General features: G+C 41.6%; 1 protein-coding gene and 1 long non-coding RNA gene across 7 annotated transcripts; one reads left to right on the top strand and one right to left on the bottom strand.

Annotated features, from left to right (window-relative positions):
* Positions 1 to 11,193: 11,193 nt before the first annotated feature.
* On the bottom strand, positions 11,194 to 70,164 carry LOC125407543 (uncharacterized). 2 transcript variants are annotated; one of them, XR_015000525.2, is made up of 3 exons: positions 69,745 to 70,164; positions 64,231 to 64,330; positions 11,194 to 11,454 (listed from the first exon to the last, which is right to left on the bottom strand). It is a non-coding gene; the product is annotated as an uncharacterized LOC125407543 (long non-coding RNA). The 2 variants fall into 2 exon arrangements; XR_007234249.3 differs by having other exon boundaries at positions 70,026 to 70,164.
* Positions 70,165 to 70,219: 55 nt separating this feature from the next.
* Klhl24 (kelch like family member 24) lies at positions 70,220 to 105,025 on the top strand. 5 transcript variants are annotated; one of them, XM_048445162.3, is made up of 9 exons: positions 70,257 to 70,354; positions 71,115 to 71,265; positions 76,666 to 76,728; positions 80,651 to 81,631; positions 92,806 to 92,990; positions 94,270 to 94,388; positions 96,167 to 96,355; positions 97,939 to 98,127; positions 102,394 to 105,025. In XM_048445162.3, the coding sequence occupies exons 4-9, from the start codon at positions 80,712 to 80,714 to the stop codon at positions 102,592 to 102,594; spliced, it is 1,803 nt and encodes a 600-aa protein (XP_048301119.1). In that variant the 5' UTR covers positions 70,257 to 70,354; positions 71,115 to 71,265; positions 76,666 to 76,728; positions 80,651 to 80,711; the 3' UTR covers positions 102,595 to 105,025. The 5 variants fall into 5 exon arrangements, with proteins under 5 accessions (XP_048301117.1, XP_048301119.1, XP_048301120.1 ...); XM_048445160.3 differs by lacking the exon at positions 71,115 to 71,265 and having other exon boundaries at positions 70,220 to 70,354; XM_048445163.3 differs by lacking the exons at positions 70,257 to 70,354; positions 71,115 to 71,265 and adding an exon at positions 70,481 to 70,548.
* Positions 105,026 to 109,289: the final 4,264 nt, after the last annotated feature.

Below are 109,289 nucleotides of genomic sequence, written 5' to 3'. Positions count from 1 at the left end.
CCTCGCACCCATGGGCGGCAAGCCTCTGGGTCTGGATATTACCTGGTGCTTCCATAACCCACGATGTCACTGAGAGAATGGGCAGGTGATCTCTATCTCCCACTGCCTAAGACCCTTCGAAACCTAATGATCTCCCTTCAGTCAGCACTGCACATCTCTTATGCCATCGTGCCCAGTTGGCAATGTCAGGGAGGTGACATTGTCATGACAGCCATTAATACCTCCCACACCAAACAAGTGTCTCCTGATTTGCACAACCTCCACGAGAGAAAGAGGAGAAATAGTTTTCAGAAACCTCATCCCCAGGGTCTCATCTCTTGCCTTAGGGGTAGGTCAACACCTGATAGCCCTAGCAAGTCTCTATTTGGCCTGCTCTTACCCAGCACTGACCAACCACGTATTTGATAGTAGATCATGGAGTGTTTTCATTACTTTGGCAGGTCTGCATTTCTTAGTAATTGTAATTTATTAAAATCTCACTATCCTAGGGTTTTATGTGACTTAATGCATGTTAGCCTTTATCGAAATGCAATGGCATTAGTAAGAAACTTCTTGTTTTACAGCTAAGAAAACTAAGGCTCTTCTCAGAGGAGTGCCAGGACCCATTCTGCTTGCCTCCAAAACCTGTTCCCTCCAAGAGAACTGACTCATACAACTTGATCTCTGACCTCCACAAGTGCACCGTGGTAGATATGTGCACCCCATAAATAAAAGAAGGGGTTTCTTATGTATAACAAGAATATCAATATCAGTGTGTAAATTTGCTTTAACCCTCAATAAATGGTAAAATTATCTGAATGCCGAAGAATTGTTTTGAAATAAATTTCCTTATAACTAAAATAAAATGTTTCCTCCAACACAAGAGACAACAAAGGCTGAATGTCAGGTTTTAGTTGACCTAAAGTCTGTGTCTCCCACAGAGAAAATCGCAGAGATTGCCTCCCATTGATGTGTTCCTGTGCACCTGATCAAAGTAGCTTCCATGTTGTCCTCTGTCCTGGTGCACAGTGCTTGGGACCCTCTGCAGGAGTTCCATTTCTGCTGGGCTATCTTTGCTTTCTTTGGACCGCTGCTCCTGACATGAAGGTCTTTGATAATCCTCCAAAGCTTGTTTTTAACATGGAAATCTCACACGGGTTAATGCTTTGGTCTTCCATGGCTTTAGCAACAAGAATCTCAGTGGAAGAAAACACTATGGAGCCTCACACTTGTCGCTGTTGCTACTGTTGACTTTAATTTTTTATTTAAGTATTTTCTGTTTAGAGTTTCATGCATAACCACTGTATCATATAAGTACAGCCAGCTGGGTCCATTTATTGATGCTTGTGAGTGTGTGTGTGTGTGTGTGTGTGTGTGTGTGTGTGTTTATGACTGATGGTATGGGATTGGATAACCTATCAAAGGTCTTGTTCCTAGAGGAGACTGAATCTTCCTTTCAATAGCCATTAATTGTTTTTTTTTATCATCTATGGGTAGAGTTGTAGTGGCATGAATGAGAATAACCCCCATAGGCTCATATATTTGAATGCTTAGTCCCAGTTGGTGGAACTGTTTGGGAAGGGTTTGGAGGTGTGGCCTTGTTGGAGGAAGTATCGCTGGAGAAGGGCTTTGAGGTTTCAAAAGTTCATGTCATTCCCAGTTAGTGAGCGCTCTCTCTCTCTCTCTCTCTCTCTCTCTCTCTCTCTCTCTCTCTCTCTCCCTTGTGCTGTGGCTTTCAGATACTGCTCCAGTGTCATCATACCTGCCTGCTGCCATGCCCCCTACCATGATGGTCATGAACTCTAACCCTGTGAAACTGATGAAACTATAAGACCCCAATAAACTGTTTTTCTTTCTGTAAGTTGCCTTGGTCATGGTGTCATCACAACAGAAAAGTAACTAAGACAAAAGTCTCAGAGGACTCTTTACATTCATACTGGCATGCTAACTGGTGCTGTCACTTTGCTGATTTTGTTTAGGAAACCATATGATTATGATTTCATGGGTACGGCTTCCCTATCATATTAGAAGACACCATCTCTCAGCCCTGGTCCTCTGGCTCTTACAATATTTCTACCCTCCTCTTCCAGGATGTTCCCTGATTTGAGTTCCTGCATTTTGACCGTTATACATTTCTGTGATGATCCACATCTGCTGCAAAGAGAAGCCTATCTGATGAAGGGTGAGAGTTACACTTCCCTGTGGGTATAAGGCTAAGTACTTTAAAATTAGGAAAGTGATAGTAATAAGTTCTCTTAGGAGCTATGATGGTACCAACCATGGACAGCTGGCTGGGTTTATAGTACCAGGCATGAATTCCCTCCTATTGATCAAGACTCAAGTCCATTTAGATAGTCACTGGTTACGCCTAAAATAGAAGTGCCATTTTTGCACCATTGAAGACATCTTGCTATTCTGGTGATTGGTGTGGTGCAGGCTTTACAGCTGGATCAGACGGGTTGATTTCTCCATTGGCAGCTCACATAGCACCTTTGAGTACTATGAAAGTCAGTCTTCAAGGAGAAGGCTTCCAGGTTAATTCTAGCTCTAGTCTTCCAAGCCCTATGTCTGAAGTCTGTTTTGTCTTTAGTAATACAGTCTTACCTCCAAGTTCTGGGAGGAAACCAAGAGCCATGGCAACAGTCTATATCACCTTGGACTCATCTTTGACCCTCTGTAGTTGGTAGTTTTTACATTTTTTAAGATGCTTTCATTTTTATTTTATGTAAATGACTGTTTTGACCTGCATATATGTCTGTGTACCGTGTCCAGGGAGGCATCATATCCCCTGGAACAAGAGTTACAGGCCATTGTAAGCCTCCACGTGGGTGCTGGGAAATGAACTCAGGTCCTCTGCAAGAGCAATACGTGTTCTTTACCACCGAACCATCTCTCTAGCGTATGGCTTTTTAACATAAGATCTCACTCTGTACCCAAGCTGGCCTGGAACTTACTACACAGCCTAGGCTGGCCTTGAATTATTGCTTCTCCTGCCTCTTCCTTCCAAGTGACAAGATTGCAGAAGTGAGCCACCATAAATCAGATGGAATCCACACTTCATGGGGGAGCTCAATTATATCATAAGGACACATTTTTTTCTCATCTTACCTTCAGTAATGCCACAAGTAGCTTCCACTATATTAAGCATCATACCTTCACATGTCCCCAGTCCCATATCAAAGAAAAGACTCAGAAAAAAGTGTTGTTTTCTCCATTTCTTTTTACAGTAAAGAAATTTATTTCCTAGTATTTTTATTGGAATGCTCCTGGCTATGTTACTATCACAGACCAATAGTAGAAAACATAAATTTATGAATGAATTGCCATAACTAGCTTAAGCAAACTTTGATTCTTTCTTGCCACTAAGCTGTCTTTCCCAAGATCAATAAAGATCCTTCTGATATCTGAACAAAACCAAATCCTAGTAACACATAGGAATTGAGAGAGCTGTATTTACTTAACTTTCTGTACTTTCCAAGAGGAGCCCACCCTGAAGGAACTGCGAGGAGACTTGGCTTCTGTCTACTAGACGGTTATTAGTTATTTTTGCATAACTCTGATCATAATACCTGACAGGAACAACTGCTGTAGAATATTTAGCTACATAAAGATGCTTTGAATTTGCTTATGCTGCAGGACATTACTTTAACTGTGAAGGTGTGTTACTTTGTTTCTGTACTTTTGTTACTGATGTAAAGATGTGTTACATTTGGTTATTCTGCGTTTGTTTAATTATGTAAAGATGTGTTGCATTAGTCTCACCTTGCCTGCCTAAGACACTTGATTGGTCTAATAAAAATTTGAATGGTCAGAGAAAATAAGTAGGAGGAGAAATCTAGGCTAAGTGGGGAAAAAAAAGAGGAGAGAAAGAGAGGAACATGCCCAGGGCCAGCCACCTGCCAGACATGGAGGCAGCAGGAAAGTAAGACATACAGAAGAAAGTAAAAAAAAAAACTGAGTGTAACATGAGGGGCCGGCTTGTTGGGGTTTCCGTCCCGCCCGGTACCCCAACAGCCGGCAAATCCCAAAGAGAAATTACACACAGGACTCCATAAGGTTATAAACTGATTGGCCCATTTGGTCAGGCTACTTATTAGCTCTTATAACATATATTACCCCATTATCCTTATCTATTTTAGCCACATGGGCTCAGTACCTTTCTCAGTGTGACAGCTTACATGTTGCCTCTTCGGTGGTCTGTGCAGGAGTGGTAAGAGAGTTTCTACTTCCAGAATACTCCCAGTCTCTTTGCTCCACCCCTACTTCCTGTCTGGCTTTGCCGCCTATACTGCCTGCCTGGCCAATCAGCGTTTTATTAAAATATGATTGACAGAATACAGATAATTCTCCCGCACCATTTCCCTCTTTTTTTTTTTTAAACAAAGGAAAATACCCATAATCCATTTGTTGGGAATGTGGGCGTAGTATTTCAGGCTACTTCCTGCTGGTTGGGGGCGCTGATAGTCTTAAGGGGACCTAAAGAAAATTTAGAATTATCATCAAGTCCTGACTGGAGTATCCTGTGAGTCTTGATCATCTCAGGCAGCAGTCTTGAACCTGTTCTGGATGAAGAACTCAGACATCTGGGCCATCTGTTCCTGTCGGAGATTTCTCAGGTGGCCTTCCTTGATCATACTGTTTAAATTAAGAACTAAGCTAAGGCCGAGTATTCAAAACTAATACTAAGTCTCTGTGTCGTGATTCGTGGGCTGGATGATGCCCCAAAAGGAAGCCTGTGACAAACAACTTAAGGACAAAAAGATTTAGTTTGAGTTATAGCTTCAAAAGATTTCAGTCTGTTATAGCTGAGAGGGCATGGTGGATTCTGTGGTGGTGGAAACACTTGGCAATGGATCAGGAAGCAGTCAATGAGGACAGAACGAGGGGCTGAGTTATAATCTTCAAAGGCTTCCCTAAGACCTCTTTCTGATAAAGCAAAGGACACTGTCAACAAGACAAAACGTCAGCCTACAGAATGGGAAAAGATCTTCCCCAACTCCACATCAGACAGAGGGTTAATCTACAAATTATACAAAGAACTCAAGAAATTGGTCATCAAAAGAACAAATAATCCAACTCCACTCCAAGTGGAGTACAGACCTAAACAGAGAACTATCAACAAAGGAATCTAAAATGGCTGAAAGACACTTAAAGAAATGCTCACCATCCTTAGCCCTCAGATAAATGTAAATCAAAACAACTCTGAGATTCCATCGTATATCTTTAACAATGACCAATATCAAAAACACTGATGATGACTTATGCTGCAGAGGATATGGGGTAAAGGGAACACTTCTGCATTGCTGGTGGGAGTGAAAATTGTGCCTATCAGTATGATGATTTCTCAGAAAATTAGGAAACATCCTACCTCAAGACCCAGTAATACCATTTTTGGGTATATACCCAAAGGATGCTCAACCATATCACAAGGACATGTGCTCAACTATGTTCATAACAGCATTGTTTGTAATAGTCTGAACCTGGAAACAACCTAAATACCACTTGACCAAAGAATGGATAAGGAAAATGTGGTACATTTACACAATGGAGTACTACACAGCAGAAAAAATTAAATCTTGAAATTTACAACCAAATGGATGGGACAAGAAAACATCATATTGAGTGAGGTAACCCAGACACAGAAAGATAAAAAATCATATGTAATGACTCATAAGTGGCTTTTAGACATAAAGCAAAGAAAACCAGCCTACAAATCACAATCCCAGAGAACCTAGACAACAAAGAGGACCCTAAGAGAGACATACATGGATCTAATCTACATGGGAAGTAGAAAAAGACAAGATCTCCTGAGTAAATTGGGAGCATAGGAGAGGGTAGAAGTGGAGGGGAGGGGAAAAGAGGGGAGTGGGGAAAAAATGTATAGCGCAAATAAAATCAACAAAAAATATTTAAAATCTAAAAATAGATAAAAATAAAAAAGACCTCCTTCTACCAGCTGGGTCCCACCTCCTTAAGGTCTTGGAGCCTCGCAAAATAGCACTACCACTAGGGAAGAAGTAGTGATAGCATGAGCCTGTGGAGGGTGCTGATTTTACCCTTGGTTCCCAAAGTCTCATGGTTATTTCTTAATGTGAGGTGCATTGAGTCCAACTTCAAGAGTCCTCCACAGTCTTAGTCTTCTGAGGCTCAAGATAATCTCTTTGTTGTGAACCCTTGTAAAATGACAAAGAAAAGTTACCTGCTTCCAAAATAAAATGGCACAGAGCAAACATTGTCATTTTAAAAGGGAGAAACAAAGAAAGCAAGAAAAATGAATAAAAGCAAGGCCCAAACCAGCAGATCCAATATGGTACCTCTGACCTTTCTCTTGGGCTAGCACAGCTCTTGCCTGCAGGTGTCCCTCACAAATGGCCCATATTCCTGGCACTGCCAACATCCTGCCATCTACACTGCAGCTTTGCCTTGACATTCTCCATTTCTTTCTTTCTTCTGTTCCCTGCCAGAGTCTAATTCTGCTGCATGGCTCCTGGCTGCAGGCTTTCCTTAAGTTTGGGTACAAGAAAAGCTTCTGTGGCACCAATTCTTGCACTGTACGTAACTGCACAACCAGTACCATAATGAATGAACAGAAGCCCATGGCTGGCTAGAAAAGTCATGGGCTGTAGCACGAATAATAAAAATTCAGAGACAGATATTGGGGTTCAACCTGAAGATGAGAAAAGCAAAGTAGTCAATCACTCGAGAGACCTTTTACCTCTACCAAGTTTTAATACCAAAGGGGCAATATCCTATCTCCACGCATCCTCAAACTCCACACTCCAATGAATTCCTGTCTCACCCCCTCTATATTCCTCTCTCTGCCCAGCCATATCACTCTTGTCTCCACCTCCCTAGTGCTGGGATACTGGGATTAAAGGTATGAGCCACCACCACCTGGATCTATTTCTGAATTGATCTTTTGTAGCCCAGGGTAGCCTTGAACTCACAGAGATCTGTCTGCCTCTGTCTCCCAAGTCCTGGAATTAAAGGTGTGTGCCACCACACCCCAGGCTGTATGGCTGACTAGTGTGATTGCTTTGCCCTCTGATCTTCAAGCAAGCTTTGTTTATTAAAACACAAATAATATACCACTACAATGGGCTGTAGAGGGGAGCTACTCAGACATGTTACCAAACTGCCTCCTAAATATTTATGTTTATACTCACAGATGAGTGGTTCTCTCAACCTTGGTCATAGAAGATTCTTTTTGCAGTGGATAGCAGTTCATGCAGAGACTTAGAACTCAGGAGAGTGTTAAGAATGACTGCTGTTGCCCCCAGACCTTAGTAGGCCCCAGACCTGAACACAATCAACCCCATTTTCAAAGTACTATTCAGGCCATTAAAACTTGAATGTAGACATCACCCGCAGCCAAAACAAAAACAAAGACATAATCCATCAAAGTTTGTAATTCTGAGAAAGTCCCTAAATGTACTAACCTTGCTTTTTGGTTTCTGTAGTTCAGCTTCTGGCTAATTGTTCTTCTTAACTGAAGTATCTCAACACAAGATATGGTTTCTGTGCTTAAAAGTTCACCCTGAAAAGGTCTCTGGGATGTACTTGGATCCTGAACACCCAGTGTAGTAGTTAAAGGATAGCTGATAAAGACTTTCTATTGTCTTGAAGCCATGCTGAGCAGTCTTCTCTGGTGGATACCCCACACAATCTCCTTGAGATCCCCACAGACCAGATCTCAAGACACTGGGGATCTAAAATCAGCTGGGAGAAGGGAGGAGTGTGGTGGTCAAGGCGTTCCTAGGGTTTGTGCAACCTGAGATGTAGCAGGTCCCCCAGAACTCTCTTTGATCAATTTCTGCCTAATGCTTCAGAAGAGTCTGACACCTCCTCCCCAAAAGGAAACAAATTAGAAAGTTGCCTAGTCTGTCACCTCTACAGGTAAGTCTGGATAGTTTGGACACATAAAAGAGGTCAGATATAGCCACTGGTTCAATGTCTGCTAACAGTGTGAGACATTGCTGGATCCCCCTGCCCGTTCAGCTGTATGATTGTGTGGTAGCCATTGCTGGTTATTCTCTCTCTCTCTCTCTCTCTCTCTCTCTCTCTCTCTCTCTCTCTCTCTCTGTGCGTGTGTGTGTGTGTGTGTGTGTGTGTGTGTGTGTGTGTGTGTTTCCATCAGTTTTGTTTCCCTTTATTGACGAGTGGCTTTCTTTGGAATGAGATCCCCCTGGCTTAAGACTAGTGCCCTCTTGTTTGGGATTTGAATTCTTTTGGCTCTGTCAGGTCATCCAGGGAAACCTAAAAAACAAAACAAAACAACAACAACAACAACAACAACAACAAACAACTTCCATATGTTCCACTCCTGGAGCGTCACTCCCACTCACTGTCAGGGCCAACCAGGGTCTGCCCCCATCCCAGTTCCTTATGTGGAGTTGGGGAAGGCCAGACCCCTCATCCAGGGCCCTCTATCATCTATGCAGAATTCACACATGGAGAGAGGAGTAGCTCCCAACTCCAAAGGATAAGAGACAGGTTCTGGAGTTCTGAGATGTGGTTGGGTATTGCTGTTTCTGAGTAGGTCTGAATACACCTTTAATCCCAGCACTTGGGAGGCAGAGGCAGGCAGATCTCAGTGAGTTCAAGGTCAGCCTTGTCTACAAGAACTAGTTCCAGGACAGCCAGAGAAACCCTGTCTCAATAAAAACAAAATAATAATATGTTAAAATTAGATTTGAGATAGAAAGTTGATGGAAGTTGAATTTTTGAACTAACTCTAAAATCAGCAACAATGATCTTATTCATGCAAATAGTCATAAATGTTTAATTACATTGATTAAAAGTAACTAGTAAGGGCATTTATAAAGAAATAAAGCTTTAATGTGAACTATTAATATTCATTAATATAATATTAATTATAATATAATATTAATCAGTGTTACATTTCCAACACGTGGGATGATGGCATTACGCTCATGTCCTTCTCCTTGGAAGACATATGTTCTTATACAGGTGAAGCACTATGGCATCTGTCACTTGTTTCCAAGTGATTCAGCAAACAAATTATTTTATATAGAGATCAAAAGCAAAACATAAATGGAAACGCATTATACTTTTACTTAATATTTCAAACTTAAACTGTTTGGGGAGCTGCCTAAGGACCACAGGAAACTTCTAGCATGGACAGTAACATCATTTGTGTAAAATTTACCCCCCAAAGGTTCAAAATGAACGTTGGTCACAGCACAGCAGTACTGAGAGCTGAGGGAATCTTTAAGAGGTGGGTCCTAGTGTGTGGAGATTAAAGCTTTGTGGAAGATTGACATTTTTCTTGCAGGAATGTGGCCTGACTCTCAGAATGCCCCACAAGTTGTCCTGCGTGAGTCTGGCACTGTCCCTCATCCCTCCCATATGTACTACTCACCACTCTTGCTTGTACTCCACCCCCCCCAGAGTGATGTCACCTGCCATGTGGCCTTGATGAGCGCCAGGCAGATGCCAACATTATCCTCTTGAACCTCTAGTACTACAAACCAAAAAATTATTGTTTCTTCACAGTTTACCCAAAGTACTTCAGTATTTTGATCAGCAGCATAAAACTGGCCAACAGAGATGAAGGCTCCGAAAACTGCTCATATAGTGTCACTACTGCCTATGCCACTGTCACTGCCTTCCCCAATAAGTCAATCTTACCGAAAGGTCCAACTGAGTACAAAGGCCCCAGAAATGGTCAACTCTGGGTGTACCATCATCTGAAGGTAAGAGCAGGGCACAGGAGGGAGTTGGAAGCTAGGGGTTGGGGACTTCCACCCAGTCTCATTGTGAAACAGACAGGTGGCCTTTCACCCTTAAAATACATCAGCCAGGGGAAAGAGAGATGAACAAGTCCATTGAACCTCAAGCTACAGAATGTCAACACAACTCTAGATAAGAGATAAGAAAAATGAGGGAAATGTTAGATAAATAAGATCTGCCTTTCTATTTCTCCATGTCATCTGCATCTGTGGGGCTACGATATATTTGAGAGATCTCAGAATTTGAATTAACTGAAGTTTTTCTATTACCTTGCTGATATAGTAAATGTGATTCAATCATTCCAATTGTGTTCTTTAAACACATGAAGAAACAGTTAACACATTCCAAATTCAGTGGAGGTCTTTTAGATATCTCCAGTTTGTGTCAATAGCACTGCTCAGCACTGTGGACGTGCATAAGCAAAATGAGGAAATACTACTGAACTGTACTCACTGGTCAGTCTTGTTCATCAGCACAGAGGTCTCTCCAGGTCCAATAGCAGCTCAGGGTGGCGAGATTTAAACATTAAACACTCAATGGACATTTTACAAATTGTTCCTTCAGTGTAGGGAAGTGAAGGTGTATTTTGTGATTCTAACTGGGATTAGAAAATTTAGCCATCATCTTTATAGAAGGATAACTGAGATTTTTTGAGTGTTTGTATCTGAGGTAAGAATCTTATGTAGCATGGGAGTTTGAGATCCATCTCTTCCTTTAGGGGTCTTCTGTGGAAACAGAAAAGCACAGACTATCAGGAAGGGTTCAAACTCTAGAGTCACATAAACGTGAATTTGACTCCTAATTATTGCATTTACCAGCTTGTGGCCTTGGATGATTTTCTCAAAGTTTTTAATGCTTGGTTTTTCTGGTCTGTGTGACTTTCTGTTAAAGTAAATTATTTTAAGAACATTAAAAGTGATTTACATGTCAATCAGCCAGTACCAAAAATGCTTTTCAGTGTATCTGGAGGGAATTTCTATCTCTGCTTCTTTTTGCATAGGATTTGGAAATTTCTTTATTTAACAGAGGTTGCTGTTCATTGAGTATTACTCTGCCAGGTGCCAAGGACATTCTATAACAACATCTCACTTAATAACCCACAGAGAGCTCATTACAGAAAGTCATTTCTGTGTCTAAATTGGTCAATGCAACCTTTTCATCTCACTGCTCCCTTTCCTTCATCTTTGGGATCTTTTCTGGGTTAATGCCATGCCCAATGGGACACTAACAGAGGAAATTTTCAAATCGGTCTTTTTCCGGAATTTAAACTTAATTGATATTTACAAAATGTCAAGGTCGTGCTTTTTGCAGTGCAGACACGAGACACAAGAGTGAGTCAATATTTCCCCCAAGCCTTGCACTAAAGGAAGCCTCCAACCTCATAAGACCAACTGGAGAGAAACACTGCATGCGGAATGTTCAGACAGCTGCAGGGGGGACAAAGTACAAAAATCTGGGGACTGTTTTAGACACAATCTTTAATGATTCGCTTTTAACACTTCATACTGTTCTTTAATTCGGTTGTTTTCTAGAACAACAGAAACTCAGCTGGTGGGCACCAGAGCTGCACCAGAGTTTCCAGAGTGCTACTGGCTCGACCTGCGAGGAGACCGTCATGGAAGATATTCTGGGCGAAGTTGGGTCACAGAAGGAAACAGCAATCTTTCTGAGGGCCATTCTAATCCCGTGCATGTATTCAGAAGCTCTCCCACACGTCAGTTCCTAGGAGATGTAAGAAAGTATAATGGGTCAGGGAAGCACTTGGAAACAGAATACCCGAGTTTGCAACTCACTTTTATCACTTGTTAGTATAACCTTCAACAGGAACCTGGAGGCAGGAGCTGATGCAGAGACTACGGAGGGGAGCTGCTTACTGACTTGCTCCCCTGACTTGCTCAGCCTGCTTTCTCATAGATTCCAGGACCACCAGTCCAGGGATGACACCACCCACAAAGGACTGGACTCTCCCCCAATCAACAACTAATTAAGATAATGCTTCAGAGGCTTTCCTACAGCCCGATTTTATGGAGCTCATAATTGAGCTCCTAAATTCCTCAATTTCCTAAATTGAGGTTCCCTCCTCTCAGGTGACTTTAGCTTGTGAAAGCTGAGGTAAAACTACTCAGGGCTGCCTCTTCCAGGACATGGAAACAAATGTAGAAACTCACACCTGGATAATGTGTGGTCCTGACACTCAGTCCTAACTGGGATGTTCCCCTCACAGCACGGGAAGCTGTGTGGAAGAGGAGGCAGAAACAGTGTAAGAGTCAGAGTGGATGAACGATTCTCAGGCAGCAGTGTCTTTCAGGCACAACAGGACCGATGCACATATACACTGACAGAGACTGTGGCAGCATGGTGTGAGCCTGATGGGTCCCAGCACCGAGAGGGGAAGTGGACACAAGCCCCCACCCCTAACCTAAAGTTATCTCCCAAATGAAAAGTTAGTTTTCTCTAACGGAGTCTCACTGGGTATACCAGTGATAAGAGCAAGACATAAGAGCAGGCCTCAAGCCCAGCAGAAGATGGCAACACAAAGTGAACTCAGTGGTAGTTTTGGAGGCTTTTTCTCATGTTTAGTCTGGGCATTTTTCCCTTTACAGGTCTTCTGCTTATATATTGTAGTTTCTGGGTTTGTTTTTTATGGGGTTTCTAGGTGTGCAAATGTGTCTTTTCTACATCTGTATGTGCTTCTTGTGATTTTCCTTTGACTCTTTTTGTGTATTTGTTTCCTATTTAGATTGTTTTTGCTTTTATTACATCTAATTTTATTTCTTTTTTAGATACCTGTTTGCTTTTAATGAGAGAAAGCAAGAAGGGATACGGATGTGGGTGCGTGGGAAGGTCAGGAAGATCTCGTAGGAGTTGAGGGAAGAAAAACCACAATCAGAATATATTTTATGAAAAAATATATTTTCAATTTTTTTTAAAAAAAAAAGGGTATTTGTAATGCCAACAAATGTGGGAAGGACCATGGGAATGCCTGAGGCCTTCCACAACTTCTAGGGAATGTTCCTGTATCCCAAAGCATGAAATATTTTGTGCTTTATATAGGCTTGAGTGTGCTGCCTGTGAAGCAGACTTCCCTGCTGATCTGTAAGCTCATAACTCTTTTTCAGAGAAGTTGTGATGATAACAATGATCCTTGTCGTGCAAGCTGCTGGTTTTCTGCCTCAGCTCTTCCAGCATTCATCAGGGGAGGCAGCTTGGCCAATATCTCCCAATCACATTACAATTCCAAGCCTTTTAAGTTATTTTTATCTTTGTCTTAATTACATCTCAGTCTCACAGAGTCAGGCATTCTTGCTGAACCCAAAGATTAAGAATACCTAATGCATAAATAGCTTTCCTCGGTCCAAATGGCAAGTTCTGTCACCATGTAACCGTACAAATGCAACAAGTCGCTTAAATTCACCCCTCAACTTCCTGTCTACAAATCATATGTTGGTAAACATATGACTTAAAAGTACATAAGTAGATAAAAAGTGCTTATTAGATTATTGTTCGTTGCTTAGAATTATTGCTAGTTGAATGAATTGGGTAATATTTGTATCAGTGAGCATCCAATTAAAAGGTGGAACTCACGTATTTTTAAGAACAAGAATTTAACATGAGAGAATGGTGAGGTGGCCCAGAACTGCCAGCTTACTAATTGAAAAGAAAAAAATTCTAAGCCATCACAGAGACAACAACTTCAGGAAGAAGACAAAAGGGATAAGTGGAAATAATGAGAAGCTTGGAGGAATGGCCCACGGGCCTGGAAGGCAGAGTTCTGAGACACAGGTCCCAGCTGACTCTACCGCTGCCTTTTTGGAGATGCAGTAGAGTTGGCTTTAAAACTGGTAAAACTGCAAACAGAACCGAGCTGCTTCTGGGATGAACTTTCTCTTCCAGAGGGAAGTAACAACATCAGTGGATGAAACAAGAAACCAAGCAGAAGGAAATGAAAATTCACGGGGACAAGCAAATCATTACTTTCTCAGCTAGCCCTGCAGTCTCCCACCGAAGCCTTTGAGTAACAGCCTAAACGGCTGGGGTGTTTGTCGATGGCTGAATGCTCGCTGAGCGTCGGGAGAGCTCTGGACTCTACTGCGAGCACCACAAACAAAGCAGAGGCTGATAGTACGTGGGTGGAGGAAAAGTGGTTTCCCACCCCTGCACCACAAAGCTAAGGATAGAAGTGACAGCAATGTGTGGTACTCAATGATCGTACATCGTTTCTATTAACCATCAACATCACGACTACCGTTTTACAGCTAGTTTGAATTTAGTGTAGTAAGAAATTTAAACAATTTATCAGACACACTGGAAACTCTCCGCCGCACCAGTGTCTGACGAGCTGCCCTCCCCAGCCTGCAGGGCGTCTGCTAACTGACAGCCCGGTACCCTCAGATGCCATCTAGAAAAGGATATTGTGTATGTGCAGCGTGTGTGCCGTGTGAAAACAAAGCAGTTGATAATTTACTGCCAAGCTTGATGGCCGGCATTCCTGTGGTCACTTCTACAAGAAGGGCCCACTGCTGCTGCGTCAGTGGTCCAGGCAGCAGCTACCACACACACCCTGCACATTCCCCTTAAAGGTCTCTGCTAATGAACCGCCTGTGGGAGAGCGCTGCAAACGAACTGTTGTCACTGCCATATGCCACCCCAGGGGCCACAGCCACCCGATGAGTCAGAACTAACGTTTCGGCCAGTGAGCTGCACACATGAGCAGCACTGGACCATGGAGAGCAGACGGGAGCAGCAAAGCATGAAGGTGTCTAAAGGAGCCTGGACTGCAAGTCAGACAGAATGACTTCTCTTCCCCGCCATTGCCAAGCTGAACTGTGATGGGGTGCTGGGCTGTGGATCCAGCACTGTGCTAGCTTATGATACCAGGTGGGAGGGTCAGACACATCCTTTCAGAATACCGATTACAGAAAGCCATGGACAGTTCTAATCCTGATTCATTAGGAACAACTGTACCTCACTGGGGTGTGGCACTGGCTCACAGAAACACTCATCTTAAAAGGTACTCTGACTTCACTTGTCTGAAATAGTAGCAGTTCCCCCCACCAAGAACCTATGGAGACTGATAAAAATGGCAGTCTTAGGGGAGAGGGAAAATCATTCCAAGGGGGAAAAATACACGAAGAGCATAAGACATGAAATTCATATTTCTGTCTTTATAAATGTGCCTGACTTTTTATTGTTTTCCTAAATTTGATATTTTATTGCTAATTGCAATTTTGTTTTTTAGTCATTAGCTATTGCACTTTGTGTTCTCTCTCGCCGGAAGGCTTCATGACTTTACTTTTCTCCGTCCACATTTCTGCACTTAAAGTAGGCTCCCTACTACCCCTCATGTCTTCGACCCCTATACTTTCCTTCTCACTCATATTTTACCTGTTCCACCTTCCCACTCCTGCTTCATTCACTACTTAAACACTGATACCTGTGCATCTAAGACAATGCCAGGCATGGTAATGACAGTCAGGGATACACAGAAACGTCCTGTTTCCAAAACCCGAAATAAATAAATAAATAGATAGATAGATAGATAGATAGATAGATAAAGCCTCCAAATTAAAAATCAAAAAAAAAGAAAAGGGAGGCTCAATTGAGATGTTTCCCAGATCAGAACCTGAGAAATTATTTCATACATCAACAGAGCTTAACAACTAATCCATAGAATATTCAGTACAACAGAGGGTACACTGTCTTTTCACTGGTGCATGGAACACTAGAAAACTTTACATCTGTCTTAGTTTGCTCTCTATGGCTGTGATAAACACCACGACCAAAAGCAACTTGGGAAGGAAAAGTTTTACTTCATCACAAAGAGAAGTCAGGGCGGAAATTCAAGGAAGGAGCCTGGAGTCAGAAACGGAAGCAGGAGTCATAGGGGATGATACCTACTACATTTCTCATCACAGCTTGCGCAGTTGCTTTCGTCTATGCCCCCAGACTACCTATCCAGGGCGACACTGCCCACAGTGGGCTGAACCCTCCCACATTGATTGACAATCAAGAAAATGCTCAAACTACTTGCCTGCGGGCAAATCTGATAGAGGCATTTCCTTGCCTAAAGATGGCTTTAGATTGTGTAAAGTAAAAAAAAAAAAAATCCTTATTCTAAGTTCTCGCGCTCACCTTCAGTTGAACAAGATACCCAAAGGAAGGAAGACCAAGAGGAAGAAGGTGGCTCCATTCATAAAGAAATGGGATGCCAAAAAGGTGGTGAGTCCCCTGAGAAAATGCCTAGAAACTCCAGCACTGGGTAGGACATTCAGCCCACAAGAAATTTCACACACTTCGTCAAATAGCCCCACTACATTAAGTTGCAGCAGCAAAAGGCCATCCTCTATAAGCAGCTAAAGTGACTCCAACTGTTAACCAGTTCACACAGGACTGGACGGAAAAAGAACTATTCAGCTGCTTACAACTACCCACAAGTATAGGTCAGAGATAATGCAAGAGAAGCAAAGGCCTGTGCTGTGGAAAAAGCTGCAGGTCAAGGGGCCTTCCCAACTACCACATGTCCTTAGAGCGGGAGTCAGTACAGTCACGATATTGGTGGAGAACAAGAAGGCTCATCTGGTGGTGACTGGCTATGACATAGACCCCACTGAGCTGGTGGTTCTCCTGTCTGACTGTGTCATCAGGGGAAAGGCCAGGCTGGGGTGGTTCATAGCAAGACATGCACTACTGTGGTCTTCACACAGGTTAACTAGGATGCCAAGGGTGCCCTGGCTAAGCTGGTCGAAATATTAGGACCTAATACAGATACAATGAGTTCTGCCATCACTGGGGAGTCAACATCCTGTTTCCTAAATCTGTGACTCATATTGCCAAGTTGGAAAAGGCAAATGGCAAAGAACTCCCCACTGAACTGGGTTAAATGTTCACTGATAAGTTTTCTGTACATAAATATAATTATAAAACTATCTTCAAAAAAAGAAGTCTAAGTTCTCTATAAAATTCCAAAGTCTCTTTAAAAGTCCAAATCTCTCAACTGTGGGCTCCTTCAAAAATAAAAAGTACATTAAATATTTTCTTACTTTAAGAAAGAAGAACTAAGGTACAGTTTTTTAAAAGCAAAGCAAAGAAATCTAAATTCTAATAGTGTTAATAACTTAGTTTCTGAGATCTGTATCTTTCTTATGATCTTCCAGGCTTCAAAAGACTTGGAAAGTTCCAATTCTCCAGCTCTGCTATTCATAGAACACACAACTTGTTTCATAGGCTCAGGATAGCCTACCACTGTCCTTGGTAGTCACCCCACAGTCCTGGCAGCTTCAATATTCTGGGGTCTCCACTACAACTGAGGTTGCACATTCATTAGTTGGCTCTACTGGTCCCACTTAATGGACCCTAACCCTGTCACATGGCTGCAAACTTCAGTTTCTCTCTATAAATCCATCCTGTAGCTTCCCATACTGCCAGAAGGAGTACCACATGGGAGACACTTACACATGAACAAGGTTCTGTTCCCAGCATAAGGGGCAGCCTTGCCCCCTATGAACCACAATTTCTATGTGCTGACTCTGAGGAAATATTTCACAGAAAATTTTGGCCCAATAATGCTGGTCTCTTGTTAATCACAGTCGATTTTCAGCTACAGCTAACCAGCTTCACTTGTCCCAATGATGAAAGCAAAGGTTTCACTTCAATGGTGTTGATCTCTTGTTAATCATAGCTCATTCTTCAGTTCCAACTGACCAGAAACCACAGATTCTTAATTCAAAATATCACTTAAAGAGCCCTGATAGATTCTTTGCTTCCTCCTGAAACTTTATAAGCCAAGTCTCTATTCTACATTGCTCTCAGTATTATCTCCCAAGTTGTCACAGAACATCTCACCAAGCTTTGAGCATTAATGAATTTTTCCTGGCCAAAGTTCTACTTGCCTACTGCCCTTAGATACTTGCCTAGGTAGATCTGGTCTGTGCCCTCCTGAATGTTGCTGAGAGCAAAATTTGAAAGTACAGACTACCACTCATGATGCTTAATATCCCCAGGAAGAACAAAAGTAACATAAAGATGAAATAAGTAGCTGTTCTTAGAGTCTTGGAGTCAAAAGCAATCCTGCTTTGGTTTTCTATATCTGCATAATTTCATTAGAAGAGGAAAAATTCCTACTAAAAAGTAATTTTTACTGTCTTATGTATGTGATTTCATTTGAAAAGAAGAGCCTGCTATAACAAAGTAGTTTTAAAAGAACAGTGAAAGCAAATCAAGTAATTGTAACAGGAGGAGCAGGTTGCTTGTCATCCCAACTGCCTGGCTAGCTTACACCCGAAATAATCACACAGAAACTGTGTTAATTAAAACACTGCTGGCCCATTAGCTCTAGTTTCTTATTGGCTAATTCTTACATTTTAATTTAACCCATTTCTATTAATCTGTATTTCACCACAAAGTTGTGGCTTACCAGGAAAGATTCAGCATGCCTGACCTGGCAGTCCCATGACCTCTCTCACTCTGCTCTTCTTCCCAGCATCCAGTTCTGTCTTCTCTGCCTACCTAAGTTCTGCCCTATCAGGCCCAAAGCAGTTTCTTCATTCATTAACCAATGAAAGCAACACATGAACAGAAGAATCTCCTACACCATTTCCCCTTTTCTGTTTAAACAAAAGGAAGGTTTTACCTTTAACATAGTAAGGTTACATATAACAAAAAAGGTATCAAATAAGAAGTACAGTTATAATACTTATATCTACTTTATCTTTTATCGTAACTAAGGAGAACTATAACTATAACTATAATTCTTCAATTCCATCAAAGTCTCCAGAAGGATATAATATTACCTAAGTAAACAGGAAGTACATTGTAAGCAACTTCCAAAACTCTAGAAATGAAGAGACATCTCACTGCCTGGACAGTCACCCAAAATTTTTCTGTACCATTGGGGTATCCATTTTGGGGCTTCAGCCCATAGTATCTAGCAGATTTTTCCATAAAACAGGAAATTTCAAAGACAGTTCAGTCACTTTCTTCTGTGTCCTGCAGAATGTCTCACAGACTCTTTCATGAAGCAGGGACCCCAAAGGATCATTTCACCTTTAAGCAAGTTCAGCAGTCATCTCTCTGTGGGTACTGTATGTCCAGTGAAGCAGTCCAGTCAAGAGCAGTTTCTTGCCCAAATGGCTAGCAAACTCCATAAAGGGCCTCTTCGATGCCCATTTTCCTCTTGAAGTAGCTGGTGCATCCAGGAGCATCTCATTGTCATAAAAATTCCTAAGTTATTAAAACATTTTAAATGCCATATTCTGTAGTCTTTGAAAGATATGAAGAATACCTATCCATCTGAAATATATCTGTGCACATCTTGGAAATCTAACTAACATGACTACAAACTTGACTATTATAGATGATTATCTATTAACCTATATTTCTTAATTATACATTACATTTTTAAATGAGCTGCACAATAGCAATACCTTAATCAAGACCAGAAATACATACATATATATATATGAAACAAAATTGACCTTAAATTTTATCAATAAATCAAGATTTATACCAATGTAAATTATTCATATATCATATCCCTCATTAACTGTAAAAGAACATTTATAAACAATATTTGGGAATGTGGGCATAGTTTTTTGTCTCCAAACTGCTTTGTGCTGTATGGGGGTGCTGTTAATCAGGTCCTTCATGGTGTATCCTGTATGCTAGGTTCACCCAGTTGGGTGAAACATTTTCTTTGTGGGGGTTTTCACAGCAACCTTTCAGAGGGTCTTGTTCCATGAAACCATATTGGTGTAGAAGCAATCCACAGGTTCTCATCTTCTGTGAAAATGAAAGAAGAACCCCTTTTCCAAAGCACCATATCCTTAGACCCAAATTCTGAAGTCAAGATATCTTTATAATATGCATGCTGGTTTAGCTTAGCAGTCCATACAATGAAATGTGTCTCTGTACTTAGCTTCTTCACAGTAAAAAATTTCAAAGAAAGCACAGTAATATACAGAATCCAGACTCTATGAATTTTCCATTTTTACATGGCTTATTTGTATTTATTCCTTTTAATCTATCAAAATTTGTATGACCTGTCTTTTTAAAGACTTCATCCTTTTTTTAAAGCATTAACTTTATTGTATGACTCTCTATACTCTTTACCTTTTCTCTCCCAAGCCTACATACATATATCCAACACTGTGACCCATTTAGAGGTCATTTATGTCTAAATCTGTCCTATTGTAAATCTGTAATTCTTTACTGTCCAGGAACACTTTCACTTTGTGCTTTTAAAATGCTAAGGGCTTAAGAATCTAAGCTGCAACAATCTCAGGTAAAATATAGGTACTGCGGACTTGCCCCACCCAGCCCAGCATGGCAGAGCCTCTCACGCCTCTGAGAGTCAAGCACACAGTCCAACTTCCAGGCACAAAGCTGGTCCACATTGCCATCAAGAAAGCTGCAGCAATCTGCTCACAAACCCCATCCAAATGCTCCATCTCCTAAAAGAGTCAGAGGTCGCGCTGGCGGCACAGCCCAGAAACTGATATTTCAAAACCTCCACTTTCTAGTAGACCTGATCCCACTGCCTACCCAGGCAGAGAGGGCTGAGCCATGGACATGGTCTCAGCTACTTTACTCCCAGCCCCGAGTGGGCACACAAACACCCAGGCTCACAAATGCTCTATAGCCGGAGTTTGCACCCACAGCAGGGCCCAGGAAGCCTAATTTTAAAATGGTGTGGCTTTTTATTCCTGTTTCTATTGCGGAGACAGGAAAATCTCTCTGCGGCATGCCCCAGCAAACAGCAAAAACTCTGTTTTTTCTGTGTGTCTAGAATTAAGCTCTCTCAGATTTTTAAGTGGATTTAGTCCATCACATTGGGTGCCAAGTTGTTGCATGGAGAGGAAGGCTGAATGTTGCTGAGAGCAAAATTTGAAAGTACGGATTCATGATGTTTAATATCCGCAAGAAGAACAAAAGTAACATAAAGATGAAATAAGTAGCTGTTCTTAGAGTCATGAAGTCAAAAGCAATCCTGCTTTGGTTTTCTATATCTGCATAATTTCATTAGAAGAGGAAAAATTCATAGTAAAAGATAATTTTTACTATCTTATGTATGTGATTTCATTTGAAGAGAAGAATCTGCTATAACAAAGTAGTTTAAAAGAACAGTGAAAGCAAATCAAGTCATGTTTTCATAGAACTAAAAGGATCATTTTAATACTTTAAATGCTTTTGAAAACTTCAAAATAAGACTATTCTATACTGCATTGAAAATTATACAAAAAAATCAAGCTTTATTGTTTATAAATAAACTATTGCTAAAATATAAAAAAGAAGTAAAAAGCATTACAATGAAAACATCAAAATAATGAAGAAAGAAACCAAAGAAGACATAATTCCTCACCTCAAATTATACTACATAAGCACTGTGACAAGGACCACATGGTACAAGACATGAAAAAAGTATGTAGACTAATAGAATAAAATAAAAGATCCAAAAGTAAATCCACACAGCTATGAAGATCAGCATTTGACAAATGTGTCAAAATATACACTGAAGGAAAAAAATCAGGCAGTTTATTCAATAAAAGATGCTGAGTGAACTGGATACGCACCTATAGAACAATGAAATTTGATATGTATCTCTTACACAAAGCAAAACAAAACTATTCAAATTGATAAAACCTCAATTTCAAATCTGAATTGTTAAAAATTCCAGAAAAATACAAGGGAACACTTTAAGATATAGACATATGCCAGAATCATCTAAACAGGGTGCCAGTAGTACAGAAAATAGCCTCAAGAATTGACAAATGAGATTACATTAAATTTAAAAGTTCCCTGCAACAAAGGAAATATCAGCAGACCATGCAGACAAACAGAATGGGAGAAAATCTTTGTTAGTTATACTTCAGAGATAGGGTGAATATCTAAAATATTTTTTAAAGCAAAAGAGACCACGCCCAAGTGGTCTGGTATCTTAAAGGCTATTGGCTGAAGGAGCAGAAGGAGCTTCCACAGCACATTCTGACTGGTGTAAGATGTTTATCTCAGTCATTGTGATTTGCATTTCCCTGATGGCTAAAGATGTTGAACATTTCCTTAAGTGTCTTTCAGCCATTTGAGATTTTTCTTTTGAGAATTCTCTGTTTAGATCTGTGCCCCCCTCTTTTTTTTTTTTTTTTTGATTATTTGGTAGTTTGGTGTCTGGTTTCTTGAGTTCTTTATGCATTTGGGAATGTATTTTGGAGCTCATTCCTCTGTCCAATGCAGGATTAGTGAAAATCTTGTCCTATTCAATAGGCTGTTGTTTCATCTTAATGACTGTGTCCTTTGCCTTATAGAAGCTTCTCAGTTTCAGGAGGTCCCATTTACTAATTGTTGCTCAATGTCTGTTCTACTGGTGTTATATTTACCAAGCGGTCTCCTGTGCCCATTCAAGGCTACTTCCCACTTTCTCTTCAATGAGGTTCAGTGTGGCTGGATTTATGTTGAGGTCTTTGATCCATTTGGACTTAAGTTTTGTATATGGGGATAAATATGAATCTATTGCATTCTTATATATGTTGACATCCAGTTATGCAAGCACCATTTGTTGAAGATGCTTTTTTTTCCATTGTATAATTTTAGCTCGTAGAACCTTCAACCATCAACTGATAGAATCAGATACAGAGATCTAAAGCATGGAGCTGAGCTACCTGAGACCAGACCAAGAAAGGGAGGTGGGATAATATGAGCAAAGGGGTAAACACCATGATGGTGATATTCACAGAAACAGCTGACCTGAGCTCGTTAGAGCTCACTGACTCTAGACTGATTACAGGCAAACCTGCATAGAACCAAATTAGGCCCATGGAATGCGAGGGTCAGTTGTGAGGTTTGGGCAGTCTATAGGGTCGCTGGCAGTGGGACCAGAATTTATCCCTAGTGCTTGAACTGGCCTCTAGGAACACATCCTTTTTGGAGGGATACATTTCTTAGCCTAGATATAGAGTTGAGGGTCTTAGTCACACCTCAAAGTGAAGTGTCAGACTTTGTTGAATCCCTATGGGAAGCCTTACCCTTTCTGAGGAGTGAATGCAGGAGTGGGGTCAGGGGAAGGTAGGGGAAGTGGAAGGAGGGAAGGGTGTGGGAATGGGGATAATTATGTGTAATGAGAAAGGATTGTATTTAAAAATTCTTAATAAAAGAGAATAGAATTACCATGCCCAGCTAAAGTACTTGTGTGCACATGCCCAGAGGCCTCTACATCACACCACAGACACACTTGTACATCCATACTTAATGTTTCTCTATGGACAATAGCTAAAACCCAGAATCTGCTTCACCTCAATGTTCACCAATAGAGGACAGACGATGAGAATGTTGTACACATTGTTGCCAGCTGGACTGATGACCAAGACTTTCCCTGGGGTCCTGGTAGAAAGATAAAGAACACAGGGATATACTGAGCAGAGTCTGTGATACCTGGGGCCAGGCTGACCTTGGGGCAACTATAGGTTCAGATCCTGAGAACACAACTCTTCCCTCCCTATGGGGCTGTGATCAGTCCCAAGGCCGTTGAGTGCTTGGTCTGATGCTCTTGAGATACCCGGTGTACTCCTTGTATTACATTGTTTGATTGGCTTCTCCCTGACCTAGTACCATTACATGACGGTTTCTGCTGACTTAGCCCCATGTTGCCCTGGAAACAGTATATAAGAAGCTATGCTTCTCAGTCAGCTTGCTTGGCGTACGATATATACATACTTTCTATTTTCTTTGTCTCTGATTCCCTGGAACTTCCTTCTCACTGAAGAATTACCTGCTGATCCAGGTCACATACAAACAACAGAATTTTACTAAGCCATAAAGAAAACTGAAATTATGAAATTTCTAGAAAAAAAATGAATGCCTTTTGAAGTTATATTAAATAAAGTAACCCTGACTCAGCAAGACAGCTAGTATCCTACATGTGGATACTAGCTTCTGGTGCGGGAGAATTGTATTCTGTCAATCATATTTTAATAAAATGCTGATTGGCCAGGCAGGCAGTATAGGCGGGAAAGCCAGACAGGAAGTAGGGGTGGAGCAATGAGAACAGGAGAATTCTGGGAAGCAGGGAAGTTCCTCTGCCACTCCTGCTCAGACCACCGAAGAGGCAGCATGTAACATGTCCAGCTGAGAAAGGTACGGAGCCATTATGGCTAACATAGATGAGAATAATGGGTTAATACAAGTTATAAGAATTAACAAGAAGCCTGACCTAATGAGCCAATCAGTTTATAACCTGATGTAGACTCTGTGTTATTTTCTTTGTTACTTGCTGGCTGTTGGGGTACTGGGAGGGACAGTAACCCCAACAAGCCGGCCCCTCATGTTACAAATGACGCCAACGTGTGGACAACTGTATCCACATAAAGCCTGAGACAGCTTGGGAAGTAATTCTAGAACAAAATAACAGCATTATGCATGGTTTCTTGGTAGCAGCAATTTCTCGGTCTGCTCTGCTTGCTAGAGGCAAGCAAGTGCCCTCATCTAAGAGAGGCTTCCTGACTCAGCTTTAGCTGCAAAACCTTGCAGCTCTTTTAAGAGGTCCTGCCGTGAAGCACTTAAATAGTGTTGATGAAAAGCTGAACACATGCTTTTCGGGTTTTCAGCAGTAGCAGGAAAAAAGCTGCGCTGTTTTAAAATGCCGGCTTTCTGGGCTGTCCTGTCAGGACAATCTATGACTCTTTCAGGCAGGCAGTTCGACTAAGTGTGGTCTGTGAGCAGAATGCTGCAACTTGCTTGCTAGCAAGGACCTTGAAACGCCATAGAGTTGTGGCAGTGAACACAGCTCTGACTGTATCTCAGCCACAAGGCTGGAAAGCTAAGGAATGGACTGGATCTAGCCATCAAAGCCATGGCTTTAAAGGAGAGGATTGATCTCCTTAAAGACTCATGTAGTCAAAAAAGAAAGAGAGATACAGTAAAGAGAGGTTCAAAGATGAAGAAAACCTCTAAAGAGTTTACAATGTGTTAAAAATATATGCAGGCTAAAGGTTAAAGTTATTAAAAAGAAAAAAAGGAAGTAGTTAGGTGTGGTGGTACACACCTTTAATCCCAATGCATGGGAGGCAGAGGTACGTTGACCTCTGAGACTTTAAGGGACAGAGGTAGTTGACCTCTGTGACTTCAAGGTATGGTAGCACACACCTTTAATCCCAATGCCTGGGAGGCAGAGACAGACAGATCTCTGAGTTCAAGGTGTGGTAGCACACACCTTTAATCCTAGCACTGGGGAAGCAGAGACATGTAGATCTCTGTGAGTTCAAGGTGTGGTAGCAAACACCTTTGAGCCCAGTACTGGGGAGGCAGAGACAGAAAGATCTCTGTGAGTTCAAGGACAGCCTGGTCTACAGAGTTATTCCAGGACAAAGATATATACAGAGAACCTGTCTCAAAAAGCCAAAAGTTAACAGTAAAATTAAAAGAAATAGAGGTTGAAATAAAGCCGCATAAAGATGGAAAATACACAGAGAATCTTGATACTGTGTGTTATTATGCTCTCTTTGAATTGTTTGAATGCTGAGGAGGGAGCAACAGCTGCTAAAAGACTTTTGTTTTTAAATGCTGCTGAACTAACCCAAGCTAGGTATTTTGAAAGTACCTTGGCTTCAAAATTGAAGGCAAAAGGTATGTTACTTTGGAGAAGAGATTCTGCTTTTGTTTCCACAGAAAACGAGAGGCTCTGGATTTATTCAGAGTTAAGAAAAATCACCTTTGACCAAGGGAGGCCACCTGAAAAATCTCTGACAGGAATAGATGGCCCAGATGTCTGTTTTACATCCAGAACAGATTCAAGACTACTGCCTGAGATGATCAAGACTCACAGGATACTCCAGTCAGGACTTGATTATAACTCTAAATTTTCTTTAGGTCCCCATAAGATCATCAGTGCCCCCAACCAGCAGGAAGTAGCCTGAACTACTACGCCCACATTCCCAACAAATGGACTATGGGTATTTTTCTTTGTTTAAAAAAAAAAAGAGGGAAATGGTGCGGGAGAATTGTATTCTGTCAATCATATTTTAATAAAATGCTGATTGGCCAGGCAGGCAGTATAGGCGGGAAAGCCAGACAGGAAGTAGGGGTGGAGCAATGAGAACAGGAGAATTCTGGGAAGCAGGGAAGTTCCTCTGCCACTCCTGCTCAGACCACCAAAGAGGCAGCATGTAACATGTCCAACTGAGAAAGGTACGGAGCCATTATGGCTAACATAGATGAGAATAATGGGTTAATACAAGTTATAAGAATTAACAAGAAGCCTGACCTAATGAGCCAATCAGTTTATAACCTGATGTAGACTCTGTGTTATTTTCTTTGTTGCTTGCTGGCTGTTGGGGTACTGGGAGGGACAGTAACCCCAACAAGCCGGCCCCTCATGTTACAAGCTTCTAACGTGTGTGTGTATGCCATATGCATGTGTACACATGTGCATGTACGTATGTAGTGTGGGGGGTGTCTGTGGTACAGGTAGTGAAACTAGAATTGGCAGGGGGACGCTGGGATGGCAAAAGGAAGTGCTGAGGAACAAGAGACGGGAATCAAGCACGTGACTGAAAACAGCAGAAACACTGCTAGAGTGGAGGGGTACATGGTAGAGCAGGGGAGTTGGGGAGAAGAGGACAGGTCAGCAAAGACAAACTGTGTTTGAAATGACATGATGAAACCTAATATTTTGTTCACAATTGCGATATTTAACCTTGTCAGCATGATAGGATTCGGACTCACCAGGGAAACAAATCCCTGGCCATATTTGTAAAGGACTACCTGGATGAGGTCAATGGATGTGGGGAGATAAATCCTAAATGTGGCAGTCCATGGCCTGGGTCACAGACTAAATCAGAAGAGAAAGCGAACTGAGCACAAACATTGGTCTCACTTAAGACCAGCCGCCTCAGGCCCTCTGCCACCGTGACTTCCCCACCCACCATGGCAGGCTGTGGACCTGTAAACTGTAAGGAAACATAAACCCTTGCTTCTCTAGAATGTTCAGGTCATGTGTTTTATCACAGCTATGAGAAAAGTAACAAATGCTTCAAGTTCTTAAAAGTAAAAGTATTAATTAAAAATACGAAAAATCTAGGAGACAAGGGTTTGCAAGCAACTTCTATTGGATAGCTCAGAAAAAGAAAATCCAAGCTATTTGCCCACCTCATGTCGCTAGAAGTGTCAGAGCAGAAGCTTGAACTGAGGCCAGATTCCCTATGCCTCAGACTTATTTCCTCACTTACCAAATAAAGGCAAATTGCACCCAAGCCTCCTCCTGCAGAGCTGTTATGAAGACTTAACGAGTTAATGTCTCTAAGCTGCTTACAAAGCAACCTGGCACACAGTAATGACTCAGCAAATAGCCATTGTTAAGATGCTAAGACTGGAACTCGGGTATTGTGCCAGGTATCCAACCATGTGTACTCAATATAAAAACGTAACAGCATTTGGCAAGTAAAGGTATAAAAGGTATAAAAGAAACTTCCTAAACTTTTACCACAGATAGTCACCATTGAACCTTTGAGAAGACAGCTATCCACCTTTGGACTCAGTCTAGATACATTGTTGAGCATCAGCCACACGGTGGTGGCTGGAGATCGGCACTGACAGCCGCTCATCATGGATACTCCTCTACATGAGGACATAGGAAGGGATGAGAGTCCAGGTAAGAACTATGAAGGGCACATACCATGTACTTCAAGATGGCCTAGACTTACAGAAGCCAGAGATAGGTCACAGTGAAGGAAGACATGCAGGAGATGATAGGCAAAGATCTGAACAATGGTGCCCACGTGAAAAACATTATAGAGCTGAGTGGGAACAAGGAATGTTCAAAGAACTGAGGAAAGCTTACAAAGCCATCACAGTTAGGGTGACCCTACCTAAGTCCATTCCTGGAGAGACAGGTGATTTCTGTACCCTGGACAGTAATTAGACGACAGTGGAGGACCAGTAGCCTTGTGACAATCAGCCAGGGACAGTCAGATGTGAGCTTCATATCAGCTTAAGGTGAGCTCTGGGTGCCATATGGGGAATGGTTTGGAGTATTACAGGAGGTGAGAATACCAAAGAATCTTCTTGCCAACCAGCAAATGAAAGATGATGGCAGTTCAGATCAAGGGGGTAGCCAAAGAGATTCAGAAATGGACTCAAGAAATATTTAAAATGTAGAAACAATAAGATTCAGCTGTGCAGGGATGAACATAGTAGACCTCATATAGAAATTAGAGTACAGTGTCTAAGTGTCTACCTTGGGCACCTGAACAGATGTTGATGTCCTTTACCGGGATGGGGACACAGGAAGCAGAGCATGCTTAAGGAGGGAAATGACAGAGTTAGGATCTTGTGAAGTATACAAGGTCATCCTGGAGAATACAAACATTAACTAGAATCTCTTCCAGTCACCTACCATGCTGTGAAGATCTCCAACAAAACCAACACTGAAATTTAATCCTCATAATGAAGATTAAGAAACGAGAGCAGAAACTGGAGAAACATCCCAACAGTTATGAGTGCTCTTACGGAGGATCCAGGTTTCATTCCCACTACCAACATGGCTGTTCACAACTGTCTGTCCTAGAGAGAATCTGACACCTTCTTCTGGCCTCCATAGGAACTGCATGCATGTGGTGTATGAACAATAGGTCTGTATTTACCAATATATATTTAATCAATCAATAAATCAATCAATTAATGGGACCAGATAGATAGGATCTCTGAAAAGTGCCTTCATGAGTGAATTGCCCCATTCTCAGATGAACTGGCTATGAAGGAACTATCTTTACCATCAATGTAAGAATAAACTATTTGACACACTTGGTGTGCTGGATAGTTTACGGCAACTTGAAACAAGCTTAAATTATCAGCAAGGAGGGAACCTCAGAGACTATGTTGTAGGCAAGCCTGTAAGGCATTTTCTCAATTATTGGTCAATGAGGGAGGGCCACACCCATTGTGGGTAAGGCCACCCCTGAGCTGGTTGGTGGTCCTGGGTTCCAAAGGAAAGCAGGCTGAGTAAGTCACAAGGAGCAAGCCAGTACACAGCACCCTTCCATGGCCTCTGCACCAGCTCCTGACTCCAGCTTCCTGCCTTGCTTGAGTTCCTGTTCTGACTTCCTTTGATGATGAACAGTGCTGTGGAAGTGTAAACCTTTCCTCCCTAACTTGCTTTGGTCTTGGTGTTCCATTACAGCAATAGTAACCCTAACTTAAGATATCTGTGACCTGTTTCAGCATGTGATGTCCTGTACCACCTTATAGAGTTCTTGTAAGAAAGGAGGCCCTTACCACATATGACCCCTTATTATTGGACTCTTAAGCCCCAGGAACTATGATAAACACATTTTTTCTTTTTTCTTTTTGTTCTTTTTCTTTTCTTTTCTTTTCTTTTTTTTCTTTTTTTTTTGCAGTGGGAAGTTAGTTTTGTTGTTCGCTTAGTTTTGTTTTTAATTTTTTTTAGGGGGGTGGGGGACGGGCAGGATTTCTTTGTGTAGTTCCTGGCTGTCCTGGAACTCACTCTGCAGATCAGGCTGGCTTTGAACTCAGAGATCCACTTGCCTCTGCCTCCTGAGTGCTGGGATTAAAGGCATGTGCCACCACTGCCTGGGTACATTTCTTTAAAATTTTTTTACTCTAAGATATTCCATTGTAATAACTCAAAGCACAGTAAGATAACATTACATGTATTACTTTCCAACTTCAACTTATGACTACATCCCTACCTCTCCAAGTTTCTCAGCTATCAACTAGCAAATGCTTTGAATATCACCTTCCATCTAGACTATTCTTAGCCTCATGTTCTATTGACTGATAAATTTAAATTTGCTCTCCTGGAAAAACCTATCCTACGTGAGAACAGGATGTGGATTACCAACAAATATATACTCTCCACTCTATCTAAAACAAGCCATTGGTGCTCAACTGATATTTAATTAGTATTCAATTCTAACTGAATTTTTGTTTTGTTTTATTTTGTTCTGTTTTTAGGGCTTTTATTTATTTTTATGTGTACAGGTGTTTCACCTGCATGTGTATCTGTGTACCATGTGTGCACCTGGTGCCCTGTGGAACCAGAGAGGACGTTGACACCCAGGGAACTACAGTTACAGGCAACTGGCAGCTGCCATATGGGAGCTGAGAATTTAACCTGGATCCTCTGAAAGATCAGCCAGTGCTCTTAACCACTGATTCATCTCTCCAGCTCCATTTTCGCTCTTTATAAAGTTCCCACTAGCCAATACAGAAGTCCATAGTTCTTTTTCAAGGTCCTTCTGTCTTTTGCTTCACACAAAACTGAGCAGTAACAAACAAAAAAATCATTTGAATTTGTATTCTTTAAAGCAAAATCTCGGTTCTACAAATCAATTTTCTTAATCAGAGTTTGGGGATACAACTCAGTGAAAGAATCCTCGCCTGGATTTCCTAATCTGAGAGTAATAGCTGGGCCATCTTAATATGTGGTTATTTTTAATTTGGACATCTCCATGCAGAAAGATAAAAGTACACTATATCTATGAGGCACATGATGTGCACGGGGCTCTTTGGGATGAAATAGGCCTGGTTGTGGAGGCAAGGATGTCAGTGAGGTACCATTTCCTTCTTCACTGAGTCAAATAGTAGGGGAAAGAAGTGGTAGAGCATTTCAGGTGGACGCTTTCCTTGGGCAAGAACTGTTTTCCATTGTCATGATCCTGAGCAGAAACTAAAGCTGTCCACACTGTGGACAGTGCAGAAGGGTCACTATTGAGATCCAAGCACCCACTTCCCCCGGAACCTTGCTTTCCTCACCACATTTCAGGCTGAGTTGAATTTGCCTCCAATTAGCACCCCTTAAAACTCTGAGCTTCTCTATTGAACATTCGACTCTATTGGAAATACCTGTTCAGGTGACCATCCACCTGCTACACCTATGTGTAATGTGAGAGCAAGAACTGTGTCTTGATATCTGGGGACCCCAGCATTCATTAGGAAGGATGTGAACCACTGCATTAGAGCGTTCCTCCCTCACTACCACTCTGTGATAGCTAGTGAGGGACAATATACCCTGCCCTCATGTGGCATCTCTTACTGAGATCTTGCCAGATTACATGCCACCTTGTGTAAATTTAGGAGCAGCAAAGTTGGGTGGTGGTGGCACACGCCTTTAATCCCAACACTCAGGAAGCAGAGGCAGGCATTTCTCTATGAGTTCGAGGCCAGCCTGGTCTACAGAGTGAGCGTTAGGACAGCCAGAGCTGCAGAAAGAAACCCTGTCTTGAAAAATCAAAAAACTAAAACTTTTAGGAGCAGTACATCACATAAAGGGGACTTCCCCAGCAGAGAGTCACACCCAGAGGTGTGTGCGCCATAGGCAGGGTTTCAGTCCTACAAACCTTGTGACCTTTCCAGCATCGCCCCATGCTGAGGCCCAAATACAATTCTGTAGGTCACACATTAGGTGCACAAACACATTGCCTCATTTACATTACAGCTGTTTTAAATTAACACTTCTGAATAAGCGAAACCGTTTTCCATGGAAATTACTAAACGAAATAAAAACCATTTCCCAAAACACTAATAGCAGCCGCAGGATCATACAGCACGCCCCAAATTCCTCAGATGTCTTCTGAGACGGCAACTTACTTCCTACGAATTATCTCTGAAGCTTTTCAAAACCTATGACTTCACCAAACTTTCAGCGAAGCCCCTCCTGCACAGGCTAAAGTGAAGGCTCTGCCCCTGCCTGGGCCGGTATCAAGGGCAGTGCTCCCACAGTTTGCCAAAGTAAGATCACTAAAGAAATGCAGGCCAGCAGCCTACACAGCTCACAGAGCTGAAGTTCCCAGTCAGTCATTTTTCTCAAGAATTAGGTTTACAAACCTCACTCTAGCCTCTCATTGTATTAAAATAAGCCCTTTTGTACACTCTTTACCATCAATTCCTTTAGAAGTCTTAGATTTATGTGTTTTATGTGTATGAGTGTTTAGCCTGAATGTTTGTGTGTGCATCACCATGTGTCCAGCAGGTGCCTGTGGAGGCCAAAAGAAGGTGCTGGATTCACCTGGAACTGTAGTTACTTATGTGTTAGGAATTTTCCTAATGCGAGCTCTGGCGTAGCAAGCTCTCTGCCGACGCAAAAATCCCAATCAAGCCAAATCACAACAAGCCAAATTAAAAAATATCTAGGTTTAATGGGATTCGCAACCGGGGTGGGGGGCACACGAGGGAACTTTCCGTGGAAGCAGTTTAAATAGACTGGGGGAGTGGTCAAAATTTTGGCCGGCTGTCTTGACCCTCCTCCGGAGAGGGGTGAAGGCTTTGGCGGGCACAGGGACAGGGCCTTCATCTTTGGAGGCCAGAGACCGGGACTTACACTATGGTTTTTAGCTACTATATGGGTGCTGGGAGTTTAGCCCAGATCCACTGGAAGAGTAGCCAGTGCTCTTAACCACTGATCCATCTCAATTACTTCTTAATGCCTGTATAGTGGTAAAAGAACATAAACATAATATTTACAGATATTTTCTCCACTGTATCATTCAATAAGGATGAATTGTGTCTCCAAAGTCAACTAGGGTAGCGCTAGTCCTTAAGCAGATTTGACAGGTGCCAATGTCAAGTCTGTGTCCTGCGGAAAGTCCCAGGCTCTCCCTGAGCTTTCTGTAAATGAGATAGAGTAGGAAGGACTGGGCTCACACTCCTTCAGGCACAAAGTAAGCCCCCTGGGCAAGCTGCTTTTTGTTGATCCTGGTATGGTGCACGTGACACAGATCCTTGCACTGGTGACCCTGCTTCCGTGCACCCGTGCAGATACTCAGTATAGATTCGGTGTAGACTACCTGCTCTCCAAGTACCTTTGCCACCATTAACAGGATGACACCATTCCTAGCGTAGACTACCTGCTCTCCAAGTACCTTTGCCACCATTAACAGGATGACACCATTCCTAGTGTAGACTACCTGCTCTCCAAGTACCTTTGCCACCATTACAGGATGACACCATTCCTAGGGAGATGAGAACAAACATCTGCTGAGCCCAGATATGGAGCTGATGACTGACCAAGGTAAAGCTCTAACAAAGTCCCACTTGATGAGGTGACTTACAGGAAGGTGGTAAAGGGTCACTTACCGGAGCAGACATGATTCAGCTGTATCACCAAAGCCCCACCCCAGCATGAGTTCACAAAAGCTGAAAACCTGGAGCACACTGCACAGCTTGCAGGCAGCTCAACAGGTTGCCGAGTGTCTCTTCCAGGATGCTCAGTTGTCCTGAGCCTCTTCTGGATCACCTGACAGGTCTTAGCTTCTTCCAGGTGGCTCAGTCAATGCCCCTTTTAAAGGGCTCAGCTTGTCTGAGAGTGGCCCTCAGCAGTCTTTACTGCTTTTCCACTCTTGGGGGACAGAAGGACCTAGGGAATCTGGTCAGTTTCGGGGACTTCTTGAAGCTATTTTGAGTTGTTTACTTCCTGTCTTAATGAGCTTCCCCTGCAGGGTGTAATGTCTCACCTTTGCTTAGAACATCTGGTTTTTGACCTCCTGGTAAGCATCGTGTCCTAGAATATCTTATTGTTTCACCCCTCTTTTCAATGGCTTATGTCTTAAAAACCTTTTCCTAAAAAAGTGGGGGTTTTAATCTCAGAAGAAACTGCGACGTAACCGACACCCAGGGAACAGCAGGTCTCACTGCCCACACCAAGCACAGCACACCGACCTTGCCGCTGTCCCCTTCCCACCTTCCCCATCACCACCATCCTCCAGGTCCACATTTCCCTCATGACTTTAGATAAGTCAATTAACTTCTCCTCTCCAATGCACCCAGGTCCAACTTCAGGCCAATTTTTTCAGGTTCTTTACTGAACAAATGAGTCTTCTGTTCCTTCAACAAAGGCCTTGACGTCATAGTTGGCTTCCTTCAACAGCACTTAACCTCCTTGCAGAGAGACGCTGTTTCACGGGCCATTTATTCTGTGGTTTTCTGACAAATGTACAGTGGCAATCAGGCACAAGAACCCTTTCCTTCAGCCTCACTAAACAGAAAACACCGTCTTCTTATTGCATGTACTGACAATAGAGCACTCAGCTTCTCAAGCTTAGAAAGCCCAGTTATCAACTACCGGCTGGTGTGGACTTAATAGTTAATAGCTTAGTAGCTCTTAACAGTGTTGAGAGCTTAGGCTTAAAAGCAGAAAGATCTCCATTTAAAATACTGATCAGGCTGCAGTATGAGTTCTGATGGGACAACTTTCTGCATTGGACAGCCTGTGTCAGGAATATTGCATTGTAGAAGACTGTGCCAACCCCTCTGCTCTCCATACCCCTCATCACATACATGTCAGAAGAAGCCGAAATGAAGGAAACTCTCATTTTCAACAACTATTGACCCTTCGTGTATTTATCATTCATACACATGCATGCATGTGCCAATGCAGACATATGCACATGTCCACACCTTTTCATAGACTCCTAGAGCTCAGTACAGTACTATTCACCCTTGACAGTCTATTAAGATCATTTAAAGACCTTTCTTAATGGAGATGGGTTAAATTAAGATGTAAGAGTTAGCCAATAAGAAGCTAGAGCTAATGGGCCAAGCAGTGATTTAAATAATACGGTTTCTATATGATTATTTTAGGCTGAGCAGCCAGGAATCAACAAGAAGCTTCTTACTACAGATCTATATCCAGGAAGCCCCCATTTCACAAGTCAGCTTGGTCCTCCTCTCCAAGGTAGGGTTGGAGTTCTGTATTTCATAACGAGTACGTTGTAAAGTGCCAATGCAGTTCTGATGTGTGTACAGACTTAAAACTCTTTGGAAATATTCAAAGTCGTTGCCACTCAAATATGAGCAAGAACAATGGCATTATGGAGGAGGAGATCCCCATACTTACTGCATTGGATTCTGCTTCTTACCAGGTTCCCAGGTGAATGAAGTGCATGCTACAAGTGAGAGGCACTGATGTAGTCTCTCTCTGAGTTCACAGATGAGGCCAGGAGAGGCCAGGTAACTTCAGAGGTGAGAACTCAAATGAACAAGAGCCCGGGTTCCTTTACTGACAGGCCCTTTGTTTCCAATCATTTTTTTTATTTAGAAAATGATTAGTTATTCCTAAAAATTGCAACATGTTTGCCACAGTTCTCTATGACTTGCTTCTATCTGAAATACATCCAATTTCAAAAGCGTGCAAGACATTTAAGGGCTCATTTTCTTCTCATTGAGAGCACAATGATCAGATATCATAACAACAATAACAACAAAAACTGATGTCCTTGTAGAGCAGAGACATGGAGACATGGAGAAAATATGGAAAGTATTCAACGATACAACTGCCATTTCCCTTGTGATTCACAGACAATAGGAACTGTGGCTAACGTTGACAGAGGGGACAGACGCTGACTCGTGGGACTAATCAGAATTCAGCATAGATCACACATTCAATCTGCAGGGAGGTTGTTTATAGGCTTTATAACCCCCTTGGTATAGTCAAATGAGGATAGTTTGATTTCATTACTGTAGGTAATGGGAATTAAAAATAAATTCCACAGATCCATATAAGTCCCAAGGTGTGTCAGTGTATGAATTATCCAGTGATTCTGTAGCCCTAAATCCTTGAGAGAATCTCCACCAGTTTCTAGGTTCAGCCTTCCACCCAGTTACTTTTAGCCTTTACATACACCCTTAGATCCACAAGCCCCAAAGGGCGGGAAGCTTTCTCAGGAACTGGATGTCCACAGCCTAGTTTGAGCTAGTTTCTTGGCCTGCTTCCTATACTTTCTTTCATTCTGCTTAACACTTCTGATTTCGGGGAGACTTTATTTCTTTGTCTTGGCCACATTGCTACTTCAATCAAACCTCCTTCTCCAGCTGACCTGATTATGATCCTCCTGCCCTGGCTCCCTCTGCTCAATAGAACTATCTCTAATTCTGAGAATGTCATCTGACCACCAGAAATCTAAAATCCTGCTCCTCAGAGCACACACTCTCCCTGGATCTTTTGTTCCACCCTTAAAACAGCAGAGGCACCCTCAGCATTGCTATAGACCCCAGGCTTCTGACAGGGCCCTCAGGAAACAGGCCTCAGTCTGGATCCCAAGCACGGAGTCCAGAGCTTGTTTACCGTGCCCTCTGCCTCTCTGCCTTTCTGTGGCACTCCCCTGGCAGCTGTTTAGCCTCCTGATAACTTCATGCCTACGACTCTCAGGAGAGGCAGAATGGATGGTGTTCTCCGTTCCCTGTCCGATGAAAATAATCTCCATCCAAGGATGCGTTCCTCACGTGAGATATTCCACTCCTCCAGTCATCTCTAGCCACAGAAAACTCAAGTATTGAAGGCAAAAACACATTCTGCTACCAGCAAGGATTCCAGAGGCTAAGCAGCTGGAGAAAATGCGCCTCCTTAGTGACCTGCAGAAACTCTCTTGCAGGCCTTGGACTGTTAGTCCCATGAAGTCAGCTGGAAGCCAGCCCCAGGCTGGATTTGCGCCAGGAAAAGAGGCAGCAGCTGTTACTGGGTAACGTCAGGCAAAGTTCAGAGGGGCCAACAGACTGCTAGGAGTCATTTGGGGTCAAAGAGGACACAGATCAGCTCAGGTTTAAAGCAACTGTATTAGTCAGGGCTTTCTAAAGGAACGTAACTGAGAAGATGAGTGTGTGTGTGTGTGTGTGTGTGTGTGTGTGTGTGTGTGTGTGTGTGTGTGTGATTTATTACAGTGGCTCATTGGATAGTTCAACAATGGCTGTGTCCTGACGAAAAGGCCAAGAATCCCTGAGTTGTTCAGTCCAGGAAACTGGATGTCTCAACAGTCCCAGCGTGGTGCTGGAGTCCCAGAAAATTCCTTGAGAGCTCCTGGTCTGCAGTCAACCTTGAAATCCTGAAGAAATAGGTTCTGTCACCAATGAAGAATGCCTTAGCAACAGGACAGGTGAACTTGCCAGTGAGAGTGGGGGCATGCAGGCAAAACCAAAATGCTGCTTTCTTTAATGTTCTTTTATAGAGATTGCCACTGGAAGGTGTGGCCCAGGTTTAGGATGGGTCGTCCCCCTCTAATGACCAAATTAAGAAAGTCCCTCATAAGTGTCCCCAGCCACTTGAGTTTTAGTTGACAGTCAAGTTGACAAAACTAACCACCACAAGTCCACCCTTTGTCAACTTGACATATAACCATGTCACTTTACATCATGTTTAATTTTCAAATGAAAACAATAACCAGTTATATTAGTCATCTGCCTAATATAACTATTACACATACAACTACAAGTACATTATAAGTTTTTGAGTAGGTGGCAATGTCCTTTGTGCATGGTCTTTTAGTATCTCATAGTTTAAATACAATAGTAGCCACTGACATCTCACTACTTATTACATTACATGATAAACAAATAAAGGAAAGAACACACAAATATGCATTCAAGGTATCTATAAATGCACAAATATCTTCTTAATAAAAGAGGACAGAACCACTCATGTCCTTCGCAGTTCTTACTTTTGCAGCTCGCCATAGGGCTTTAGCCAGCACTTATAACTAGCTTCCTCTACATTCCGTATGTCCTCCACTCTCAGCAACACTCCAGCAGCCATAGGGCTTTAGCTAGCACTTTTAACTAGGTTTCTCTACATTCTGTATGTCCTCCACTCTCAACAACACTCCAGCAGCTCTCGGTTCTTTCCTGAAAAAGTGACCCATACCCTCATTCCTCAAGGGTCTATGCCCTTTGTCATCCTGCCCAGATTGGGCTGCTGCACTTTCCCTCCAGTTGACTTTAACCACATGGGCACAATAACAAAGACATGCCCTAAAGACATAACACTCCTTACTTCCCTTGTAGAGAAGCAATCCAATTTCCCCTTGGTAATCCAGATCAATCACCACTCCAAACACTGTTATTCCTTTCTTAGACAGTTGGTTTAAGGACATCAGAAGCTCAAAGTGGCCAGGGGGAAATCTGAGCTTCCAGTTCAATCAAATGTTTGCTGTGTCTCCCAGCAGAAGTGCTCCCCGATCCGGAACCAAAATTTTTAGGCCAAGAGAACTGAAAGTCACAGGAACAAGAAGGTGGAGAGAACCTTCCTATTTCTATGCCTTGATTCCTGGACCATGGATCCTGGCTACGGAAGGAATTGTACCACATATTGGACACTGTTTCAAAGCATATACCACTTTCTAGAGAACCCAGTCCTTCAGGCTGCTACCACCTAATAGGTGCTGTAACTGTGTCTTTAAAGATAATTCCCATTGCTTCAGGATGTGAAGAACATGGTAAGACCAGTGGATTCCATGAGTGTGGGCCCATCTGCCTCTCTTCTCTGGAAACATGAGTTAATCGGCCTGAAGCAAAGATGAGTGTAATATGGCAGTGGATATGGCATCCTGTCAGACCATGGATGGTAGTTTTTGCCAAAGCATTATGTGAAATAAAGGCAAATTCATAATCACAATAAATATCTTCTCTAGTAAGGACAAAGTATCGCCCTTTCTACAAAGAAAATGTCAAATATAGTCAGCCTGCCATCAAGTCACTGGACGGTTACCCTGGGGAATGATGTCATCCATATCTGGGACTCAGAATTGGATCTGCTGCTGGCAGATCTGTCACTCTTCAGCAATGACAGCCAGGTCAACCTTTATAAGTGAAAGTCCATATTGTCAAGCCCCCATCTCTGCCACCATGGCACTTTGTTCATGACCCATTGGGCAATGACAGGGATGGCTGGGAAAGAGGCTGGCTGTTCAATGAACAGGTTATCTTATCTACTTGGTTTCTGAACTCCTCCTCCACTGAAGTCACTTTTTGATGAGCATTTACATGGGACACAAGTATCTTCACATGGTTCACCCATTTGGAGAGATCAATCCACATACTTCTTCCCCAGCTGTCCTTCTCACTAGCCTTCCTATTTTACTCTTTCTAATACCCTGACCATCCAGCCAACTCATTGGCTATAGTTCAGGAATCAGTGAACACACATCTGATCATTTCTCCTTCCAAACAAAATGTGTGACCAAGCGTACTGCCCAAAGTTCTGCCCACAGTGAAGATTTCCCTTCGTCGGGGTCTTTCAGGGTTGTTCCAGAAAGGGGTCGTAGTGACGCAACTGTCCAATTCTGGGTGGTGCCTGAGTGGAGGACACATTTGCTTCATTCCTAATAATAGGGCTCTGTCAACATGAAAGAGCACCTCTCATCTCAAAGGGGGATAAGAAATAGTTTGTTCTGAAACCAGTTGTTAGTGGTCACGATCTGAGAACACAGGTTACCCCAAATCAGAAACAGTTTCAAGATGTTTTTAATAGAACAAAACAAATAAAGTCATAAATCAAAGCACTTTCAGAAACACTAGTGGAAACATTAAGCATGTGATTCCAGGAAAGCTGCCAACCCTCAGCTATGGGCTTCTATACCCATGACAGTTGACCTTTTGGCCAATGATTTTTTATCTGTTAGTCAGGGAATAATAGGTCCAACACAAAAGTGAGTGTCTTAGTTAGGGATTCTACTGCTGTGACGAGTCACCATGACCACAACAACTCTCATAAAGGAAAAACGTTTAATTGGGGCTGACTTACAATTTCAGAGATTTAGTCCATTATCATACTGGTGAGAAGCATGGCAGTATACAGGCAAACAAGGAGCTGGAGAAGTAGTTGAGAGTTCTACATTTTGATGTGTAGGCAACAGGAAGTGTCACACTGGGTAAAGCCTCCCCCCACTGACACACTTCTTCCAACAAGGCCACACCTATTCCAACACAGCCACACTTCCTAATAATACCACTCCCTATTGGGGCCATTTTCTTTCAAACCACCACACTGGACAAGGAATGGCTATTTAGGAGGTAAAAGATAGTTTGGGATAAATTGTTAAGATTCTGGACTTGCAGCATTCCAAATTCTCCACAGTCATGGGTGTTTTAATTACTCAGCATGTGGGGACACAAATTTCTTTCCAGAAATTCTGCATTGGAACCTTAAGTCATTGTGCGTTCTTAGAAAAAAGAGAAAAATATCTCTTTCTCAAGCGTTAGGCTTCCCTTATGCTGGTCCATCCTTTCATGGAAAGGAGCTAACATCCATTCAGGAATGGAGGCATCAGAGTTCAGAAGCAAAAACATCAGGGACAGTCTGTGGCTTGGGTAAATGTGGCTGATCCCCCAGGGACATCCAATCTGGTTGTGCCATTCGCCTCCTTCTTAAGTCAGAGCCGCAGCTCTGGACAGAGAGATCACGGCAGGGACACATGCCCTCCCTCCCATTGATCTCTCCCATTTTTGTTTTGTTTTACGGAATGGATTAGAGATATTTGGAAGTATAAGCAAAACTATCAGAGACCAGAGCTACAGTCCATGAATAAGCATTGACTACTCCCTCCACCTAATCCCAAGTCCCAGAGGGTAAGATCACATCAGGCCATGCTGAGGTATCCTTTCTAGTAGGCCTGAAATTCGCTTTCAGACACCAGACTAAGAATAAGGAGGGGAAGGGACACTCCTGGTTGAATCCCCCCACTTGCTTTCACAGACAGAAAGCATTTCCAGATGTCCCTGATTCCTTGCTAGCCTTCCTCTTGTAAAATAGGAAAAAAAATTTACCTTCAGGGCCTCAAGTGAAGGGCTCTGTTCTTTTTCTATTTCTATATTTTTTTTGTAGGAGAGAAGGTACTTAAGTTTTTCAAACGGTTATCTGCCTCCATTCACAAGACACATAAAGTGACTGTGGGTACACCACAAATCTCGTCATCCCAAGTCTAGCCCAGGAGGATCTCAGGTTAGACACTGGTAAAGGCATACATTTCTGTTGGCTTGATTATATGGGCTGGCCACTCACACATATTATGTTTAGAGATATAAAAGATTGGCCTTTCAAAATCAAATATTGTATGTCAGAATGTCAGATGACATTCCTTTTCTAAAAAGCATTTTCTGCCTCTTGTCAACCCCGGTTCCTAGTGTGTGCTCCAGCAGATAATAAGACTCATTTGGACACATCAATACAGAGTATTAGGAGGCCAGTTGGGTCTAGCCTGTTCCCACTAGACTCCACCACAATTCTACACCATGTACCTGGAATACACCAGAGGAAAAAAATCTGCCTTTTGTGTATACATTCTATTGGTAAATTTTCCTGCACGTTTAAACTCATTGACTAAAAGTCTCTCGATTAGTAACTTTGTATAATATTTTCTCAAAGTCTCCTTAGTTTATTTCTGGACCATGTTGTAAACAAAGATATAAGCAAAGTTTTTATATGTGTCTCCGATTATATCTGCTATTCACACTCATTCAAAATCACAGTGGTGTTAGATCACTCGCCAGACTGTATAATACAAAAAAAAAATTTACTTACTTGTGTTTCCTAGAGGGCTTATCTGGAAACTTTACAAAACCTCATAGTTTTACAGTGTGCACACAGGTAACATTAACTTACTACGTTGTGTTATGTGTGTAGTTTGGTATAAAATGATAAAATCTTAAGCAAGATGCACATGTCAGCAAAGCTTGATGGATATCTGTTAAGTCTGAGGCCAGCCTACTCTACATACTGTCTACCAACAGAGTACACAAAGAATTCAGTGGTTGTTCAGCCCACGAACTGGATGTTTCAGCTGGCCTTCAGCACACGCCAGAATCCCAAAGACAGTGAAGAAATGGGCTTCTCAGAGAGGATGAGAGCAGGCAGGCAAAGAGCAAATGTTCCCTTCTTCCCCGTCCTTTAAACAGACTGCCCGTAGAAGGTGTGCCCCAGATTAAAGGTGGATCTTTCCACCTCAAAAGATCCAGATGAAAGATGAGTCTTCCCACTTCAAATGATTCAGTAAGAAAACAAGTTCTCACAGATGTACCCAGCTGCTTGGGTTTTAGTTCGTTCCAGGTGTAGTCAAGTTGACAGCACAACCAAGAATAGCCATCACACCACCCAAGGTCACCTAGGGGCCAGTGAACAGTGAGACATCTTTCAAAATAGCCGGTCGTGCTGGTGAGTCATCTTCCATCTTGTTCAAGGAGCCCTTTGCGACCCCACTGGGGAAACTCTAACAGATTCTAACCAGTGTCCATTCCACGAATGGTAGGGTTGACAGAGAGGAGAATTTTCCTCGGTATTTCAAAGTGAAGTCAGAGTCAAGCAAAGTCTTTGACTTATCCTCACATAGATGAAGCAACTGGTAAAAATAAGGCCAGAGAAACCTCTGGCTCTTCTCAATGCCTGAAGACCAGATCTTTAAGTGGCCTTAACAATAAAAAAGAAAATCATCAATTATGGCTACCTTAACGTTCTTAAACACCCAATAAAAACGTATAACCCAAAATTTAAAGGATTGGCATGTTTAACAGTTTCAGAGCTCACACTCCCCAGTCATTAGCCTTAAATTCATATGAGATGTTATTTAGACAGCTATTTCTCACTAGTAACTTTCTTCACAGTAAGGAAATGCTGCCCATATATAGGATGTTATAGTGTTATCTCAGATCAACACAGGAGCACCTACCTGCAGCTGAGAAAAACTTTAATGCTGAGGCCAAATCTAAATGCATTCATTAGCTGTGGGATGCCCTCTTCTTGGAAGATTGATTCTCACAGCTGTGTCATGCCCTCCTGCAATCCATGTTCCCTGAATAAATGAGGCTAGCAAATACTCCGCTGTCAAACTCACAGGACTGGGAGAAATTATTCAAGATACCCAAATGGTGCAGCCCCGGAAAATCTTACAAAATAAGACCAATGGGATCATATTTCTCTCCCAGATGCTGATATCTGGCTATGCTTTCAACAAGGTCGAAATCTAGATTTCACTCGTTTGGCTGTAGTGTCAACTTGCACCAGGTATTACATCTGGTGCTTTGGCAGGGGCACCTATTGCAGGGAGGACACTGCCAATGAAATTTGTTTTATTTTACTTTTCTTGTGGTTTTCAGGCGTTTGCTCTCACATGTACGAGTCTGATGTAATGAACAGCTGATTAAGTGCGGATTTCACAGTTACACTTTGACCTGTGAAACAAAACTTGTATCAGTCTGGATGTTGTCTCTAACCTCGTCCCTGAATGTTCCACTTCAGGTTAAGATTACTGAGACCCAGTGGTCAGTCTCTTAATTCAAGCTAACAAATAAAAAAAGAACTCTGGAAACTCCTGAAGCACACATTACCTTAAAAATACACATCCCTGTCTATTTCACTTCGGGTTAAGCCCCCACCCGACCCCTGATTTCCTCCATACTTTATCCCTCTTCCTGTTTTAGTCTTTCTGCTCCCAGGACTCCACCTTTATACTTTTGGTTTTTTCTGTAATGCTAACCCACCTTCATAGGCTCCTTTCTTCTTTTCCAGCCTTTTCTGGATTCTACTTGTGTTTAAGTTAAATGCACAAAATAAAATGTTTGCAATTAGAACCACATAGGAGAGAAAACGTGCACCATTTGTCCTTCTGTACCTGAATTATCTCACTGAGAGTAATTTTTTTCAAGTTCCATCCTGTGGATTTAATGATTCTATAGCCCAGGGCCTGCACCCCTCCCCCTTCCCTCACCTTCTCTTTCCAATATAAACCATCCACCTTGGCCACACACTTTCTTGGTCTCTTGGTCCTCAGCTCATTTCTTGATCTGCTAGCACTCACTCCTCTTTTCTCTCTCTTCTCTTCCTCTCTCGTTTACTCTCACTCTGTCCTCTCATGGCTCGGTTCAGTCTGCTGGTCATGTTTAGTTTGCCCCTTTCCCCAGTCTGGACCCATCCAGATGCCTCTGGCTGTACTCTCCCTCATATCTACAATAAAACCCTTCACCTCAACCATACCTAGGAGCTGTCATGTCCTCATCTCCATTCAGTGTTGTCAACTTGACATTGACCACATGTCTTTGTCATTCTGATTTCCCAAAATGAAGACAATAACTAGTCATAAGTCTTCCAAATGTAGCTATCTCGTGTATAGCTCAAATCACTATTATCCCAGAACAATGGCAAAGTCCCTTGGGGAATTCCAAGTCTTGAAATATCACATAACTTAAAACAAAACAGTTTGAAAAACACTTCCTTCTTTTATAATCTTGCTCAATGCTACAGACTAGAAATAAAACACAAATATCTGCTTAATATATGAACAAAAATATTCTCTTTATATACGGTTTTTATTTTTAGTTAACATAATTATTTATTGATTTTTTTGAGAATTTCTCATCAATTACCCAAATTCCACTCATCTCCCAGCCCCTCCACATCCTTCCCTCACCCCTGCAGGCCCCAAAAGAAAATTTAAGAGAGAATAAAACTGAAACAAAGCAAAGCAAACAAACAAACAAAAACAAGAACAAAACAACCCCCCCCCAAAAAAAAAAAAACCTATTTGCTTCTCCATCTTTCCTGCCTCTCCAGTACCTCTTCATTCCTCCTGACAGCACTGGGAACCGCAGTGTGTCACATAGTACACCCTTTCATCCAATCAGCTTTACTAGCGAATGTTCATTGCAGCAAGTCACTGGTTCGGTTCCAGGCCACTGGTTTGTGGTGCACATCAACACTGGATCTTCACTAAAATTCCTCTCAGATATCCTGGGGCCACTCCAAGTTTTGGAGATCCTTTGGGTATTGTGTCACTGGACCAGTCCCTTTAGGAGCCCCAGCAGGTCCTAGATGGGGTATATTAGGGTGGGCAGGCCAACCCAAGGCCTAACTGTGAGCCTGAGCTGTAGCTGAGCTGGTCAGTCTGGGCCACTGGGGCTGACCCCTCAGGCCTATACTGTTAGTCTTCTGCTGCCACTTTAAGAACTAACCACGCCCACCCCAGCCACTTTTGGACCTCCCCCGCAGCCATCTTCTCTCTCTCTCTGGTGTGTGTGTGTGTGTGGGTGCGTGTGTGTGCGTGTGTGTTTGTCTCGTCTCGTGTGTACGTGTGTCTTTGTTCTCTCTGTTTTTCTCTTCTTTAAGCAATAAATGTCTCCCTCTTCTTTAAATAATACTATGTCCTATGAGCCTTTTATCCGCCATAACCGCCCGCCTGACTCCCCCAGCTGCATGGCGCTACAGGGAGGGACTCACGGCCATCCATGTCGGACTCCGAGAGCCACCAGGGACATCCCATCATCATATTATTTTTAAAAAAGAACAATATATACCTTCAGGGTTATTTCTCTCATCTGTGGTGAGGGGTGGGGCCATCTCTCCTGAGTGCAGGGGTCAGCTTTCCCATGAGGATCTGGGCCAGCTCTCTTGCTACAGAGTCCAGTGAGAGGCAGGGTCAGCTTTCTCAGGGCCAGTGAAGGGCAGGGCCACTCAGCATGGCCCTCTGATTTCATCATGAATGGCGTCTAAGACCCTCTGAAATAACACAGGCAACAGACATCAACACAGACCCCAGGTGCAGCTGGACCACGGACCCAGACATGGTCCTTGGTAGCAGCCGGGTCTGGATGTCACCATTGCCCCAGATGGTAGGACAGGTCACTCAGGTCGGTATAATGCCAGTCACAGCGTGGCCCTCAGACACCAACATGACCCCAGACTACAGACATCCGCATGGCCTTTGATGGTAACAGAAGTCTTGGACATCAACAAAGACCCTGGCTGCAATAGGGCCATAGACTCACACATGGCCCTAGGTAATAACCCGGTATCAAATGACACTGTGGCCTCGGGTAGCTTCACAGGCCACCCAGATCTGTATGGCTGCAGAATGGCCTTCAGACTTCAACAAGGCCACAGGTTGTGGTCTAGACCCAGGCCTCCATGTGGACCCTAGAGGCAGCTTGGGCCATGGATGTCAACACAGACCCTGACTATAGTAGGACCACAAAACCAGTCATGATCCTCGGCAGCAGCTCAGGTCTGGATGTCATCATGACCCCAGGTGGCAGTGAAGGCCACCCAGGTTGGCATGGCCCTAGAGGCAGAGCAGCCCTCAGATAACCAACATGGCCCCAAATGGTAGCCCAGACCCCTGGAATCAGCGTGGTCCTCGACGGCAACAGCAGCCATGAACATCAACACAGACCCTAGCTGCAGTAGTGCCACAACCCAGCTAGAGTCTGTCAATCAAGAATAGCCAAGGCAGCGGGACAGAAGCCACCACCAGCAGGAAGAGGAGACAGGCAAACAGCTCTGTTTCTTCCTTCTGTCTCTTCAGTCTGGGCTGCCCCTGGAATGCGTCACCCTCTGTGGAAGGGTTTTCACCCTCGGTCAACCCTTCCTGGAGACATGCAGTCAGAGTCTCACAGAGGCGTCCCTTTTAGTTGATTCTTCTCCACAGTTAGCCATCAAGAGTAAGCACCAAATGTGTCATTTTGTTGTTGACTAAAACAGGATGTGGCGAAACTCGAGCTGCCCCTAGAATTTCTAAGAATAACTAACAACAAAATATGTGGTCACTTCTTCTTATATTTTAACCTGCTATCTGACAAAATTACTTTTCTTGGCATATTTAATTTAAAATGTGTTAGTGAATACAAGCAGAACTAAGATAAATTTTGAACTTGTAATTATGGCATCGACACTATAGGAGATATTGGCCTGTCTGCCTGGGTTCTCTCTCCATGTTACTGCTGCTATTGCCTCTATTGAAAAATGGGTTTTCCAGGGTCTTTATCTAGGCCAAACCTAAAAAGATACAGATATTTAAAAGACTTAATTTTAAAAAAGCAACTGAAGCGGGGAAAGCCATTTTAAAACCAAGCAATTATTGCATGCTTAGTATGAGGCGCCATAATAATGAATTCAAAAGACTTCAGGAATCCATGAACATGAATTCCTGGAAAGACACTGTGTCTACAAACCTGACAGGTTACAAGTTCAGTGATGTGGAGGGGTTAGGCTGCTGCAGGTCCAGAGCCCATGGCTATTGATCCTGGTTACTTTGAGGCACCTAGGGGCTTTCTTATGCTTCCACTGATTAATGTTAAAATGCCTTGATTTATGACTTTGTTCTGCCACCATAAAAACTTCATGGAACTGCTTCTACGTTGGAATATAAAATATGTGATAACCGAAATCTTTGTTCCCAGGTCATTGTCACTCATACTTGGCTCCAGAATAAATGATCTCTTATGACTTTTGAAGCAAGAGCTATGTTTCTTATGTAAACACAGTGAAAGTAAGGCAACTTTATTATCGTTTCTGCAAAGCTGGGTGTCAGCCCAAACACAGGGAAAATTGGCTGACCCCACCAACTTGGCGCAAAAGGGATTGCTATTGCCCTACTTGAAGTTCCCTGCCCTGTCTCTTTCCATCTGACTAGGGACTACTGTGAGGTAGACACTTCCTGGCATCTGGCATAACACCCACCTCATGTCACACAGCTTGTTTGTTTATTTTATGCTCTGTTTCAGTTTCGGTTTGCCTTATCTAATGTATATCCTGGGCCTTAACCTGCCTTCCACTTCCCTGATACATGAACACAGTCACTAACAGATTGTTTGCAACTTTTCAACCCTAAAATAAACTAAAAACACCTAGGCAGGCAGGCACCAACCAGCAGCGAAGGAAGACAAGAGCCCAGTGCTTCCTGCTTCTTTTTGATCTGATAGACTCAAGTCTATGTAAAGGCGCTTCTGGTATTGGAAATAGATCAATTATATTATTTCTTACACTTGAGGACATACAAGAGGAACCCTAAAGTCATAGAGATATGAGATGATTCTCATTTATTTCTAACGTAAGTACAATATAAATTCAACCCCTTTACTTAGGGCAATAACTTAGCTAGGTACTTTCAGCCTTGAAGAAGGATAAAATAACTTGAGTAGACATGCACTATAAGAAAAATGAGAGAGGCAGAGGCAGGTGGATCTCTGTGAGTTCAAGGCCAGCCTGGTTTACAAGAGCTAGTTCCAGGACAGGCTCCAAAGTGCCAGAGAAACCCTATCTTGAAAAACCAAAATACATACATACATACATACATACATACATACATACCTAAAAAGGAAAAATGAGGTGGAGAAGCCGACCAACTCAATCTCAACAGACTGAGGCTGCTTTATCAGAACACCAAGGCATTTTAGTCTTTTTATAGGTTACAGGTTGAACATGTCTGGAGAGGCTGGAGGCATGCATGTATATGAACAAACACACATATACAGTCAGTTACCAGGAAGTTACAGCTGTTTTTTCTGTGGTTAGACTGGGATCAGAGTAGGTTGTTTTCCATAGCTGAGGGTATTGTTTCTGCAGGTGAATGGTCAAGTGACCTAAGCTATTCTTTATGGCTAGGGGTTATAGCCTGACTCAACTTCTCATGAACCAAGGCTATTTATTACCCATGACTCACTGAAAGGACTATCATGTCCACTACAAAGGTGAACGAACAGGTAATACAGAAGTAAAGAAGGAACAGAAAGAGTGGAGACAGACATGTCAGACTTTTATCCCACTCCCAGTTGCCTTGTAGGCCCAAATGAGATCCTATGTTGCCTGAGATCCATATACAGCTTTCTGAGTTCTCATTGGAGGACGCGGGAATTTGGTTAAGAAACGTTTTTGGGTGTAGTAGTACCTGCATTTCATATAAGCCCTTTGGAGGCAAAGGCAGGCAGATCTCCGTGAGTTAAAGACCAGCCTAGTCTACATAGCAAGTTCTGGGACAGTCAGGGTTACGCGGAGAGACCATGTTTAAAAAGAGAGAGAAAGGAAAAGGAAAAAAAGAGAAAGAAATGTTTTCTAAATTTTGTAAGGAAAAATAAAACAGAAACTATCACAAAAGAAAATGATATAAAAATTACAAAATATATTTTTGCTAAGGATTATTTTTAAATATGAAGAAAAAAGAGACCACCATTTCAACTGAAATGTCTGGACAAGTCGGACTTTCCTCTTGATCAAGAGGGTGTACTCAGGAAGAACAAACACACACCAAGACAGGAAGTGCATTTGGTTTTGATTCTAATGCAGGTGGTAACACTGTCTTTTCCCCTTTGACTGGAGTCCAGCCTCACAACCTTATGCAGCTGGCTGGTCTGAAAAGAACTGGTGCATAGAAAATAAGAAAGGAAGAAGAGAGGAGTCACCGCCCCCCCCATCAAATTTCTAGACAGTGGGCCTTTGAGTAAACAAAGGCTTTTCTGGGTGGGGAAGATAAAAACTTTGCAAGTTTTAAATGGTGGAGGAGACAAAAAGGATCTTAATTCCTTTTTGTATACAAGTTTTGTAGTATTTGATAGAAAAGACTCATGATTCTTATATATGTCTGAGGGTCTTGCCTGCATGTATGTCTGTGCACCATGGATGTGCTGGTTACCCACAGAGGCAGAAAATGGCACCAGATCCCGTGGAAGTGGAGTTACTCTGATAGTTGTGAGCCGCCATGTGGGTGCTGGGTCCTCTGAAAGAGCAATCAGTGCTGAGCCAACTCCCCTGCCCCAAGATTTGTTTTAATAGACTCTTAGATAAGAAAGGATTTTAGATTGAAAGTTATTTTGCCTTAAAGTGAAAGATTTTTCCAAAATGGAAAAGGAAAGATTAGGTACAGCTAGGAGTTAAGGTACCTGGTAAGTAGGTTGTGAAAGCCACAACTTAAAATTTATTTTAGTGCACAAATGTCTAGTTGCAAAATGTGAGTACTGCACAAATTTGTAATTGAATCTACGACCTTAAGTTTTATAGATTGATGGTTGAATAAACTTTAGATGGCCCTAAGAAATTGCCAGAATTGACTAAAAATTTCTATTTCCTTAGCCAAAGACATCCCTAAGGCCTCCTTCTTCCGGATACATTAATAGTCTCCTTATACGACTACTACTGGGGATCCTATTTCTAAAATATGGACAAAGCTGTTTGTGGTGGCCCATGCCTCTAATCACAGTACTTGAGAAGCAGAGACAGGTGGATCTCTGTGACTTCAAGGGTAGCCTGGTCTGCAGAGTGAGTTCCAGAACAGCCAGAGCTACAAGACAGACCATTTCTCAAAAGAAAACAGAAAAAGAAAGAAAACGTAAAAATGGCAAAGAACTATATAGACTATTGTGTTTAAAGGGGAACATTTTTAAATTTTAATTTTAAACGGACTTTTAAAAACTGAGAACCTACTCAGTGAGCTATCAGGAGTTGTAACACTAGAGCACAGCACATGGGTCGCGAACACTTTGGGCTCAAACGACTCTTTGCAAGGGGCTGCATCTCAGATACTTACATAGTGAGTCATAACAGTAGTCAAATTACAGTTATGAAGGAGCAACGGAAACAATTTTATGGTTGAGGTCCCCACAGCACATGAGGGCCTGTATTAAAGGGCTGCAACATTAGGAAGGTTGAGAACCATTGTACTAGAGGAATGAAAGCTAAAATTGAGTGGTTTTACCAATTAAAATATACACCACATCCAAGAGTTCCTTTATCCTGGAGGGAAGGGATGCTACCGGGTACTTCCAAAGAACCTTGTGCTGCAAAACTTCAGGAGATGAGCGCTTAGATTTATGCTTCTTACCTCAAACTTGAGGCAGCCCCTGAGAATACACTGTGAGAACGTAACGTCAAAATCCTCTCACAGCCATCTTCCTGGGGCATTGTCACCGAGTCCCTAGCCGAAACATGGGATTTCTCACACACCAAACCCATCTGCTCCTGCCTCCTGCCCAGCTGCGGGCTCTTGCTGTGAACCCCCTCCATCTTTAGAGGGCCCTACGAAGAGACTTTTACTTCTGCCAAATGCTGTGTGATTGCCAGCTGTTTGTGGCTGGGGCCTGAGCCTGAACTCGCCTCTGACCCTCTCCACTTCTGCCAACCTACCCCCCATCTGTCTGTACGCGGCACTAACAAGTCTTAAAATATGCCCCTCTTACTCCAGTGATCCAGCCCAGCATCTTCTTAAACCTCCCTGCTCCATCTGAAACCCAATACTCTCAAGGTTGTCAGAAAAGTGAAACGATGCTCAGCTTTAACTACATTAAGAACTGGGCAAAACTCAAAAGCTCTTTAGCATTTAGTAGGGAAGATTACATTATGTCCTTTCGTTAGTCATGTTTTGTTAAGACGGTTTACTTACCCAGGGTCCTGCCTTACTTGAACAGAGTGTTCTTATTTTAAAAGATTCAGTGTTTTTACTAGTTTCATTAAAAAAAAAATTCTTTCATTATTCAGTGTCATTTGGACTGTTTTCAATTCCAGTTTTTAAACTGGCAAAGACTTACTTTAAATCTTCTAAAAACAGAATTGATTTTGTGGTACATCTGTTTTAGACCCAAACTCTAAGAGCTAAAGCCAAACTTCTTACACGTAAGAAAGAGGGGCAACTATCAATTGAGTCCATCCAATTGGGTTACTGTGCTACTGTTGATGTTGGAAATGTTGTAGTAACTGGAGAAATGGCTAAATGATTAAGAGAACTTGCTGCTTGTAGCATGATCAATAAAAACCTAGAGACAGATATTGGGGTTCAATCTGAAGGTCAGAAAAGCAAAACAGTCCGCCATTAGCTCTTACCTCTACCTCAGTCTGAAATGGCAATTGGTCTCCAGGAATCTCAGAATAAGAATGTGTCTGAGAGCTGTCTCCTCCCATCTTCTATTCCTCTCTAGGGCTGGGATTAAAGACCTGCACCACTACCACCCATTTCTATGGCAAACTTGTGTGGCTACTGGGATTAGTGTGTATCACCACTGCCTGGTTGGTAATGTTGACCAGTGTGGCTGTTTTACTCTCTGATCTTCAGGCAAGCTCTATTTATTAAAATACAAATGAAATATCACTACAGCTGCTCTTGCAGGGGACATCGGTTCAGTTCTCAGTACCTACATGGAGTCTCACAAGTGTATGTAACACCAACTCTAAGACATACAACACCCTCTTCTTGCTTACACACTGTTAGGGAGCTCCCACATCAAAGACTGCTCCAAAGTATCCCACACCACACTAACCCCAAGTGGTCCCCCAGAACCTGGGCAGCAAGCAAAACAGATGTGTTACACACACACACACACACACACACACACACACACACACACACACACCATATACCCCCCCTGCACTCCTCTCTCCCTTCTTGGCTTTGACCGGCATCCCAGCCTTCCTAGGTCTTGACATCAACATCCCAATTTCAACAGGAAGTAGTTACAGAAGAAATTAAATTGCCCATTATCATCAACAAAAAGGTTGGAACCTCAAAGAAACCTTGGACAGATGGCTAACTGAGGCACCTATAAACATATCAAAGTGGACGCTGGCCCACGAGGCTCTCCCAACACCTCTCAGCATCACTAGTACTTACAGAGTCATTCTGGCTGGCATACCCCAGCCCCTATCCTAAATGTCTCTATCCCCTGAGCTTCATTACCCTTCCCCCCACTTCTCTTTCCTAGAAAACCTAGCCATTTCAGCTACATGTCCTTTTGGTATCTTCATCTCTTGACTCCTGACTGGTTTCACTTCTGGTTCTCTCTTTGTCCACTTGCCCCCTCCTCTCCTCTTGCTCTCTCTTTCTCTCCTTTCATGACTCAGTTCAGTCGCAGGCCATGGTCAGTCTGGATCTTTTCAGATGCCTCTGGCTGTTCTCTCCTGTATCTACAATAAACCTTCTCCTCAAAACCATATCTTAGTGCAGTCATGTCTCATTTTTTTTCATTCGTACACATGCAGGCGAATACCCATACACATAAAATAGAAACACTTTTCTCATTCTTCTTTATTGATTCTTTGTGGATTTCACATCATGCATCCCTATCCCACTTATCTCCCTGTCCCCTCGCATCTGCCCTCTCTTCTTACAACCCCCCATGAAACAAAACACAATAGAAAAGAAAAGCCAATGACCAAATATAATGGGGGTGGGAGAGAGATAGAGAGATCTCACCCTGGAAGCTATAGTGTGGCCCACTGAATCACAGTTTACCCTTTAGTCCATTCATCTTCACTTGCAAGTGATCATTACCATGAGTCACTGAACTCATATAAAAACATTATTTTATTGTCAAGAAACAATAAATCAAAGGCTTTGGCTCTAAGGCCTACTTGACTACCTCTGGTAACTTTAACTCTATTGATTCTATCAGAGATACCAAAAGAATTATTCTTAACTCTTTTTTATCCAGATTATTCAAAACACATCAATCTCTAATGACAATATTCATGGTGTTTTCTATCTTAAGAATTCATATTCCAGCAGGGCTTGGTGGTGCGTGCCTTTAATCTCAGCACTTGGGAGGCAGAGGCAGATGGATCTCTGTGAGTTCAAATTCAGTCTGGTCTACAGAGCAAGTTCGAGGCAGCCAGGGCTGTTACACAGAGAAATCCGGTCTCAAAAACAAAAAATAAGAAAATAAAACGCTCCCCGCAAAGAAAAGTCCATATTTCATGATTAAATATTAAGGTTTCTGATAGTGTAGTTAGATAAGATTTTTAAAAATTAAATATGTTATAAATGAAAAGTAGCTGTACAATATTGGACTCTTGTTTCCCTTTACACTTATAAAATAAGAGGTGTTACTTGGCTATACCTATCAAATCTACAAAATCCTTATATCTCATGACTCTGACTGTTACTGAACTTGGTCATTACAGCCAGTGCCCCAAGTCCTTTGGCAATCCCATTCTCAACAAACTAATTAAAATAGTCAAATTAATAGTGCAAGTTGAAAAGGGAGATGTATCCAATGTGGTTCATCAGGAAGGGGGGTCTAAGAGATCCAGGAACCTCCCTGCACCCCAGAACTCTAACAACTTCCCCACTTGTCTCTGAAAAATATTCTCTGCAGACATTGCTGACTAACCATTTGTGTTGTGTTTCCCATTGTCCCATGATGCCAGGGAAGGATTCATCCTGGTAGGTCTGATTTGATCCCATACTTGGGAACAAGTGACAGATGTCAAGGAGTTGGTTAGTGCCCATAAACCCTTTAAGTGCAATTTAAGCAACTGAGATATAGAAATGGCTTTTAAATCAAACGCATATTCTGCTTATCCTATGGGTAGGTTCTACAACTCAACGTTGCTCAGATTCCTTTGTCAGAAGCTGCATGTATGTAGACTGTTTAAAGTTCCATATTAAGGATTTACAGAAACACAACTATCAAGTAACCGACATTAACTATAATGCTTTACAAAATACAACCGACATAAATAAAACTATTTTGAAATTTAAAAAATTGTGGACAATTTACAAATATCTAGTATCTACTAAATCTTCAGAATAGTTTAAGAGACATCTATGCATATAGGTGGCAAATATTGGCAGCATGACACAGAAGCATACTGAAACTACATATAAAGCAAAATTTAGATAAAATCTTTGTTTTTTAAAGCAATTCTAATTTAAGTCTGTTGCCACAAAAAAACAAAATTTTAACTCACAAATTTAGAGAACAGTTCTTGTTATTACAAACAGATTTTGTGTGAGAATTTCTCATATATACAAGAGTTGAAATGTTTATTTTGTCAAAATAAGCAGATTCATATTCAGGTTTTAATTAGGAAGATTATCAGACATGATTTTTATGCCTTTTAAAGTCGGTAAGGCACTAAGAGATCAGCATTATAACATATACATAATGAAACTTTCTTTACAGAGCATCATAGGATCTCTTAATGTAGCATGAATAATAAAAACCCAGAGAGAGATATTAGAACAGGCCTGAAGAACAGGCAGATCTCTGAGTTCAAGGCCAGCCTGGTTTACAGAGCAAGTTCCAGAACAGCCAAGCTAAGGCAGTGAAAGAAATCACTGGAAACAGAAATCTGATAAAAATGTATTTGAAAAATGGGGTCATGTTTCAGCCACAGCAAGCAGATAAACTTGGCAGCTTCAGCCATGTGGTTCCGGCTTTAGAACCGGATCAAGAATAGAAGATATGGGTTATGGAATCTTCCTCCATAACTAAGGAAAGCTGCTAAAGCCCAGGTGGGTGTCAGAGATGTCCCTGCATGGATGCCTACAGAAGTTTTTGCATGAAACTATGAAGGTGAATCCTGGATTGCCTTGGAGACCCAAGATGTTGATGTTAGACATGCCAGAGCCATGGGATACCTGATGACGAAAGTTGCTAACAGGGAGTAGAACCAGCCCAAGAGAAAGAAGTGTGTTACAGTCAACAAAGATGAAAGGAGTTGGAGGAGATCTGAAGAGCACTTTGGCATCAGACATGGAGACACAGAGTTTGGAATTTACCCTGATGGTTTGGGGTATTGTTTCAGTCCAGGATTTCTTCACTTTGCTCTCTGTCCTCTATTTTGGAATGGTGATGTATATTCTGTGCCATTGATTGTTGGAAACGTGTGATCTTATTTTTTTCTTTTGATTTTACAGGGGATTATGGTTAAGAGATTGCCATATGTCTCAGAAGAGACTGAACTTTTAAACACTGTTGAAGCTGTTAGAGATATTGGGTCTTTTTAAGTACTGGATGCATTTTTGCATTATGATATGGTTACAAGCCTATGAAGACTAGGGAGCAGAATGTGTGATTTGAATAGGAATGGTCCCCTAGGCTCATATCTTTCGAGTGCTTGGTCACAGGAAGTGGTGCCACGTGACAGGGATTGGAAGGTATGACCTTGTTCGAGTGGATATGCCTTGTTGGAGGAAGTGTGTCACTAAGGTTAGACTTTGGGGTATCAAATTCTCAAGATAGAGCTAGTGTCTTTCTCCTGCTTCTGCCAATCTGGATATAGAACTCCTGGGTACCTTTGAAGCACCATACCTGCCTGAGTGTTGCTATGCTTCTTGTTATTTAATCCATGACAATGGATTAAATCTCTGAACCTGTAAGCAAGTTCCAATTACATACTTTCCTTTATATAAATTGTTGTGGTTATGGTCATAGCAACAAAACATTGACTAAAACACTCTTAGAATAAGAAAGTATTTAGCATACATTTATTTTATAGATATTCATAGTTAAGAGGCTTTGGAGTTTTAAAGAGATCTTGGACCTTTAAGTGTCGAAATGTTTAAAGACTATGGAACTTTGAAAGGTTGAGCTGTGTTTTATATTGTAATATTAATATGAGATTTTAGGGACAAACAAAAAAAGGAAAAGTTATGGTTCCGTTGTAATGTGTTTGTAATGTCAAGTTGACAAGTAGTACTGGTTAGTTTTTGGTCAAGGTGGCACCAACTAGAGTAGTCTGGGAAGAAGGAATGTCATTTGAAGAAATGCCTCTATCAGACTGACCTGTAGGTATGTCTGTGGGGCATGTTCTTGATTAATGATTGATGTGGGGCAAATCAATGTGGGCAGTACCACCATTGAGCTTTCTGTATGACAAAAGCAAACTGAGCAAACCATGGAGGGCAAGTCAGCAGGCAGCATTCCTCCATGCTCTCTGATTCAGAAAAATACAACTTGTGCTCTTTTCTTTTTTTCTCTTTTCTCAGTATGTTTTCCCTAACACTTTGAGTTTTCCCAACATTTTGTGCTTCCTCACTGTTGCGGGGAGAGCCTCTTGTTGGTTCCTGGATTCTTAGCCCCGAAATAATCACACAGAAACTGTATTAATTAAATCACTACTTGGTCCATTAGCTCTAACTTCCTATTGGTTAACTCTTACATGTTAATTTAACCCATTTCTATTAATCTGTGTATCGCCACATGGCTGTGGCTTACTGGCTAAAGTTCCAGCATCCATCTCTGGCAGGGCTACAATGGCATCTCTCTGACTTTGCCCTTCTTTCTCCCAGCATTCAGTTCTGTCTTCCCTGCCTACCTAAGTTTTGCCCTATCAACAAGCCAAGAAGTTTCTTTATTAACCAATAAAAGCAACACATAGACAGAAGGACCTCCCACACTGCCTTACTCTTTCTCTAAAGTCTCCTCCCTGGCTTGTGGCTGTGGTCTGCCATGTATCTGACCTTTGTGCCAGTTTAAATAGCATGGCTTTTTCTTCTTCTCTCTATCCTCCTCCGTCAGGCACTTGCTGAGATTTACAGCTTTCCTACCCTGAACTTTTTTGCTTTCAAACTATAATAAAAATGTCTTTGAGTTTCCATTTGAGTCCATTCCTAAATTCCTTTATTAAGGAGACCAAGAACCCCAAGAAGGGACCCTCACTTCCCCTGTTCCTACTTCAAAAGAAGACCTCATCATGTCTGTCTAAAACCTAACTACAAGAATAGCAGAGCAGTGTCTTCATACCTCCTCAGTCCTGACTTTGAATTTGTCTGGATCCCAGTGCCTTCAAGAACTTTCTTTCTTCTGCACCACAATTGTCATCAGGTTTCTCTATTTAACAATAAAAGCACACTATTGTTCAAGAGAACCCCAGAAGACAAATCCAGTCATAAAATGGCAGTCATCTCTAATGGTTCAAAAGAATCCCAAGCTGCTCAAAAGAGTCCACAACAAACAGAAAAGCAAAGCCTGAAGTGTACCTATCAAAGAGAGACTTCAGGTTTTCTGGAGAATCCAAAATCCAAATTTGGTTTTCTGCTTCACCAAACAGAGGTAAAAAGTAGCAGATGCTGAAGTGGAAAGCTAGAAAAATGTCCCTGGAGCAAATGACTCCAGCAACTGCTGGAAATGCCCATCTTTCCTCTTCATTCAGGGTCAGCTCACTGAGATTAGCAGACACCCCCAAAATGTGTCTTTATCCCTTCCTGGATGCCATCTTGTTCCTGAACTTTATAATATCTTCATTTCTGCCATGTCTGTTACATGCTTCTGTCTCTCTCTTTAATAAGATTTGTTACATGCAGAATGATTTTGTTTAAAAGGAATTCAAAATAATATCGTATTGCTATCTCATTTATTCTGTAACATGACTTTCCAACTGGAATCTGGCATAATACCATAAAATAATAATACAAATAAAATTATTAGTCATTGTGAATGCTAATCTTGGTTATCAACTTGACTACATCTAGAATTAACTAAAACCAAAACAGCTGGGTACACCCGTGAGGGATTTTTCTTGACTGAATAATTTGAAGCAGAAGACCCACCCTAAATCCATATCTTTTGAGGAGGGAAGATCCACCTTAAATCTCAGCCACTGCTCCTGGTGGCAGCCTATATAAAGGACTTGGAAGAAGTAAGGGCTTGCTGTCTATCTGCTTGCCCTCGCTCTCACTGACAGGTTAACTCCTTCACTGGTATTAGAGCCTACTTCATCTGGATTCCAGCGTATACTGAAGACCATCCAGCCTCCTGGGCCAAACAACTATTTGACTCTTGTACTTTCTCTTGGGAGACAGCCATTTGTTGAAATAGTTGGACCATAACCTGTAGGCACAATAATAGACCCCATTTTCTCTCTCTCTCTCTCTCTCTCTCTCTCTCTCTCTCTCTCTCTCTCTCACACACACACACACACACACACACACACACACACACAACTATTCACTTTATCATTTCTATTTCTCTAGAGAACCCAAACTAATACAGTAACAAATACAATTACAGATTAGAGATCAGTGTTTCCTAGAAGCAACTACTCCCTATGAAGTAATAATTACAGAATTGAGATGACTGGAAGAAAAATTAAAATGAGAAGATAATAAATTTTTTCAAATATCCCAAATACCAAAAAAATTCATAAGATACAAATAACTGTGTGCATAGGGACAGCATAGTCAGTCTGGTTAAACAATATGCCAGTTTCCTTTATCCACTGCCTTTACCTCTTTAGCTGGGCTGTGCTCCTGACTATTTTAAGTTCAGATTTAATACTCCCATCACATGTCAATGTTATGTCAGATATAGAAGGTACAAAAATTAAAATTCAGACTCAGCTCCTGATGGTTGATAAATTTAATCTCATCAAGAAGTTTTTCCTTAATGTTCCCCTCTCTGAAGATTGCTCTCCTGTGCATACTCAGCATCAACTCTACAGATCCTAAGAGCTTAATCCTTTCTAAAACCTTGGAACATAAAGCTTGACCTCCATATGCACAAAACGTGAAGCTGGAAAAGCAAAGGAATCATAAACTGAGTTTCCTTCCTCCAAAGTTCATACCTGTTAAAGATCCTATAACCCAATTAACTGATCAGAACTACCAAGATGAGCCTTTAATCTCAGCAATCAGGAGGTAGAGGCAAGCAGATCTCTGTAAGTTCGAGACCAGTCTGATCTATATTGTGAGTCCCAGGATAACCAGGGCTGCATAATAGAGAAATCTTGTCTCAAAAAGACAAGAATAAAAAGAAGGGCAAGGAGGAGAATCAGAAAACAGCAGCAGCACCACCACCACCACCACAATGGTGGAGAGTAGAATGTTGTATATATGGACTCAAGTTATTTTTTTAAAATAATTATTTAATTTCATTTTATGCATATGAGTGCTTTTCTGGAATATATGTATGTGTACCCCATAAACCCAGCGGAGACCAGAGAAAACATTGGGTCCCCTGGAACTGGAGCTACATATGACTGTGAACCATTGTGTAGGTTCAGGGAACCAAATCTAGGTCCTTTGTACTCTTAACCTCTGAGTCAGTTCTCCAGCTCCTGAACCCAAATTGTCTTAATTAGCAGCCCCTTTAGTAACCATTCATATCTGACCTCTGTAGAGGGCATGAAATCCTTCCTCACAGATAAGCACTAGGTAAACTAGAAATGTCGGACACACAGAATACACTGAGTTATCTTTTTTTTAAAAAAAAAAAAAAGACTTATTTATTAATTATGTATACAGGGTTCTTCCTGCATTTATGCCTTCCGGCCAGAAGAGGGCACCAGATCTCAAACTGATGGTTGTGAGCCACCATATGATTGCTGGGAATTGAACTCAGGACCTCTAGTGCTCTTAACCTCTGAGCCATCTCTCCAGGCATGGGTTATCTCTTCAAAAGAATTGTATTACCTGTTTTCCACCCAGGAGGCTAGGAGGGAGTATGGCTAATAATCTGGTGATATCTGTGCTATTGGTAAGGCCAGGATACACCTAGCTCTCTCAAACCTTTATGTCTTTATCAGTTGTCTTAGTTGGGGTTTCTATTGCTGTGAGCTATGACCATGCACCTCTTATAAAGGAAAAGATTTAACTGAGGAGCTGGATTACAGTTCAGGGGTTTAATCCATTGTCATCATGACAGGAAGCATGCAGGCAGACAGGGTGCTGGAGAAGTAGCTGACGGTTCTACATCTGGATCTGAAGGCAGCAGGAAGAAAGTGTGACATTGGGCCTGGCTTGAGCATCTTAAACCTCAAGCCCACCCCCAGTGACACACCTACTCCAACATGGACATACCATCAAATAGTCTCACTCCCTATGAGCCTATGGGGGCCACTTTCATTCAAACTACCAGTCATCCTCCCTAGACCTTATCTCGAGCATTGTTTCTCAATCTATAGAATTCAGTTTTATAGATGTTACATGTACTTTACAAAGAGTTTCAATGTAATCATGTCTTTAGCTTTGTTAAAGACACAGGATCTAAGTTAATTATCACCAGGAAAGTTTTTTTTCCCAAATTGTGCTCTCCTTACTTTTGCCTAAAATAAATTGGTTAGTGTCACACTCTTTATGTTTGAACCAACACCAGCTACTGAGTCATGTCGAACCAGACTCCCTTCGTACCGTACATGGATCAACACTTTACTGGCCATGGTGTTTGCAGAGATCTCCACAGACATCTGCATCTCACCTTATATCCTTATCACGATCAATATTTAGCAATATTGGGACAATCAAAATACGCTGGACCATATTAACTTAACAGACCGCTATTTTCCATCAGTCCCCAATTAAAAAATACCACCAGATAAGAGACTTACCCACTTCGCTGCAACTCACTGTCTTAGCCTGTGTTCTATCACTGTGAAGAGACACCATGACCCAGGCAACTCTTAGAAAAGGCAGCATTTAATTGAGCACTTGCTTACAGTTAGTCAGTTATCACCATGGTGGGAAGCAGACAAACACAGCCCTGGTGCAGTAGCTACGAGCTTTACATTTTGATTCACAGGCAGCCAGAGAGAGTGTGTGGGCCTAGTGTGGACATTTGAAACCTCAAAGCCCACCCCTAATGACACACTTCCTCCAACAAGGCCACACTTACTCCAAAAAGGCCATACCTCTTATTCTTTCTAATCTTTCTCAAGTTGTTTACAAACTGGGGACTAAGCATTCAAATACACGACTCCATGGAGGCCATTCTCTTTCAAACCCCCACATCCATTTACACACTTGCTTTTCTTACTTACATTTCTGAAAAGTGCCTTGATTTACTACTTTCTTTTCTGCTGCAATTGTAAACACTTCATGAACTGGTTACCATGTTAGAGCATGGTATTTAGAGTAACCTAATCCATGTCCCAGACCAGCTCCAGAACAAACTGCTTCTTACTCCTTTGAGGTGAGAGCTCTGTTTTTGCATTGACATAATATGCCTATGTGACATGTGTTTCTAATTTCCTTAATTTTATAGTGGGGACACTGGTAGGAAAAAGTCATTGAGTCAACTGCCGCTTTGGTAGACACCCAGGACAAGGCACAGCCTAAAAGCCACTGTCCCACACAAGTCAGAGCTGAGCAGTGGTGTAGCCCAGGGTCCAGCCTCATCCCCACACTATCCAGGAGCCCCTTTTTGTAATCCATTACTGACTTATCCTTCAAGTTGTGTCTTTATCTACACCGCACTTCACCCAGAGCTACATGGTTGCTAAAACACAGGAAGTTTGCTGTTACTTAACCCTCCTTCAACATTCTACCTCACAATTACACAATTACAGTCGCGAAACAGCCACTCTCAGGGAGAGAAGCCTGGCCCCAGAGCAACGGCCCTCTCGCTTTCTCATTCGCAAACTCTCTTAAACTGCAGGATCTTTCCACCCTGGGGCAGAAATACGTGCTCCTCCCTGGGACTCACGATGTATCAGCAACGATTCGCTGAATAACTCAGTGGTGGCTCAAAGGGCACTGCCCTAAAGCATATATAGTTTATATTATAAAAATATGATAATAATGCAAAGGACCAAGTTGAGAACAATGTTGATTTGCCTTTCTATTGCTTCCTGCCCACGGTAATCATCTGTTCCGCATTTTACTTCCCCATTCATTTACCAGTAACACAAGAATACATTTAACTAAAATGTTGAGCAGCCTTGCCAGACAGTATAATCATACATGGCCACATATAAACACCTGGTAAAAGCCAGACTACCAAGTTTCATTTCCTTATGAAATTTCGACAACTCATTAATCAAAACGTTATGTGACCCAAAACATCCTTAATGCCCCAAAGCAGCTCTATCGTTAAAATTCAAACTGATGTACTGATTTTTACCTTATAACATGTTCTTACTAATGTAGATTTGGCTGAAATAGAGACTATAAATAAAAAAACAAGCCAAACCGTCACTTTAAAAAAAATGGATAAGAAGTCAGGAGTGGTGATAGATACCATTAATTCCAGCACTTGGGACACAGAGGAACTCTTTGAGTTCCTGGCCAGTCAAGGATACATAAGTGATGCCCTGTCTCAAAAAAAATATATTCCATATTTTATACAACGGAATCTTGTTCAGTGCTATAGAAAACGAAATTATGAAATTAGTAGAACTGGAAAATTTTACACTGAGAGAGGTAACCCAGGCCCAAAAGGCAAACTCTGTGTGTTCTTTCCTTTGTGCACAAATCTCTTTGTGTATTTAAATGAGAACACTTGTAAAAACCAGGAAACTAGAAAGAGACCAAGGAGGGAGTCAGATGCCCTAAGAAAGGACAGACAGTTGAATATGGTAATATAAGAGGGGACTTAGTATGAAAGTGTTTATCAGGAATGGGTGTGTGAGGTAACAAGAGGAGCTAAATTAACCAAAACAAGGGGTAAATGAAAAATCACCATAGAAAACTATGACTTTGTAAGCCAAGCTCTTCTAGGGGACCCAAGCTCCATTCCCAACATGCATGTCAAGCAGCTCACAACTTCCTGTAACTCCAACTCCAAGGGATTCAATAACCTCTTCAGGCCTCTGTGGATCCAACACATATATGGCATACATTCACACAAACATGCGCACATATACATAAGTAAAAAGAATATAATATATCTAACCGTTTAAGATGGGAGAGAGATAGCCTATATGGGCTTAGAAGTCATGGGCTAATGAACAAAACAACTCCATGCCAGGTGTGAAATACCTCCTTTTGAGTTGTTGGTCATTGAAGCTCAGAAGCCACCAAGTAATGAACTTGTCATTCCTCTTGGTTATCCATCAGAATTTGATGTTAAGATGATGTTGTTGAAGATACCACACGACTTGGATGTAAGATGTAGAGGAGTCAAGATAGAAGTGAACTAGCGGCCTCCTCCCTGCTGACTAGATCATAAGGCTAGAGTGTGCTGTATAGGCCGCTGGATAAATGACAACAATTGTCCCAAGCTGTGACCCCTCGGAGTACAGTACCAACCCACTTGGCAAGATGTGCTCAATGTGGCGATAGTAGCACGACTATTATAGGAATAAGAAACCATCCTCTGATTGCATTTGTGGCCTGCTCCACAGAAGGGAACACAGGCCTGGTACTGTAAACCCACTCAAAAACTCAAAGCTGGGAATGTTATAAGAGGAGTAACTTGCTACTTGTTGTTTAGCTAATCTCACATGGCACTAAATGTCTTCTAAATGTTGATATATGTAGGCAAATGCCATTCTGAGCCTTAGAGAAGCTGCTCTGCAGTAAACAGGGCATTTAGTGAATGCAGACTCACCACTGATCAAGGCACTGAGAATAAGAGATGGTTGAGTGATGTGGGAGGTCCTTCTGTATATATGTTGCTTTTATTGGTTAATGAATAAAGCTGGTTTTGGACAAGGGCTTAACATAGTAAAACCAGGCAGGAAATCCAAACAGAGACATAGAGAGAGAGTAGGCAGAGTCAGGAGAAGCCATGTAGCTGCTGGAGGAGAAAGACACAAACAGCCAGTCGGAACCTTGCTGGTAAACCACAAGCCTTGTGGTAAAATATAAAATAGTAGAAATGGGTTAATTTAAGATTTAAGCTAGCTAAGAATACGCTGGAACCATTAGCCAAGCAGTTTTGTAATTAATATAGTTTTGGTGTGATTATTTCGGGCCTGGGCAGGCAGGAAACAAATGAGCAGGCTCCACCAATAGTTGAGTACTCAGTCCTAAACAGGACATTCAGGTTCCCCCCTCTAAGGCTCAGGCAGCATCACAGAAGAATATGAGAGCCAATAGATGGGGAGGGGCTGTGAAATGCTGTCATCTAGGAATGACGTAAATGCTGCAGTCATGATCCCGTGCAGTTGTGGCCACCTGCACTGGGCCTGCACAGGAGGGTGTGCAACAGTCAAACACGAATTGGGAAACAGGACATCAGGCCTTGCCCCTCCCTGGTGAACCACTGACTACTAACACATTACAAGGGATGGGGCAGTCATTGTATTCAGTTATGCAACCTCTGGTGAGCTCACTAGGCTCCAGTGGATTGTTAGAAACCTGGGGTCATACAGCTGACCCTGGTTAAGTACAGTGGGTCACAATACAAACATAAAGAAAAAGAGATGCTGCCGGGACTGGAAAGGAGGTGTGAAAGGGTGAGTGGTGAAAATGATCAGAATGTGTGCTATACATGGAGGAAACTGTCGAAGAACAGAGTTAATTAACAACAAAAGAGTTGGAAAGAGAAGACTGGGACATGTGACTGAGTTCCTACAATGTAGAAAAGTCTGAGGGTGATATTAGTACCAACCTGACACCACTCCACCATGCTGACTGCAAGTGCACAACCATTGCCGGCTCCTCAGTGGGTTCCATGCATGTCCCAACCTTTGCTCCAGATTACTGTGGACCTGCAGGGCACAGAGGGGCCTCTCAGATTTCACCGTCACCATAAATTTAGCTAATGCCCATACAGCAGGGACCCTTTGGGGGCACTGGATATGGGACACCATAAGCTGAGAAAAGGGAAAGAGACATCGAATATTGTTTGCCCTGATCTAGAATTAAACCTCTCATGGAAACCAACCATTTCCAACTGCTACAGAAAGGACTACATGAGTGCTAGCAAGAGGCAAGATAGTCTACATAAGCATATAGCCCTGGCAGCTGGCAGTCAGTATGTGCACTGTATTCTGCACCTAAGCTCAATGAAGTGCCAGGACAGAGGAGAAAAAGTTCAGGCATACTGTGGGTCCCAGTTTGAGACACCATAAGCCAGAACTATAAGGAAATATGAACGGGCGAGAAAGGGAGAAGTGTCCTCTACACTAATATAAAGTTCCTAAGGGCTCTGAGAAAGAAAAAAAAACACAAATTAGGAAGAGAGAGATAGTAAACCACCTCCCATTGGACTGTCTGGGTCTTCCAGGTGGGATCTGAACTGGGAGAGAACCTGTGGGAGTGTCTCAGGGACGTCTGCTGAAGCATTCTGATACTTACATCTGGGTGCAATGAAGTGGACCAGGGACTGATAGTTCGAAATAGAAAGAGATGGATGCAGAGGTGGCTCCATGGGTAGAGCTGCTGCTCTTTGACAGAACCTGCATCAGGTAGCCCACAACCACTTGGAACTTCAGCTCCAGATGACTCAACACCTCTCTGGCCTCTCTGGGCATGTACACTCACATGCACACACCCACACAAAACCATGGACACATATGTATAATTTAAAAACTAAAACAGACCTTTAAAAGGGAAAGAAAGTAGAGGGATGGAAAGATTTAAATAGAATTAGGGATGAGAGAGGTTGGAAGGATAATGAACCAAAACAAGACTGTATGGATAAGAGCCATACGGAAGTCTACTACTTGATAATCTAACTAAAATATGTAATTTTCCTTAAAGAGTTTAAACAAGGGGCTAGAAAGATGTCTCAGCAGTTAAAAGCACTATTGCTCTTTTTGAGGACCCCAGGTCAGTTCCCAGCACCCACATGGCAGCTTACAACCATCTACAAGTATATTTCCAAGAGATCCAATGCCCTCTTTTGGTCTCTTTTGGGGCATTGTATGCACATAGTATACAGACATACATGCAGGCAAAACATCCATGTACATAATATAAAAATAAACCTTTTTAAGATTTATTTGTTTATTATGTATATAACATTCTGCATCCATGTATGCCCACATGCCAGAGGAGGGTGCCAGATCTCATTACAGATGGTTGTGAGCCACCACGTGGTTGCTGGGATTTGAACTCAGGACCTCTGTAAGAGTAGCCAGTGTTCTTAACCACTGAGCCATCTCTCCAGCTCCTAAAAGTAAATCTTTAAAGAGAGACAGAAAAGCAAAGTGGCACCCACCTTTAATCCCACCACTTAAGAGGCAGAGACAGGCCTGCCTGTCTGTGACTCTGAGACCAGCCTGGTCTAAATAGAGCATTCCGTAACAGCCAGGCTACATAAAGAGACCTATGACAGACAGACAGATGAAAGACAAACAGACAGACAGACACACACACACACACACACACACACACACACACACAAAGAGAGAGAGTTTGAGCAGAGAAATTTTGAACACAGGTTCCCTGTATGGGCAGATAATTCTGCTCTCAGAAGCCACTGGGACATGTTCTATAACAAAGGTTGACCTAGAATTTGAGATCATCTTGCCTCTGTTTCCCCAGCTCCACAAGTATTGGCCATTTTTAGCTGTGAAGTTGTCTTTTCTCTAATTAAAATGAAAAAAACTCATTATATTAGAACTATATTATGTTAATTTCACACAGATCCATAACATTACCGGAAAAAGAAAAGGAAAATTTACCCTGGGTTTTTATTTTATGAGTTAGATTCCAGGGCTGGAGAGCTGGCTCCATAAGTAAAGTCTTATGAACACAAGCGTAAGCAGACTTTTCTGTCCCACCAGCCAGTTCCCAAATAACCACAGAGACTTAATGTTAATTATAAATGCTGGGCCTATAGCTTAGGCTTGTCTTTATCTAGCTCTTTAAATAACTAAACCAATTTTTATTAATCTATGTGTTGCCCCAAGGCTCATTTACGTCATGTATGTGCTACCCATCCTGATTGCTCTGCATTTCATGGCATCTCCTCGAGACTCCTCAGCCCTTTTTCTCCCGGGAATTCTCTCTGTCTGGAAAATCCTGCCTAGCCATTGGTCAATAGACGTTTTATTAACAACGAGAGCAACATTTCTTCACAATGTACAGAAGGAGTATTCCACAGTACACAAGTCTAATAGCTAACACTTACACTTTCAAATGCACATCAGAAGGCAGATGCAGAGGCAAGAATCCATAATTCCAGTCCTTCCACAGCAAGATGGGAGACAGAGCTAGGAGCCCCATCCAGAAGTTCAAGGGCCAGCTGGCAGAGCAGCAGGAAAAGAGACCCTTCCTGACTAAAAAGAAGGTGAGAACTGTCTCCACAAACAAAAAGTGCAAGGTAAACTTCTACTGAGAAATATGAAGCAGAAATCTTAGGTATTCATTTTCCATTAATATAGTAATGTTCAGTCCTGTTTTATAAGTACCAACTTTTCCTTCCAATTTCATGAATAAAAACCAAGGTGCCTTCTGATGTAAACTGATCTTTGTGACAAAGGTCACACACAGTTCACCCTAAAAAGCATCTAAATTTAGAGATTTACCACTGGGGCAAAACTTGCATGCACTAGTAATAGAACAAGACAGGCTTTCCAAAATATGCCAGGCATGTGCTTGTAACGCTGTCACAGCAGGGCCAGGCTCTGTGCCTGTGTGCTGGTGACCGGGAGGGCTCAGCCTTTTCTAGGCCAGTTACAGAGTCATCTAGAACTGGAAGCAAACAGGCACAGCTTTTAAAATGCTTTTAAAGGAAACATTCAGTAGCTCGAGGCGAAAGCCCAGGGGCAGAAGACTCGTCTAGCATGGGTGATGCCTACTTCAATGCCCAGCACTCAGCACTACTGACGACTAAATAAAATTATTACTTTAGTACTTCACACATGTACATAATAGATCTTTTAAGGTCGAATGGCTACTAGAAGAAACGTAAGTCTCTTCAACCATTGGCTCTTGGACTTGTGTTCTACAGCCCAGAGTCAACCAGGGCTTAAGCTGTGCTGCCACCTTTGTGTGAAGATATTCTAGGGGCAGAGGCACACTTCCACATACCTTCAGAGGACAGGCCTCGGGGTGGGTGCTCAGTGGGCTAGTGTTGTTTTCGTTTTTAAAATTACAGTGGTTTTAGTACACCAATGCTTATATAACAGTCATTTATTGTTTCATTGCAGTTTCCCAAAAACATTTTAAACTGTAGTTGTCAGAAGGGTTATTAAGGTCTGTAAAGCATATTTCCATGATGTTAGCCTATCAAATTACCTTTCCTCTAGCTATTTTGGGTCTTTCTCAACATTATTAAAAGTGTATAGTTTACAACAAATTTTATGTCCCCATCACAAAGATTAAACCCTCTTCTCTGGTAATGTCCTTTGTGCAAAAATGTAGAATATAGATTAACAAGTCCAAAGAGGATCTTCAGAAGCCTGGTGGGGCAATACATGTCTATAAATTCAGTACTTGGGAGACTGAGGCAGGAGGATTGCCATGAATTTTAAGGTCAGCTTGAGTTACATAACAAGAAACAATAAAATAAATGACTATTTTTTTAAAGCCAAGCAAGGTGGCTCATATCTGTAACCCCAGCACTTTAGGCAGGAGAACTGCCACAAGTTCAGTGCCAGCCTGGGCTTCATCATGAGTTCAAGGTCAGCCTGGGCTACAAAGGAAGACCCTTGTGTCAAAGCCAAAAACAAACAAACAAAATAGGATACAGGGAGGCAAGCTTCAGAAAATCTTTTTCTCTAACCTTCAGTTAGAAGAAACTAAGAAAATAAGAATATGGTGAGCATATTCTTATTTCTATGATTTCTTTTAGCTCTGATTTCTAAATTTGTTAAAAACTTTTTTCCAAGTCAATGTAAGGGATAGTATATATCTTTCTACTCTTCATTTATTTCCTTCTTAAGGACAAAGCATAAAAGAAAGGAAGAGAGCAGGAGGAGTTGGAAAGATGGATTAGTGCTTAAGATTGTGTAGTGCCCCTTCAGAGGACCAGAGTCGGCTCCAGCACTCGCATTTCCAGCTCCAGGGCACCCAAGACCTTCTTCCTGCACTCATGCGGTACACATGCATGTACTCAGGCGCATAAACATACACATATCTGGCTGCTTTTCCAGAGGAAGAAGGTTAGAGTCCCAGCACCCACACATGGTGGCTCACAACACTCATTAACTCCAGTTCTGGGTAATCTGATGCCCTCTTCTGGCCTCCGTGGGCAATGAATGCACGCACAGATACCGATAAAACACTAGAACACAGAAAATAAAACTTTTAAAAGCTGGTGGTGGCACATGCCTTTAATCCTAGCACTTGGGAGACAGAAACAGATGGATCTCTGGGAGTTTGAGGCCAGCCTGGTCTACAGAGTGAGTTCCAGAACAGTTAGAGCTGTTATACAGAGAAGCCCTGTCCTGAGAAAAACAAAAATAAATTTTAAAAAATCCTTAAAAAAACAAATTTAAATAGAGCTAGAGATATGACTTAGTGGCATAAGAGCACTTACTACTCTATCTGGAGTTCGGTTCCCAGCACCCACAACAGGCAGCTAGCTCACAACTGCAGCTCCACGAGGATCCAATGCCTCTGATCGCCACTAGCAACTGCACGCCGATGCATATACCCAGTACAGACACGCACATATAAAGAATAAAAAAATAAAAATAATTTTAAAAAATGAATCCTAGATAGTTTTCCTTCAAGTTAAGTGTCTTGTTTAAGTAAACTTGGAGGGGAGGGGTGAGAAAAGGGAAGGAGAAAAAAGGGGGAGAAAAGGAGAAGAGAGGAGGAGAGAGGGGAGAGAATATGAAAATGAATCCCCTGACAAGAGCCAACCAAAGGATTCTGAAAGCTGATAGTGACAACAGGCCAAGCCAGAGTGACAGTTTTATTGCAGGCCTGGTCATAAGCCCTAGAGGAGTCAGAGATGTTTCTCCTCCCACAGGAAGTACTCAATACATACATTTTTTTTTTAAGGTTAATAGAAGATGAAACGACCTAAAAGCTATTAAATACCCTGGACGTCCACTCTCCTCATTATCTTCACCCTGTAGCAACACATCTCCTTCCCGGAGTCATGGCTGTATTAATGAAGTGCAGAAAGAAAGAAGTACATGACAACTTTGATATCAGAAACCAGAACTAACCAAAAGGTTTCAAGATAGAAACAAAACAATGTCTTGAAAGAAGTCCTATGTACCTTGGAAAATCAAGTTTTGTTACAGCTTTTGTTCGACTCATGAGTCTGATTAAAACAAAAAGGCAACGAAGGGTATGAGACAAGCGAGTTTAACAGATTTACAAAGAAAGTCAGCTTCCTCTGCGCTGATGGCAGTTCATTCCTCCTCTCAGGCCCTCAGATTTCCTTAAGTCTGTTAGAAAGAATTAAAACAAACAAGCCTTAGTCCAAGCTCTAAGGTCGACTAAATCCTGGTCTTGTGCTTTGGGATGTAGAGGGCTCTTTGTAGACAATCAACATACCATTCGGTCCTTGCTCAAGATGCATTCCTTTAACCTGATTCTACCTTAAAAAATGGTCCAAATTAGCAGCCGGGGATAGATTTCGCCCTCTAGCGGAACCCAAGTGGCCCGGGAACCCACCATGAGTAAGAACTACAACGCCCAGTGTGCTCCGGGAAGGGGCTGCCTCTTCCCCATTGGTCAAGGATGGGTGACGCTAAGTGTTTTGGCCGAACGGTCACATGTTTCCTTTGTTGTGAGCAGTGGCAAAGACTGGTGGCTCCGGGAGACGCCGGCGCAGCAGAGACCGCGGGGTCGACGCTCGTGCAGCTTCCAACCTGCGCCGAGAGGTACCGGGGTGACCGCTCCAGGCAGCCCACGGCCGCGGTGCTGACCACCGGCACCTGCGGGAGGGAGGCGAGGCCCCCGGCAGCGAGAAGCCCGGCACGGCCTCGGGTGTGGGGACCGGGCGGCCCGCGGCGGCGATGCACTTCGGGCGGAAGCGTCCGGAGTGCTGCGGCCTCAGATCTGGAGTTTCTGTGGGGTGAGGGCGACCGTGGGTGCTGTCGCCGAGCACAGATAGGATCGGGGTGCTGGGGCCATAGCCGCTCGCCGCGCTGTTGCGAAACCTGCTAGGCGTGGTCACCTGACCGTTACCCGCCCCCGCTGAGCCTTTGTTTACCCGGAGCGCGGCTGCGGGCCGTCCCGGGGGAGCCCCCGCCCGCTCGCCGGCTTCCTTCTGCGCCGGGCTAGGCTTCTTAATTTAGTTCTCAATGTTCCCGCCCCTAAGTCCCGGACACCCGAGGCGAAGACCGTTCGGGCGGCCCGGATTGGGCACTGCAGGCGGGACCCGGACGGCCAATGCCGAGTTTTTATTGGCGGGGGCTGGTGGCTGGGTGGCTCGCGCCGCCCTGTCCCGCCCTCGCTTGAAGGTGACCTGGAGGACGCGGGCGCCGCGGGAGGGGGGGGGGCGGCAGCAGTGGGGGGGCGTGCCCGGGGGGGGGGGGGGAGGCCTGGGCGAACACCGAGCGGATGGGCTTAGGACACAAAGTGACCGGACAGCGCAGAGATGTGCGCTGCTGCCAACTTGCTCTTGCCTGATCTGCGCAGGCTTAGGTAGTAAAGGATGAACCACAAGGCCACATTTGGGGAAGCTCCGTGTCAACTCCAGCGGATTTTAATGATTACTTTTGTTCTAAACGGCGCGTGCTAGTGTTGCAGCCAACACCCGGCGAGTCCACCAGCTGGTTGATTGATAAGGGTTTGTTTTTTCGTATTGTTTTTCTTTATTAGGATTTAAAGTCTACCCCTTGCCACTTAAGATTAAAAAGATGGCTTTTACCTTAAAAAAAAAATAGCGTGAAGTTATTCGCCTACAAATTAAAGATTGGTTTGTTTGGTTTTTTTGTTTTGTTTTGTTTTTGGTTTTTTTGGTTTTTTTTTGTTTTTTTTTTTTTAGTGTGCTTTCTTAGTTTTCCCTGTTTGGGGCTTTTTTTTTTTCCAGCACATATGCTTTCGTGTATTAATTTTCCTGGTAGTTCAGAAGTTTCTGAGAAGTGAGTTGAAGGCATATGTTGAAAAACTAAATTAAGATCACTGAAAGGCCAGTCATTTTCAGCCAGAAGATATTAAAGCTGGTTTTCCCAAGCCTTTAAGCTTATGGGGCTCTTAGGTATTGTCATTTTTATAGCTGAAAGGAAAGGCGCTTCAGTGAAGCAGGTCTTTCTGGTTATACATACTTTTTTTTTCTCATTAAAAAAATCTTTTAATTTTACATACCAACCCCAGTTCACCCTCCTTCCCCTTCTCCCACTCCCCAGCTCCCCTTTTCCCATCCCCCATCCATCCTCTGAGCAGGTAAGGCTTTCCTTGGCGAGTCAACAAGGTCTGGCATACTAACTTGAGGCTCCCCCCATATCAAGGCTGAGCAAGGTAACTCACCATAGGGAATGGGCTTCAAAAGGCCAGTTCATGCACCTGGGATAGGTCCTGGTGCCACTCCCAGCCTCTCCCCCACCCCCCAAACAGATCAAGCCACATAACTGTCACCCACATTCAGAGGGTCTAATTCAGTCAGGTACATATTCTCTCTCTCTCTCTCTCTCTCATTTTTTAAATGATTGATTTATTTATTATGTATTCAATGTTCTGCCTGCATGTATGCCTGCAGGCCAAAAGAGGCCACCAGAACTCATTATAGATGGTTGTGAGCCACCATGTAGGAATTGAACTCGGGACTTCTGGAAGAGCTGTCAGTGCTCTTAAACCTCTTGATAGCCCCAAACTTGACAATTTCTTCGTTTTTATTTTATTTTATTTTGTTCGTTTTTTTCGAGACAGGATTTCTGTGTAACTTTGGAGCCTGCCCTGGAACTTGCTCTGCAGACCAGGCTGACCTCAAACTCAGAGAGCTCCACCTGTCTCTGCCTCCTGAGTGCTGATAGTAAAGGCATGCGCCACCACCGCCAGGCTGGTTATACATTAGTAGATAGTTTAAAGATGTATTTATTTTCTGTATGGGTGTTTTACCTTCTTGTATCCACCACCTTCGTTCAGTGCCAAAGAAGGCCAGAAGAGGGTGTCAGATCTAGCAGTGGAGTTACAGAGGTGGCTCAGGCTGTCACCTTGTAGGTGCAGAGAACCAAGAACCAAACCTGGGTTATCTGCAAGAGTGGCAAGTGCTCTTAACTGCTGAACCTTGGCCCAAGCCCCGCTTAATATTAAAAGCTCAAGTAGTGGTGACTATATCAGAATAAGCAGCTGTCTGGCCAGAACACATAATCGCTAGTGTACTAAGGATATTTAATAGACCTTAGTACATAAAAATGCTATCCACTATACCTTAATAAAAACTACCATTTGGTAAGTTATGTTTCTTCAAACAAAGCCTGTGACTTAGTCTCTAAACAGGAAGCAGAAAATAATATTCTAAGAGTTATCAGTTCTGTCTTACTGGCTTTGGTCCAAGTTGCTAAAACCTTAATGTTTTTTCAGTGTGCTTTTTAACTTCCTTGTTTTCCTACCATTTCATTAAGATTCAAAGGTCAACCCTTTCGAAAATAAATACTTAGTAAATATATTACAGCATTTATTCTTGTATGTACTTCTACTCTTATCTTGAAATCTTGAAATACATAGGTATGGACTCTGTAATGAAAATGTCAATAAAAGTCCTCACAAGCATTCATACAGAAAACATGATTTCATCTCTGCTGTGACTGCAGCAATGACACTAGACAGTGGCTGTTTTACTATCTCTCTGTTCTTCATGCTGTAAAACCCCTGAAAACTCAACAAAGAAGTCCCCTGCAGGTAGTTCCAGTTATTTGGGAGGCTGAGGCAAGAAGATTGCTCATTAGACCTAGGAGTTCAAGACCAGCTTGGACAACATAGACGTTGGGGGTCTCGGGGTAATAACAGAATAGCTTATTAACTCCATGAGTTGTAATTTCTCCAGCACACCCTTCCCCACTCCCCTTTAAGACTGAGATTAAACTCAGGACCTTCTAACATGCTAGCCTCTGAGTCCTCACTAGTTGACTGATCATGTTAGATGATCTAAAACATTCTAAGAGTTACGTGCCTGTAACCCCTGCAGGAGAGTCTAGAGTTTATGACAAACCTGGAATACACAAGGAGACCCTGTCTCAAAACAAAGCAATTGGGTTTTGTTGGAGTTTCTAAAATTATTTCTGAGTAATTTGTACTTTACTAAGTTAAATAAAAGCCAAGTACTTCTGAGTGTTCTTGTATATTAAAAGGTCATTTAAGATCCTAGGTAATACCATAGCTGGTTTAGTTGTAATACGCCAAAACTGATTTTTGGTAGCAAGAAAAATAACTGTCAAAATTCTGTTTCTCCGTCTCACTCGCAACAGGATCTTGTTTTGTAACTATGTAATTCATAGTAGCCTCTGATTCACAGTGGTCCTCCTACCTCAGCTTCCTGAGTGCTGGGATTACAAATCTTAACCCTCTGGCTTTGCGAGGCCTTTGACTTTTCATACAAATGCAGTAAGTACTGGAAGCGTGATTGACAAAATGGCATCGTTTCTTTGTCAGGCCTTGTGAGGAGCACAAGTTAGGCAAAGCTTTTAGACAGTGACAACACCTGAAATTTATGTATGTTTGTAAAATGTATATTTTTACATAAGTTTTATACACGTTTGTGAAATTGATATAGGTATGTAAAAGCCTGCTTGGTTTAGCATAGTACTTTGTAAAGAATTTAGTCTGTTGGAAGCATTTGCTCACATCCTTTTGCATTACCACTAGATCTTTAAAGATAACTCTCTTCCCTTTCTTGTTCCTGCTTTATCCATGGTTTAGTTTGAGAAAATGTAATGTGGAACTTGATGGTGTGGGTGGTTGGCAAGTTGTAGGGACTGTACTATAGAATACCATAGGTTTCTTGTTCTCTGGTCTTTGGAAGGCCTTAGTTGGACCATACTGTCTGTCTGTAACCTCTTTGTAGAGGACTCTTTTAAGGGACAACAAAGCTTGTTGTGTTGCCGCCCTGTAAATCACACCTTGTACAGCTCCTCCAGACTCCGTACCTTGCCCTTTACCAGTTAGGATTGCCAAACTGAGCATTGTGGCGCCTTTAATCCCAAAGAGGTAGGCAGATCTTTGTAAATTTTAGGCCAACCTGGTCTACCTAGTGAGTTCCAGGCCAGCCAGGGCTACATACATCCCCTGTCTCACACAACAACAAAAATACCAATTTTAAAAAAAGAAAAAAGCTTAAGTAGTACCTAAAAGTTCTGCAGAAAATGCTGGAATGGGTTGTTTCCTACTTCAGATGGCATAATTCTACACCAGATGAATCATGAGAAACTCTGTTCCAACTTGTGCTTGAGTTCTAGAGAAATGTTGAGAATGTGGATCCCTGTTAGTGTTGCAGTCCTTATTTGATTCTAGTGTTAACTAATCGTACAGTATCTAAAGTTGAATTTGAATCTAGGGTGTGCTGCCCTGGGGTCAGACACAAATAGGCCTCTTTCATTGACTTTGGTCCTTACTCACTTCTGGAAAAGAATACTGACTTAGGTAGTAACCTTCTGCTAGCTTGACCAAGATACAGTGTTCTTTTATCAAGTGTACATTTATGAAAGTATGTATATAATTAAAGTAGGTAAACACACAAGATAGTATTCTTGTCCTAATCATGTTAGTCTGGGTATAAAGATGTGATATTTGTTTCTTTATTTAATACTTACTTATTTCGGCTTTTCGAGACAAGGTTTCTCTGTAACAGTCCTAGCCGTCTTGGAACTAGCTCTTGTAGACCAGGCTGGTCTTGAACTCACCGAGATCCACCTGCCTCTGCCTCCCAAGTGCTGAGATTAAAGGCATGCGCCACCATCACCAGCTGACTGTATTTTTAAGTTGGTTATTTATATTTGATTTTGATATCAAATCTGCCTAAACTTTATAATTTACAAGTTCTTGTTATGAATAACTAGATCAGAAACCAGAACCAACCACTGGTATTTAAATACACAGTTGCTCTTCTGTGCATAGCTCTAAGTCCTAGTAGTTTCTCCTAAGCATCTCCCCCCCCGTCTACTATACACACACACACACACACGTGCTCCTCTGTGCACAGCGCTAAATCCTAGTAGTTTCTCCTAAGCATCCCCCCCCCGTCTACTACACACACACACACACACACACACACACACACACACACGTGCTCCTCTGTGCACAGTGCTAAATCCTAGTAGTTTCTCCTAAGCATTCCCCCCCCGTCTACTATACACACACACACACACACCCCCGTCTACTATACACACACACACACCCCCGTCTACTATACACACACACACACACACACCCGTCTACTATACACACACACACACACCCCCGTCTACTATACACACACACACACACACACACACACGTGCCCGGGGGGAGGTAGAGTGTGTTGAATTAGTTGTTGCATAGACATTAACTCTATAAGGTTCAATAAAACAATAAATAGAAATATATTAAATTATTTGATAAGCTTAGAGATTCTATATAAAAATAAATATAAACCAGATGGTGGCGCATGCCTTTAATCCTAGCACTTGGGAGGCAAAGACAGGCAGATCTCTCAAAATTCGAGGCCAGCCTGGTCTACAAGAGCTAGTTCCAGAACAGCTAGGGCTGTTAACACAGAGAAACCCAATCTCGAAAAAGCAGTGTGTGTGTGTGTGTGTGTGTGTGTGTGTGTAAAGCAAGAGTTTAAAAGTGGGTGGGTTTTCTTTTTCTTTGATAAGCTCTTGAGATTTTTCTCAAATTGATTCCATAGTTCTATGTAGTACATAGTGAAGAAACTGTACTTTGGTCAAGTTGATACTTCAACTCTTAGAGTTCCATCAAATCTGAATGAAATGTAAGGTTTTCTCAGCCTCCTTCAAATATTCAAAGTGAAATTATCACAGGTTATACACTTCTTCATGTCATTGTTAAATTTAGCTTACTGTTAAAACGAATAGTAAAGTTTGAATATTATTGGATATAAAGTTATTAATTTGCTTTAAAGTTACTACTAATGATCTATATGAAAATGAACTTCCAGTTAGGAACTGCAACTTACCAGGAACTGTTTTCAGCATTTTACTAATGTACTTGAACTGATAGTGTCTGATTGACATGTCACTTTTCTCTATTTTAGGTGTGGAAATTTAAACAACACAAGTATTTTACCTGGAGCTTTGGTCAAACAAATGCTAAGAAGGTATATTTATGTTTATTAGCTATTTGCTAATCATTGTTATTAGGGAGTTTAAACCATTTCACTTCTTTAACCTGGAATCATTTGGTGCCAGCCAGAGTAATAGTGAATAACAATGACAAGTTTTTTAATGGGGCAAGGTTTGTTTGTTTGTTTGTTTGTTTTCTGAGACAGGGTTTCTCTTTGTGTCACTGGCTATCCTGGAATTCATTTTGTAGACCAGACTGGCGTAAAAATCACAGAGAACTCACAGTCCGCCTGCCTCTGCCCCCTGAGTGCTGGGATTAAAGGTGTGCACCACCACTACCAGGCCAGACCAGTTCTATCTTAAGACAGAATTGGGTTGAGTGTAGTGAGGCACACTTGTAATCTTAACACTCAGGAACTGCTGTTATATTTTTAACATTGCTGATTTCTTTGTAAAAAACAAATAAGTAAGCCAGTGGTGGTAGCACACTGCTTTAATCCTAACACTTGGAAGGCAGAGGTAGGCCTGGTCTACAAAGCAAGTTCCAGGACAGCTAGGGCTGTTGCACAGAGAAACCCTATCTTGAAAAGCAAGCAATAAGTACATACTTTATTTGTAATAATTGGGAAAGCATAAGACTGATTAATTATATATGGAAGTCCCAAAGTTAAACCTTGAAAGCATAGCAGTTTTAAGATGACTGTGCAAATCACTTATCCTGTGATAACTAGTAAGAGTTTGTATTTGGTTGTTGAAGGCTGGTGAATAAGAGTTTTCTTAGAAAGTCCAGAGATACCAAGTTTTAGTCAATCTCTGTGCCCCGAATTTTACGTAATGTTTGATACATTGCACTAGCTACCGAAAGCTGTTCCATGTTTTCCTATAGGTATCAGGGAAATGTAAATGTGTGTGGAGCCAGCGGGCTCAGGTAGATGAGGTATTGTTTTTACTTAGAGCAGTGGCTCTCAACCTTCCCAGTGCGACCCTTTAATACCTGTCTTCGTGTTGTGGTGACACAACCATAAAATTATTTCATTGCTACTTCATAACTGTTATTTTATATGAATCTTAATGTAAATATCCGATAGGAGTCTCAACCCACGGGTTGAAAACTGCTGGCTTTTAAGAGAGAGGGCAATTTTGTTCTTGTGGCTTAGGGAGCGTGTAATTTTGTTCTTGTTGGCAGGCTAGTTGGTTTGGTTGATTCATTTTGAGTTTTTAGACAATATATCTTTGTGTAAGTCAGGCTGGCCTCAGACCTGCAGCCATCTTCCTACCTCTGCCTCATGAGTGCTGAGATTGTAGGCATACATTACTATGCCCAGCTTAAAAGGGTTTTTATTTTCATCAGCACCAGTAATTATATTTCTGATCAAAGTACCAGTGGTTTATGTGAAATACAGTAGTGATGATGATGATGAAGAACTGGGTGAGCTGTTACAAAGAATAAATTCTTGATTGGGGAAATTGGCTTTTAGCTAATTCAATCAATTTAATCTAGAATAGTAACGATTCAGATATGACTTCTGTCATAACTATTTCTGTCTTTGTGCTGGTTTTGAGACAGGGTCTCATGTTTCCCAGGCTGGCCTAGAGTACTCTCTAGCTGAGGATGACTTTGAACTTGTGATCCTTCTGCCTCTACCACACAAGTGCTGTTCACAGGCATACACCATCATGCTTGGCTATTCCTGATCCCTCCCCACCCTCAGCATTCTTAGAGGAAGTCAAAGAATATTATGTTCTTTTATGATTTTGCCATCTTAAGCACCAAAAAGTTAATATAAATTAGAGGAGGGCTATAATTTGGCATCTTGTCTGTGCTGCCATATATTGTCATGCATCAACAGTGTGCTTCTAAAGATTGGATGTATTAACCAGATAGTCTGTAAAAAAAAAAAAAAAAAAAGGCAAGTTACATTATAAATCCGCCTAAGGTTAGAAACTAGGAGGTGTTTATTGATTGCTTCTGTTTTTGTGCCTCTTAGTGTGATTTTTTTCTTTGTCAGCTTGGCACAGCTAGAGTTATTTGGGAAAAGGAACCTCTTGAGAAAATGCTTCCATAGGATTGCTTGTAGGCAAGTCTATAGGACAATTTTTTTTCTATAGGATAATTTTTGACGGTTGATACGGGTGGGCCTAGGCCATATGGTGGCATAGCACCTCTGGACGGGTGGTCCTGAGCAGTGTAAACGAGCAGCTGAGCAGACACAGGACATAGTCCAGTAAGCAGCACTGTGTCCTCTGCTTCAGTTCCTGCCTCAAGATGAAATGAACCCTTTCCTTCTCAGTTTGCTTTTGGTTGTGGTGTTTGTCAGAGCAATAACAAACCTAACTAATGCAGTTCCCTCCAGATTTCCGTTATTAGTAGGTAGTGCTGGTTTAAAATGCTAAACATGCCGGTTACTTAGGTGCTGCTCTTTATTTTCACATTCGTTCATTCGTTAAGCTAGAGGGCACAAGTGTGCCACAGAATCTATGTAGATGTCAGAAAATGACTTGTACCAGGCAGTGGTGGCACACCCCTTTAATCCCAACACTCGGGAGGCAGAGGCAAGTGGAGCTCTGAATTTGAGACTAGCCTGGTCTAAAGAGTGAATTCTAGGACAGCCAGGGCTACTGGCTCAAAAAAACCCTGTCTCAAAAAAAAAAAAAAAAAAAAAAAAGGAAAGAAAGAAAAGAAAATGACTTGCAGGGTCAGTGTTCTCTCCTTCTGCATGGGTTCTGGGGGCCCAGACTGAGAAATATGTCCCACCCAGTTTCTCAAAGATGACTACGAGTAACCAAAGAATTCAGTCATTCGAATAAAGATAGTTCTTTTTTGTTTTCTTGAGATAGTGTCTCACTTCTATAGCCTTGACTGGCCTACTAGAGCTCTCTGTGTAGACCAGGCTAGCCTAGAAGTCACTACATGGCCAAGCATGACTAAGAACTCTTGAGTTCCGTGCCTCCGCCTTCCAAATGGTGAGATTACAAATGTGTACCATGAACCTAGTTTATGTGATACTAGATCAAACCTAAGATTTCATGCATACTTGGCAAACACCTCACCAACTGAACTGTGCCCCCACCCAAGTCTGTATGCTTTTTAATGGCTGTAATAAACTTCTAATCTTGAAGATATCCTAGGGTTTAGTTAATAGGGCCTTAGCTTGTTTTAAGTATTTTCTGTTAATGCAGCACTAAACATCTCTGTACATAAATGGTTGAGTTTGGGTGAGTGCTGGGATTAAAGGTGTGTGCCACCACAAATTCCTGGTGATTTCTTTAGGAACGTGGTAGAAAACAATTTATGTTTTGTTTTATTGTTTTTTTTCAAGGCAGGATTTCTCTGTATAACAGTCCTAACTGTCCTGAAACTCACTCTATAGACCAGGCTGACCTTGAACTCACAGGCATCCATCTACCTCTGCCTCCCGAATGCTGGGATTAAAGGTATGCACCACCACCACCGAGCTATACAATTTACATATTTTTGTGTATAATGGTAGATAAGTATTAGCACTGTCATATTAAGATAATAACTTTTCAAACAAAAAAAAGATAATAACTTTATATTAAGGTTCTGGCTGTAAGCCATGCCTAGTGGTATATGCCTATAATCACAGTTTGCAGGAGGCTGAGGCAGGAGGAGTTCTAGACCATGTTAGACTCCATCGGGGAGACTTTGTTTCAGAGAAGCAAACTGACAGCTAAAAGATGGGTAGTCCAGTTCTGCATGCTTTCTTACCTCTGCCATGCAGGAGACGGTGAAAACTGATCGCCTGGAGGATACATAGAACCCTTTGAGCTGAGGGCTCTAGGATACTGCAAATAACACTCAGGTTCTAATCTTGCAAGTGCAACTTTTTATCAGTGTTTAGTAAAATAAACTGGTATATGTTGTAGAACATATTAATCAAGTGACTTTGTTATGTTTACATAAAAATGAAATTGCCTATTTTTATGTTTCTTTAGCCACATAAAGAAGATCCCTAGCAGCCATTTCTCAACCATTATATAGTCACCTGATGTAACAATGGTACTAATATTGGGACGCAGACTAAACAGAGAGGATCTTGGGGTGCGTGATTCCCCAGCAACTAAGCGTAAAGTTTTTGAAATGGACCCCAAATCTCTGACAGGTCACGAGTATTTTGACTTCTCCTCAGGATCATCCCACGCTGAGAACATACTCCAGATATTTAATGAGTTCCGAGACAGCCGCTTATTCACAGATGTTATCATCTGTGTGGAAGGAAAGGAGTTTCCTTGCCATCGAGCTGTCCTCTCGGCCTGTAGCAGCTACTTTAGAGCCATGTTCTGTAACGACCACAGGGAGAGCCGAGAAATGCTGGTTGAGATCAACGGCATTTTAGCTGAAGCTATGGAATGTTTTTTGCAGTATGTGTACACTGGAAAGGTGAAGATCACAACCGAGAATGTTCAGTACCTCTTCGAAACCTCCAGCCTCTTTCAGATCAGTGTTCTCCGTGATGCGTGTGCGAAGTTCCTAGAGGAGCAGCTTGACCCTTGCAATTGCCTAGGGATCCAGCGCTTCGCCGACACCCACTCACTCAAAACACTCTTCACAAAGTGCAAGACCTTTGCATTACAGACTTTTGAGGATGTGTCCCAGCATGAAGAATTTCTTGAGCTTGATAAAGATGAACTTATTGATTATATTTGTAGCGATGAACTTGTTATTGGGAAAGAGGAGATGGTTTTTGAGGCCGTCATGCGCTGGGTCTACCGAGCTGTTGATCTGCGAAGGCCACTATTGCATGAGCTCCTGACGCACGTCAGACTCCCTCTCTTGCATCCCAACTACTTTGTTCAGACAGTTGAGGTGGACCAGTTGATCCAGAATTCTCCTGAGTGTTACCAGTTGCTGCATGAAGCAAGACGGTACCACATACTTGGCAATGAAATGATGTCCCCGAGGACCAGGCCACGCAGGTGAGGAGACGCGCCACAGATAAGAGCTAACAAAAGTTTTGGTCTTAAATATGTTTTAAACTCCTGAACTCAATTTCAGTGTACTTATGTAAAAGTATAATTTATATGAGTCCTAGCAGTTGAAGGTCTGTTTGGAGGCTTGAAGATGAAGCTTAGTTTGTAGGGTACTTACCTACATAAACTGGGTGTGGTAGCACCTACCTTTCTAATCAGCACACAGAGACAGGTGGATAAGAGTTAAGGTTATCTTCAAATATGTGCGTAAAACCTATGTTTCAGATCTGTATTTAATGTCAGTCTCAGTTTTCAATAATTTTTTTCTGGTGTTTTTATTTTTGAGAGCATACATTATGCAGCCCAAGCTGGACTTAAACTCTAGGTAGACAGACATGAAACTCCTGATCCTCCTGCTTCTGCCTCCAAGTGCTAGGATTACTGGCATATACCCCATATGCTTTGTCTAAATTTGAAAATTACTTCCACATTAAAGAATATTTAGTAAGCTTATGTTTGGAATGAAACATGACTATTAGTATTATATATGTTATATATAGATAGATACCTATAGACTTCTAAGTCCTCCTGCCCTCAGATAAGTGCTCTTATCTGCTGGGCTATCTCCCTGACCCTGTTTTCCATCTGACTTTTAAGGGAATGGGCCCATTTCTTACAGTGAAAAGTGTGTGTCAGGTTGCAGTATCAACCCATTTGAAAACCATCATGTAGAGCTAAAGTAGAATTCTGTTGCATTTGAGGCTGTTTTGATGCAGTAGCAGGTGCTTTTCTTGCATAACCATTCCCTGAAGTTAAAGATGATCCTTTGTTTACCAGTCTGCTGCCAACCCCTGGTCCTTCCAGCCTGTTGTGCCTGTTCTGTATTGTTTCATTAGTTACTAGAAGCTATCTGAACATTCCGTATTATTTTGTATGGATTTTGATCTTTTCTGGGGAACCCAGACTTCTCCATTCTCCACTGCTTAAGTCCAGTCCCCTCCTCCAACCTCAACTTCTGTCTTCAGTCACGACCTAAACTCCTCTGATCAAGTCAGCGGTGACTGTGTTTTGTTTGTTAGTGTCCTTTCAGTCTGGAGCCAGCTTGATGTCTCTTTAGGATGTTGTGCTGATTCTGGTGCTAGGGACAGAGTTCATGTCCTTGTAGTGAGTGCTCGCCCACTGAGCCACACCCTCAGACCTAAGATCTAACTTAACTGCCACATCTACCTTGATACTCCATTGGCTTCTGGAATATCGTTGACCCCCTGAGCTTCCTATTCGGCAGTGTTCTTTTCCAGGGTTGATGGTCCTGATTCCTGTGTCTGATCTGTAGTATTACCTGTTTAGTGTGCATTTTTGTGTCTGCCTCACATAATTTCCTGGGTGACTTGATCTCATCCAGGCCATGCTTTTCATTACCCTGAACTGCATACTGTCAGCTCTAACCCTGAATCTTTAGCACATATTTTCTCACGTATTCATTCATACTTCTTTTAAATTTTTGAATAATTTTTACCCTATTCCTTTGTGTCTTACTTAATTTATATACACATTTATTTCTTGATTTGTGTGTCTTTTAGAATAGCGTAAGCAAAATAACTTTTACAATTAAAGGTTCATATTAGCTAAAACCCAATCCATATTTAAATTGTTTTTTAATATATGTGGATACAGAATTTCCCATTATATCTGGATAATTCTAAGAAGTCTCTTTTATTCCAAAACTGCTTTTTCATGTTTCTGACTTGATAGAAACCTAAATTCTTCAGGCTTCTTCCTTATGACCTCCTTTAGATATATTTAGCTACGTATATTTCCTAGAAAGTGCTAGCTAGTGCTACAGACATTTAGATATTTGGGGCTAGAATTCATCCTATGTGAAGTGTCCGTTACATTGCTTATTAAAAGGAACTTATGCATAATATCATCTAATTTTCCCAGCTATCCTCTAACAGGGCTGAGGATGGCCTTGAACTCCTGACCCTGCTCTCACTTCCTCAGTTACTCACTACAGGGATTTAGACCTGGGCCACCAGACCAGCTGTTTCAGTTGCATTTATTCAGTGCCCTTAGCATTCCTAGTTTCCTTTCTTCCCTAAGTAGTCAATGCAGATGCAAAACTTGTTTCCAAGGTAAAAGGTTTTTGTTTTGCATTGCTGCATTATGGGGTTGAAGCCAGGCCTGTGACTGCTAGGCAAGTGGTCTATCTCTGAGCCACTTCTCTAGCCCCTCCAGAAAACATGGAAATAATATGGAAAACATATTAACACCTACATAAGGGTGCATATATGTAATCCTCAGGTGGTTGAGGCAGGAGGATTGCTATGAGCTTGAAACTAGCCTGAGCTATACAAATGAGTATCAGGCCAGCTAGGCGTACATAGCAAGACTTGTGTGAGACAAAAAGGGGAAAGGGGAGGGGGAAATCACAAGTTTGGGCTTAAAATTCTTGAATTTTTCTTTGCTAGTGAATTTTTTTTTCTTTTGTGTGCACATGCCATGCAAACCATGGCATGTGTGTGGAGGTCAGAAAATAACCTATGGAGTAACTTCTTTCCTTCTGCCATGCAGGTCCCAGGGGTCAAACTCGGGTCATCAAGCTCTGTGGCAGGCACCCTTACTCTCTGAGCCTTATTGACAGCCTTGAAATACTTTTTTTTCTTGTTTTTGTTTCCTGAGACTCAGTCTCATGTAGCCTCTATGGCGTTGAACTTGCTATAAAGCCAGAGCTGGTCTTGAACTCCTGCTTCTCCAGTTCCTGCTGTCCCGCACCAGGATTGTGGTGTGCACCACTATACCCTGAATGGGGAAACCCTTGGAACTCTGTGAAGAATCATCTAGTCATCACCTTGAACAATCCAGGCTTCATCTAGTAAATATGTGCCATCCTTGTATGCTAAGTGCTGCTTCAAAGCCTTTCACCGGACTGTGGCGGGCCTCTGCCACACCTTTGTCTCGGTCTGTAAATCTGGTTGGTGGTCCTGGAGAAAAGTGACTTCCCTCTGGTGGTCCTGGCATATTGTATACCTGGCCTCTTTTTTTCTTTTTGCAGGCTAGTTGAGACCTCCATTGCACCTTATTTTGATTTCTTTTTAAAGTTTGTGTGTGTGGGTGTATATGTGTGTGTGTGTGTGTGTATTATGTAGGGAAACATTGGAACACTAGTGGAGATAAGAGAAGAGTTGCGTGAGTTAATTCTCTCCTTCCACATTTATGGGAGTTCCAAGGTTCAAACTGAGGTTGTCAGTCTGTATATGGCAAGTGCTTCACCCACTGAGCCATCTCACCAGCCTCCTAGCCCAATTCCTGATTTCTGTATTTTTTTTTCTTTTTTTTTCTTTTCTTTCTGCTCTTTTTTTTTTTTTTTTTTTTTGAGATTGTTTCTGTCTGTGACCTTGGTTGTCCTAGAACTCACTCTGTAGACCAAGGTATCCTGGAACTCACAGGGATCTGCCTTTGTCTCCTGAGTGCCAGGACGAAAGGGGTGCACCTTCACACCTAGCCCTGTGAATACCAGACTTTTAAACTACTGACTGTTTGGGAGTTTGCATGTCTGAGGTTTTCATGGACCTCCCATTCAGATTGTCCCTATTGTTGTGATTACCTGGAATTTCCTCTGACAGATGCCGATTCTTTACAAAATGAGGTTCGCATGTAGAGCATGGATAACAGTGAACTGGACAAGTGTTTGCTGATGTGATGGCCATGTGTGGCAGATTGCTTATATTGGGGGGCAGGGGTGAGCAGTAGGCATAGACTTTGCAAGTTCATTATTTTGAGGTTAGGCTCAGGAGTTAATTGTATACTTGAATCCTGACTCTTTTGTGAAAGTAAGTGCAAGTATGGGTGAAGAAACTAAAAAGGGAACTGTGGGAGGAGAAAAGGGGGCTCTAAGTAAGGGGGTTGGGAAGAGTAGTAGAGGACATGAGAGTGAAGGGGATGTGGGGGAGAAGTGAGAGGACCAAACAGAGCAAACTGGCTACTTTGTGTGCTGATTTATTTTTAGTTTTTGTACATGGGTGGTTTGCCTGCATGTGTGTCTGGATACAGTGCCCTCAGAGGACAAATGAAGGCATCAGATCCCTTGGAACTGGAGTGAGCTCCATATGGATGCAGGGAATTGAACCCAGGTCATCTCACCGAGCAGCTAAGTGCTCTTAGCTGCTGAGCCAGCCTTCTTTCTAGCCCCTAATTTTTAATTATTTTTTATTATGTGTATGAAGGTTTTGCCTGCATGCATGTAAGTGCGCATGTATATGCCTGGTGCCTGCAGAGATCAGAAGAGAGCATTGGATCCCCTGGAACTAGAGTCATAGATGGTTGTGAACTGACATGGTTGCTGGAACCAAATTCAGATCCCCTGGAAGAACAGCCAGTGATCTTAACCACTGGGCCCTCTCTCCAGCTCGTGTATTTTTGTAAAGAAAATACTGATTTTTATAGAGAAAATCACAATATTCTTCTAATCTCTACTCCCTCCCCCCTTTGTTAATGAGACAGGGTCTCATTATGTAGCACGGGTTATTCTTGACTCTCAAAGATCTACCCACCTCTGCCTCAGTTCATAATTACTGGGATTAAAGATGTGTGCCACCATACCCAACCTCTGACCCATCTTACCTGATGATGCAGTTACTTTATGATTGGTATGGGAACCTAATTATTATAATGAGGACAAAGCTTAAGTTCCCAAGAACAAGGAAGTCGTGAATATATTTTTTTTTCTTAAGAAATAGGATTGTATTGCTCGGCAGTCTATGATCTCTTCTTCCTGCCTGCTCTCCCCTCTGTGTGCATGTGTGCTCGCGCGTGTACATGTGTACATGTGTGTGTGTACAGGTGGGAGGGAGAGTTTATTTGCTGGAGCTGGGGCAACCTAACTATGCACACCAGTTTTCTCAGTACTTGAGAAGTGGAGTTAGATGAAGGGTTCAAGGTTGTCTTCAGCTACATAGCAAGTACAAGGCTAAACTGGACTATATGAGACCCTACCAAAAAAGTGGGGGGGGTATTTAATGATTATTTAATAAGTCTGTTAATTTTAGAGGCAGTACAGCTGTGGCATCAGCTTGCCATGACCACGGAAGTAGGCAGCAGAACCACCTTGGTGCTCTGCGTGCCTGTTCCAGTGCGTCTTATTCTCTCTGTGGCTGCACACGTGGTTCACCATTATGACATGTTTAGCTCCCTTGAAATTAGGCTCTTTACATAAAATACTCATTGTGAGCTTCCGTCTACCTGACCTTCAGGCAGACCTTGGTGTTCCTCTTCAACGGGTGCCTCTGTTCCCAGTTTTAACTTCTTCCAAAGTTGTTCTCAAAGATTTTACTTTTATTTCTTAAAAATGGTGTGTATGTGTCTCTCTCTGTCTGTGCGTCCACACATGTAAGTGTGGTGTCCACAGAGCCCAGAAGAGGATGTAGTTCTAGAGCTGAAGTTACAGGCCCTTGAGTAGCCCAACAGAGGTACTGGGAACTCCACCGTCTCTCCAACCACCTCTATACTTTTTCTTCTAAGCACCATTTGAATAGTATTCTACTTATAGATAGGCCATAATTTAGTTTTTGCTGTTGCTTTGTTTTATTTTGTTGAGAAAGGATCTCATTGTGTAGCCCTGACTGTCCTGAAATATGCTATGTAAACCAGGCTGGCCTCCAGAGATCTGCCTATCTCTGCCTAAGTAGTGCTGAAGGTAAGCGCCAGACTCTTGGCTCATTTTTTTTCCCCATCGTATTTACCATTTGTTGGTTAATGGGCATTTTGATTGTTTCTATCTTTTGGCTAGTATGAGTAGCCTTCTGTGAATATTTATATAGAGCTTTTTCTTTTTCATGATTCACGTATTTGTGTGTTTTCATGCGCCATAGGTACACTGCGGAAGTCAGAGGACAGTTGAAAGTCAGTACTAGGGAATCAGAGTGCAGTCTCCCAGGCACTTGGCAGCAGGCACCTTTACCACTGAGCCATCTCACTCGTCGTAACCTACCATTGCATGATGGGTATTTAGACTGTTGGGTTTTTATAGGGTGGGTTTGTTTGGTTTGCTATTTCAATAATGCTCAGTAGCTGCTATGCACACGTGCTTTTGCCCACATCAAGATTGATGGCTGAAGCTACTGAAAGGGGAACTGCCCAGTCATGCCATCTATGTCATATTAATTTTTTGTTTGTTTTGTTTTTCAAGACAGCGTTTCTCTGTGAACAGCTCTGACTGTCCTGGAACTCACTCTGTAGAGCAGGCTGGCCCCAAACTTAGAGATCCACCTGTATCTGCCTCCCAAGTACTAGGATTAAAGGTATATACTACCGTGCATGATTACAATATTAATTTTTACAGGTAATAAAAATTGCCTTTCACTTTATACTTTTATCAGAAACAAAAATGCTACATTTCTGTACTCCTTTGCCAACCTAGTTTGTTTTTCTGAGGGCAGGATATCATATGGTCCAAGCTACCCTTAAACTATGTGGTTGAAAGGGGCCTTGAACTTCTGATCCTGCCTTTACTTCCCAACTGCTGGGATTGCAAGTGTCTGCCACCGTGCCCCGTGTATTTCCAGTATCTTTGCTACTCTGGAAAGGCAAGGTTACATTTCAAGTTCTGATTTTCATTTCAAATGTAAAGTTAAGAATCTTTTCCTAGCTAGGCCTATGGTACATGCCTTTAATCCCAGCACTTAGTAGGCATAGGGAGGTGGATCTCTGAGTTCTAAGACAGCAAGTTCCAGGTTAACCAGAGCTACACAGTGAGACCCTTTCTCAAAAGAGCAAATAAAAATAAATAAACAATAATCCTTTCCTATGGGCATAAGGAGATGCTCAGCAGTTAAGAGCGTTTGCTGCTCTTAACAGGGATCCCAGGTTCAGGTTCCAAAGTTCACATGGTGACTCACAACCATCTGTAACACCAGTTCCAGGAGACCCAGCACCTTCTTCTGTCCTCCATGGCATGAGGCATGCTTATAATGAACATACATATGTTCAGGCAAAGCACTCATGCACGTAAAATAAAAACAAGCTTTTTTTCACTTAATCTTTTGCAGAATTGAAAGCCATTATTACTCTTTTCCTGTAATCTATTGAACCTCTATTGTATCAGAATTCGGGTTGTAAGTTACAGAAACCAGCTCATCAACTCAAGTGCAAAAGAGAAATGTGTTAACACAATACAGGGATCTGCATCTTGTAGAACCTAAAAGCAAAAAAACTGAACAATTCATTAAAAAACAAAACAAAACAGCCCTCTGAAAAGCTGTCAGACACCAAGCAGTGCCTTCTCCCCGCCTCCTGCTTCTGTTCTTCTCTGCATGGCTGTCTTGTTTGCTTGCATTACTTTCAGTGAACGTAGTCATTCACTGTTGCCGATACTTATCCCACTGTGAACCCCGAGATTTCATTGTTTACTGGAGGAACCTCCTTCTAGCAGTGGTGTGGCTCAGCCCTAGCACTTGCCTTTAATCCAAGAACTTTTTGCTTGAATATTGTAAAGAGGATTAAATAAATCATCGATAGGTAAAGAGGAAGAGGAAGCAACCGGTTGACAAGAAAATGCCATAGAGAGTGGGAAGTCAGGATAATGGAGAGAGGGACGCACAGGAAAGAGAAGGGAAGGACATGTGGTTGGAGGAGTTTTTGTTTGAGGTGGCATAGGAGAAAACTCTTTCTGAGCTGGTAAAGGAGGAAGCATCTGGGTGCTTTCTCTGCCTCTCTGAGCTAGCAGGTTTTCACCTCAGCATCTGGCTCCCGACTCTATATTGATAAAATAGAACAATAGAGACTTAGATTAAAAAACAGTTCAAGGATTTGCATTTATTTATCACTGGCCCAGTCACTCAGAATAAACCTCTGCTTCAGCCAGACGACTCTAGGGCATGGGTCAACACTACAGTGCCACATGGGAGTAGAATCTCCAAGCAGAATGGTGTTAACTGAAAACTTCACCCTGTGTTAGGCTGATCAAACAAGTAGTGGTGGCCATTAATAACAAGATACTCTGTGGGTCCCTTCGAGTTCTACTGCCAGCAGAGAAACAAGTGAACGAGACAGGAAGGGCTTAGGTAGCCAAGGAGTTCTGACCTAAGCAGTTTATTTTTCACAATTTAACTTTGGAAAAAAAGTATCGTATCAAAGCTTAAGGCGTGACTGCATCACTCCTTTGCAAAGTACTTGTGAATACTTTCACTAGAATGGGTTCTGGTGAGTCACAGTGCTCAGGATAAGGGTGTAGGGAGGAAGGGTTTGTAATAAGCATAATAGTAAACTCTTTTGCAAAATGCATGGAACTTCTTTCATAAGACTGGGTTTTATTAGCCCAATGGTGGTGATGCACGCCTTTAATCTCAGCACTCGAGAGGCAGAGGCAGGTAGACAGACCTCTGTGAGTCTGAGGCCAGCCTGGTCTACAGAGCAAGTTCCAGGACAGCCAGGGCTACACAAAGAAACTCTGTCTTGAACACGATCACCACCCATCACCCCTAAAAGAATGTGTTCTATTGATAAGATTGTGGTGAAACCTGACTTTACAGAATAGTAAAAGACACCATGTTATAAACAACATTCACTCCAACCTTCTAGGTAGAAAACAGGCATGCACATCTCTTTCATTGACGAGAACAGTCTTTGTATAACAGTTCTGGTTTCTCTAAAGGTTATCTGTGAGCAAATGTAGCCCCTATGAGATGTGATACTTTTGTTTTTCTTAAACTGGGCTACGGTAGGAAGTGGATGTATACCAGTTGAAGAAAACTTAGGAAATGGGGGAAAAAGGTATATTCTTATCTCCCAGGGATAATATACACTATTGAATAAAGCATTTTGCTTTCTTCTGGTTTTTTTGTTGTTGTTGTTTTTGTTTTGTTTTGTGTTTTTTTTTAAATTTTATCTGCCTATCTCTGCCTCCCGAATGCTGCCATCCATGGTCTGCCTCAACTTTTTAACTTTTAAGTAATATGAACATCATTGTGGCTCAGTATTTAAGCATATCTACTGTTAGTTCCTGATGATAAATTTTTAAATAATTGCTGCTTTTAAAGAAGTAAACATTTTGAGTCTCGGTTACTGCATCTGTTTCCTTATAAAAGCCACCTGCCTGGTCTGGTGCAGTTCCCAGCAGAAGGCCCTGGCATGCAGACTCAGAACTGTGTCCTTGCCAAATTTAGAAAATAAGTAGGTCAGATTGTCTTTAGGGGCAGATCTAATGTTAGCTGTGAGAAACTGATTAACTCGCTCATCTTCTAGTCTGTGGCTGAGACCAGAGAGTCACAAACCATGGCCTCAAGGCTAGCCTAAGCAACAATAGTGAGACCCTGTGTTAAAAACACTAATAAAGGATAAGGGTGAGTGGCCAAATGCTTTTCCAGCATGCACAGGGGCCTGGGTTCAAAACCAGTGCCATACAAAAAGAGAAAAGAGAAGAGCCAGCAAGCAGGTTAGTGTGGTTTTTTGTTTTTAGTTTTTTGTTGTTGTTGTTGTTGTTGTTTTATTTGTTTTGTTGTTGTTTGGTTTTGGGGTTTTTTGTTTTTTGAGACAGGGTTTCTCTGTAGCTTTGGAGCCTGTCCTGGAACTAGCTCTTGTAGACCAGACTGGCTCACAGATCTGCCTGCCTCTTCCTCCTGAGTGCTAGGATTAAAGGCATGTGTGCTACCACCACCCGGCTACAGGTTAGTGTGTTAAGGCCACCTGCTCGGTGTGTTGTTAGGTCACTACAGGAAGTTGGTAGAGCTAGTAGCTTGAGAAACTCACCCAACATATTTTCTTGCCAAAGAACTAGCACTGTTCTAGTCAGTATTGCTAAGACAGTAACTTGAATGGGTGCAGCAAGTATTCACTCCTGTGATTACGATTTTTTCTTTTACTCGCTTCTTCATGTAATTACTCTATGGCTGACCAATCCTGTCTTTCTTTAGCTAACACAGTGAATTGATGTCATATCTTATAAACCTGAGAACTGTTTTGTCTCTAAGGTTAAAGTCACATACCTCCATTTTTAACAAGTACATGTGTGCCAGGGTGTTCCAATAGTTTAACTTGCAGATATTTTTTTAAATATTTATTTAATATATATAAGTGACCCATCTTCATGTACACCAGAAGAGGGAATCAGATCCCGTTGCAGATGGCTATGAGTCACCGTGTGGTTGGTGGGAATTGAACTCAGAACCTCTGGAAGAGCAGCCAGTGCTCTCAACTGCTGAGCCATCTCTCCAGCTCCCCAACTTGTAGATATTTTTGAATTTTGTTTTATCTCATATATCCCTAGCTGGATGCACTTGAGGACCTTGCACATAAAATAACATATTTCTGAAGAAATCCTCTTTAGATACATACACTACTGATTTATTTTAGAGTTAGCAACAATTAAAAGTGGTAGAGTTTTTGCCTTGGAATCCCAATGACCTGGTTTCAGATCCTAGTACTGTAACAAAACAAAAGGTTTCAGAGGTCAAAACCCATAAAGTCAGTGTGGTGGCCCTTGCCTTAAATCTAAGAACCCAGGAAAAAGAGGTTAGCAGATCTGTCCCAAGCCAGCCTGGCCTACATAGTAAGTTCCCACCCAGACAACCAGAGCTACATAGTGAGAACCTGTCTCCAAAGCGACAAAACAAACCAGGTTTGTTGTTAGGTTTGGTGACTATAATCACTTACATTACTCACTTGTACTGTCATGAGCTGAGACAGGAGGATTGTGTCCTTTAAGCTAGCCTGGGCAATATATTGAGACTTTTTTAAAAAGTAAGTAGTTTAATGGCAGAGACAAGCTAGAGAGATGGCTCATTGCCTGAGAGCACACGATGTTCTCAAAGGACCTGGGTTTGGTTCCTGCACCCACATGGTAATTCACAGCCATCCCTAACTTTAGTTCCAGGGTATCCAATACCAGTGCTGTCTTCTGACCTCCGTATGTACCACAGATGGTGCACACACATACATGCAGGAAAATATATCTTAACCAAAAAAATTTTTTTGAAAAAACTCCTTGTAGATGTTTTCTGTGCAGTAATGATGTCACTAATAAAAGTTCTCAAAGTAAATAACTGCCAGCCTATACTGTTTGGCACATCTGTAAGAATAAACTTAGCTGCCTGTCATGATGTTTTGTTTGTGGTTAGGTCCTTGAACTATCTTGAATATATTTTAATGTATTACAATTATTTTTGCATTCTTAACAATAATTATTTTAGGTCTACTGGCTATTCAGAGGTGATAGTTGTGGTTGGAGGCTGTGAACGAGTTGGAGGATTTAATCTTCCGTATACTGAGTGCTATGATCCAGTAACAGGAGAATGGAAGTCCTTGGCCAAGCTTCCAGAATTTACCAAATCAGAGTATGCTGTCTGTGCACTAAGGAATGATATTCTTGTTTCAGGTAAATATTTACTACAGTAGCTACTATGTTTGATCTGGATATAGGTTGGCTAGGTTTTTTTAATCAAATTATTTTATGTTTGAGTGTGCTATCTGCATGTATGCTTGCATGCTTCCATCTTTTATGCCAGAAGAGAGCACCAGATCTTACTATAGATGGTTGTGAGCCACCATGTGGTTGCTGAGAATTGAACTCAGGACCTGTGAAAGAGCAGCCAGTGTTCTTAACTGGCTTAACTGAGCCATCTCCCCAGCCCCCAGATTGACTGTTTTTAAAAAATAGTAATACCTTTTTGAGTGTGAAATGGATGTTTCAGGCAAATTAGTTTATACAAAACTGAAAAGACCTTTTGTAAAACTAGAATAATTTACAAAAGATCTACCACAAAATGCTTTTGGTCATGATATTTTGATGCTTTTGCATATGCTTAGAGTCTTTGTTTTAACTGTGTGTGTGTGAATGTGTGTGCACGTGCATGCGTGTAGGAGAGCATAGAAGTTCCTGCAGAGGCCAAAAGACATCATCAGATCTGGAGCTGAAGTTACAGGCAGTTGTAAGCTCCATGGGGGTGCTGGAACACTCAGGTCCTGGAAGAATGGCAGCTGCTCTGACCATGGAGCCACCTCTCCAGCCTTGTTATGGTTTAACTTTGCCTTTTTGTGTGTGTGTGTTTTTTTTTAAAGTCCATTATCAACTATAAAGTCAGAAGTATTATTACAATTAAGCATGTTTAATTTGTCTTTTTTCTGAAATTCTTTCGCTGAGTTTTATTAATTGGAATTTTTCTGTAAAATTTTTAAATTAAACATATTTACTATACATGATATAGTTCTAAAAGTCAGACAAAATGATAGATTTTCAAAAAGTATATCTAGTATCTATTCTTTTTGAAATCTGTTGATTGACAAATAACTTAATTAGCCTTGCAGATTATTTTAGTACCTAGTGTATGACACTCCAGCATACACCTGATTTTTGTATGGTTTTTTAAAAAGTCTTTAGAATAATCTTGCTATTTGTAATTATCTGACCTCTGATTTGTAAAACTCACCATCTGTATTTTATTGTGGATTATGGTCGTTGTTTCTCACGAAAACAGCTGGCGGAGTTTAAACTTTTCCATTAAGCTATAGAAGGTTCCTCCTTTATTTGTTGAACTAGTTGTGAACTTCTCAAATTGATTGAGGAAGTTCTGCTTTGTTTACCTATGTGTTAGTGACTTAGATCTTTTGGTCGAATTGAGTGACGTTGCCGAATGTGCATTGTTTTATATTTGAAGGTGGAAGAATCAACAGCCGTGATGTCTGGATTTATAACTCACAGCTAAATATCTGGATCAGAGTTGCTTCTCTAAATAAAGGCAGATGGCGCCACAAAATGGCTGTCCTTCTTGGTAAAGTAAGAGAAACAGCTTTTTAATACTACTGTTGGTATATGTCCAAAAGAAATGCCACAGCTGTATCTTGCATTTCCCTCTGGGTATTTTGGCTTCAAATGGTATTTCCTTCCATTCCTAACCAAGATAAACTAAAGACATAAACAATATGACAGTGTACTTTTTGAATAGATATTTTGTTCCTCCAATTTGAAATTTGTGGCAGTACAGCACATTTCTCACACGGTGGAATCCAAGTGCTTAAGAAAAACTAGAAAGGCATTATATCAGATACAAAACCAGGCAGTGTCTAGTTCACACAACTTTTTCCCTTTTACTGACTTTGGCAATCAAGCAGAAAAATGTTTATCTTAAGTGGTATTATTTAGCGTTTGTTTGTGCAAGAGGGGATAAAACTAAGATAAACTTCTCCAACGTGTGTGTGTGTGTGTGTGTGTGTGTGTGTGTTATGCATGCTTAAATTTTCAGTTGGACACATGAAGGCCGGGGAGGACGTCAGATGTCTTGTTCTATAACTTTACCTTATTCCTTTGAGGTAGGGTACTAGCCAGCAAGCCCTATCCCCACAGCACTGCAGTTATAGGACATTGCTTTGTTTTTTATGTGGGTATTGGGGATTTGAACTCAGATCCTTATGCTTACACAGCAAGCCCTCTGACTTGCTGAGCCATTTCCTCAGTCCCCTCACCAACATGTTTTATAGGAAATCTATTATAGACTACAGCTAACAAATGTATTAAAATAGATACAACTGAATGCCAAACAAGATGCTCCACCTGTGATCCTGGCTTTGGGACCAAGGCAGGAATGTCAAAAGTGCAAGGCCACCCTGGGCTACACAGTAACAAGTGTCAAAAAAATTACAATTTGGGTTCTGAACGTCAACTACCATTATTTAACCTGGTCTGTGAGGTAGTAGTTTGGGAATTTTTTTTGTTTTTTCAAGACAGAGTCTCATTGTGTAGTCCTGGCAGGCTTGGAACTCACAGAAATTCACCTGCCTCTTCTCACTGAGTGCTAGTTAATCCTAGAGGTTCTGTAGAAGACTCAGTTAACTTCACAGTTAATTAGAAGTGGCCTAAAGAGTTGATGATAATTATCTATTAAAAGAAATATGGGTATGAAACTGGAATGCTTGATTAAAAGTTTCTAATATCCCCATGATGCACAAGGGATTCTCTGCTTGTAAGCTATTCACTAAACATCTTGTTTATGGCTTCGGCTGTCTTGGAAAGGTATTGCCCCACCACTGTTCATGAAAAATGTTGAGAGCTTTGAGCTCACCGTGTCTTGGGTGTTTTTCTAGCTGTTATAGCTGCTAAAGATAGGCCTTGCCTTCAGAGAGCTCACACTAATGACCCCTAACTGGTGTTACAGTTTCATAGCTTTCTTCCTTTATAATCAAATATTTCATTGTTGAGTGAACAAAACTTGAGAAATCTTATTCCCTTCGGTGTGGTAAAGATTTGTTTTTCAAAAGGGATAAAAACAAAACATGATCATTCATAGGCATAGCACAGGTATACAATAAGGTAAACAAATACTCAGTATGCCTGTGATTAAAATGTCGCCAAAGGGAACATGCCAGAAAAGGCTCTGTAATGGTGGGGGAGTCAGTCAGGGGATTGCTAAGAAATGACAAAGTCTCAGAAAACTGAGCTAAATACACTGTAGTTCCAGCTGTCAAGGCTTTGAATAAGAGGGATCTTCTAATTTTAACTGAGCAGATAAACAGTTTAGACTTGCTAATAAGATTCTTTTTCCTGCATTTTACATACAGGTGTATGTTGTCGGAGGCTATGATGGGCAAAACAGACTTAGCAGTGTAGAGTGTTACGATTCCTTTTCAAATCGTTGGACAGAAGTTGCTCCGCTTAAAGAAGCAGTGAGCTCTCCAGCAGTGACAAGCTGTATAGGAAAACTGTTTGTGATTGGTGGAGGACCTGATGATAATACTTGTTCTGATAAGGTAAGCTACACAGTGTGCTTAGGAAACTCCGCATACTGTATACAAAAGGGAGACAGATGGCCTGTTGAGGAGATAGATGGCTGGCTAGGTAGCAAAGTGTGAGGGGTCTTTTAAAAATTGTTTGGTGTCCTGTTCTGAGGGAAAGGCCCTGGATTTCAAATTGCCACGTGACACCATAATATAGCCAGTAATTTGTTATGTGTAACAAATGTGATTAAACCTTTTTGAAATGAGACCAATCTCAGAGTGAAAAACTTTTCTATCATCTACAGGATTTAAAACTTACATGCAACACAGAAAATGAAGAGCAAAGGTCAAGGCACTAATGATGCTGCTTCCCAGCTAGGTCACGTCTTTAGACCTTTGAAGGGTATATTTGGTTTGGTTTGGTTTGGTTTTGGTTTTTAGAGCAAAGGAAAAGGAAAGAATGCCTCTATAGTGTAAGTAGAGGATGGTCCAAAGTAGCTGTAGTTCATCTGACTTGAACAGAAGAACATGTGCCATCCTGCATTTCAGGAAACGCCATGTTTTTTCTGAGGCTAATCGGTTTAGTAGTGATAATGAAATTTCATCAATTAATTCATTTATTTTATTCAGTGTTAATATATCATCAGGTGGTAAAGATGTTAAACAGCAAACCTGCTGATCTGAGTTTGATCCCCAGATCCTACAACTGAAGGAGAGCACCAGCTCTGTGGTTGTCCTCTGACCTCCACCTGGGCACTGTGGCCATAACAGATAAAATTACCTATTTAAAGTTCACTGAGAACTTATGCTAACTAAAAATACAATAAATTGGCCGGGCAGCGGTGGCGCACGCCTTTAATCCCAGCACTCAGGAGACAGAGGCAGGTGGATTTTTGTGAGTTTGAAGTCAGCCAGGTCTACACAGTGAGTTCCAGATCAGCCAGGATTGTTTCACAGGGAAACCTTGTTTCAAAAAAACAAACCAAACAAAACAAAAAAACGAAAATAAAAACTTACTAATTGAGGTTGCCTGGTGTTATTTTGAAGGACTCCCTAAAAGCATAAGGAAATTCTATTCAGATTGAAACATGATGCATAAAGCAATTTCAGAAAAACTTAAGACTTACTTTTAGTATACATTAGTAAACCTGGAGGCCATTCTTCTTGGAAATAATCTGTGTGTATTTTGTTACTGTCTTCTTTTTGATGGTAATAACTTAGGCTTTTTTGGTTGTTTTGTTTTGTTTTGTTTTTAAACAAAGGAGTTTTATCTTTTCACCAGGATGCAAGAATTTTCCTAATTTAATTATTTTTTTATTTTTTATTTTCAAGACGGGGTTTACTAATAGCTATGGTCCAGTTCTGGAACTCACTCTGTAGACCAGGCTGGCCTCGAACTCACAGAGATCTGCCTGCATCTGCCTCCCAAGTGCTGGGATTAAAGGCGTGTGCCACCACTGCCTGGTAATTCATAAATTTTATAAATCAGACTAACCTCATTTAATTATTTGAATTAATGGCATTTTATCTTCAACCATGTTTATATATATCAACATTTTTAAAGCAAATTTACCTATTTGTTTAGACATCTTACTTTATATTTTTTGTATTACTAGGTTCAGTCTTATGACCCGGAAACCAATTCTTGGCTACTTCGTGCAGCTATCCCAATTGCTAAGAGGTGCATAACAGCTGTGTCTCTGAACAACCTGATCTATGTTGCTGGTGGACTGACCAAGGCGGTATATTGTTACGACCCAGTTGAAGACTACTGGATGCATGTACAAAACACATTTAGTCGACAGGTAATAGCACAGAGTCCAAACAGAAATGAAGAGGAAATAAGGGACATGATTATTTACTTGAATTTCACTGTTCAAATATTTCGTAATTTTTTTAAACTCCCTTCTACAGAATTGTTTATTTTTTTAAATGTTTGTTTGTTTTTTGTGGTGCTGGGGTCTTGGGTCCAGGGCCTCGTGAGCACTAGGTAAACACTACACTGAGCTAAATGCTCTGCCCCAAGGGTTAATTTTAGCAAGTTAACTTCTTCTTATCAACCCAACATTAAGTAACCTTTTTTTTTTTAAACAAAAAATACTCTCAGCCTTCATTTTTCAAAATCTTGTCCCATTCTTCTGCCATTTCTCTTCCAATGTTTCCGAAGAGGAGAGATCAGTTTGTTTACAGTCTTACAGTTTTGTTGTGAAGGAAATGATAGTGCTCAGGCCGCATTCATCCACACGTTCTTTCCATCTCATCTCTGTGTTCCCAGAAAGCTCCCAGCTTCCGGTTCTTAGCTCTGCTCACTTTCCTTTTACTACCAAAATGCTGCTTCTGATACTGGAAATCTGTCTCTCCTCACGTGTTAGTGTGTGCACAGGGATGTGGGTGCCCAGAGAGACCAGAGGGGGGGAGCACTCCTGTAGTTTCAATTCCAGGTGGTAGTGAGCCCCCAGATGTGTGGGTGCTGGGAACCAAGCTCCAGCCCTCTGCAGATGACACCTGAACCAGTCTGATCTCCCAAAATGTATTGTTTCCTTCCATCTAGCCTTCCTTTTTCTTCCTTTCTTTCTTTGGTTGGCAGGATTTTGTCTTTCTATTTTTCTTTCTTTTTTTTTGAGAAAGGATCTCACTATGTAGTCCTTGCTGGCTTGAAACTCACAGATCTGCTTTCCTTTCCCTCCTGAACGCTGAGATTAAAGGTACGCCCCATACCCAGCTTCCAAAGACACATTCTTTTTGGTTTTTCAAGACAGGATTTCCTCTTTGTAACTTTGGAGCCTGTCCTGGGACTTGCTCTGTAGGACAGGCTGGCCTCGAACTCAGAGGGATCTGCCTGCCTCTGTTTCCCGAGTGCTGCCATTAAAGGTGTACATATGCCACCACCACCCAGCCAAAGACACATTCTTAAAAGTCACCAGCCAGTCATCTCTCCTGTTGTTTTCAGTCTCATTTTTTTTCCACTCCATCTTTAAGTATTAATGTTGCTTAGCCTCTTTCCCCTGACTTGAACTCTAGTTTATTCCTGAATTACTTCATTTGCTGCTCAGGACTCACCTTGTTCCAACTCCTATTCCCACCAGCTGTGTGGCATTGTCCATGTTGCAGATGTATGATGTAATCTGCTATTCTTCTGCTGTCTCTGTGTCCAGACATTTCAGATACCACCCTAAGTTTTTTCCCTGTCTCTCAAAGAGTGAAGCTCACACACTGGAGCTGTCCTCAGAGTCCTGTTCTCTAGTCTAGAAGCTTCTCTAAACCTGTTTGCTACCAGTTATTCTCTAGCCAGTCTCATGTCCCCTTAATTGGAAATCTGAACTAGCTCCAAACTCACCTCTTCATTCTAGGCCTTCTGTTGTCTCATCTTTGTTTTCTTTGCACTTGCTCTTAGCCCAAAGGTGGTTGTTTTGTTTTCTTTTCCTTTCCTTTCCTTTCCTTTCCTTTCCTTTTTTTTCCTTTTTTTTTCCTTTTTTTCCTTTCCCCTTCCTTCCTTCCTTTCCCTTTCCTTCCTTCCTTCCTTCCTTCCTTCCTTTCCCCTTCCTTCCTTTCCCCTTCCTTCCTTCCTTCCTTTCCCCTTCCTTCCTTCCTTCCTTCCTTCCATCCGTCCGTCCGTCCGTCCTTCCTTCCGTCCTTCCTTCTTTCCTTCCTTCCTTCCGTTTGAGACAGGGTTTCTTTGTGTGGCCCTGGCTGCCCTCAGAGATGTACCTGCCTCTGCCACACTAGTGCTAGAACTAAAGGTGTGCACCACCACGCCCAGCTCATTGCTTTTGTTTTTTGTTTAAATTTAATTTTCTGTAACTTTGTTCCAATTACATTGCTATTTTTATTTTCAGTACAAATCACGTTATTTTGTATTGGCCTGTGTTGATCCCTTAGCCTATGATGCTTTTTTTACCTTCTGTACTTGTAATTCCACTCATCTTTCAACAGCAAACGCAGGTTACCTTGGTCAGAAATGACCTTTTCCCCACTCCTTTTGTAGTATTCACACTGAGTATAGCAGTTGCATGCTCCTAAAATCTTTGCTTTATTTTATTTTGTTGCTTGGTCGGTTTTGGTTTTTTTGACTTAATTCTCAGGCAGTTGGAACTAGCCTTGAGCTTTTCTTGATCTGCCTCCTCCAAAAAGCTGGGATTACAGATGTGTACTGCAGTGCCAGAATCCCTTGTGAGTTTAGGTTTTGAGGGGTTTTTTTTTAAACATTTATTTGGGTGTTTGTATGTGTGTCACAGCACATGCAGAGGTCAGAAGACAACATGTAGGACCCCACTGTGTGTATACTGGAATGGAACACAAGTTGCTGGGATTGGCAGGAAATACCTTTTAATTAGCGAGCCATCTACCAAATCCTTGTTATAATTTGTATGAGAGTGTGTGTGTGCGCGCGCGTGTGTATATTATGTGTGCACACCACGTGTATGAGTGTTCCCAGATAAAAGAATGTTGTGTCCCCTGGAATGACTGCTGGGAACTGATCTTGGGTCCTCTGGAACAGCACAAGTAATCTTAACCACTAAACCATCTCTTTATACTTCCCTGAATTAGTTTTTATAATTTTTTTTTAGATTTTATTTTTATTTCTGGGTCTGTGTGAATGTATGCTATATGTATGCAAATGCCCTTGGCAACCAGAGAAGGTTATCAGATCTCCTGGAACCAGACTTAGGAACAGGCAGTTGAACTGCCCTGTGTGGGTGCTGAGACCTAAATGTGGGTCCCCTGGAAGAACAGCGAGTACTCTTTAAGCCCTGAGCCATCTCTAGCCCCTTCCCTGGTTTTTAAATGTTTATTTCTTTTTGGTTTTTTGAGACAAGGTTTCTCTGTGTACCAGCCCTAGCTGTTCTGGGACTCACTTCATAGACCAGACTGACCTCAAACTCACAGAGATCCTCCTGCCTTTGCCTCCTGAGAGCTGGGATTAAAAGCATGCACAACCACTACTTTCCTGTGTTGGAATTCAGCCTTCTTCAGGATACTGTGGAATTAGCAATTCATTTCCTGTATTTCTTGCATATGTTCCTATTGATTATATATTTTTCTGAATTCATGAACAGATGAAGTAAATGGCCTGACCAATAGACTCCCGCATGGTAGGAGATAAGAGCACCCTTGGGCATCCTCCAGCTTCCCACATGTGCTCATACACTGCTGTACATTAAATGTAATATTTTTTTTAAGTAAGGGAGGAACATTTTAAGTCAGTGATGAATATAAGGGAAAATCTGAAAGCAGGTTTGTAATCTCAGAACTCATTGCGAGTACTGAGACAGGAGGATTGTTATCAGTTCAAGGTCAGCCTGGGCTATAGACTAGTAAGATTCTTAATTTTTGTTTTTAAAGACTCACCTTTATAAGAATAGCTCTTTTGCCTAGTAATTATTTACACACAAATACAATTTGGCTAAGGATCTCTTTATGTAGAATAAAGTAAAGAATAAACTATTGGTGGCATTTGTGTCCCCACTAAGACCTCTGATAACAGGATTTTTTTGGTTTTGTTTTTGTTTTTTGTTTGTTGTTGTTGTTGTTTTTACTTTGATTAAAACCTGTTTTCCTCTGGGTGGTGGTGGTTCATGCCTTTAGCCCTAGCACTTGGGAGGCAGAGACAGATGGATTTCTAAGAGTTTGAGGACATCTTGGTCTGCAGAATGAGTTCCAGGACAGCCAGGACTACACAGAGAAACCCTGTCTCAAAAAACCAACCAAAGAAACACACAAATTGGTTTTTATTTTTTTCAATTTAAGGCCATCTCAAGGGACTTAGTGTCCCTGTTCATTGATCATGTGACAATTAAAATAGCTGCCCTTCACTACCGTGACCTAGTCAAAGCCTTTTTAGTCTACCGTGCCCTTCATGTCTTGGCTTTTGTTACTCACAGTGCACTCACTTAATGCAAGTACCCAACACTCAAGAATAGCAGGCGTTAGGCCAAAGGTAGATGATATTATATCTTCTTTCTTTTGTACTGTATTAAAACGTATTGTTGGTTTTCTGTTTATTGTCAAATCCATTATCTACAGTAGTTAATTGGGCTTTTTTGTTTTGTTTTATGTATTTGATTAAACAGGAAAACTGCGGCATGTCTGTGTGCAATGGTAAGATCTATATCCTAGGTGGAAGACGGGAAAATGGAGAAGCCACAGACACTATTCTCTGTTATGATCCTGCAACAAGTATCATCACAGGGGTCGCTGCAATGCCCAGACCAGTGTCCTATCATGGCTGTGTGACTATTCATAGATACAATGAGAAATGCTTTAAGCTCTAAACCTGGTGTACCTCACACAAGAAGCCACACAGCCTAAGAGGGAACTTTTAAAGTAAGAACACGTCTCCTTTGTGCTGTATGGAAAAAGAAAGAAATAGCCCTGATGCCTTTCTCCAAAAATACCAATATTTCAAGCTGTATTAAGTTCTTTCCTGTAACTGGGGGTGAGGACTGTTAAAATGATGGCGGTTAAAGCCAGGCATAGTAGTGCACACCTTTAATTCCAGCACCCAGAAGGCAAAGGCAGGTGGATTTCTCCGAGTTTGAGCCCAGCCTGATCTACATAACAAGTTCTAGGTCACCAAGGGCTACACAATAAGGCCTTGTCTTCAAAAAAAAAAGTAATAATGATAATTTGGCCTATGAATATATTTTTGCAACTGTGAGAAACTGTGTGGGGTAAGAAATGACATCCAGCTGTAAACTTCTTAGGGATTTGTGAACCATCTTTTAGGAATGTTCATTTCTTTTTTGTCTATTATGTAGAGAAAAATTGTATGACTGAAGCTTCATTTAGGTTGAATGCCTGATGTTAAGAACGTTTAGTATTCGTTGTGAGGAGGAGAAACGAGTTTTAAATACAACTGTCACTGACTTATCCATACTGGTTAATTTCATTGAAGGTGGGTTTATTTTTTTAGCTGTAAAAATGTAGTGACAATTCAGCTACCGTAAAACATCAAATTTAATGACTTCATAGACTATTCTCTGTTATTAAATACTTTTTGTGAGCTTATGTAGGAGATTTAAATTATACATTAGTCCCTAAGAAAAAAATTAAAATAGCTATCAGAGAAAAAAATGTGATCCAGTTTGGTTCTCAGGGTATTTAATGAATCATCTGTGAGTTCTTCACTGAAGTCTTCCCTTAAAGCTAGCAGAGGAGTTGAATTCCTTTTCCAGAGCCAGGATGTGGGCACACCTGTCTCCAGGATCTGGACAGTGCATCAAAAGAAACCAAATTGGGACTGAAGAGATGGCTCAGTGTTTAAGAACACTTACTGCTCTTGCAGAGAACCCTGGTTTGGTTCCTAGTATCCATATCAGGTGGTTCACAAAGACCTGTAATTCTAGTTCCAGGGAACCCAACACCCTCTGGCCTCCCTGGGCACCTACAGGCATGTGGTGCACATAAATTCACACAGACACACATATGTACATTAAAGAAATGAATCTTTAAAAAAGATAGGTTTGCTCCCTGCAGACCCAGCAGAGTTGACCTTCCTGGTTTGATGCTTTGTCGAGTATCACTTCCCTGACTTCTGAGCATCTACCAGTCCTAGGAATCTCTACACCAATTCCTTAGTAGCCTAGAGCAGAGGCCGCTCTTTTCAGTGGGGCCACTTGTTTGTAAGTTAGCGCCCAGCCACACTGGCCAGCAGCAGTTCCAGGCTTCTGAGCAAGATCTCTTTTTGAGAGCCATTGTATAAAATATTGATCAACGTTTTCAAATTTCTATTAAAAGTTTTTTCCTCTAAGTTTTTTACCTCCATTTTATAAAGGTTACCTGTTTTCAAAGGGAAATACAAAAGTTTTTTCTTAAAAATGTAAGTGGGTACAACAGGAACTATCATAACTAATTACTGTAACTTCTGTGTGGACAGATAACTATTTACAATGCTGTGGCTCTCCCAGGTGGCTTGCTGTGTTTAGTGTCCCAGTTACCATTGTCTCTTACACCACAGTGTACTCCCTGTCAGTGACTATGTTCTGCTTAACTATGAGTTCTGTTAAAATTAAGGTAATCATCAAACGCCTACCTTTGACAAACTTTATTCCTCATCTTAGCATAATACAAACATTTCTTAAGAGTCAGTGCTTAATTGAAATCTAAATTCTGAGAAAAATGCTAGAAAGTACACTTATGAAATACTTTCCAAGTCATAAATTTTAAATGATTTAACTGATAACTATACAAGCATTCTGAAAACAATTATCTGTCAGTTGAGAGACAGTTGATGTAAAATTGGGATATTTGTACTGTAATTTTATAGTAAATACCTGCATTATACTTTTGTTAGATAATGGAAACTGTTTAATTCAGAAATTCTTAACAGTAAAGTGTGTGAACAAAAGTGTTTTGTAAATGCTTACGATTCTACAAATGATAATTGTTATTCTCATGTATATTTGTAAGATTGAGTCCATTCATAAATACACCATATAAAAAATTTTCTCAAAGTAAATTTGTATTTTAGTATTTTTGTCTATTGTAAAAGTATTATCTACTTGTAATTTGTAGTGTTTATCTTTCATAATCCTTGTGTTGTAGTAAATTGGAAAAAATTTTGAGAAACCAGAATTTGTGTAAACAAATGAATTTTTCTTTATGTAATTTAAAAACCATGTAAATTGAGTAGTTGCAAGTTATATTAAAAGTCACCCAAAAGTACCTCGAATCCTAGAAAATTAAATTTTTAAAGCTGCCCAATTGATATTTTAACTTCTTTTAAATATCTTATATTTTAATTTCCTTTCATTATCTTTCTATACTAATTCTTGATAAAAAGCAGTTGTGGTAAGTCCTGGTTTAAGAAACATAATTTTAGGGTATAATTAGTATATTAAAAGGGACGTATCAACCATCTTGGTGTCAGACTAATATTCTTTCTGTCCTCCCATAGCTGGCAGGTTTTCTTTTGGTAGGTGATGCTTATGTGCACCTCTAGGTTACATGTATGTGTTTATATGTAGACAGTATGGATATGTGCATACATCACAAACACCCAATGATTTTTGAAGTTTCATTATCAGAACTAGATAATAAGATTAAAAAATTAGTTGATCATATTCTATTCAAGTGCAGAAGACTAAATTTGAACGCTTCTGGAGGACTCTGTTTTTGAGACAGGATCTCTGTTGCCTGTGCTAGCCTCAAGCTTTTGGCAGCGATTCTTTATTTTTTTGGGTGCTATGGCACAAATGGAAGCCAGCACCTGTTTTCTAGAATAATCCTTTCATCTGAAAGTCCAGATCTGGTCCTGGGGATCTGTCCACCTGTGTAACAGCAGGGTTACAGTCAGAAAACAGGCTGCTCAGATCACAGGAGCCCATTGTGATCTCAGCTGGAGAGAACTTGAAGGTATGGTTTGTGAATCAACAGAAAATTACAGGTTTTGTTGTTGTTGTTGTTGTTGTTGTTGTTGCTTCTTTAAGACAAGGTTTCTCTAACAGTCCTGACTATCCTGGAACTCCTCTGTAGACCAGGTTGGCCTCGAACCTCTCTCCTACATGCTGGGATTAAAGGCATGCACCACCACCACCACCGAGCTACACTTGTTTTTTGTATGCATTTTTCATGAACTTGGATCCTTTTCTAACTCTTCTCCATGTGTGTGACAAGGTGGCCCAAGTTCTGCCTCTTCCACTATGCTATCCCCACTGACTTTACTAACAGATGAATTGGGTTCCGTAGCTGTTTTCATAGATGATCAAGACCCAGGTGTTTACTCCATTTGAATCAGGTTTAAAAATACGCAAATGCTCAGGGAGGATGTGAGCTTGTCATTGCTGCCTGATTGGGGTGCTGTCTCTTAAATAGAGTTGATGACTCTAGATTAAAGTACTTTGAGAAGCTTCACACATGGCCATGGTCTTGAACATTCATTCTACTTAGGATGACAGTGCTTCGTGAATTGATAGATTCTCCTGGTTAGTATGAATTGCTTATGTATCTGCTGTCAGACTCCCATCCAGAAACTCAGGAAAGACAACGGTTGTTTTCTTTTTTTGTCCATGTCCAAATCAGGTGTGTGCTGCTTTTTCCTGGTCTGACAATAGATTTTAACAATCAGTTTGCGAGCCCATCCATGAAGAGAGGGAGTTGAGTTATCTTCTGTGTTCCTTTAACATCTTGGGATAAATATGTGAAAAGGCTACATACTCCAGATTTTATGTGGTACCAAGTGATAAGATGATATCTAGAGGTTTCCTGTGGACTGCTTTGTTTCATAGTCAATAAGACACTACTAGTTAACATGACTTGGCCTTGCTAGACTTAGTTTTGTGTAGCTGAGTATGGTGGCAGTGCCTGTAATTCCAGCCCTTAGGAGGTGGGGCTCGAGGATCAGGAGAGTTCAAGGACAGCCATGGCTATGAAGTCAGTTTGAGGCTAGACTTAGCCACATAAAATCTCATGTCAAAATAATAATGGAATTGTTCAACATTCTGTAGAAAGCTAGAATTATATCATTTCACCCATTATTACGTTAGGTAAGTAAGCAACTCACTATATACTACGTAACCAAATGAAGCTGTCTGGCCGACCTGTAAGGCAGTAGATTTGAGTCACTAAATATACTATAGCCACACCTAATGCTAGGCATCAGACACCACTCCCAAGAGTGTAAACTAATGATCCCAGAGTTGTTTTCAAAACGTTGTAGACATTTTAAAGTGTTTATTTGTGAGCAGGTTGGAGAGATGGTTTTGCAGTTAGGAACACTGCTACTTCTTTTGCAAATGATCTGGGGTAGGGGTCCAAGTACTTTTCATGGTGGTTCACATGTGTCTAACTCAGTTCCTGGCATTGCAATACCCTCTGGCCTCCACAGGCACCAAACACACATATGGTGCACATACATGTGCAAACACTCATAGTACAGGCAAAACATACACATCAAAATAAATGAAAATATCCTTAAGATATTGTATATGAAACTTTTTACATGTGTGTAATTAATAATGTTAATAAGATATTAAGCTTACATAGGGCTAAAGGTGATACTAAGTTTTTAAATAGTGAAGTCATAACTTTATATATCGTTCCAAAGAAGTTTTGTTTTAATTTTTGTGCCTTAAACCTCCCCAGTGCCATTTCAGTCAGATAAAACTCAGCATGCATAAACAGCAGGGTTGCCTCCTGTGCGGTATATACACTTTTTTTTTTGGCCCGACTTAATTTTCATTTTTGTTTTGGAAACTGGGTTGGTTTTATCTTTTGAGTCAGGGTCATATGTAGCTCAGACTGGCCTAGAACTCTTGCTGAAGATGATCTTGAACTCCAGTTGTTCTTTCTGTGTCTCCCAAATGCTTGGATGACAGCATGTGCCACCATACCGGGCTGTTCTTGTTTGTGGGTTGGTTGATTTAATGTTGCCCTGGCTAACCTGGACTCAGGACATGGCCGGGCTGGCCTTGAGCAATGGCAGTCCTGCCTCTGTCCATATGTGCTAGGATTATAGGCTTGGGCCATCATACCCAACTGACCAGAAATTCTTTGTGAGTTTCAACTGTATAGTTGCTTGGCAGAAAGAGAACGTTAACTGAGGTTGTTGCTTGGTTTACATTAACTCTTGGTACCTAGGTGCTTTTTAAATCCTCAGATAAACCCTCATTAGGCTCTCGTAAAGGTCAGTTGAAATATCTCAGTGAAAAAGCTGGGTTGTTATATCCTTACATTAGTAATTAATTCTGCTCTAGGCTTTTTCTTTTGACTTTCTTGAGAAAGGACTTCCTCTTCCTTATTACCCCTCCTGAAGTGTGTAAGTCTCTAGAGCTAACTGAGATAAGGCTCAGAACTGAACAACTGTAATGTGCCTTACTATAACTGCTACACACCCATTGCTTTCAGTTTGAATCTTCACAATGAGAAAGAATGTTTTCTATGTCCTTGTTCTCAGTTCAATTGTAGTACAGTAATGCTTATGTGTTTGTTTAATGGCACTTCTTCCATAGTTGAAAGTTTTAAAAAGTTGTGTCTAATGTCTTTTAAATATTACTTGACTATATGGTTGTATTAAATTTTGTTTACCAAAAATCCAATGAGTTTTAGTTTTGTTTTAATATACCCAAGTGATTATGTAAAAAGGGACAAGGGTAAAATCAGGTTTTTATATTTACCAGAATAACCATAAAATAGCTCTTGACATAAACAAGAAACTAAAATAGTGACTTGAGGAAAGGAAATGGTGGCCAACAATACTAAAGTTGATGTGTGTTGAGCACGGTGTCCAGTGCAGCGCTGTTGAGGAAGAACTGTTCATATGACACAGAGCTCGGGTTTGATAAAGATGTTAATACAGCTTACCTATGAATATGTGTGTAATATGAATGTTAGTGAGTTTTGAATATCAGTGATTGTCCCAAAATCATGTTCTGTTTGAAAGCTTAGATTCACCTTTTATAGGGGAGAAAAGGAAAAAAATGGTAACTCATGTGAACCGAGGACCACTAACAATAAAAACATCTCGTGCAGAACTGGGAGTCCAGCCAGGGAGTGAGTCGAGAACACTTGCTCCTCCTAAGTGGAGGACAACTTCAGATATTTGGGTTAAAGCAGCCTTAATAACTTGATACCAGGTGTCTCAGGACAACACTGTCTTAGAAGTTGGATAATTGGGAAAGATAGCTTCTGCTTTTTTAATGTTGCTCAGTTAGTTTGCTGTTCTGTACATGTTTGTTAGCTGTTCGGATGCGGTGAAAGAAGCTTTCCCAGATTCTTTAAGATGTAACAAAGGCAGTTGTTAAAAATAAAGTTTTGAATCTTTTTTTAAATGAAGCCAGATAATTATGTATTACTGCCCTTGTAAGGGATTGAGTAGGTCAGTTCTCCCAAGAACAGGTTGATGTTTAACCCTCTCAGCTCCATCTCTGACTTTCTGTGACCCTCAGCTCTCATGTGTTCCCCACCACGATGCCGTCTGTGCTGTGGTCAAGACAGACACACACACCCCAGGGCTAATTGGTTGCCTTCA

Source organism: Myodes glareolus, chromosome 2, assembly GCF_982192425.1.
Source record: "Myodes glareolus chromosome 2, mMyoGla1.1, whole genome shotgun sequence".
In the NCBI taxonomy this organism is placed as follows: Eukaryota; Metazoa; Chordata; class Mammalia; order Rodentia; family Cricetidae; genus Myodes; species Myodes glareolus.
The sequence above is the reverse complement of the archived record's forward strand: the minus strand, read 5'-3'. Positions and strand labels throughout refer to the sequence as shown.

What these genes read in the sequence shown, in the direction of transcription:
- Klhl24 (XM_048445160.3), top strand. Translation starts at nt 80,712, where the DNA reads ATGGTACTAATATTGGGACGCAGACTAAACAGAGAGGATCTTGGGGTG. An exon ending in TGGCTGTCCTTCTTGGTAAA is followed by an intron (nt 94,389 to 96,166) that starts GTAAGAGAAACA and finishes TTTTACATACAG; the next exon opens with GTGTATGTTGTCGGAGGCTA. An exon ending in AAAACACATTTAGTCGACAG is followed by an intron (nt 98,128 to 102,393) that starts GTAATAGCACAG and finishes TTGATTAAACAG; the next exon opens with GAAAACTGCGGCATGTCTGT.